This window comes from Anopheles funestus, chromosome 2RL (genome assembly GCF_943734845.2).
Source record: "Anopheles funestus chromosome 2RL, idAnoFuneDA-416_04, whole genome shotgun sequence".
In the NCBI taxonomy this organism is placed as follows: Eukaryota; Metazoa; Arthropoda; class Insecta; order Diptera; family Culicidae; genus Anopheles; species Anopheles funestus.
Genome location: NC_064598.1, coordinates 64,046,144 through 64,148,876, shown reverse-complemented (window position 1 = coordinate 64,148,876; position 102,733 = coordinate 64,046,144). Strand labels below are relative to the sequence as shown.

The 102,733-nt window shown below is 42.2% G+C and overlaps 14 protein-coding genes across 26 annotated transcripts; 6 read left to right on the top strand and 8 right to left on the bottom strand.

Annotated features, from left to right (window-relative positions):
* Window positions 1-30,176: 30,176 nt before the first annotated feature.
* LOC125764834 (diphosphoinositol polyphosphate phosphohydrolase 1) lies at window positions 30,177-35,509 on the top strand. 2 transcript variants are annotated; one of them, XM_049429451.1, is made up of 4 exons: window positions 30,177-30,868; window positions 32,815-32,985; window positions 33,077-33,232; window positions 33,745-35,509. In XM_049429451.1, exons 1-4 carry the CDS (start codon window positions 30,857-30,859, stop codon window positions 34,168-34,170), a joined length of 765 nt encoding a protein of 254 aa, XP_049285408.1. In that variant the 5' UTR covers window positions 30,177-30,856; the 3' UTR covers window positions 34,171-35,509. The 2 variants fall into 2 exon arrangements, with proteins under 2 accessions (XP_049285408.1, XP_049285409.1); XM_049429452.1 differs by having other exon boundaries at window positions 30,177-31,231.
* A 1,199-nt stretch (window positions 35,510-36,708) lies between these two features.
* Window positions 36,709-38,603, top strand: LOC125764832 (E3 ubiquitin-protein ligase rnf146). 2 transcript variants are annotated; one of them, XM_049429449.1, is made up of 3 exons: window positions 36,709-37,013; window positions 37,083-37,174; window positions 37,248-38,603. In XM_049429449.1, the coding sequence occupies exons 1-3, from the start codon at window positions 36,911-36,913 to the stop codon at window positions 38,043-38,045; spliced, it is 993 nt and encodes a 330-aa protein (XP_049285406.1). In that variant the 5' UTR covers window positions 36,709-36,910; the 3' UTR covers window positions 38,046-38,603. The 2 variants fall into 2 exon arrangements, with proteins under 2 accessions (XP_049285406.1, XP_049285405.1); XM_049429448.1 differs by having other exon boundaries at window positions 36,710-37,013; window positions 37,080-37,174.
* On the bottom strand, window positions 38,364-40,627 carry LOC125764833 (tRNA pseudouridine synthase-like 1). 2 transcript variants are annotated; one of them, XM_049429450.1, is made up of 5 exons: window positions 40,480-40,627; window positions 40,280-40,408; window positions 39,835-40,146; window positions 39,483-39,738; window positions 38,364-39,352 (listed from the first exon to the last, which is right to left on the bottom strand). In XM_049429450.1, the coding sequence occupies exons 1-5, from the start codon at window positions 40,524-40,526 to the stop codon at window positions 39,116-39,118; spliced, it is 981 nt and encodes a 326-aa protein (XP_049285407.1). In that variant the 5' UTR covers window positions 40,527-40,627; the 3' UTR covers window positions 38,364-39,115. The 2 variants fall into 2 exon arrangements, 1 of the variants encoding a protein (XP_049285407.1); XR_007418491.1 differs by lacking the exons at window positions 39,483-39,738; window positions 39,835-40,146; window positions 40,480-40,627 and having other exon boundaries at window positions 39,237-39,352; window positions 40,280-40,472.
* Window positions 39,922-43,389, top strand: LOC125764836 (PHD finger-like domain-containing protein 5A). The gene is made up of 4 exons (XM_049429454.1): window positions 39,922-39,944; window positions 42,763-42,877; window positions 42,953-43,143; window positions 43,214-43,389. The coding sequence occupies exons 2-4, from the start codon at window positions 42,826-42,828 to the stop codon at window positions 43,298-43,300; spliced, it is 330 nt and encodes a 109-aa protein (XP_049285411.1). The 5' UTR covers window positions 39,922-39,944; window positions 42,763-42,825; the 3' UTR covers window positions 43,301-43,389.
* Window positions 40,897-42,534, bottom strand: LOC125764831 (tRNA (adenine(58)-N(1))-methyltransferase non-catalytic subunit TRM6). 2 transcript variants are annotated; one of them, XM_049429446.1, is made up of 2 exons: window positions 42,418-42,534; window positions 40,897-42,360 (listed from the first exon to the last, which is right to left on the bottom strand). In XM_049429446.1, the coding sequence occupies exon 2, from the start codon at window positions 42,320-42,322 to the stop codon at window positions 41,006-41,008; it is 1,317 nt and encodes a 438-aa protein (XP_049285403.1). In that variant the 5' UTR covers window positions 42,323-42,360; window positions 42,418-42,534; the 3' UTR covers window positions 40,897-41,005. The 2 variants fall into 2 exon arrangements, with proteins under 2 accessions (XP_049285403.1, XP_049285402.1); XM_049429445.1 differs by having other exon boundaries at window positions 40,898-42,343; window positions 42,418-42,531.
* Window positions 43,390-43,506: 117 nt separating the features above from the next.
* On the top strand, window positions 43,507-44,522 carry LOC125764835 (uncharacterized). Its single transcript, XM_049429453.1, has 4 exons — window positions 43,507-43,766; window positions 43,841-43,905; window positions 43,965-44,187; window positions 44,265-44,522. Exons 1-4 carry the CDS (start codon window positions 43,704-43,706, stop codon window positions 44,430-44,432), a joined length of 519 nt encoding a protein of 172 aa, XP_049285410.1. The 5' UTR covers window positions 43,507-43,703; the 3' UTR covers window positions 44,433-44,522.
* Window positions 44,459-47,345, bottom strand: LOC125764830 (leukotriene A-4 hydrolase). 4 transcript variants are annotated; one of them, XM_049429443.1, is made up of 8 exons: window positions 47,177-47,345; window positions 46,860-46,949; window positions 46,617-46,732; window positions 46,205-46,531; window positions 45,987-46,138; window positions 45,509-45,914; window positions 45,102-45,433; window positions 44,459-45,018 (listed from the first exon to the last, which is right to left on the bottom strand). In XM_049429443.1, exons 2-8 carry the CDS (start codon window positions 46,900-46,902, stop codon window positions 44,544-44,546), a joined length of 1,851 nt encoding a protein of 616 aa, XP_049285400.1. In that variant the 5' UTR covers window positions 46,903-46,949; window positions 47,177-47,345; the 3' UTR covers window positions 44,459-44,543. The 4 variants fall into 4 exon arrangements, with proteins under 4 accessions (XP_049285400.1, XP_049285399.1, XP_049285401.1 ...); XM_049429442.1 differs by lacking the exon at window positions 47,177-47,345 and adding an exon at window positions 47,132-47,162; XM_049429444.1 differs by lacking the exon at window positions 47,177-47,345 and adding an exon at window positions 47,019-47,113.
* A 1,395-nt stretch (window positions 47,346-48,740) lies between these two features.
* LOC125763839 (39S ribosomal protein L13, mitochondrial) lies at window positions 48,741-49,770 on the top strand. The gene is made up of 4 exons (XM_049427408.1): window positions 48,741-48,910; window positions 49,021-49,144; window positions 49,225-49,379; window positions 49,445-49,770. The coding sequence occupies exons 1-4, from the start codon at window positions 48,887-48,889 to the stop codon at window positions 49,676-49,678; spliced, it is 537 nt and encodes a 178-aa protein (XP_049283365.1). The 5' UTR covers window positions 48,741-48,886; the 3' UTR covers window positions 49,679-49,770.
* Window positions 49,758-50,717, bottom strand: LOC125763840 (selenoprotein H-like). The gene is made up of 2 exons (XM_049427409.1): window positions 50,405-50,717; window positions 49,758-50,339 (listed from the first exon to the last, which is right to left on the bottom strand). Exons 1-2 carry the CDS (start codon window positions 50,447-50,449, stop codon window positions 49,977-49,979), a joined length of 408 nt encoding a protein of 135 aa, XP_049283366.1. The 5' UTR covers window positions 50,450-50,717; the 3' UTR covers window positions 49,758-49,976.
* Window positions 50,718-50,876: 159 nt separating this feature from the next.
* Window positions 50,877-52,943, bottom strand: LOC125763838 (uncharacterized). Its single transcript, XM_049427406.1, has 3 exons — window positions 52,422-52,943; window positions 51,402-51,562; window positions 50,877-51,314 (listed from the first exon to the last, which is right to left on the bottom strand). The coding sequence occupies exons 1-3, from the start codon at window positions 52,934-52,936 to the stop codon at window positions 51,265-51,267; spliced, it is 726 nt and encodes a 241-aa protein (XP_049283363.1). The 5' UTR covers window positions 52,937-52,943; the 3' UTR covers window positions 50,877-51,264.
* Window positions 52,944-52,971: 28 nt separating this feature from the next.
* LOC125763834 (X-ray repair cross-complementing protein 5-like) lies at window positions 52,972-58,600 on the bottom strand. Of its 6 annotated transcripts, XR_007418409.1 has the most exons (7): window positions 58,188-58,600; window positions 57,938-58,054; window positions 56,755-57,877; window positions 55,748-56,676; window positions 54,571-54,645; window positions 54,301-54,500; window positions 52,972-53,101 (listed from the first exon to the last, which is right to left on the bottom strand). XR_007418409.1 is itself a non-coding variant. In XM_049427403.1 (5 exons), exons 1-4 carry the CDS (start codon window positions 58,203-58,205, stop codon window positions 55,748-55,750), a joined length of 2,187 nt encoding a protein of 728 aa, XP_049283360.1. In that variant the 5' UTR covers window positions 58,206-58,600; the 3' UTR covers window positions 54,535-54,645. The 6 variants fall into 6 exon arrangements, 3 of the variants coding, with proteins under 3 accessions (XP_049283360.1, XP_049283359.1, XP_049283358.1); XR_007418408.1 differs by lacking the exon at window positions 54,571-54,645; XR_007418407.1 differs by lacking the exons at window positions 52,972-53,101; window positions 54,301-54,500 and having other exon boundaries at window positions 54,535-54,645; window positions 54,715-56,676.
* Window positions 58,601-62,141: 3,541 nt separating this feature from the next.
* LOC125763836 (actin-binding protein IPP) lies at window positions 62,142-65,184 on the top strand. The gene is made up of 4 exons (XM_049427404.1): window positions 62,142-63,072; window positions 63,163-64,135; window positions 64,202-64,262; window positions 64,336-65,184. Exons 1-4 carry the CDS (start codon window positions 62,647-62,649, stop codon window positions 64,724-64,726), a joined length of 1,851 nt encoding a protein of 616 aa, XP_049283361.1. The 5' UTR covers window positions 62,142-62,646; the 3' UTR covers window positions 64,727-65,184.
* A 100-nt stretch (window positions 65,185-65,284) lies between these two features.
* LOC125763837 (nuclear distribution protein nudE homolog) lies at window positions 65,285-69,221 on the bottom strand. The gene is made up of 2 exons (XM_049427405.1): window positions 68,270-69,221; window positions 65,285-68,201 (listed from the first exon to the last, which is right to left on the bottom strand). The coding sequence occupies exons 1-2, from the start codon at window positions 68,582-68,584 to the stop codon at window positions 66,978-66,980; spliced, it is 1,539 nt and encodes a 512-aa protein (XP_049283362.1). The 5' UTR covers window positions 68,585-69,221; the 3' UTR covers window positions 65,285-66,977.
* Window positions 69,222-70,433: 1,212 nt separating this feature from the next.
* Window positions 70,434-102,413, bottom strand: LOC125763833 (uncharacterized). Its single transcript, XM_049427399.1, has 6 exons — window positions 100,596-102,413; window positions 78,031-78,972; window positions 77,811-77,947; window positions 74,000-77,729; window positions 73,657-73,919; window positions 70,434-73,548 (listed from the first exon to the last, which is right to left on the bottom strand). Exons 2-6 carry the CDS (start codon window positions 78,970-78,972, stop codon window positions 73,359-73,361), a joined length of 5,262 nt encoding a protein of 1,753 aa, XP_049283356.1. The 5' UTR covers window positions 100,596-102,413; the 3' UTR covers window positions 70,434-73,358.
* Between the last annotated feature and the right edge of the window lie 320 nt (window positions 102,414-102,733).

The window sequence follows — 102,733 nt, the reverse complement described above, 5'->3', positions numbered from 1 at the left end:
TATAACTAATTCTTTCTATTTCAACTATCATTGAAATTATTTGTCACACTTTAATGTAAACAGAAATAGACTACGATTATGAGCATTCTTTCTTGTAGATCATCACTCATCTCATTAACTTTTTGGATCCTTAAAAAGAATAAAAAACAAAAATAGATAAATGAAAAGTGCTGAAACTTCCTCCAGAACCACAGCCAAGGCTTATCTTAGTTACATTTGTTCACCAAACTGAACAACACGCCATCACCTACATTCGACCGATATAAGGCGTGAGAAGAAGGTGCCTCCAACGACAAGACATTTTGCCCGAACCTGACGGGATTTGTTACGCTTTTACACCACCCCACTGAATTCAGCGACGTCGCACAGTCTCGTGTTGACGATCGTTCTGGAACTGCGGCATGTTTGCTTCAACTAAACCAAAAACGCTACAAGAAAAACCTCACATACAAAAAGCCACAACTTACCAAACTGTTACCATTTGCTAAGGACACCCCACCCGAAAGACACGGTAGGTTAAAAACGAGCCCTCTAGCCCTACGGCAGAAGCAAAAAAGAAAAACAAAAGTTTCATCGCCCATTGGCGGTGCACTTGTGTTCATCGGGTGCATTTATAATATTATTCATGTGCATGTCGGGTATAAAATATTACCATTCACACTCGCGGGTTCAGCTTTTGCGCACCGAAACCGTCCACCGTTGTGGTTGCAGGGAGTCAGAGCTCCTACCCAAAAGCAAGGTGCCGTCGACATCGATCCGATGAGATATCTGCCTACCCGGCTGGCCACAGTCTGAAGTTCACTGAATGTTTCATGCACTTTTAGTATAATCGCCTTTCAGAAAAGCACCGACCGTCTCAACAATGAAGCAGTGCACGGGAGTTTCATTTTTTTTTGTCGCTGTTCCTCAACTGCACCAGTCGGCAGATGAAAACGAAGAAGCGATTTGGGATGCAATGTTGCAAATTGAGTGCTTATTAACGTAAAATATGCCTTCGTTATGAGTGTCGTTATTCATGCAAATTGTGGTCCATTTCATTTTCATTTTCGACTAAGCCTGGCTTCCTGGGGAGCTTCTGCAACAAATGAAGTGTGGTACGATTAAAGTTGTTAATTATTTTTATCAAAAACTATTTATTGACCCTTCGGTGCTCCATCACCGATAAATCGACCTACTCTAAGCAAAGGAATTTTTTACCTATCTTTGGAATTGCCAAAGTTTACCACCTGTATGCACACATAATTGACACATCATGTAGTCACATTACAAATTCTATATTATTTCAACACAAACCACTTCCACTGCATGCACCTAGAAATATCTCAGCTAATTTGTACACCGACGAACGTTCACGACCGCAACTAGGTACGATGTACTCCACCGACCAACCAACCAATCTTCATACGATTTGCGATAAATAGGCAGATAGTGTCAAACACCCCCTTCTTAAACGCCCCCGAAAACTTCACGACATTCAACGCTGCGTTCCACCTTCCCCCTAAGGCCAAGTTCAACGAGACTTCTCAACTTCGTGGCAATACTTCGCACAGAAAAACGTGACAACTGTGACTCCAGCTAAAACGGGAAAGGGGAAGAATGGTGCCAGCAAAGGGAGCCAGGATCTCAACCATAACACAACAGGCCACCCCTGGAAATGGGGTGGCATATGGGCCGTAAGCCACGACCGCAAGGTAGACAGGCTGGCAGGTACAATCAGTGCCAACAACTTCACTACATCGCATCATCGGTAGTGAATTGTTGTGAAGGTGTGTACAAATTTCTAACTCCCGTTAAACCCTCCCGCGTTCGTTTGGTGAACGCGGGATTGGATACGACCAACAACATCAAACGGGCATGGCAGTGTCACAGTCTGCACCGGCTAAATCTTTACGGCAATCGTCGTCGAGTCGTGCCATTCGCTGCCAGGTACATCAGGTATTCGGTAAGTGAAACAACGGACCGTCTTCAACGTGCATACCGAAGGAATAAAGCATCCTCTCCCATCCCAGCCATGTCTTTTGCAGCCTTACACGGTATGGAAACGCAACGAGACGGAACCTTCCGAAACTCGTGCCAAAGATGCATTCGCTATCAAACGATACTTCAAGTGGAAGCTCACACTGCCCTGATCCAAGCAAACATAGGCATTTGTGAGCAACGCCAACTAAGCGTACTTCACATAACTGCTATCGTGATTTTAAAGAAGAAAAGAGGATGGAATAGGGAGAGGTTCAGGGCTGGTAAACGACGATCAACAGGGTTTCTACACAAATCACTACCACCCAATGCCGCCCACCCTTTCAGGGAAGACTTCGCAACAGGTTTCACTTCGATAAGCACCATCAAAGCTTCTAATGCTTCCAAAGCACCCGGATGGAAAACGAGGATATAGACGAGCTTTTCGTACGTATCCTTCTGTCGTTTTGTGCTGAGTGTGCAAAACTACACTTCTAATGGACGTCATAAGCACAACCATTGGTTATGCTCGATTGCGCGAAGAAAATCGTATTAAAATTGATTTATTAGCTTCTGCTGCATGGTGAAAGAGGAAAAGTGAAACTGTATTCTCTTGCATCCGAGCGGTTTCAACTGTTCAATTCTGAAGGGACTATGCTGAAGGTTCTTACAAATTAACAAACTAGGAATTTTATATAGAAGTTTAACAAAACAAGTACAATCAATTTTGAGCACAATTAATTGTGAATTAATTTGTTTTCATATTTTATGATAAAATTGGAACTGTTTCAACTGATCTGGTGCTCGTAGGCACGTGTATTGAAAGCTTTTTTCAACTTCAGCTTTCTCATGCTCCATTACCCTAAACAACAACCACCCGTTGCAAATGCTTTTGTAAAAAGATTTTCCGATTATATATCGGTAACATTTCACTCTCGACTCCATACCCTCCACCTTCATCCCGTAACGTACCCGTCCCGAAGAGAATCCGTTTTCCCGAAACGATCGTCTCCGTTCGACACGCGCTCCTGCGCTTCTGAACAAAACGCGTCTTCGCTAAGGTTGCTGAGGGTGTTACCGTGGACAGGAAAAAAGGCTGCGACCGCGAGATTTATCGGCGTGGAATTCTTGATAGGTGTAGTAAATTACCCGCGAACAAGCAACACCGACAGTGGCCGGTGCGAAGTGAACTGCACCCGAACCGCACGTTTGCAAGATTGCGCACAGAAAAGTGAATTTTATAGCACCGAAACAGGTGTCCTAGTCTACAGGTACGTGTGGGAGAAGAGAGTAAAACGGTACGATCGTAGTCAAGATTTTCGTTCACACATCGTCGGTTCCTTCCTAGCGGGATGGGGAAATGTAAGTGGCGATGTCGACTACTACCACCATCGGGGTGAAGAAAGTGGCCAAAGAATCGAAGGCTTTGCCCGTTATGGTTGGCGCAAAAATAGCTATGGATGTCCAGTTGAGGTTCGTTTTGCGTATTCAAATGATGAAGGGATAGGTTCTGGTACGTTGTTCAACAACTTTTATTGCCTTCGATCAACACGTGGTAGGTGAATAACTTTACCTATGAAGGCGACCGCACTAGGATGGTAGATAATTCATTCTTTATTGGCACTAGCTGTTGTGGAGCTTATTGCCAAGACGCTGGAATTTACAGATTCAGGTTAATACGTTAATTCACCTCTCTGTATATGTAATACACCGTGTGTTTGTATAAAGTTATTAAAAAAATTTTTTATTACATTCAATTCTTTTAAAAGTATGGAAATTCCTCCAAAAGATAACAGAAATATAATCAACAGTCGATAGCCTATCACCTTGTGAAATTATTAAAATAGAACCAAGATAGAAAATTGTTTTATAGCAATTAACAGAGATCATATCGATCTCATGACATTCAGGAATAACGGAATTCTCGTAAACCAACAAATAAAAAAATAAATGTAAATAAATGGAATAAAATTGAAGATTCTCCTTATGATGATTGTACAATCGTTTTTTGTCGATCTCATCTGCTGAACATTGAATTGGTGATCTTTACTCAATTTTTATGATGATTCATTCCACTCTAAATTGCATACCAAAAGAAGATGCTCCACTTCAAGTGTTATTTCTTGAATACTTCATCTCCATAGCTCCAATTTCCGCCAGTCCCAACGGAAAGATTTCGCTGATCATCAAACGTAGAAGAAGCTTTTTCGGCGACATTGTGTGGGAGTTATCCAAGATGATATAAATGGTTCAACGCCTAAACAAATATGTCACCACTGCCACCGGCCTCTACTCTACGCTGGGTAGCAGATGATTGGATGCAAACGGCCTTTGCTAACACTTTCACATATCAATGTCCAGTTTATAGAGGTATTCCTTCCTCGATTGCCACCGATTGGTTAGACGCAGTGCCACCAGCTTTTATAATGTTAAGGATCTTATATTTCTTTTTTCATGAGTAGCTGATAACATTATCATATTTTGTTTATTATCACTAGATAGTGGGGAAATGTCGAGGGAATCTGTTTTTTTTCGACACACACTACAATCTTCTTTGCTCTTGATCTGAAGTGCCTTATTTTACGGCACAAATATTCATTGAAGAATAGTCAGAAATACGTATACATGGGTAGAGATTATTAGTTATTAGAGATTAGTAGAGATCTAGTAGAGATTATTTGCAACAATTTGTTGCACTATAACAACATCTCGTTTGTAGTAATCGAACAAATACGACAAGGATATGTTGTCCCAATGCATTTTCATTTCTTTTCCTTTCCGATCTGATGGGATACTATGAGCTGGAGTATATAAGATTCTTCTTCTTGGCTTTAACGACCTTACAGGTCACGCCGGCCATTTCTGACTTACTAGACTTATTTTTTACCACATAGCCGGATAGTCAGCCCTTGCTACGGGGGGACGGTCCGGATGGGATTTGAACCCGGTCCGGCCGTGTAGACTGGCGCCGTTTATCACATGCACCACCGGGCCGCCCCCATAAGATTAAATAATAAATAAATTAATAAGATTAAATCATTTAAAAATGTGATTGACACCAAAGAAGGATAAACTTACTTGTCTAAGATGTCTTTATAGTACACTTTCATATTTCAACATAATAACCATAATTTACCTCTACCAACAGTCCATGATAAAGGTGCCAAAATATCAATAAGAAAAGTGTTATGCCATAATTTACCTTCTCGCAATCATTTCCCGTGCTCCCTTTACTCACCCGGTTCTGCTTTGGGGACCGGTGTAAAGTACTGTTGGAAACTGAACTAAAATTCTTAAGCTCTGACCGGTACCGCTAGAGTAGAAGTACTTGTGCCCTCCATCAGCACCCGTACAATGTTTGCTGCCTGTCTGAAAAATCACTCACGCCGGAGAAATGTCGGTACTTTCCGGACAGAAAATAGCCCCCCAAGTGGCTTAAACTTTGAAGGGTACGTACGTACGGTTTCCCACCATCCCGGCAACATGGAACGTTCAGGCGTTGAGTCACAAGTGCGTGCACAGGTTGCCAAACTCGCCCAACTCCAACACGATTCAGGAGAGGCACAAAACCGGAGGTTAAAAAATAATAAACCATAACCACCATATCGCCCAACACTCTGCCGGATGGTCGCGCATTTTATGGTTACGCGCCACACTGCACTGTGCTCGGAAACAGGTTCACAGGGAATGATTTTTTTTGTTTCTATCTTCCTCTCTTTTCGGTTCAGTTGGTGTGTTTTGACATTGCATAACACTTGGCATAATTTCTGCACCAGCAGGAACTGGTATGTGTGAGTATGCTGTTCGCTTTGTTTTGTGTCCACTCCACATCGGCGGCGACCAGGTTTGGTGGTCTTTAACTTCGCGCATCCTCTCGAACGTCCTCTTACCGAGGCGTTTCTCTTGTCCCAGGGGGTTCAAGCACCGTTTTGCCAATCCCGTACGGTTTAGCCTCGTAACCTATGCCAACCGGACAGCATCTGAAAGCAGGTTCAATGGACAAAAACCCAACAAAAAAAAAAACAACCCAACAACATTACTATGCTCTTCTCAGCGCTCCATTCGGAACAGCTCATTCGCATCCGAGTGCTGCTTAACTGAACGAGCTTTTAATTGTTTGTGTAAAATAAGTTCTTTAGCGCGAATTATCCTCCTCGCCAGCCCTGGTACTTGGGCGCAGGCAACATTTCAAACGAGCGTCTAGACGTTAGACCCTTCGCTTTGCAAAACAGGCAGCATACACCTTTTGCCACATTTCACCCTCTTGCATACGCCCGCTTCATCGAGGGCGTAACTCATTATGTGTGGTGGAGCAGCAAAAAACCTAAACTCACCTACCTAAAAAAAAAGGACAAGTATCGCAACATGACCCACGAACGCAAGCCTGGGAAGCAAACCAGGCCGACGGCATGACTGCTTGATGTTGCAATAAATCAAAAAGCCAAATTAATGCAAGTGAAATTATATACGCCATCGGTCGCTGTCTTGCCCTTCCACTGCTCCTAACGCAACCAATACTGAGAGAGAGAAAGAGACGAATCTTCGTCGTCGTCGTCGTCGCCGTCGTTGTCAGCGTCACTATGGACGGTACTACTCATCGTCCTTGTTGCCTTGTTTTACTCAGACCTTTTCTTCCTTGCACACAGCGAACAACGACAATCGGCAAAACCGTCCCTGCATGCTGACGATACGTCCCAAAAGGCGAGATTGCGGGTGGTCAGGTGTCCAATAACGAGTGTGTACGAGAAATTCAAACTCTGGGGTTTCGTTGTCACGAACCCTTTGCCCCATCCACCGACTCACTTCGGGTTTCGCGACTTCAAGCAACAACCTCACAAACAACCTAAAAAACCAAACCAGTATTATGCGCTACAATGCTAAGTTTGCTTACGGTTTCAGACGCTTTTCTTATTATTCATCGTATCCAAATTTTGGGACTTTTTGACTCTCCACCATCTCCACCCTCGTTCGCTATCTCGGCAGGTGGTCCACATGTGTCATGCGGGGTTCATAAAAAGTCATCCCGTACCGTACACACGGGACAGGTATTATCCATCCCTACAATCTGGGTTCTTTCCCTCTGGCTATAACCATCCCGCATCCGGAACACTTAAAACGCTTATCTAAAAACTATCTGCATGTGGGTACACTGTCCATCGAAATCTCTAACCAAAAACCGAGCTTCTGTGAAACAGTGACATCCAACATCTTCAAATAATTGTCCTCGTCGGAGATATTCGCGAAAAATAATCGGTGATGGAAAATCTCCTTCACTCATCATATACATCTAACCACCTCCACCATCTCCACCATTGAGTCTGGTCGATCTACTCCGACTACTCCAACTGGGGCCGGAGTCGTCTTCGCTCACGTTGTCCGCAATCTAGTCGTCATTAATCCTAATCCGAATGCGTAATAAATCTAATTTTGCATGCAACATTAACTGCGACACGGTGTCAGGCAACGGGACGATCGTCTCATGGTTAAGGGAAGGAAGATCGAAGTTGGGATCATTTACGGTTGGAGGTGTCGTCGCGATTTTCCCGACGAGACATTCTCCGCCTTGTCTGGAAAGCCGTTCTTCATCTGACTTGCGTCCCTGCGTTTGCTCTTACAGCTCCCAGCAGAAACATATACAGTCTGCATAACTCATGTCAAGTTCCTGCAAGTGCGATCAAGATTTCACACGATCGTACGCCCAAAACTCTGTCTGTTCTCTGCTCTAATTTTGCTCTGCATTAAGCATTGAATGTATCGACCACTCTGTTAATTTTGATCCTAACGAAGAGGTAAAAGTGCATGAATGTCTTATCGGTCCTATACTTATTAAGATTTGTTAATAGAACACATTTATTCTCCTATTATCGTAAAAAAATATTAAAAAATTAAAAATTATTTGTCTAACCAAAGTTTATTTTCCTCTCAATCCATACTAAATTTCCATTTTCCACTCTCTTTGTCATCAATACCAAATCCGTAAAATAAAATTTCCTCACGAAGTCATATAAACCCTTGAAGTCTACCATTAAAGGCTGACCAAATTTGCATAAGTACCCTAGTCTACCGGATGTACTAACGTGCTAAGTGTGTGCGTCTGCAATTATTTCACTACCTCCTTTTGTTCGTGTCCTGCACCCACTAATATCTAATTTTCGCACCCTACAGCAACGAGCATCGATGTCTGCAATGCAAAGGGATGAAAGGGAAGAAATCACAAAACCGAGTTGAAACAGCTTGGGGAGTTTGCTCTGTGAATGAAAAAAAAAATATAATAAAAAAACGTAGACACACCCGGTACGTAATATCTGTCGTCTGGGCACTCGGTTGCGATCGTAAAAGTTCCATACAAGTCTGGTGTGTGTCGCACTTTTCCGGCAAACTATATGCCGGAAGCGCAACGGGAAGGGATCGAGGCGATCATATGCATTTATGCGGGAAATGTTTGGGGAGAGAGGTTGAAAGCAGTGGGAAGGAATGGTAGTAAAGAGATAAAACTCTCTCTCGATATAAAATCGTCATCCACCAGACACAGGGACGCGTCCTAGCCAAACGAGAAACGAAGCATTGGAAAGCGGAAGGTAGGTGGTAGTTCCACACCCCCATTTCAGCACTGCATCTGCTCAGTCGCACTGCACCGGCCGTCGTCTGCAAATGCAATGTGCAGTGCGGCGACACACTGCCTACAATCGGTGCGGGACGCACGCCCTCTACCAGTCACCGACGCGTTGCCACTCTCAGCTTTCAGCTGCTCGCCGGTTTTATGATCTATTCGCATACTATTTTTTACAGCTTATTATAAACCCCTTGGTGGGCTGCGAAAGGTTGAGCGCAGAGCGCCGAAGAAGGGATAACCGGCTTAATAGCCGCGGTATTTGTGGCGGGCAAAACAAAGTGCAATCACCGACCGATCATCGTCTAATTACCGCACTCTACGCGTCACTTCACGTACTGTGCGATGGGGCGGTCAAAGCACCACACGCCAACACCCGGCCCTAACACTCCAGCCAGATCCTTGCGGGACGCACATTGAGAAAAGTGCATCGTCGCACAAGATGCACCGGTAGCGGATCGCTGCCGACCGTTTGCAGTTGCGCTTGTCAAACAAACTCTCACAACGCATGCAGTCGGGCATACGAAACTGGCCACCACAGTTCGGTCGCGGTGATGAAGGCGGTGGTCTGCATTGTACGAGACGTATCCATCGTCTGGCAACCATTCCGATCTAAAATCTCGTGCTCGTCCGACCGCGCGCACACACACACAGTTAGCGGGGCTTTTCCTACGAATTTGTTTTGTCGACAAACTTCGGGCCATAAAACATATTTTCCCATACGTATAAATATAACACAGCCAAAGGAGCAGACCCACCAACAACAAATCCAAAAAAACCACCTCCACCGTCCACCATGTGGAATGTGAGAGGATCGTGGAGTGGAAGATGGCGAAAACAACATCAGCGACAACCACGACCACGCACGATGGTGGAAACATAGAGCCAAAAAGTCGCACAATCATACAGAAAATGTTCATGTGCCTCGCATGTCACTCACGAAACAAGCGAAACACTTTTTGACCGCAGAAGCCCACAGAAACAACCTGTACCGAGGCGTGTGAAATCCTTAAGGCAACACCGGTTCACATTCTACACTGCATGGTGCTCCACCCGCAACCAGCTTGCGACGGTCGCGAACAATTACAGCAATGTACTGTATGTTTCAAATGTCACAGGTCAACAAGTACTGCTGATACTTCCAAAAGCTGACACAAGCAAAAGGGAAGCAAACGGAAAAGGGTGAACTTTAAATCCATCCCGAGAAGAGCAGAACCGAATCATGTATGAGATGGTTTCTTAAGTACCACGCTGTGGCGGAGAAATTTTACTTTTTATGACCCATTACGCAAATGAGGGCATCGGCGCATAAATCGTCACAGCGTATTGTGTTGGCGAATAAGAGAGGGATTAGCCATCAACCGGCATGCACTGCCAGTTTCATGTGTTTTGCTGCATTACCATTAAGAATGGGCGCAAATAAACCGCGCGTCAATTGAGGTGATGATGACATTTTATTCCGATTTAAATCTTTTCCCTCGAGCTACTTTACTTTCGCTTCAGCTTAGCATTTTACGACTTCGTGGGCTATTTGGAACTGGTGTAATGTGTAATTATTGCAATTGCAATGTCACTGGTAAGCGAAGTGAATTGATACGACGCGTGCTTTGTTAATTCCTGTTTGGAACTTCCGTGAAACATTATACTTGAGACACAAAAGAAAAGAAATACGATAGAAATAACTCACAAAAAACAATAAAATAAATTAAAAAATAGTTACTACATCAGTTTTGAATCATTTGTTGAAAGTTAACAGTAAGAAAATAAATTATCTTCTCCACCTCACCATACATTACACAAAAATGTACACAGAACGCCGTGCTGCACTTATGTTGGCAGTGGCAATGCATTTTCTAAACACCAACGTCGCAACATCTTCCCACGACGTCGCAACTTTGTTGCTAAACATTGTCTACTAATTAACCGACGATTTAAAACTGTCTCACTGATAATCCAACCTAAGGCAGAACCAACGGCAGACAATGGTGTGCGTCTTCAACGTCCAACAGTGCGTCGGAGAATTTCGAACTTTAATTAAGATTCACGCGCCACACTTCTAGATGGCGTTCCACCGTAATCTGAATGACGGGACGATCTATGTTTGGTAAGATGATCAACCCTGTTTGTGTCTACTTTCTCCCATCCCTCGTACTTTCTTTCACAATTATTCGTAACGAATTGTTTAACTTTTCACTGTTCCGTTAAAAAGACTCTACTTAAATGAGAAAACACATCCTGCGATGAGTATCGTGAGGAATTGACAAAATGACTACAAAATGATTTTGTCAAGAGAAATTTGGTGTTCTTCCTTCTTTTTCAAACTTGTTAATTAGAATAAAAATTAACAGTACAAGTGTTCAATCCTCAACTTCAATCGCAACTCTTGAGGTTGAATAATTTAAGCCAGAATTTTAACTTATCGTTTAGAAATGTGGCAAACCGAGATCGGCAGAAGGTTTGATTAGAGCAGAGCGCCACAGTTAACAACAAATAGAATTACGTTTTTTGGAAATGGGTATAATCTACTAAAACATGCATTTCCTTCCAAACCCAACACGAAACGGTAATGGCAATAATTCATCGCTAAAATTCTAACCCGATAATATGACGGCAGCAAAAATTAGTCTCATTAAATGCCAAACGAGACGACCTATCCGAGTCTTTCTACAGAGAAACGAGAAAGGCAAAGGACACAAAACAAAGATATCTGAACACGAGTGAAGGAAAAAATTGCCCTCCAGAAAAAAAGCCACCGAAGCCCCACCGAAGCCATCAAGAAAGGAGCGAAAACGTCTCAAAGAAAAAAAACCGACGTCTTTGGTGATAAAAATTATGGAAAAGTCATTGTCCTTCTCAAATGCACTGGTCTTTTTTTGTGTGAGTACACGATCGTGTGCATATTTTTTGTGCTTTACATTCTCCACTCATCCGTTTCTTGGCCGTTTCCCAACACTACAAACGTGTGTGTGTGTGTCTCTTCGATGGGGTTTTCCACACGCACATCTATTGGTGAACTGTCCTTACTGCTAATAATTTTTTTCTTCTGTTTTTCGTTTCTTCGTTTGTGTCTGTCCGCGTCCGTCACACCCGCACTGTTCATGTTGCAGTTATTCAACCCGCCCAACCCATTTCCTTCTTACTATATCGTTTGTACATAACGTACCAAAGCCACATGCAACACTCCCTCCTATAGCTCCTTTACCTTTCCCTCTGGTTGCACTTGCCACTTTTGCGAAACAGGTTCTATGCGGCACTGCTTCTGGTGCACTTCGTCCCCAAAAGCCGGCTGCCGGCAGTGGCCATGTCACGAACGCTGCAACAACAGCAGCCACGCTTGATGGGATGTTGATGCGTTTCTGCTCCTCTCTGCCCTCCACGCTCCAAGTGGCTCCAAGATGATTGGTCCAGCCGGTGGTGCATAGGATGTGGTGTGGTTGTGCAGTGGCACAACTACAGCCACCACCGACGCCAGATCGGATGTGGCACATTCGTCATTTTTTATCGCCATCAGATAGGAGGTATGTTAAAAAATTTTAATAATTATTCTATTTGTTTTGTGGGCTGCTAGTTTTCATTCCATCGCAATCGTTCATTCCGAAAGCAGTTTTAGCCCTATCCCTCTGTCTGTTGCCGTGGTCTTTGCGATTTACTATTTGCAGCAATATTTCTTTTTTCGTAGCTGTTCCAACCACGAAGGTTGCAACGATCGGCTGAACAGATTGCAACGATGCAGACAGGCGAAGCAACAGCAGCAGCAGCAACAGCATCATCCCACCCTGTCAATAATCACCACCCTCATAGACCGACGCGGTGAAGTGGGAATAGCCGAAAGGGAAGAACTACTGCTACAAATATCAACAGCAGCCGATGGTGGACCCCGGCTGCCCTTAAGTGTTTAAAGATCCATCTAATAACGTAATTGCATCTTCCTGTCGCCTTTGGCAAAGGCGAACTGCAGCACGTCTGGTAGCCCGATCGTGCCCACAGATGCAACGCGGAATCTTGAATGAACCGGAGCAACCGCGTGCCACGGATCGGGTGCAAGTGGAAAACCGGCCACCAGCCGTTCGCTACTTGAACCGGCTTCCAGTGCCGATAGCGTGGAAAATATATCTCGCGACGACGACCTGCGTGAGTAGGATTCCGCTCGTTCGCAACGGAAGTTGGACATTTCCTTCTCCTTCCTCTTGCTGCGATGTCGTTCGTGTTACAGTCGATGTGAGATTCCCACCATGATCATCATCATCATCATCATCATCGACATTACTGCCAGGGTTAGGAGTGTTGTGGATGAAACCAAAAAAAAACAACAACTTCACATACTCGTAATCCTTCGCTTTCGTGTTAGCATTTTCTCTTGTTTTACTTTTTTGTCAGTGTCCTCCACTTCACCATCATGGTCACCGCACTTTCGAACATTGAACAGGTTACCACCGCTCAACGAGGGCGTTCGGGTGTTTCCGCAACATAGCGACACAACATTAGTCGACCGGTGTATATCAGCCTGTAGCCTGTGCGGAGGAGAGTACACCGCACTGCACTGCACAGCTGAATGTCCGGCAGAATCGTAGTACAGACAACCGTAAAAAAATCCGATCGATTAATAACCATTTGACAGTTATAAATTTTATCATTTTATTATTATTTTACAACCTGATAACAAAACTGCTGAAGTGCATGTTGCATTCTATGGGTGATTGAAAATTTTTCTCAATTATTTTTTACGCTTTTACCCACCACCAATGTACTACGAGGAAATTCGTTAGCATATATCTTATTTTTCTTCAGTTCTTTTCTTCAAGTACAATGAACAATCTCCAACTGGATGCTGTTTTACATTTCCTTACATTATCTATTATACTTGCCACAAACGGTTACGAACAGAAACATAAATCATTACCTATTCCCGTATCGTATGATTAATGAATTCCCCAACAAAACTAAAATATTATCAATATTTTATTTTTATAATTCATACAATCATTTGACCTTTTAACTTTCTAAAACAATATTTTTTTAAACAAGTCATCCATCATTTTATTTTATTTTATTCTTATATTTTCATGTTATTAATAAAACTCTGATGATTTTATTAACATCTTGAAAACGAAACATAATTTCTTCTTCTTCTTGCATTAACAAGCTCTAAGGTCATCCATTTCTGTCTTACTGGACTTGTTTATATCACGAAACTACGATAGTAATTACATGCTACGAAGGGTCGGTCCAGATAGGATTTGATATCCGGTCCTGTCTTGTGGAACCGGCGTTGTTTATCACATACATCACCGGGCAGACCCAAAATTATCAACAAACTACTAACAAAATAATTTTTTTTTGTTTCTTCATTACCTTATCAGCTTCATTGTTTCCAACATACGATTGGTAAAATGGCTCAAATAAAGCATTAAACTTGAATTAAGTTATATTTTCTCTAACAACTCAAACGTGTATTGGATAAAAAGATAAACATACAAAACTCCTTCCAGCATGCGAAGGTAATTTTGTCTCCCAAACAGCGCATCCATACTGAAGGGCAGGTGATATGCAAATTTGTGTACATTTCCAACTGTCACCCGATCGACCCACCTTCGTCCGTGTATTTACTTGTTCGCCTTCATTTTACAGGCATCTGTCGCCAGGTTGAATAAGCGGCTAGTGTTTGGGGAAAAGTAATCATCACTCCACTCCAGAAGGGCACCAGGGTTCCTACCATGCCCATGCATTCCAGTCGCCAAACCCATCACCAAACACGAGGGCTTTCGGTGACTTTGTTCGGTGGCTGAGCGACGAACCGTCGCACTCCGCAGGCTAATGCATGACACACGATCCAACGAAAAAAAAAGGATACACGGCACCGGGCTGGAAACGGATGGCGATTTTGTGTCTCCTGCGTTTCCTTCCAGCACCGCCCAAAACGAATGCATCTGCCTCCATCTGCCGACCGTCCACGGTGCTTCGGCAGCCTGACACGACTGATTAAACTTTGCCGGACGTGCTTGAGGACCCGCGCGCCTACAACCGCACAACCAACTGCAATTTGTACCGCAAAGTTCACCCGATACGGGTCCGGTATGCACCTGAACCTGAAATCGAACAACCTGCGATGCTGCGTGGATCGTGCCGGTTTCGCAACAGACACACTTATCTGCGTCCTCCCGCATCCACCGTGACGGGGAAACACGGGAGACGTGAGACAGTTGGATGGATAAAGTATTTCCAACTGTACGAGCGGAAGCCGGTCTGGAAGCGCAGCACACGCATCCATATCGCTGTCGCTGGCAGGCGTTTGCGGGGGTAATTATTTTCCAATGGCACATTAACGTTCGCAACCACCTTGAGCCTTTCGTGGCTGCGGTCTCGATTGTGGCATCCGTCCGCACAGGGACGTTCTTGCCACGTTCACGGTTCGACAGCACAGCTCTCGAGGACATCCGATTCGGTGGATGGGGTGATGGGGAAGCGGGCGGAACCGCTAGCCCATCCGGCGAAAGACGTGATGGATCGTCCTCCGGGTGCATCGTACAACCCGAAGCGGATTAATTGAGGGCCTTGCGAATGCGTTATACGGTCGATGTTTGTTCTACGCTGTGGTTCAACTGGACCATTTGCATACGAACCATAAATCGGAAAATCGACGATGTATGTATGTCCAGGGAGGCCAGCACCCCATCTGCACGTCACCGAACTGCGGCTGCGATTGAGCACCGGGTGGTCCTTGTAAAATATTACACAAAATTATACACATTTTTCCATATTTCATCTGTTGTACATTGAGTTTCATTCATTTTTTTGTATACATTATCTCCATTCTACTTATAATCAAAACTGTTTGTAAAATTCTGGATGGTGAAGCTTCATTGCTTTGCCATTTATTTCTGACGCTATATTTATACCGAGAACTGGGTCATTTTGACGTATTACAATACTTTTCAATAATACAGCCATACGATATGGCTGTTATATTTTATTTTACCTATTAACGTGAAGAATAGAAAAAGAGTTTAATTAAAATGATGTTTATTATTTATTATGATGTATTTCTTTTTAATATTACTGCTTTTTATAAGGGATATCCACTGCGCTTTCTATCAATTTGAAAAAAAGTTGCTCTTGTAGCAATTAGTCATAATGTTTGTAAATTCTTTCTTAAGTTTATTCGACTTCTTCTTTCGTGGCCCTTTTAACAAAGTGTATGTTAAAAAGAATGTTTTCAGTTTTTTTTTCAATATCTGTTGTTCTGTGTGCTTTAATTTTATCTTAATTACTTTTTAAAACGCATATTGCATACAAAAGTCTAAATATTTGGAAACATCTAAGAAAATGTCTCATTACGAGGCAAGCAACCATAACTGATTAAAAAAATGTTAATGACCTTTTAATTCTCGCCTCAAAACTAGAAATCACAGAATAAAATAACATGTTTATGAAAATGTACTTTTCATCAATTACTAATCGAAACCATTGCTTCTCGACCTAAAGGCTAAGATCAAAGTGCAACCATCAAGCATCAAGCAAAGTATGCAAATGTATTTACTTATTCGGCTGCAAATGAGTTGTAAAGTAAACAATACCATTCCTTACTGCCTTTTTCATCGCACTTAAATGTCCGTACATTGCAAGAAGGCAATAACTCCTCGCACCTACCCTATCATCAACCAGCTCGCAATGGCACTTTAGTGTCCGCTCGTTTAGTTTATGCGTACCAGTATCTCCTAATGTCTCTCTTTACGCCAGCACTAATAAACTCATCCACGCAAAGAAGCCCACGACCCAGACCGGACAGGGTCTGTAATTTTGATTCGGTCACAAAACGGGCCACCTGTTGGCTCATCCGGTTTATGACCATATCAAACCGATCCGATTTCTTCCCCAACTGCACAGAGCCACCCGTTTTAATGCAGCGTGCACCACTACTGGCCACACTGCCACCGTCGGCTCGCACCGTACAGAAGTCGACGGCGGAAAATTATACATTTATTTCATTTTCAATCGTCCGTCAAATTTTCCCTCCCAAGCGTTTATCCCATGCTTACCATTTTGTTGCAGCAGTAGTGGTATCGTCGTTCGAGTAAATTAATGCCACCGTCGACTGGTGGTGCATCTAGGCATTGCAGCGAACTGCACCGGGAATGATTATTCGCGCCTGGTTCTCTCTTGGCGCCTGGGCATGAGCGGACTTTGCCGTCGCGTTGGTTGAGCCGGTTGTTAAATAAAAATGACGATCCCACGAAACAAACCGGACCGGCCGGTGTGGCTGAAGGAGGCGTTAATCTGCATAATCATAAGGGACTGCTATGGATGGACAAGGAGCGTAGAGAGATAACATAATTTAGATCGGATTTTCAGACCCAGACTTTGGACGGTTCTTGGGTCTTGTTTGTTTGAGGGCGGTCACGCTAGATGCTTAAAGATTTTGTTGATTGTTAATCGTTATCTCCTGTGTATGTTTTTAACGTTGCAAAAAATGATCATTCTTTTACTATAGTTTTGTACCGTTCTATGCTATTGTTACAATTTATTTCCACTATAAGTACAAGATTAGTGATCTTGGGGATCCCAAAGTATTGTACAACGTTTAATTTAAAAAGGTTTAAATTATAAAAGGTGTTTTAAAAAGTGTTAATAGGTATTACAATAAATTACTAATTTCGTACTTAGTATAATAACCCGAAAAATATTAGATATCAATCCATATCATGTCAAAAACTGGTGTCATTATTCATACATCACCGAACAGGACCGTACAAAATAAGATCCAAAAGCCATGATATGACAAGCATGACGAAGTAGACCGTTAAGTCAAAAAGTAAGACAAAATTACTAAACTACATGTACTACTACAAAACTACTAACATACGAACATGTTTATTTTCAAAGTATAGTTATCTAAATTTAAACGCATGTTTAGTAGCCAATTTTTCAAACTTCTGGCAAACAGAATAACCAGATAGCCTTAGTAGTTGAGACGACATAATTTTCGATCAATCAGGATCAGTACCAATTCTCATTTAGATCGTTCTTCCGTAACGTATACTCACTACCCCGCTACTCGTAAACAAAGTCAAGAAAGTTCCGAACTGGTAGTCCAAGATTTCTTACATTAAAATAAGGAGGGCCAAAATTAGCTAAAGTTCTGTCATTTAAACTTCAAACATCCACCCACTAAGTTCCTCGGTTGTTAGTTAAACTGCAGACAGATCTATATAATTCATGATCATCCAGCGATCATACACGCTTTCACACCATGCTGGGTGAAAGAGACATTTTACAACCAGTGTCATAAACGGAGCACAATATACAATTTCACCGTCTCTAATATGTATCACTGTGCCCGATATTTAAATTGTTCCAGCGTGCCAAACCTATCCGGGATGCGATTCGATTGGAATCGAACTCAACCGGTGCTGGATTTATGAACGTGCCTCAATGCAAAGGCAGTGCAAAAGCGGAAATTATGGTGCCATGGCGAATGACTCTATCCCTCGACCGAGAGATTGTCTTCCAGTCACTGACCATGCGCAAAGCTAGAGCGAATGACTGCCGCATCTACCAGCAATCCTGGGTGAGCTCGCACTTTATTGTCCATAATGCAGGGTTTCGGTTTATCGACATGACAGTCAAGAGCGTGCGCGGGAATCTTTGCGAACCTCCCAGCTTCGCGCGGTTGAAGCGGTCTGATGTATTTTTTCTGTTGTTATTTTTTGTTTTTTTTTTTTTGTGTTTTGTTTCACTTTATTTCGCCCGCTTTTTTGCGTGGACAAGTGTGTCGTCAGAGTCACAGTCACCGTTGTTCGTGGAAAGGGCAGGTGGGCAGGTCGCTTGCCCATGTATCCAAGGTTCTTCCACCTGCTCTTAAGACGTTTTGCGAAACGCACCAACCCTGGTAGACGCAACATCGAGCCTCGTGGGAGAATCGTCGTACCTTTAGAAGGCCCATACTGCGTGTCCGTGGGATCGCACGTCAACTCCAAAGGGAACGAGCAGCCAGGGCGCGACAAACGCGACATAAGACGAACAAGTAAAATTGCACGTCCCCGGGGACGCGCGTCCGCACCAACAGCAAACCGAGAAATGTGCGACACATGCGCTTACAATAACACCGCACAACCGATTGCGTGGCGTCCAGTATGTCGCCACGAGACGAAAGTACAACGACTCGTCGCACTGTGCAATTGCAATTGCATCGCGAACTTGCGACACTTGCACCGGCCCCGAAACACGGCCGACGCTAACTTCCGCTGGGAACCTCGCAGCTTTCTTCGCGCGCTTATCAAGTTGTAAGTGCTGCGTGCATTGATGTGGACATGCTACATGTTCCGCATCGTGTCGTTTTTCACATCGCCACACCTCGTACCTCGTTTCCCTGATCCTCCGCCAGACGATCGATTCGCCATCGATCTGTACTTCCTGCGACCGCAAAACATACGCCCCAACATGCACGACCTTATCATCATGCTCAACTTACTAGTTTGCAGCTGGTTGTAACCGAGCATCAACACACCCTTTTTGCTTCAACATCGGCAAACGACGCATTCCACAAAGCCCACCGGGTACCCATCGCTGCACATGCCGGGTTGTGTGAAGCAGGACGACGCAGGAACGGGTAATCAAAATAATTATTAATCAACTTCTTTTTTTCACGGAATTAATTTATTATTATATATTGACATCCTCCCGTCTCGGGTTATCGGTTCGTATGCACTTGCACATGCATCACGAGTTGCATTGGCGTACGCATGAAAACACGCGATCGCTTACACCCCGATCGCCGCGACATTGATGCAGTTTGGCACCTTGCTAAGGGCATACAAAGGGTGTTTCTGTTGCCTGTGCAGGATGTGCTCTATTGCTACGACACAGCTGCCTTTAATCCTTTTACATTCATTGCATGGTTTTACTACCAAATGCAATTAAATCATTCGTTGATTAAAGTTGTGCGTTTTAATAAAGGAAAGTGAAAACGTAAAATAAATGTTGATAAGTACAAACAAATTATGATTAATATTTTCAAAACATTTTTCAGTTTTTGCTTTAAAATTGATTTTTTGTTAATATTTTGCTTTTTAAATGCATTTTTTCAAAAGGTCAAATGTAATACCAGCTTCAATATTTTATTACCTTTCCGTTTTTGTTAATATTAACTTGAAACATATAATAAACTACACAAATTCGATACAAAACCAAGACAACTAATTCACCTTGAATTGGCAGCGAGGGTGCACTCCACAAGGTGTGCATTTATTGAACTCTCCATTTACCCCGATTGCGGGCCGTTGGCACAAGATGTCAGCGACATTTCACGATATCCGCAACCATTCCGCCCCTCCCCCCACTTTCCCAACCAAGGCAGCAGCATCCTTGCGCGTTTTTAGCTCCACAAGTTCATCCGAAACGCTTATCTGAATGGACGTACGACAGCAACAGTGTGTACCGGTGCATCCGGCAATTGCTTGAGGACGAAACGCTGGAAATTGAGTTCGATCACGTACGCTTACAACAGTTTCAGAAGGTTTTCTGTTGGCTCTTGTTTTTTTTGTTGATGTGCTGCGATTCGTGCCCACCATCCCGTTTTACATTGGACGTGATGCTGCTCGAAATGTGCAAATACACCGTTCTTTGATGAAACGCGCGTTCTTAAGTTTTCAGAATGAATCCCAACGGCACCGGCACGACAGGTTTGTGTTCCATTTCCTGTGCGTCTTACTTCATGGTTCTGCCAATGCTGCAACCTTCCCTTGCCCTCCCCCCTCTCTCCTTCTTCAAGCTGATCGCTAGCGCCAGTTGGAAAGGATGGCAAGTGGCTGCTCCGTTTCCACAATCATTAAACAACATTGATTGCAAATTTATTTATATGTAATTCAAACATCATGTTCATCGTCTCCGGTCGTCGTTCGTTCGTCGCATAAAATAAGCAGCATAAAAACTGAAAACACACATACACAGACGCATCCTCGCAACAACTCCCGCCAACGCCATCGAAGGAGTAGTGCAGACATCGGCAAGGCGAATCGAGACGGCTGCTGGTGCCACTTGTGGCTTGTCTCCAGATGTCGGACGTGTGCTACATCGACAGCATCAATGCTCGGACGGCGACCGACGGCACCCGCGACTCGCTTGCTGGTGTCGTTCCCAAACCTCTCCAACAGCCGGCATTGCGTATAAATGGCGCGACACCGGCAACCGGCGTACACTGTTGCCCCACTGCTGCTCCACTCCATATGAGGCTGAAGGTATCGATACATGGAATGTGTGCAAAGGAAAATGGAAAAAGTCGATTAATACGCTCAATGTGTCATACTTTGATATTGAGCTACCAATAAAACGCGTACCCAGCTTTGGGGAAACGCTTACCCACCAATATATCAGGTGCTAGAAAATTATGATACGAGGCATATCCACACTGTGCAAATTGGCTTCCGTTCCGTAATTGTATACAAACAGGAACAAATATTGATTTGTTCTAATATGAGAAAGATATGTAAGCCATCGAACACTTTGTAGTGCAGTTTCCCTAAAACCGACGACTTCATATCTGGTGAAAATTTCAAATTAATATAACTACATATACATATAACGAAGTTACAGCATAGAGAGTAAACTCATCACCACGCAACTATAAAATATCACTATGAAATAAATTCCTAAGCCTTGGGTTAACAAGTTTCTAGATGATTAAAGTTTTTAGGCAGTCTGTAACATAATTCACCAAGTTCTTTGAAAAAGTTGAAGAAATAGATAGAAGTGATGTTTTACAAAGTTGAAGAGAATAAAAAAAAATTCAGTAAATACGATAGGTAGGTACGATAGGTAAATACGAAGAGGTAGTGTGCGCAGCAGCCACGGCTATGGGAAAAATCTGAAAAAATACTTTTAGTATTGTGTAAGATTCTTTATTTGTTTTTATTTTGTCAGATTTTTCCTTCAATTTTTATCTTTACTTTTTGATGATCATTCCGCACCTAAAGCGATGTACATTCCAAATATACCTTCTTTTTATTTCGTTATGTTTTTTTTTACATGTTGTGGGTTTTCCTCACAAATAAAACAATATAACAAAATATGCATCAGCCATGTAAATGCATATTTTGAAAGGTTATTTTTTCAGCATTTTAGAAAAAATACGGAGCCTACAAATTAAAAAATATTTATTTTAGCGGGTCTGCGAAGCTCTCAAAAACCCGCGTGTCTCGAATTTCCGCGTATGTCGAGTCCCGGTACAATTTCGTTTTAAATTGAGGATTATAGTATCTACTTCCTTTTCTCAAACGAAAATTATTTTAAATAATTATTTGGTTGAATTAGAAGACACACTGACAAATTGTAGTCTATTTGCTTAAATTTTGAGCTAAAAAATAGTTAGGTGTCAAATTATTAAAATTTATATTTCTGCGAATCCTCATATAAGTGGTATCATGTATCTCGGGGACTATCTGTACACGAAATATCATATTAGGATCCATATAAATAATAATACAAATAATATTTTTACGCGATTTACGATGCGTCGAAATTAGTTGTGATTTTTAAAGAATATAATAATGATAAAACGTATTGAAAATAAATATTTTTCGTAGGGTTTTTTACAGTTATGTTACATGGAGCTCCCCACACCCCCTTTTCATCAACCAGCTTAAACCAGCCATCAGGATATTGGCTTAATATTGTTTATTTTGATTTTTATGAATCTGCTTTTCATACTTGTATCTTAAAAAAACGAAAGATTTATGTATAGGTACAAATAAGATGCAAACTGTTTTAAATTATTTATTAATTGATTTGTGCTGTGGGAGGAAATATTCTGATCGTAGACTTCATTTTGGGCCTAGCGTGAAAATATGGTGTCTTTGTCTTGTAGTAGCAATGAAACATCAGAAGGTTAATGACCGGCCAATTTTTACCTGTTGTTACTTTATTAGCCCGTTTGCTAGATAGAGTCCTGCATGCGGTGCATTACTGCCCATAAGGAATGTCCTTTTGGTCTTGTCGGCGAAAACTGTCGCCACCAGACAGTGCAGCATTAAATATATTATACAATTTGCAAAAAATATCCACAGTTCAAGAAAATAGTTTTTTATTCAATATTATTTAATACTACAATATTTTAAACAATCTCAAGAACAGGCATTCTTATAACATATCATCCACCGCAACAGACTTTTTATATGTTCAAAAGACTAAAGCTTATGAGACGATATCAATTTCGAACAACTTGCTTTGAATCATTAAACAATCCTTCAATCTTTTTCTAAACGAACAACTTAACACGAGCAGATCCGTATTGATGTGTAATTATGGTCGACCAACCATAACAACCTTTACAAGGGAGAAAAAAAATATCACTAGCTCGCAATTTTCTTCTGATCCATCCATTGCAATTTCAAAGCCATCCGTTGCATCCCTTAACACTAGCGGCATACATTCAAAGCCTGTCACGGCTTAGCTCTCAGTCACAGCGCAGCGAAATGTGCCTCGGAATTATGTGTCTTTTTGTGTCGTATGCAATTTTTTAATTTACTCCTGCAAAAAGCACCAGAAATGTTTCAGCTTCTACACCACTCAGACACAGTCTGGCAGAAAGTTTCCGCGCATTGCACGGGTAAGGGGACGGTTAAGCGGGTGACAGCTGGAAGTAAAAAAACTGGAGTTCAACGAAACCGAATCTAAGAGACCCACACTAAATCCCACCGGAATCGAGACCGACGCAACGGTGTGGCGTACATTCGTTTCGCGCTCCCACACTCTTATCAACGGCACGAAAAATGCACATAAATAATGTATCGCCTGCGCCGGCGGGACGTCACTCGGTGCATGTATGTGTGTGTGTGTATGTGTGAGTCGAGCAAATGCGTTTTTCATCCCGGTATGACGACAGTTGGGGGTCTCCGTAGCCCTCGCGGAGGTTTATTACTTCGTTTATCCCGATGCATTTTTTTCATCCCTACCGATGCACTTTCCGATGCACTGTTTAACCTCGAAAGTGCGTTCCATTTGTTCGATTTCTCATTGCTCAATGTACCATGGCAGTAGAAACGTTCTTGGATGATTTTTGTGTTTTTTTATATTCAGACTTATGAAATTGTCTTTGTGGACATCAACTCTCTTACGCCAAATTGAGGAGGTGTTGAAAGTACTCAATACAAAGACGTGATACTTAACCCACGTTCCGTGCCTCTTGTGGGGCGTATTTTGAAGATATTTAGAGTGAAAACATCAACCGTAGCCGGAATTCGCTAGGGCGTCTCATTTCATCCAAAAGTCGTAGGGTGGATGACAAATGCACAAATGAACGTTGGCAAACATACCGAAAAAAGCCCAAGTGGCTTTCTTATCCTCTAGCTCTCTTGTTGGCATTGGTTACGTTGCTTTCTTCTTCCTGCAGAGCCGGTGACTAATCGTTAAGAATCGTAGGAGTCTCCTTGGAATCGTCCGGTGCATATTGCGTGGCCGATCGTATGATCGTTTACCTTTTACGGTCAGTCGCGATGGAGGCGTCTGGCTTTTTTAAGTGCATAAAGGGATAACTATTTGACTGAGAGAAAGAGAACGAGAGAGAGAGAGAGAGAGAGAGAGAGAAAGAGAGAGAGATATTCCGCTGAATTTGTTCAATAACAATATTTTTACATTTTTGCTTCATAAAAAATAAAAATATTAGTGAAACCTATGTAAACATTAATGTACTTTCGAATTTAGCAATGTTTAATGCCAACCTATCGCGTAATTCAAATTCACTAATTTGGTTTACAAATGGTGTTATTATAATTAAACCTGTGCATCTGATAAAGAAAACTTCAGTAAATTATAACGAATGCTGTCAAACTTCATCAAACATTGCTTGTGGAACACGATGGACAGAGAACTAAAAGCCACTCTAGGCACAGTATCAGCACAGTTTATGCGACATCACGATGTCATCAGCCAATAAAATTCATCTGACAACATCCAATAATGGTGACAAATGCATCATTCTCGCCCCCACATGCGCGTAAGACAAAAAGGATATCTTTCCATGCTGAACAAAACTCAAAAGGAAGAATAAAACAAGACCGTTGAACCTATCGCTCCACTCAGTGGAGCAAACCGACCGTGATCCTCAAAAACGATCGCTTTGCCCGTGGTCGCGCTGATGTTTTGGAGTTTTGTTTTTGTCTCCGTTTCTTTCTTCGCTGACTAGCATCGTAACAAAAATAAGCACTTAAAATGCCATAAACATAAATCAACCCGCCACTAACAGGTGCAGCAACCCGGCAACCAGAAGGGGCAGTTGGGGCCGACAGCGGGGGGCGGTGAGAATGCATATGCAGGTGCCAATCGTAAGCCGGTAAGCATAGCGTCCACGGCCATGCTTTATGAAACCGCCTGCACACGAGCCCGATCTGTCGCGGCTCGATCGTCTGGCAGTGAATATGGAAGAAGCGACAGAGAATAGGAAAAAGGCACAAGGCAGCGATAGCAAAACGACCATCAACGCTAGTGCAACAATACTCAACCCGCGAGGTAAAAACCACCCAAAAGAAGGGTGGCGAATGCCAACTGATGGTGACGAATTGCGCTACACGCAAACCGGACCATACACCAGCACTGGCACTGAGATGCACACGAACGCGTGTGCAACGCGCTAGGGTGCGCAGGGCAAGCGGCTGGCGACTGGCTCGATGGCAAACAAACGGACACATTGCACATCATCCATTAATAGCATCGACACGATTTATTCGCGCCATTCTTTGCTCCATGCATCCTTCAGTCACTTCAAACGGCGCGGGCTGACTCTTGCACCCACGATGGCGAATGCAGTCGGTGACGGTCCGCTCGATCCCTTCGGCACGACGCGATTGCTATCGCGGTTTGTCACCGATCGTTTTCGTGGGAATGGAGCACATACATACATACGTACATATCACCAATAGAATGAAGAAGCTGAGCGTTGAAGTTACGTTCCACCGTAAATAAAAGGCTTCGAGCATTTGGAACAAACGGGTTTTTTGTCCCATTAACAGCATGAAACATATTTTATTAAATTCGGTAAAGAGCAATTTAAGAATAAGAGATTAGTAATGTTTTTATTTTTTTTTAATTCGATCTCCTATTTAATTTATTTAATCTGGCTGAAGAAAGCTGCTGAACAAATTTATGAAATACTTCTTTTGGCAAATTTTTGCTTTCCTAAATAAACAAGATGAGGTTTTATTAAATTTGTTTATGCCTTTTATATGTTCTTTGCCTTGAACATGACAATTCTAACTTTAAACATGGCAGGAATCAACAAAATAGTCGGTACAATAACTAACGCTAATGACGCATGATGAAGTCCTAAATTTTATGCAGCGAATTAAACTCACCGAGAATGACACCGGACGACCTAAATCGACCTTTTGGACTGGAACGAAGAAATGGGAAGTATATATCTCTGGAATAATGGATTAACAGACGACAACGCTCGACCATGAACTATTTAAAGCATTTCTGTAGTAGGGCAAAAATTCAATTGAATCGCTTGAGAGATACATCAGAAAGTAAGTTTAAGATTAAAAATGATACCTATCACTTAAGGATACTGTAATAAATCACAGGAATAGGATCAAACTAACCAGAAACTTTAGCACATCAAATACAAGTAAATACAAATAAATAAATGCCAGAAAATTTTCTATTCGACTCAAACATGGAGAGTAAAAAAATATAACGAAACGAATTTTTTTCTCAAAAAGATAAACGACTTTACAATTTTACAAATACATCCATACATACTACACCAATTTATATAATCGGATTTTGTTTTTCAATAAATGCGATAGAGAAATTTTTTCTCGTCATAAATTAAAACACAAATCGATCCATTCCTCGTTTTCCCACACGCTATAACACATTAAAACATTTTATGCTACACCAATTACGGTTTGGCACCAATGACACCCTCAATTTTTGGGTCACACGTTGCATCTGTAGCGTTGGTGTGACAAATAGTGATGGAAATGATTTTTTTAAGCAACGATCTCCTCATACCTTGGCGTCAAACAGTCGTGTGCGGTATAGTGGCAAAATTTGACATTTAATGAGTTTGGAAGGTAATTAACGTAGATCATCGACGATGAAAACCGTTAGCAAACACGAATTTGCCCATGGTCGTACGACTGTCATAGTCTCCAACTGGCCCTAACGGGTAGTCGTTACCGATTTGATAGGTGCACTTGTAAACATATTTTCAATGCAATTAAACCACCCGCCGGTAGATCGTTTGCCAGCACCCACGATACAAGATGAATCAGCCACCAAATGCATCATCAACGGTTGCGAGGGAGCTGTCCAGAAAGGACAGCATGTGATGCATTTCTCTAAGAGCAACATGTATCTTTACACACCTTCAACCATACGAAAACCAACGGTCGATGGATCTACCGGTGATAAACCTATAATTAACACTCCACACACTCCCAAAAAACGTACCCATAAAACCACCGAACCCAGCCCTGTGTGAGGACCGGTCTGTGTGCTCGCTTTACATGCCCGTAATTATGTAAACATGCGTGAAGTCGCGGCATGAAGTCTTAATGCTGGCGTTCGGTTTGCATGCGGCACTCGATCGGGCAGCTGGAGATCACGTACATCCGAGACCGGTAGATAGATCGAATGCAAGAAGCTCGATCTGGGAGCACTACGTACCTGTCACGCTTAATAATGCCGGTTTCGGTAGGTGGGAGGATGATTCCTGGCCATCCAGTTTCAGTGTACCGTCTCGGGGACGAGAAGGTGTTTGATTTAATTAGTAAATAAATAAGCTAACCTCATGAGTTTATAATGTCACTTAATTATATGCGAACGAAATCGTACATAATTCATGTTAAATTGCTGATTTTAAATGTCTCATTTAAGACAAAATGCGCATCTAGATGCCGGTAATGTGGCGTGCACTGACTGGCCCAGAAGGTGTGCTTACCGTTCAGCCGTCAAGCACCGTTACCATTTGGGGCCATTTTCACAGGCACCACGATGGCAATGACCGTGGCATGTAGTAGTGTTTGCATGGTTAGACGAGGATTTATGAAATGCAAAATCCTAGAAACGTGGTTCCAAATGCAAACTCGATGGAGGCGCATGGTAGGTATTACGTTTGTAAGTAATTTTCTTTATTCGTACAACGAAATGCTACGTAAAGGCGGGGTCATATGAAATGCTATGATATGGGGTGGACCGGTGGTATATGTGATAAACGGCGCCGGTTCCACACGACAGAACGGGGTATCAAATCTCATCCGCAACGTCACCCCATAACACGGACTGACTATCCGGCTACGTAGTAAAAATAAGCCTTGGAAAGACCTGGCTATTTTTAAGAATCAAACAAAATAAAGGCGGATTTTATTTTAGTGTTGTGTTTCTTTGGAAAACAACTAACGTGCCACCATTCCTTTTGGCTATAATATTTCAAATTTTTATCATAACTTAAAACTTTTACTAAAAAAAATTATCATTTGGATCTTTATATCCAATTAAGAGTCAAACGAATGGTTATCTAAAAGCTAAAAGGCTAAAAGATAAATAGCTCTTCATGTTATAGTTCCAAATAAAATAGAGTATTGATTTGATCGATCAACGATCTTCAAATCGCGCGTCATCAAATCCGTGCTTATTCTATCCTCTTCTGATGATAACATCGCTTTATAAAGCTCTCGCGTTGGATTAACGATAGTGCAAGATTTGTTCCTTTTATTACAATGATTACAGCAAAACATGATATTAGGTAGCTGATTTTTTTTTTAGAAAAAAACCGATCTAAACAACACAGCAGCACCTTTTTTGCCACATTGTACAGTTTTTTAACTGTTCTAACATCAAATCATAAACCGCATTATCCTATTGAAATAGTACTTTTAATCTAAAGCATATAAATCGCATACAACCGGCAGATTCTACGACAAGTACACAAACAAATGTGGCGCGAATAAATTTTCATATTTGCGTGTCCATTTTGAGCACGATCGATCGTATCGAGGTGAGATTATTATTTCAAGGTCTATACGGAATGCTGTGACAACAATGTTTTGTAGCATAATTTGAACGTTATTTTAATTTAATTTTTAATTTTTTCTCAAAACACATTTCTCGAAAAAGGTAATGCAAACAAGAAAATAAATATTTAGTGTTAATTTTATCATAATTTATCATAATCTTTAATCGCAAATTGTGTATATAATTTGAATTGAAATTGCACGCCCTGAACCACTTTGCAGAACTCAACCCCAGCTGTCATAAACACCATCCGCGATACGGCCCAACCGACAAAAAACGCTTAAAACGCTTAGCATCCGACGTCGAAACGACGTCGTTTCGACGTCGAAGGGAAGTACTTTTTCGACGAATATTGTACGTTTATAGTGTCGAGTTCAAAACTTTATGAAATGAGAAAAAAAAATTACTCATCCCCACCCCACACCCCCTTATGCTCACTCTCACGCACCTCACTCTGCTTCCTCATTCTCCTTCACCTACGCCTGTTATGTTATTTTTAACTCTAACTAAAACTTTTTCTATATACTCCTATCTTGTGTTTCATATTGGATTTGATCAAGAGCTCCACATATCGGTTCTAATGCATTTATTGATTTGAATACGCTGCTTCATAGAGAGGGGTGATGAAAATGAGCAGTTTGTATATTCCAAAGCAAGAGCACCGCACAACACAAGAAGAAGCACGCCTGCTGCAACATTATTTCAAAAGATGAATGAACGTTGAATTCAATGCAGGAATTTGAAACTAATTTCGGGTTCGATGAATATAACCGAACCTGAATCTCGAAATGGCAAACATTGTGTAACGATTGTGTTTTTAGTTGCGAATGTTAGATATGTATTAAATAATGAATAATTGTATACACTTTTGTTACACGGTAAACAATGTAAAAATAAATTTATTTTTCCTTCCACTTTCTTTTCAATACAACCGTATCTCTTGAACCAATAGAAAAAAACAAATACTGTTTCGTGTCATACTGACGGTGTGTTGTAGTTCTTTGAACTGTGAACGCACACACCACCGTTTCTGATACGCAAGCACTTTCTACCATCGTTGATGAAAGTTATCCGTGACTTGTTTCGGGTTTGCGAATATATTTCGGAAAGGTACCCATTTTCGTCCACCGCATTGGTCATTCCTGGATGAATTCGTTTTTGATCCTGAAGAATATTTCATCTTTTGAATGCAGTGCATCTCACTTTTGCCGATGCCAACGCATCGGAATGATTTTTGCACACTTTTGGCTATTTAGCACTTATTTTCTCCATTATCTGGATCGCTACTATGTCAGGAATTGTTGATAAAACGCAGCTACTACACAAATCATTTGAAAAAAACTAAATAAATGTAATAATTTCTGTACCATTTCTGTGGGTACCTAACAAACGAACGTATTCTACCATCAAAACTATAGTTGCGTTAGCGCACCAAACAGCCTACATAGATTAAACGCTTGAAATGTTCATGTGTGTGTGAGCCGTAGAGCAAATGACATTTCAACTCGTCGTATATCGCTTGCTCTGTCGCTTGGGGGTTCTTCCGCGCAATCCGAACTACCGGGGTTTGTCACTTTTCACACCCGGATAATCGAAGTTTCATTGCGCTTTTTGTTTCCTTGTGTCTTTGCGGACCGGCTGTGCTGAAATTTCCGCTACAGAATTGCAATATCTAATCCGCAAAGCGTTTGTTCGTTAAAACTGGTACACCGTCTCTTCACCGCTGTGGTAAGCCGCAACTCCACAACTGTACGAAACGAGCTAGCTGTCTGGTGAAGCCATCGTTAATCAGCGTACAGCGCAAGTAGGCTGGTGCGGTGTCTGGGCAATGAAGAGGTGCGGTCGATTCGCGTAGAACAAAACATCCGGAAGTGCTACGATACTGCTTGCCAGCAGTCAGCTCAATCGACTGCTGTGCTTTTCACGCCTTCTCCCGGATGTGCACTACCACAGAGGGCCAAGATGGGCGCGTTGGATACTGTGCACAATCGTAGCGTTCATGCTTTCATCTGCGACCTAAGCTAGTTCACCTTTGCTCGGCTCCTGCTACCGCCTGAGTATTCGAAAGGTGAACCGGGATAGTCGAGTGAGTTATAGTTGGTGCTTGCGACGCGTACAAGAAGACGAAGACGACGACGACGACGACTTTTGGGTACGCACGCGAAAAGAATCTGCAACCCAAAAAACGAAGACGAAAACGTCAACGAGAAACACCGACAAAATACCGGACAGGACGAATCGAAGGCAAACAGTGCGATCGGTGTACATGTATGTGCGGTCCGTATGTGCGAAACAGTAAGTACGCGGGTGTGTACGTGTGTGTGTGTGTGTGTGCGTGTGAAGGTGATGTAAAAAGCTGTTCGTCGTTTGCAATCGTCGTGTGCCTCTAGTGATTTTTCTGGCGTTCCATTGTGGCTGTGTTTTGGCTGCTGTGTATATACATCTATATGTATGAGTGCGTGTGCGTGCGTATGTAGGTGTGGATTGTGTGCGAATAGTAGGTGCAACTGTATGTATGTGCAGTGGAGTGTAAAGTAAGAAACCGAAAGATCACCGCTCTGAGCAGGCAACGAACAACCCCGTTGTGGCGCAGCGGTAAAATCACAAAAACGAGCGAGAAAACATCGTCCTGACCATCTGACATCATCACGCAGATTGGTATGTTTACTGCATATCCACCCCCACATTTGCAAAACCGAGCCAAACCGCAGCCAAGGGAAGGGATGGTTGCCCTTTTACCCCACAGCATTGAATAAAAAAAGTGAACCACGTACAACTAAATCACTACCCCGAATAAAAAAAACCCTATTTCAAGATAAGATTTAACAACACAAACATTGCGTCCGTTTGAGACACGAACGTTGCTTTAGCTGATAAATGCAGCTGTGAATGTTGGATGCGCGGTGACCACTACAAGAGAGATGAGGTACTTTGATGTGTGGATTTCAATTACGCCACATGTCAAACGCAATGTCTGCCGACCGACTGTTACCTTATGCCAATCATCATATGTTTTTTTTAGTAACGCGATACACCACACCATTCCATTGGAGGTTTTAAGTCCGCACGCGTGGAAGCACCGGCAGATAATTATGCCCACTTGTATGGTTCTTCATTTTCTCCACTGCGCGTACTCCGACACAAACAATGTCGCTTTCAACAATATACCGATGTCTCACTCAATACGGCCGTTTTGTGTGTGTGTGTTTTTTTTTCTACAAAAAACAACCAATTCGCGAACAGACGGATGCGCGACGCACGACCCCGCGACCTCATGCTCTTTCTCACGGGGCGACGGTATCAAGCACACCCGGACACCTGTTACGCTTGCAACGGAGCCGAGAAAGACCTCCTTCACTTTGACGGGTTTGATTTTTGGTTCGATTATTATCATTCCCACACTAGAAACCACACGACGTTGCTACCAGCTGCTGCCGGCTGATGAACCTAACCAACCGAAAAGAAGGAGTAAAACCCTCGGTTTCGAGTATGGGGCAAATGGACACAGTTTGGCGTTAACGGACGTGTGCTGCCCACATGCTATACACGCTTAATTTGGTGCTAGGAAGGACCATGTACACAGTGATGTGTGACCCGGTGAAATACACGACACGGAAAGCCGGGTTCATCTTGACGGGAGACTTCTTTTTTTGCGCTTGGCAAAAGGAAGCTATATTTAGGACGGAGCGTAAGGAAGAACCTCTTCACACCCCGTCTGGTACTACCGTGAGGGGGGAAACTACCGTCCACTAAATGAAGCATAAATTAAATTTTATGTTGACTCCGTTGGCGCTTTTTTCGCCTACTTGATAAATCCACTTGTTTATGGTTGCATTTTTGTTTCTATTTCCTCCACTCCGCCTGATCGGTGCGAGCTTTAACTGCATGATGCTGTGCAGCATCAGCAGCAGCGGAAAAGACCTTGATGTTATTCGCTATACACTGTTTATATGACGTTTTTGATGATGGGTAATCTAAACGAGTGCCGCATGAGAACTTGCGCTTATCAGCGAGACGAATTCCTCGCACATAAACGCGATCGTCGCCATGGCAAGTTGAATGCCAATCTTGTGCACAATACTGTGAGTGTTATGTGTTGCCATTGGCTGTATGTCTCTTTGTGTTTGGCGACTGGTAAACATTGCGTATCATTAATGAAAGAAATGAACTGTGCGAATCCGATGAATCAGCTCGTTAATTCGTTGCGTTTTTTTTCCTTCCCTGTTTTTGCTTCTTTGCAGGAATATCAACTATCATATCCCGGAAACGTATTTGACTATTTGGTTTTACTCGTATCTCCCATACAAGACAAGATGGTGAAGGAAAAACCAAACTCAATACGAATCTACGACAAGGACGGATATCGTCGCCGCGCGGCATGCATCTGCGTACGATCGGAGGCAGAAGCCGAAGTAAGATAAATGGATCCGCTTTATTAATGAGCAATGCAAAAATTTAACAACGTGTAAAAACTGTTTCATCCAAACTGCAATTATACCACAGGTGTTGTTGGTCACGTCATCAAGAAGACCGGAATTGTGGATCGTTCCAGGTGGAGGCGTCGAACCGGAAGAGGAAGCTTCATTAACCGCAACAAGGGAGGTTCTCGAAGAGGCAGGAGTAATGGGTCAACTTGGTCGCTGCCTTGGCGTGTTTGAGGTAACAAAATAGACATAGAAAATGTGTTCATTTTACAGTCACCATCTTAAGTCACCACGATCGGTCATTTGTGAATAAGTAGTGAGTTAAGGAAAAAATAGCGAGATTTTGCTAGCTGCGTCGGTTATATATTACAATTTTATGGTCGAAAAATTATAGAAGACAACTTCTTCTTGGTCATGGCTTAACGATCTCTAAGGCCACGCTTACCATTTCTGGCTTACTAGACTTGTTTTTATCACGTACCCGGTTAGTCAGTCCTTGCTACGGGGGACGGTCCGGATGGGATTTGATATACGGTCCTGTCATGTGGAACCAGCGCCATTTATGACATAAACCACCGGGCAGCCCACTTTTTTTAGAAGAAAGCTGTATTATATCTAATTAGACAATAGAATTTTGAGCTATATACTATAAAGACAATTTTCGAAATTTTCGTATATCAGTTACGGTGTATCTCGAGGGTAACCGTATGCGTATAAAACTGCTATTTTTGCTTTATTTTCCTACAGAATAGCGAACACATGCACCGCACCGAAGTTTTCGTAATGGTCGTTACCCAAGAGCTGGACGAATGGGAAGATTCGAAAACGATCGGTCGAAAGCGACAGTGGTTCTCCATCGAGGAGGCCCTCTCGCAGCTAGCGCTGCACAAACCGACTCAGCGCCATTACCTACAGCAGTTGCGCCACTCGAAGCACCGGACATATTCTTCGTCCGATCCACCGCCAATTATATCCGAACATGATAACGATGATTTTACGATCGAACCCGAAACGAACAATTGCACGGCGTCGGAGGATATCGCCGATGACAAGGATACGACCGAATCGACACCTACGACGCCTCCCGCCTGCAACACAATGACAGACGAAGACGGTGAACCTGGGCAGGCTGCGAATGAACCGGTCTCACCGCCACCGACCCCAACCACTTAAATCTCTCCATCAAATTACTACGTTTATCGATAATCTAGTACGCTACCGGAAGAGGAGGATCTTCATCAAACCACAGGACTATGTATAGTTTTTGGATTTGTTTTCTTTTCTTTTCGTTTATGTTAATGTCAACAGATTTATGACACTTTTCGCGTATTTGCATCTTACAACTCGAATACTTTCGGACACATGTTCAGGAAGACGTTAATGGAAAATTGGAAGATGTTTTGCTAATTCGTTATGTGCTTACAATGAACGACTGCATAACAGACTAAACGAAATAGGAATAACATTTGCGGAAAGAGCCCATCTAGCTAAGCCCCTGAATCTAGTGTTCATCGCTTAGCGCAGGGGTCTCTAAACTATGGACCGCGGGCCGCTCGAGAGAGATCCCGAGATTGGCCCTCAGCTGTGGCTATTCCACTCAAACCGGCCCACCATCTAAAATGTTTGGAGACCCCTGGCTTAGCGCAATAGGATTGAACTAACATCGGTAATTGCGCAAACCCTGACAAACAAAGCCATTGGGAACTTTATAAAAAAAATCATACCAAATTTTACAGCTGTGCATTGTTGCTTCGCCTTAAGATTTTGGACACCACCGTTTCGAAGAAGAAAGTGTAACCGATAAGAATAAGTGCAGTAGTAGCGTACGGCTATTAGCCACGTAGTTGGGAGGATAGAAGAAGAAAACGAGATTATTTAGGGGGAAACGTGAAGGAGCCACCAGTAGTAGTGGGTTTATCGTTTTGCTTACCTTTATTTTTCAAGAACGCGATTCATGCCAATCATACCATACCCGATACTAATTGTAGTGAAGAAAATGTAGTTCAAGCGTTATACTATCGTTGAAGGAATACGGCGCGCGAAAAAAAACCTCCCCGAGAACATATTTGCTATTGTAACCGGAAAAGAATGTTTATTTTTAATGCTGAGGTCGTCAACTTTTGCTAACAATCTAGCTCTTTTGGTTCGTTCAATAGTTCTGTGCTCAGCACATGATCAGCAAGCAAACGCTTAATGTGGCGCATAGATGATGGAAACAATCGAAACCAATTATTGCGTCTTTAGCATTCGCTCCGGACGAACAGGACCCAAGCTCGTACAGTACAACGCGCAATCCCATGCATGAAAATGTAGAAACAAAAGCTAGCATGTCCGATACATTGAAGAAGAATCTAACAAGAAAAAAGAGACACAGACAAACTAAAACAAAAATGCAACAAACAAACAGTTAAACTAATATGAACTAATGTAGCACGTGTCACACAGCAACTCCCGGGTGAGAAACCATGTTTAAGTTTAAAAATGCTAAATGAAGGTCATGTTACTAAAACGCAATGTATCGTTCAGCGGAGAACAGGATAAGATAAAACAAACAAACTTATCATACTCGTGCGCATCTGGAAACATTTTTTTAATTAAAATTATCAATCGCGTAACGCGAATATGTTTCGCATGGTGATGAGAGGAAATAATTACAAAAGCACAGCTATCACAGAGAAACAAGCTGATGTGAAGCAAAAATTAAATATAAATCTATATACAAATACTCTGGTGCACTGTGCACGTGAGAGTGTGCTTCATTAATAACGTGTTGGAAATGTGTGATTGTTGGTAGGGATTTCTAAGACCACACGGCTTATATTACAGAGTGAGAATGTGAAAAGGATGAACATTTAGGGAAAATGAAAGTAAAACTTTTACTGTACCAGTGGCAAGTATTTGGCAAGGTGTGTGTCGTTTAGGGAAAGAAGAAAGTAAAAATTTAAAAGAACCAAACATTTGCTACTACTACCACTACTACTACTAACGACGACAAAGAGACAGAACACAATACGGCAAAGCGAAGCAGCCGGAATATGTAGCTCATGGGCTAGTAATGGTTGCGTTAAGATTTGCTAAATTATACCTTTAACTACTTATACTAATGATACTTTATTGTAATTTAACGATATAGACACAGTCCAACAGCTGTCCGAAAATGCAAGAAAATAGAATCCATCAAATTCAGCACGTGGAACATGTATGCGCTAAAAAAACACATAAAATGCGCTAAACGATGAAGCTGAAACTTTGTTAAAGGTTTTTTTTTGTGGGAAAAAGGGGAAAAAAGTTACGCCGGGTTGCGGTTTTAAGCAGGGAAGGAAAGCGCTAGATACTAAACCTTAAGAATTCAAAGTAATTAACACCTACTCCAGTACTGCAAATGCTGCAAAACTCATCACGACAGGTTGCACACGATTGTTGTGGAACAGTATAACTTCTATAAAAAAAAACTACGTTTCAAAAGTAAAATGCGTTACAAATGAAGTGCAGTGAAGGGAAGTAAGAGAAAACACGTAAGAATACATCAAATGTATTTGACTTTATTATAAAAGAAAAACAAACAGAGAAAAAAACCAAACGTTGACGAACAACGAAACGGAAGCTTGTTTTTATTTGTCTATTGCATGTGAACGTAATAATAGTATCCGCCGTAAACGACTCATTTGAATGTCGACATTTTCCGACAAAGTCGATCAGTAATCAACTCGAATCGAGTACCTTCCCAAACGTCAAATCCATCTGTTCTTTGTTTTGCTTTCCTTATTATTGATACAGCTACATTGTGTACGTCGTTGCTTCCGTACAGAAGCAAAATAATTGTTTACAAAATTCTCAGCGTGTCCTACCCACGGCACACGATTTGATCGTGTGTAATATATTGGAAACGAACAATATAAAATAGGACTCGGAGATGGCCGAATCGACCGAGTCCAACAATTCCACTCCTACGAGTGCCCGATCGGAAGATGGTGACAGAGAAGAGATACCGAAGAAACCGGAAGCATCATCATCAAGTAAGCAGCGGCAAAATTTTACCTTGTTGATATATTGACGGATTGTATACATCTAACTCTATGCAGCAGATTCCAAACTCGAGTGCCCCGTGTGCCTGCAGACGTGTGTCCATCCCGTCCGGTTGCCGTGTGGTCATATTTTTTGCTTCCTATGCGTGAAGGTTAATCAAACATCGAAAGCTAGTGTATTAAACTTTATTTTAACAATCGTCTTCTCTCTGCAATCATGTTTAGGGTGTTGCATTCAAAAATTTACGCTGCGCTATGTGCCGTTGTGATATTCCACTCACCTATCTAGATCACCCGCAGCTAGTGAACGGTGTCGAGGAGATAGTGCGCGCAGCTACCGCCACTGTTTCCGATGGCAATGAGTACCGCTGGTACTACGAGGGTGGTCATGGTTGGTGGCAGTACGACGAACGCACCAGTCAAGAACTGGAGGAAGCCTACCTACGAGGCGACAAAAGCTGCAAAATATTGGTAGCCGGATTTGTGTATATTGTCTCGTTCGAGCACAAGTGTCAGATACGCCAGAATGATTATTCACGCATTCGTCGCATTAAACGGGATTTAGTAAGCATACCGAAGAAGGGCGTTGCCGGGTTACGGCTTGAATCGAGCGACAGCAACCCATCATCGACCACCACCAACGATATGAACGAACTGTCTTCCGCTATGGGCGAAATGAATCTCAATGAAGGTGCTTCCACTTCTGCATCCACATCTGTCGCTGGGACGGTAAATGTGTCCGCAATAGGTGATCCGATCCGTACTAATGAACCGGAACCCGGTGATGATAATGATGGTGCTGAGAGTGAAAGATTCACCGGTCCTGGTAACGAGGCAGACGATGTGCCCTGCATTTCTACGACTTCTCCAACCAGTGGAAGTACTACTGCAAGGAGCAGTGTAAATGAACATACAAGTAACCGAATGCAGGAGCTGATCGATCTCAACCATCAGGAATACTCTGCTACCGACAGCGATGATGAGGGAAGTGATGATGCTGATGATAATTTACTTGTACTATAATTTAGTTTTTATTACTCGGTGTTTTTCTTCCCATCGTTCGCTGCTGGAGCAAAGCAAGTTCCTCATGCAGTGTTGCTCAATGCAATTTATCGCGCGTAAAGGAAGATCGTTGCCGCAAGGCTCCACTTACGCCCTAAGGCATTCTAAAGTGATATAAAAGTATATGCATAGTTCTATTTACTCTTTACTACAACATTAGATCATTCGCAAACAAATAATGGTCTGCGCGCAAACTACTACTAAAAAAAAGCTGAAAAAACACGGACGAAACCGTGGAATTGATTTGTTTTAAACATGGTAGTTCTCATGAAAGCGAAGTGTTTTTGTGCATAACTTCTATATTTTAAATTCTATGATTTGTGTGAATTTGTCCGTTTTCGTCCCATCGCGGGAAAGATTAGCTTAAGTTGAATAATCAACGACAGTTCTTTTCCTACGAAATAACACTCATTATTATATTTTAAAAAATATAGATGGGATAACTACTGGTTGAAACGATTACACCATTTTACGATTGCAATTGCTTCAGTTGTTTAATAAAACCAGCATTCGGTTGTACGCAGGGTCTCTTACTTTTGATTGTCCCGAATGCCTGCATGAAAGATTGATCACACCGCTGCATGAGATAACCTGCCACAACCGACGTCGATCTAGACACTCCGGCGTTGCAGTGTACCAGAACACGCCCACCTCGTGCCTGACATTCGTCAATGTAGGCGTTTGTTTTTGCTAGCACCTCCGATAGGTTTGTCTCTGGAAGATCTAAACATTCAACAAACTTTGTCTCTATCGTACGTTGGCCATCGTGTGAGTACTCCACAATTGGTGGCGTTTCGATGCCAACGCTGAGCACATGTGTGATACCGTACTTTTCCAGTACTTCCTGCCGTACGCAGTCCTGAGAACCAAGGTAGAGAAATTGTGGCACAATGCAGGCCGGCACCTGATCGGGGCTGGTATCCACTATGAAGCCTAGTCGTGGTGGTGCATCCATTTCGAGATTATTGCGGAAAATTTTCCGACTACCGTCCATGTACGTAACGGTTGTTTCAGTACGCTGCAGCTCCGTTTTACGATTGCGCAATTGTTCTAGAAAGCTGGTCATGGTCACTTTCGGGAATTATACTCGGGAAGGCTAAATCGATCGGATCGTACTCTACGTGACAAAGGTACAAGGCGTAAGCGGGTGCTACGAATACGTTGCTGCACCAGGAATTCTGAGACGGTACGGTAAGCATACGATAGATGTCGCGTTCACTAATGCGTCCTTCAGCTGCAGCCACCCAAGCACCTACCATGCGCCGCACCTAGAAAAGAAAACAGAAGTTCTAGATATTGGAAAACAGTTTGCCAAAAGACATTGTGGTCCGTTCTAACATTCTTGCCCAAAGAACTTAATTATGATGCAATTTGTGCAATCTGTGTTTTTTTCCTCACCTGACGGTATAGAAAGGATCGTCCCTGTATCCGTACGTCCCAAAAGTCGTAAAAATGGTCAGTCTTTTGCCTATTAAATGCCACCGTCATGCATTGTCCTCGTTCAACCGTAATCTGATCAATGCGTCTTAGCGAATGCATGGCCTCCTGCTGCCGTGGATTACCCTTAGCAACGGCCATAAAGGTTCGAAAATCATGCACTCCTTCGAACATCCTAGCAACCGTAGCGAATGTATCGATATCAAACCGTGGGTGTCTATTCGGTGTATAGAAACGAAGTTCAAAGAAAACATTAGCAGCAAGCTGTACCAAGCACATCAACTCCACAGAGCAAAGGCTCCGGTAATATTACCCTAGAAAGTAACACCGATCGTGTTCCTCTATCGGAATGAACCGCACGTGTGGCTGCTGGCGGGTGGAGTCACAGGCATACTCCCTTTTCAACACCGCCAACCGGTAAAGGTAAGTGCGCGATTTGGCGCACAATCGTGCATGAAAGGTGAGCGGAACGTGCACGGTGCTAAGAATGCGCAACGATTGGCCATCTTTTTCGAATGCACGGTTAAGCGTTTTAGTGATACGATCCGTGTTGTATGGTGCTCCATTCGGGCGCTGCAAATCTACATGGACGGTATTGTGCAGCGCATGCACACCAGTGTCAGTGCTGTACGGTGTGGGAAGTTGAGTGATTAAAAGTGTTGCAGAACATTCATCCCTCGCAGTTTGTATGAGCATTATACACAGCAGCAGCACTTGCATGGTTCCTTAATACCATACTCAAAGCTTACCCTACTTACCGACTTGATAGTTTCAACAAGGGTTCATTAACAGGCCTTAGTTTCAACAAAGCTTCCTCGATGACTCCTTGCACGGTATATGGATCCTTAAACTGGCCGACGGTTTTGTCGATTTTGCGCTGAATGCCACTGTGAGTAAAACGCAAGATTAACGATTAACGTTGTGCCGCATGTGTACTACAGCGATGATGGTTACGTACCGAAACCGGGTACCGATGTAGGATAGGTTGATTAAGTAACGATTCATCGAATACCAATTGAACTTGCCAAGGCATGAATTACGATAGCGGAAATGTGAATAGTACTACCGACATCAAATGCTGGTCGTTTCGTTTGTTGTTTACGTTTATTACGAAATGGTAAACAAAAAATCGTTGAACACAGGGTGAGGATCGCGACCAATCAAATGACATTTGAAAAAAATAATGTGTTCCCTTGCGAGGAGTCCTATTTTTAGTTGTTGAGAATTCTAAATCCTTCCTTTAGTTTTGATTTCGATTTTTAAACTTTTATAAAAAAGAAGTCAATTGAACTGCAAACATACATTTATGCTATTAATGAAATTAATTCATTCTCCGAAAGTTACTTTTGTAAACCCGTTTTACAATCATTTACACCAGAAGCAGTTAAAGTTGTAATTACAAATGGATTGTTTATTCATAAAATATAATTGCCTGAACAAAAATTCCTCAATTTTAATTGTCATTAAACCGCATCGCCTTGTGGTTAATTTCCTATAGTGTACCCAGTAAGCAGATATCCACTGCTCCCGGACATGGTCACATCCGGATGGGTACGGTTCGGGAGTATTTGATACTGCCGCATCCAATTGGAAGTTACGCGTAGATACGTTACGGATGCTTCCGTCTTCATGTCCACGTAGCATTCGGTGAGAATTTCTCTCGATGTGCTAAAGATTACGACCGGTCGGCTAGATTTGACGAATGGCAGCAATGCTTTCAGAATACTGTACGGATGTTCTTTCGCCACGATAACGAGCGAATCAAACTTTTCCTCCATAATGCTAGCGGCAGCCTCATTCTCAAGTTCCCACGGTTGCTTTTGCTTGTCTAATTTCACCTGCTTTGCTTCGGTGGCATCTGATGTTTCATCTGTTTCTTCGAGTTTACGCTTGTTATTTCCATTTATTCCTTCTTGCTGTTCGGCGACAATAACGGGCTCCTCTGTAACACTGGCCGTCTCTTCAACATCTTTTCCCCCGTTGCCTGCTTCCTTGTCTTGGTAGAAATGTCGAAGCACAGAGTAGATGTTAACCGATACGCATCGTGCTTGTTGTTCGGCTGGGTAATCCATTGCCAACAGGGCTTGCTTTTGTGCCACGTTACCGGGATGCATATGTACCAGTTTCGCACCGGTTTCTGCTCCTATTGAGTTTAAGATCGCTGCCGGCAAAAGTCCATTTGTGCCGGATTCATACAATAGGAAGTTACCAACACTGCACACACCACTGTAAGAAATTATTTGCGACAGTGTGTCGAAACGAACGCCGAGCACCTTTTCCGGATCCAAACGCCAATATATATCGGCCAATAGTCGCACAGACGGACGCCGAATCGTGATGTACTCGAAGTACTTTTTCTCCTTTCGCTTGAGATACTTTTCCTGTGAGTATTCCGTTTTTGTCGCAAAGCTTTTTGAGTTTTCGACCAGCTTGCCGATTACCTCCGAGGAAGAATCACATTCCTCGCGCAGTTTCAGAATTTCCTCTGTCGAAAGTGCCTGCGATTGTCGATCATCAATGATGTTGCGATTATCGTTTCCGCTCTCTTTAATCAACAGTTCTTTCAAGTTCCTTATTTCGGAAGGCGTCGACAGAGCATCAAGCGTGTATACCCGTTTACCACGTTCCTGTTTCGGCACCAAATGAAACGTCGTGAGATAAGGATGGTTTTCCGCTAGACGTAGTTCTACTTGATCTTTTCCCAGATTCACAACCGTCTTAAGATTAGTAAACTTCTGCAGCTTCGTGTACTTCTGGCGCTGCACGATCAGGTAATCGCCCACCTTGATCTTGGCGGTCATTTTAGGAAGAAGTAATAAGAGCTGGAAGAATGAACAGGCTTAAGATGATATGATTTTTGCTTAACTGACTAGATGTTATTTAAATTTACGTTTACCTCTCGCAAGTAATTTAGATATCCAATTAGTAGACTTGTTTCGCGTTTTTACCGATGCACATTTGAGACCGCATGTAATTTTTGTAAACACCGGTCCGTTTTCTCCTTGTCACAACACTGTTTGACAGTTCCCGAAGAGAACAGAACGCGGATGCTTGACCCAAGTACCGACACAAATCAATATGCCTTCTCGCTTTGACACGTTACATTGTCGGCTGAGCAGAGTGAGAAAGCATGTTGATTTGACTACTTGAGAAGTGTTTATCTCGATAAATTGTGTAATATCTCGCTGTAAGCACCTTGTCAACGTCAAACGCGTCAACCGAACAACACTTTTGTTTACAGCCGGCAAACATAAATCTACAACGCTTTTCAACAACAATTCCCCGATAAAAATCACCACTAACGATGGCTAAACATCACCCAGATTTAATTTTCTGCCGTAAACAACCAGGTGTGGGTAAGTGCGATTACTTGGAGAAAATTCTAGCCCTACCACAGCTGCTAACAAATGTCCTTTACTAATCTCTTCAAGCTATCGGACGCCTGTGCGAAAAGTGTGATGGAAAGTGCGTGATTTGCGATTCGTACGTACGACCTTGTACGTTGGTTCGAATTTGTGACGAATGTAACTACGGTTCCTATCAGGGGCGATGCGTTATATGCGGAGGGCCGGGTGTGTCGGATGCATACTACTGCAAGGAATGTACGATTCAGGAAAAGGATGTAAGTTACTATCGTAGCGTAGCGGTGTATTTCGTTCAAATTCATGATAGGTTTGTTTCCCTTTCCCCAGCGGGATGGTTGTCCTAAAATCGTTAATCTCGGCAGCTCAAAAACAGATCTTTTCTACGAGCGGAAAAAGTACGGCTTCAAAAGATAAACGTAGCGTAACCGTGTTTAGATTCTTACTGCATAAACCTCTCCGGGCTTAGTTAAGATACAAATAAACAACATATACTACTATAACAATCGTTCTGTACGTTGCTTTCGTACCAAATACCGAGCAAATTTTCCTATTGTCTGCCTAAGCAATAGCTTCTTATCATTGCCACTTGTTTTGATAGCCATCGCGTTTGAGTGCTTTTACTATCTATGAAGTTGTTCCTTCTTATCGAACGTAGATGATCTACAATGCAATTACTTTCCGTTTAATGTGGTCGCAGTCTCACACCAGTCACTGTGGAATACCGACGAAGTGTACACCAGTTGTGTGCACGAGCATGTAACGTAAAGTAACGTTCTGTTGGAACTACACATGAAAAACAAATTCCTGACGTGCCACAATGTTGCAGACTGGTGCCGAATTTGTGCTCTCGCCAGTTGGCGTTACAAAAATACTGTCACTAGTAAGCATACATTTAAATGAAAATAATATTCCAGTCCTTGCTACATAGCGAATAAACAATTCGATACTCCACAGCTGTGCATGATCGTTGGAGGGATGATTTTCATCACTGCCGGTGACTGTGTGGAGTCCAGAGTTTGGTGTGTTGTATATGTGCTTGTGGTCTATAGTCACATGTTGACCATTCCTTTTATTTCAGGAATGTAACATATATCACTATTACTACGGCCAGTGCGCTGCTAACGATGGTTTCGTATTCGAGTTTCGCCCTTAACTTGGTACGCACGGATCGTGGTCTCAAGACGCAACATATTTCTGTGCTCGCCGTTTCATATGTCGTATTCTTTTTCCTACTGATCGTATCGATCATCACAATGACACAGTGTACCCGTTCAGTGCAGGTGGTTCAAAAAATCCCAGAAGTAAGTAATTCTAATTGATTTTTGCTTCTAATTCAATGTTTTGTAACAACGAAACTTTCGTACCATTCCTTCGGAAGCCTCTGACTATGGTAGCAGCCGTGTTATTAGCTGTTAGCGGTACTGTTTTGTTCCTTCGATGGAGAGCAACTGTGCAAACAGAAGAACTGCAGTTACATTCGCATGACCGAACGGTCTCCGATGTGCGTACCAATCCGAGAGAAGCACGAAAATCCGTTATGGTTTAAAGCGACTCCACCATAACGATAATCAATCTCATTTGCTGATTGTAGCTTTATTTTAACAAAAAAGAAATTGTACATTTCTCAAAAATCGTACAGCTAAAAATGCACCTTTCCTTAGACCGATGCATCCGAAATGCCCAAATCTTTCGCCACCGTGTACGCGCAGACAGTCATCATCTGATCCTTTACGCGATTGTAGTTCTCGATGGCAATCGGTCGGCCTTGTGGCCAAGCACCCAACTCCTTATAAACCGGACGCACAAACTTCATCCGGAAATTGCTGTTTGCAAAGGCAAGAATTTCGTCCATTTTGTCAATCAACCGAGCGCGAATGTACAGCCGCACAAAGCGGAATCGTAGTTCGGCGTTCTTTGTGGTGCTGAATCCGTACGTTTCTCCAAGCAGCGCTATTTTCTCGCCCGTCAAATCAACGATCTTCTTCTTTTCCAGCAATTGGGCAAGAAACTCGATTAACTGCACGCTGACCAGGCGTTGCTTTAGCAACGGTGAGTTTCTTATCGTGTCCAAATCGTTTTCCGCCCACAGGGCAGCATGTGCCAGACATGCCTCCAGCATCGATCGATCATAACTGAGGAAACGTGATCATAGTTAATTAGTTTACAGTCGGATCCCTAATGGTAGTGTGTAATCAATTGATTCGCTACAACGTACCTTGGTATGACCGGTGGCATACCCTCGCCGAACAACCATAAATCCCAATCGATGCGCTCGAGTAGCGCTTCATTCTTGGCATCCTCGCGGAACCACTCATACAGCATCTGCTTGAAGTCGTTCGTAAGCACCGACTGATACTTGAAGCGGTTCAAGTAAGCGCGGAAGAATGGTTCAAACTTGGACGGCCCTCCCAGCAGATCTTCCAGGTAGCGCAAGAACGTCGAACCTTTAATATACGGAACGGTAGAAAACGCATCGTCCGGTGCGCACTCGGACAGATCGACGACCAGTTTCGTTAGTTCGGGCGTATCGGCTAATTGGGTTTTTATCTATTAGCAAAGGGTGAGCAAAAATAGGCTTCTTAGCAAACATTCTTTTAATGATACGGTACCTTAATCACTTACACAATCCGACAGTTCACTCAAACCGTGCAGGGCATGGAAATCACGCGACGCATTGCCGGCCAATCGTCCAACGATCTTTCCCTCGACAAACACCGTAAACCCTTCGTTCAGCCAGAAATGCTCGAAGTTTCGATTTGTCACCAAATTCCCGGTCCAGCTATGCGCAATCTCGTGCGCCACTACCGTCGCCAGGGATTTATCACCCGCCAGCAGTGTCGGCGTTACGAAGGTTAGGCACGGATTCTCCATACCACCGAACGGGAAGCTCGGTGGCATTACCAGCAAATCGTAACGCTCCCAAACGTACGGTCCACAAATTTCTTCCGCCTTTGCAATAAAATCAGCCGTTTGGGAAAACTCTTCCGCTGCCTCGTCAATCTGCTCCTGTTCCGCCCATACGCTCGAGCTGGAAGAATAGGAAGAATTGAATAGTATGTTAACGTTTCCACGTGCGCTTCAAACGAATCCGTTTACTTACATGGGACCAATTGGTTTGGAAACAAGTGCTCCCACTACGATGGCAAGCAGATAGCTCGGAATGGGTGTTTTCTGCTGAAACTTCGATACTCCCGGTTCGGAATCGACCTTAATCGCGCTCATTAGCCCCGTAACTTCTTCAGGGTGATGAAGCTAATAATTGAAACAAGTTGCAAATCAGTAAAGCCAATCCAGTGTGAATAAATTTGTCAATCTTACCGTTGCGTTATAGGTAAACTTTACGGCCGGTGTATCCTGACAGGGTAATATCGATCGGGCATGAATCGCCTGACATTGGCTGAACAGATACGGATGCTTTTTGCCGAACGTTTGCTCGGGCGTAAGCCATTGCAGGGCGCTTGCCTTCGGTGAAGTTTCGTACGTGATCACCAATGTTAAATCACCGTTCGTTTTCGTCGGCAAGTAGATAGTAAGCTTCGAACCAACGTTCTCTACCGTGCCTCCGATGTCCCAGTCCAACGGGATCTCACCGGCGGAAGACTTTGTCACGACAGATGATACACTAATGTCGCTTACATCCAGAAACTGTGGGCGATCACAAAACGTGGGTAATCAATAAAACAATCCAGCCTCTCACATTCTTTAAGTGTCGACCATTGGTAGTACGCACAATTTCCTCCAGGTCCTGCTTGGTTAGCTTGAAGTGAAGAGTAGCCGTTCCGGAGATAGTGCTCTTATCGAAGTTAACCGTCCAATCCAGATCCACATGACGAATGATAAGCTCATCTGTTAGCATCGATGATGGATAATGGGGGAACGGGGACAGAAATATGTTAAGTGCCAGATAAGGCGAAACAATCGAAACAATTTCGATGGCATTTCACTGCTCCTTCTTGTGTCGGGCGATACTTACGAGCATTGGAATAGGAGCTTGGATCTAGCGGGCTCAAACGCATCGTGATAATAGGCCGGTACAAGGCTAGCAGCGACACTAAGATGTAAACTGAGAACAACATAGAGAGGATACGCTTTACAAAATTGTACATGATTACAAATAATGGTCACTGATTACTATCGACCGGGTTTAAATGCCACTCAGTGATGCATCATAACCCACGCAGATGAGATCACGAATATGGTGGCACGTATTCAGTATCCAACCTCCACTGACAGCCCACGACTTACTTCTTCTTTGTAGCATGTTTATAGACAAACGCAACCCAAACTTACCACCGAATAATTTTCGCTTGCTGTGGTTTGTTGCACCGACCCGCACGAAAACCAACTGTTGAGTGAGAATTATCAGCGCTAGTTGTAAACTGCAAAATCCCAAGTGGCTTATTCCCACGATTTCATATCGACCTCTCGCTTTTTCATCATTGCCTGTCGCTGTTTTTGATTTTTGGTATTCGTGCCCTGCGGTGAATGATTTTATCAATGTGTTGGTGTTGATTCCCACAAGACAGAATTCGCACGCATCGAAGTTAACTAAAGGCTATCTATCGGCTTTCTTACAACTATTTAAACAGTTTCGTTCGTGGGTCGACCGTGGGGAAGGGGTTTCAATCCGACATACCCGGAATTGTTTTGGTTTGAGTTAAACCCGTTTCTCCAAAGCTTTGGACTAGTGTTTGATTCATATCCCGGTGTGCAGAGAGCGAGACGAACGGACCATTTTGGTCCGTTGACGTGTAGTTTCGGTAAAAGTTTAGGAAAAAGTTGATCGCTACGGGTTTTCTCTCCGAAACTTGACTATTTTGAGAGCGGATCCGTGTTAAAAGAAGGGTTTATTGATTGTAGGTGTAAGCCGAGAGAGTTTGTTCAATGTAGAATTATTTGCATCTCGTCCTGAACTGTTCATCCTTCCACCTTCCTCTAGCGTTAAACCCACATTGTGAAGGGCTCAGTTTGCTGTGCGCTAAGTCCAGGGCGGACGTGTTGTGGGATTTAGAAAATTTTAAATCTGTTTGTGCGTGTATGATGCGCGGAGGATTGCAAATGTGCGCATTTGCGCAGTGCAATATTCAAACAAGTGTTGTGATTTAATTAGAATTGATATGCCTGTTCAAGCCATTAACGTGTGTTGTTAGTTTTTTCCCTTCACTCCGTGCTTGCTTCGGCAAGCGCATTGAATTGAAGTGAGGAAAAAAACTTTCGGTACATGTTGTGGAAACTTCTTCGCTTTTTTACACGCCGATGAATACAGTTGGTGTTGTGTTTTGTGTGTAAAATAGTGATTATTGTTCTGTTGGTTTTTGTATTTGTTTTACTGAAAAATGATGTCAAATATCCTGTACGCGCAGGCACTGCGATTCTATGCAGTACATGCTCGTGTTTTTGTCTTCCTTTTGTGCTTCTTGCTGGCGTCCTTCGCCGTTCGCTCACCCCATTCGTACATGCAGTGAAGGATTGTGTCTTCTTCTTCTTGTGGGTTTTGCCCGCATTGTATGCGCTGTATTCCTATGTGCAGCGAAGGATCGTGTATTCGTCATCCTCTTCGGCATCATTAGTACGTGGAACCATAGATCGCTGCTTGAACCTACACGCACACAACGACAGAAATACGGAGAGCGCGCTCTGCAATGGAATGCTAGGAATGGTCAGTTTCTCTTTTTTGCCCTATGCTAGCACCTAGGAAATGGTCCGAAGATGTCTTCCTTCGGACCATTTTTTAGATGGCTCTTCGGACCATTTCCCCCTTCATTTTTTGGCCCGTTTCTCACGCTCTCTGCACACCGGGCGATGTCGAGTTCGAAATGTTCGAAAACAATTTCGAAATGCCTTCTACCGATAAACGTCAAACAAAAGTGTCAAGTTTGTTGTGATTTTGCTACCCATGCTGAAGAACCCAGAATTGTTCACTAAAAATTCTACAGTTCTTCTGCATTAATCGGATTTTAGCGATTTGTTTCAAGATAAAGTTTGCTTGCAGTGCTTGCAATGTCAGTTACCCAACGCGTACAGGTAAAACCATACCAAGTTTTGTACAAAATGTGCAATTCCACGCTCGGTGCCGGCGTGTTATGAAATCAACATACTGCTGTTGATCATTTTTCATCGTTCTTTTTTTCTAGCAATGGGCTACATTCGCCAGAACATGGCACATATTCGATTGCACATGGCAAAACCCATTTGAAGCGGCATCTTTGATAAGAAAACACTTGATGGGTTTGCATAAACCAATTTACCACCCTATGAGTGAGTGTTACTAATGGATTAGAAACAACACACGGTGGTTTCGATTGTTAACTCTAAAATGCTACTTCCCTACTTTTTAGATGATTGTGGAGACCACGTAGTGGTAATCAACACGGCCGAAATCGCACTTCCTGGTGATGAGTGGAAAAAACGCGCCTACTTCCACCATACAGGGTATGCGGGCGGAGCAAGCTGGACACTGGCATGGCAACTGCACGACAAAGATCCAACCATGGTAATGATAACGAATTACGCTTGCTCTGACATAAAAAAATGAACACAGTTTTTTCCACATTAAAGATTATGAAGAAAGCAGTCTACCGTGCCATGAAAGGAAATCTACAGCGCCGACACACGATGCAAAGGCTTCATCTGTTTAAGGGTGATGAAGTGCCGAAGGAGATGCTTGACAATGTAACCAACCAAATACGCCAACCGCGGCGTGTTCCAGAACGTTTGGATCACATCGACCCGGACATGGTTCGTAATTTCCCCAAAATTATGGACTACCCCAAGGATTACATTCTGCGATAAGTGGCGCATTTGCTAGTTTAGTCCAGTTGCTTGCATTAGTTTTCCCCACGTGGTTAGCAATAAATTAAAAACGTCCGTATGTATAATAGTGATCCTGAGTTTTTATTTGTACTTTCAATTTGATAGTCCGACTCAGTAAGACGTCAGCTATCGCATCATTCTTCTAAAAAATGCTAGCAAAGCTTCAGATGCACGAGTCCCGGGAAGGGTTTGCTCTTGCTTCGTCATGTGGCGTAGCATTTCGTAGAATTTTAGATGCGCCCACTGCCGCATTCCCAAGCGACCATTCTTTGTGGCATTACTTCAACGCCTTGAGAACGTCATCTAGGATGCTCTTTACTTCCGGGAATTTTTCTTTCCTCGGTGGTCCCTTAGACACTCCCGACCAAACAAGCGTTTTCTCATCATCCATCGACTTGGCGACAGAAACCTCGAAAGCACCTCGGCGCGGTTTACCATTCTCGTTCAACACCAGCTGAAAGCTGTGGTCCGGCGCAAGCTCGCATAGTTCCGAGTGGACCTCGGCTGCCTTGCGCTTGAACACGGATCATGATTTGCAGTGTTCTATAAACACGTAAGCTCCTGCATCCTTGGAACCTTCTTGTGCTTCGTTCGAGTTTTTAGAAGCCTTCTCTTCTGGCTTCGACTTTTTAGCCGCAGTCTGAAAATTCCGATGAGATTAAACAGGTTTAATTTCAATATAAAACGAATCATTGTCGCACTTACCTCGTTGGACTTCGCTGCAGCAGCACGTTTACGCCGCGGAGCCATCGTTTCAGCGTCCTCGTATGTTCAGGAACAGCAGATCCTTTCTACGCAGTATTCCGTGGTTGCTGCGTGCTTGTTGCTCACTCAAGGCTATACGCACATATGTAAATAGCAGCCTGCTTTGCTTCTTTGGCGCGAACGAGCATAAATCAAGTGATATGTTTGACAGATGGCTGGCAGCACTGTTTGATGCAGAAAATAAATGGCGCGCAAACAATAACGGCGGAATAACAACTCTGCCTGCAATACGAAACGCTTAATTACAATTAAAATTGCAAAGAGTTAAAACAAATCCATTTAACCATGCAGTCGTTGTAAATTGCATAAGCAAAACTAGTTTTTAATTCAAACTGTATTCGCTAATGTTTCAACTTGTTATGTCAGCAAATCCTTTTTTACGCAATAAAGCATGCTTTTTTTTGCACTGATTCGCTTGTATCAAGCAGATTATACAGATTTATTAACAGATGAAACGCTTCTCCTAACGTACTGTGTTTCGGCTTACAAAAATAATGTAAATGGCGTAAAATATACATAGATCAGGGAACAATTACAATTACTAGTAACTAAACGTGTACTTGATTGATACCATGCGTTGTTCTTGGATTTCCTTAACGTCATGGGATAGAAACAGGTGTGATATGCAGTCTTCAGGTAGAGTTGGGTCTGTAGTTTGAGGAGTCTCTCGATGGGGTGTTTCGTTTTTTGTTTACATATATGACCGCTGTTGACTATCGTTTGTTTACAAGAGATGCAATCGCAATACAATCTGCGCCCATAGGATCGTGCTGTGATCGAAACTATCATCTTCCTTCTCTTTATTGTTCGCTGGCCATTGGTTGCAGCACACTTCTCGTTAGAATGCCACCTGAAACAACGCAACAAAAAATCATCAATTAGTCATGCGAAAGTCAAATTGGTTAGGGGAATCTAATTGACCAAAAGATTACAGTACCTGTAATTCCATCATCGCTATCTACCACAATGCCAAGGTACGTTGCGAGCCCTCCAATGACCAGCACCAGAATGAAAATCACAATAAGTAGAGCCTTCTCGCGGGAGGTGAGTTCTCGACGGCATCGACACGACCACGTCCAGTACTGTTCCCGTATAACGCTGCAATCAAAAGGGATAGCATTTTAGGATCAATTATCACGCACAAACAAAGCAGGTGACTCATCAATGCTGTTACGGACAGCTTGGAACATATCTAGACATACAACAACGGATGTCGTGACGGAAAAAAGAAGCTATAAATGAGACTATTAACTAGAGTCCCACCTGCAGGAGGAAATTGATAAGAAGGTGATAGCACACTGTTGGCGAAAAATTGAATTGATAGCTACAGATTTTGTTCGAACAAATGATTGATGTATGCGGTATGATTCATCAAACCAAGTATAGAAAGAGATCGCAAAAATAGCAGTATCTCAGATTAATCCTCTCACCAGTAGTAATCCGTCGATTGGTAATCGAAATCCGATTGGTTGTTGTTAACGATACAACAATTGGCATCCGTTTCTATGTTCTGTTTTTAAAGACAACGCATGAACAAATTTCAATCAACGAAACGTGTTAAATCGTTATTCATCTCAACGGAGAATACACTTTTCAAGACCATCGCAAACGCTCTTCAACTTTTCACGTAATATCCAAAGTTTCGCATGTTCCGCATCGATGACATTCACTTTATCCTCTTATCGGACCCGTTATGTTATCACCATTGCTCTAGCGCTATTTTACACATGTACCTATCCTGCACACCACATATCCGATTAGGCGTGGAAGGAATTCCACCACACAAAAACACAAAGCACATTCCCCTGTGATCAACAGTACAAGTAGTCCGCTTTGTACGCAGTTAAAATGCGTGTACCACTTTACCTTTACCATGGATTGCTTAGATCTTGCACTTACACCATCCGTTTAAGAAATTCGATATGACACACACCCTTCCCTCGATCGTGCCACTCACCTGGGTTGTGTGCTGGACATGTTTATCACAGTGGCTCCGGAATCGTTGGTGAAGGCAGGATTGACCACGCCATCACTGGCACCGGTACCGCGCATTGATCGTCCCGGTCGCTCTGGTAGCTCGTAATCTGTCTGCAGCTGGCCCTGCTCAATAAAGTACACCTTACTGCTGCGTTCCGGCTTAATGGTCCCGTTGCCTGAATCATCCCGGCTATCGTTTCCGTTCAGTGTTGCGGCTGCGCTGGCCAACGTTGGGTAGGTGCGGTTAGCGATGATCGGACTCTGGAACGGTGTGCTGTAAGCCGACGGAGGACTGCCCAAATTCAGCGGCAACTTTGATCGAACCGTCGCATACTGCGACTGTTCGCTAAGGTTCGATTCCGAGCGTGACGGTGCACCCTTACGCCGATCGGGTGTTTCATCCGTTTCGTTCGATGCACCATTTTCCGGCGATTGTTCGTTATTTCCCTGATTGCTGATGAATGAAAACGAGAGGCTGTTGCGAATAAATTGCATCACCCCCAATGACTTTTGGGGATAGTGATCCCTAGTGTTTTCCTCCGATGTGTGTATTTGTATACTTTTCTATCGCCAAACCTTCATGAACACTGTGTGATGCTGATCGCAATATTTTTTGTTGCAATGTTCCTCGGCCTCGCGTTTCAACTTCCGACAACTGACCTGAAGAACGACAGAAACGTTACAACACTGAACATGTGAATCGAAACGTGCGTATTGTGATGGTCGGAGTCAGTTTATGGTTGTTACAAAAACGCGCGTACTACAATATCGCTGCGGCAGTGGCTTCCCGATAACGACGATTTCCTTATTCGGGTTTCACGGCAGGGTGCATGATAAGATACAGATAATCAACACCCGATTGTCACCCGGAACCCGGCGGCGCACGCCGACAGGGAGACGGAATGATTGAGGGGAAAAATGACAGTACGTTTTATATTTTAATACCTTCCACCGTACACCGGCTACAAATCGCTTAGCCTTCACGCGATGCGTGTTATTAAAAAAAGGCTCGAATCATCTAGCCTCAAACACCTCAGGCCTCAAACGCATCGCGATTAACAAAACGAAATGTGGAGCAAGTTCTTTGCTGCATGGAGCAAACAGTCAACACACCAAACAACAATGGTTACGCACACTAAAGAGGGCGCAAGACGAAACAAATCTTATCACAGGCGACATCCACCTCCCATCCAGGCTGGTCCTATGGATGAGTGTGAGTACAATCCACATTTGCACAAACTGCAATAGGCGAAATTCTGTTTCACATTTAACACCACCAACGATTAAGCGTAATCCATCGTTCACTTCCGCTAGGCGGATTAGCGCCGGTGAAACAGTGCACAATATGTTGGGCAAGAGCGAATGGTTCATGCGCACTAACTCACGACCACGTACTTAAGCCTATCATTACACGAGCAGTCCGATCGTGGAGCTTGAGCGGTGATTGACCATAACACCGCGTGTAGCAGCGCCACCGAGCAACAGAGATAATCGATCCGAAAGCAACTCCGCGCACTGCAGCAATAAGCTACATCCCGAACAGACACCATGCTCCTGCACAAGGGATGTGCATATACACTGGAAAAAAAATATTGCTCTTATCGCAGGTCGGTGGTCTTTTAACATTTACAACGACGACGATGCCGCGACAATCCTCCGAGTGTGTGTTTTAGCTACCAGTTCAAGCTGGTAGGCCAGTTCGCTGCTAAATGAAGCACCTCTGGGTGGTAGTTTATGGCTAAAATAACTCGCTTTGCCGCTTTAGCAAATGTTTGTTCAGTCGTAATGCAGCCGTTACATACCATCACACCCCCTACTATCTTCCAGAAGGTCGAGGACGAAATCATAAGAACACTTACAACAAGCTGTCTAGTGGAGTCCGACTGCCAGACAGCTAGGTGTGCTCTCCATTCGGTTTGCGGTACAATTCGCCGGTCGTATAAATGGTATGACTTCCGTCCTTTCGATGTTCAAACTGGTCAACTGACGAACATCAGGAGGTATCTTTCTGTTCTCTGTACTGCCTCGTTACGCTGTCACAGTAACACTAGACGAATTACTGCGGGATATACAAGCAAACGGAAAGAATTGGGTACTGGATGTAGGCTCCTTATCGCAAGGCGTCATACGTTTATTTATTTCTACCCTCTGTTCAGTTTTTGGCACAGACGTTTATCCGCTGATTATTACGTATTTGGTCAAAACTGGAAAATACATAAAATCCTTATTCATCGTGAATGGCAAAAAAATTAGAGTGGGGAGTGTAGTTTTACCAATTTGTATTTCGATTGCATGGTGTTATCAGCAAGCAATTCGAGCTGATTTTATAGTATCAATTCGGTACATTATCGGATTGGGATTTTTTGGGATTGCTGCATGTAATGTTATGCTACTAAATCGGTCAGTTTATCAAAAATTGTTAGCAATTGTAACATTCAAAAAGGAACTTATCCTAACATATCGTTCTAAGCTTATTACTTAACACTACCTTATCATCTTTGCGTTGCGTGTTTATGTGAGATAAACAAAAGAAATGATGTGCTTTTGCAGGTTTTTCACACCGGCATTTTGCATCGCTTATGGACCCTACATTAACACCGAATCAATGAATCTAATCCACCCTGCCCTGCGCTAATTGCACTAACTATCATCCTTGTTCACATTAGCCAATAATTGTTTGTGGCTTTTCTCACCCCGGGGTTTCCGTTATCTTTACTGCAGGACGAGGGTAAATTACATGTGACACGATGTCGTGTACATCACGCTGTTGAACCGATAGATACGCGAATGTCCCGGGCGCATCGCGTAGATAATGTTTATTGTGTGTGTGTGACGAGTGGATGTGGGGTATTTAATGGGAGTTGTTTGATAAGTTGAAAAAATGCATTTACGCGCTCTTCAAAATTCCGACCGTGTACTTGAGATGCGTATGAAGGTATCTGTAAGTGCAAATAGCACAGCGACACACCGGTACCTCAAAACCATGTGATGGAAGAACTATTCATCTACAAGAGATATCACATGTTAAAAGCTATGATTGTACATATAATTTAACATAAGTTAAGCAACAAAATACACTAAACTCGAACTAGACCTGTTTTAAAATAGAATGAATTGTAAGAAAAACTCTATTTAAATGTATCATTTATTATAATACTGGATACTTGTATAGACGGTCATAATTTTATCTCATTATCTTCAGTGGTAAGGAAACACGCACTCCAAGATAGAAAGGAAAAAAAATACCTTATCTAAAAATGGTAAAATACCATCCCATGTTAAAAAGAAATCAAGAATTAACATTACCTAGAACGATCCATTTAGTTCATCGAACAAGCTATCCAACTCTATGTTATCTCCGCTGAAACTTTCAACGGTAGACTTATTTTCGGACGGTGTCTCGTAGAAGTTTGCTGCCTGTTCCACACTTATCGTGCTCATCTCACTTTCCTGCGAATCGATCAGACCCAACCGCTTACCAACGATAACTGTCTTCCAGAACTCTTCCTTGCGGCGAGTTAGAAGCATTTTCTTAAACTCAGCCATCCACTCATTGTACCGATATGGGCCAAGGTGTTGCGCTTCGCTACGGTACACAATCAGCGCTGTAACTACTTTATCATCTGGTGCTCGCATCGATGTAAACAACAATTCGAATAGTACGTTCTGTAGTTGGGTAGCTACGGTGGCAAATCTTTCTCCCCTGCGCAGTAGAAGAACGAAATCTTCCGCAGGTGTGACGGTACCCACGGAAACAACCATTCTACGCTCGGCATCATCATCGTCCATGAGAACGCCGCTGTCTATGGTTGAGATGCTGGAAGTAGCATCATCTGCCAGTTTTATCTTTGCCATTCGTTGAAGCCATTCGGTGCGGGTGTTTTGTGTGATTTCTTTCAATTCAAACTGTCTCTTTACTTCGTCAAGGGCTGGTTTTGCACGATTTGCCACCTTCTTCGGCACTTCGATTAATTCCTGTAATGTGCTGTCCATAACCGCTGGCAGGGGTTTTTTGGGATGGAGTGCACGATGAGCTACCGCTCGATAAACGTTCTGAAGCGATGGGTTGAACGTGTTATGCATGGCAAACGCTTCACGAGACTCCCCGTTAGAATCCTCGATCGCATCCATTAAATTCATACTTTCGATTAACTTCTCGACCGCATCATACTGTTCGTCTGTTGGCATTGGTTTAGATTTCAGCAGTGGAGGAAACTTCAAACAGCACATCTCATCTGAAAACATACAAAGATACACCATTTAGAAATCACAACAATTAGCAGCAAGGTGTTGTATAGGTAGGATGATCTTACCCTTAAATATAAGTTCCATCATTATGAGACACGGAATTTCGTTTCTATACGTTGGTACTAAGGCATTCAGCCTTGGCCTGTTGTCTTTGCGATACACCTTGGTGGCGATCATGATAACTTTCAGTTCATACATTGCTTTAACCAATGCGGACAGCTTGTGGTTCGAGGCGGTACAACCTTTTTTTGCCACAACAACAAGCGATCCCTTGGCGCTCAAATGTTCCTCGAGTATATTGCTGGAAGCGGTAAACCCTAAACAGGCTAGTCGCGAATCACCCGACCTGTACTCAATGTCGATCGTATTGTCGTATGGCACTGCCGTCGAACCGTACATATATCCCATAATGATGTCTTGCATAGAAATTTCGATTGGTTTATCGTTCAACAAGTATTGTGTTTTCATTTCCACTTTCGAGCTGCCACTGCTGGTGGGATCGCTGACGCTATCCACTTTGAACGATCCCAATCCTTTCTGTTGAACGATCATAACATACGCCGAAATGGACAATTTTACTTTCGTGCCGATGCTCAGTAAAGAGTTCCACGGTGTAGGCCGTACCACTTTTGGGTCAAAGAAAGTTAACATTCGTTCTGCCCAGTTTATATTCGACACGGTTCCGTTTGTATCATCTAATACTTTCTTTAGCGTTCGCTCGTTTAGCGATCGTGCATCGGATTTACTTGCATTCTCATCGAAAGTACCAGACGTGGTGAAGATCGATGCGATAAATGCTGCCGGATGTAGTACATAATTGGTAATGACATGCAGTACACATTCCATGCTACGAAAACCATCCATCACGCTCTCTAGCTGATCCTGCGTGACATGAGAGCTTGTAAAAAAGGGAGAAATTAAAATGATACTATACTCGGTGCACTTTTTGCCCTGTGCACCGTTTCGCAGAAAGTTTAACGCTACTATCAACGCGTCAAACCAGCATGCTTCCACATCCGTTTGTGCTACTTGATCCAGCAGTATTCTTAATGTTGGCCAATTTGCTTGTTTCAATTCAAAAGCTTCAGTAATGTGTTCGTATCTGCCTAGTTCGACATTGAGTTGATTGTTGGTTTCAGTTGTTCCTAGTAGCACGATACCGACATGGTCGTTTGGAGCGCTGAAAATCTATTATAGTTTTCGGTAGACATTAGTGTCCTACTTTAACATTGATCAATTGATGCTTACCAATCGCTGTATGATAAGGGATGCACAAGCTTTTGACTTTTGAAAGAAGGATTGCTTATCGATCCCGGTAGCCATCGCCGTGGTGAGACCTACGTCTAGAACAATCATATGCGCTTTCTGAAATGTAAAACGTAACACAACACATGATCATCTTCAAACGTTTATTCATAACCTGGTCGCTGTATACTATTATATTTTTTATTATCACTTAATTAATGTAATTTCTTTTATAAAATACTATTTTACCTACCCCAGTTGCGCGAGCCATCGTGTTAATGCTGAATTGCACTCTTCTTGATTCAACGTTGCGTTCTACCGTTCGACGCAAATTCACAATGGGATATCGTGCACGTTTGAAATGTCGCGGTTACTTCCTAAAAATGAATCAACTAGTGAAACCGTTTGTTCTTTACAGAGGTGTTGATCCGGTTGAACTTGTACTTCGCCTGGAATACACTTGAATGTACGGCTTGATCCGGTATTTACAACTTCGTACATGAATTCACATGTATCCTGTGGTTTGTGTACACAAACAGCTGTTCGTTATTTGACATTTAAAAATACATGCTCCAGGTTTATATATAGTGTAGTTCAGAAATCGAACAATCGAACAGTTCGTTTTCTCGACACATTATAACCCGTTATTGTATTGTTGGCATGTAAGCTAAGGCAGCGCGCTGTCACTTCTCGAACAAGACAAACCAGACAAAACCACAAGAACAAATCCAAGCAATCATATGGAGGTGCTCTGTCAACCTGTATAGAACAAACCAGACAAACACGACGTAGAACAAAACACTTTGATTTTGTCTTGCATGTCTGTGTCACACCTTGAAACTCTCTATACCTTGTCAAATTTTACCGAAGCGGCTTGTGTGCTGGATTGCTTTGTTAATAGTTATTGTTGAACAGGGAATTTCAGATATTTAGCATACATAAACTCACCGAAATTGGAATAAAACGAGGTAAGATTGCTTAGCAACAGTACTAGGCATTGAAATTGTTGATGGAGTGACAGTTCTGCGCGACAATTGGCAGAGCACCTTTCGAACAGTGTCGTGTTTGTCTGGTTTGTTTGGCTGTTCACAGCGCGCTGCCTAAGTAGAATACTTAATGTATTATGAAGCATTTAAGTATTTTTTATGTTTCATGGTTAACTGCAGTCAGCTATCGACTCATTGTTTTAAATAGCATTATTAAGTTTCAACTCGTCAAGGTTTGAAGCTAGCTTTGATTTTACATTTGTTGTTTGTTGTCAATTTCGTTTGGCGCCAAAACGCCGGCTGGAATGCCGAAGCAATCCTGAACGCCTCGAAATATCAAATCAAGTATCGTTTGCCAAGTTTGAAACATGTCGTTAAAGTGTTTACCTCGTTGGAAGTTACCGAATGGTAATTTTTATCCAATTGCAATGGCCTGTGTAGCGAATGAAGACCAACAAACTACAACGGTGTTGGTAGCGAGCGCAGAACTAGTGGTGTCTCTGCCCGTGAACAATATTAATCGTACATTCTATGAGGACCTTTTATTCACACGATATGAGCTCGAATTGAACGAACCGATACGTGCATTAAAAGCTACTGATACCAATGTGTTCCTAGTTTTGCTCAATGGTCAATTGATGGTAAACGATTTAGTGGACAACAAGTTTATTAACATCGCCGCATACAATCGCATACTGCACGTTGAATGGAGTCGTCAAACAAGTCAACTGTTCCTAATAAGACAAATGGAAACTGGCCAAATAAAGCTGGAAATTGTGGACAGTTCTGCAGGATTTTTGCCTCATATTACCATCACCAAACGTTATGACCTCGTGATGGAAGGTATCGATAGCAGCACCCGATTTAGCATCAAAAGCATAGTTGCAAATGAAGTAAATGAACGATTTTTGAGCGATTTTCTGGGCTTTACAAAACTTTCCATCGGAGACTCCATCTTGCTCATAGCTTTTAATAATAGTCTCTACTGGTTGGTGGAACAAGATACTGGTGAAAGTGATTTGATAGCAGTGCGTTGTTTTGCATCGTATGTAATCGATTTTGAATTTACTGAAAGCTGCCCATGTCTAGCCGTTTTTCTTCAATCAGGAGTTCTGGTTGTGTTCAACCGATCATCATCTCCGGAAGCTCTTACAGTTGCTAGCTCTTCGATATTTCTAACGGTCCCCATCGATGCATATGCTTTCGAAAAAGAAAATAGTGCATTTCTATACTCTAACGGTGTCAGTACGCATCGTGTGCATTTCTATTACTCGGAAGAAACGAAACAAATCGTGACAGAAATGAAAGAAATTCCTGTTCGTGGGGTGATCGCAATTACGTTGCTGCAAAGCAAATCGATGGCGCTGCTGTTGACTGACAACAATCAATTCTATTCCATCGATTGCGGTGGTAGAAAGCCGACGTGTATAGCTGACATCCCAAAGATGTTTGTGCTTGGAGCGGATAAACGAATGGTTTCGAAACGCATGACGAAAAGGATCACGGAAGAGGTGTACTATGACAAACGCCTAGACGATGCAATGCAAATTGAACAAGCGAAATTCGACGTACTAGCTTTACACAAAAATCAAACAGTGTTCGAGAGGCTGTCTCATGTGAATATCACTTTCAGTCGCGAAATGCCATCAAGAAAAGGACAGATTTTCTGTATGGGAAATCAAAACGTGAACGAAAGTGTATGTCTTTTTGCTAGCATGAGCATACAAATCAATCAAGGATTCTTCACCCTTCTTGCGAACCAGAAGAAATGGAGCATCTACATTGAGTGTAACGAAAGCTTTGCCACCTACCTCGTACACAAAACATTCAATTCCGACGGTGTGCTCAATGGAATGTTTTTCCTAAACAAACGCGAATTGGCCAATGGTTTACCAACGTTCCGCTCCAAGCTTGTAACGACGATAAAGCATGGGAATGAAAATCTTTTGCTTTCGGTTCCAATGCCGGTTTCAGTACAATCAACCGACGAGTGTGCAGTCTATTTGGTGCAAAATGCACCATCATCAAAAGTCTCATCTCAACCATGTGTGAAACTAGCAGCAAGTAGTATTATAGCACAAAACAATCCTCAGCCAGTTCGATCACAAAAAGAAGAGCGCCCCATCACGTACTGCATTCGGAATGAAGAATCGAAAACGAAGGCTATCAGTTTTTCCACCATGCTGGAAAATAATAGCTACGATGTGTGGTCCACTTTGGATGCATCGGTCACTGTTAGTTGGCATGGTGCTAGGTCAGCTGTGTGCCTTACAACAATCTGCCCGGTAGCGATGGATGTGGTGAAACGTTTTTTGCTGGATAATGAAGAATATGATGCTGAAATCAATCAAAGGAGAGATAAATTAAAAGTAAACTATATTCTATTGGAAATTAACATTACACACCAAGGCAGGCAAAATATTTTACTTACCTTTCCTTATTCGTATTGTCCTTGCAGGGTCTGTTTCTCGAGCTGCAGGCTGTCGCAGATGACGATTTAATAATCAAGCTCTACAGGAAAGTGCGAAACAATGATATCATTGATGATGATCTGCTACAGGCTCCTCGTTAGTTTGACGTTGTCTTACCAATCCCGTAGCGGTTGCGGAACACAACAAGCTGTCCTGGTAGCCTACTCTAGACAACATATTCTTCAATCCGCTGTGTTCGTTTTCCCGTTGTCCAGCAGATGACAGCTGATGTGAGAATGTTGGTTACAGAACGCATAATGCGATGGGCAAAACAAAAACAAATCACACACACCACCACACAGATGTCGTCGTGCGGGCGGAATTGTTTGCGTACGTATACGTTTACTGCGTACTGCTACTGCGTATTGTGCGAGAGGTTGATGTTGGAGAAATTTTGTACGATTTGCCAACAGAGAGTAACTACAGCAGGTCCGTCTGGTGGTGTTGCCGCAGCAGAGAGTTTTGCGAAAGTTGGACTCTTTGGTTAAATTTTCACCAGGCGAAAAAAAAAAATCTTATTCCCGAACCACCACCGGATGAGGAAAGCAAATTTGTGGTCGAAAGACGAATCGTGCGGACTTTGCTGTGTGCGCTTCATGAATTGCAGTAATTGTTTAACCCGTGTGCGCTGTTTTCTTTTCCCCATCGGTGCAGTGGGCAGATGGAAGAGTAGCGACAGAGACTGTTAACTAGTGAATAAAAATTTCGAGTGAAGTGAAGGGTCGTGGCCAGCGAGCCATTGCCGACACGACGGAAGATGGTTTATTAAATGATGGATTCTTTGATTAGTCTCTCGAGTGTGTGAGGCGTACTACGGGCGTAGGAACCGAACAACAGCGAAACCGCACACCCACAGCTCCGGTGGAACCATGTACGCGTTAATTAAGGCACGTATCGCAAAGACCATGGAATAACGAAATTGTGTGACAGATGCTACTAGTGCTACTACTCTGGTACTGTGTCCGCTTGGATGGACACTGCATTCAGTGAAGCATAGTGCGTAAAGCTAAACCTTTTTTTTGTTCCAAATTAGAAGTGAGGAAAGAATTTGCGACTTTTTTTCATAAAGAAAAAAAACATCAATTAAAAGGGTGAGGTGTGAATCTGTCAGTGCAACTTTATGATGCTGTAATACTAACACCGTCACACGTAGCCAGAACGAGAGATTAGGATAAAAAAGTGTACAGACTACTTAGATAAAAAAGCATTACAAACCTGCAGAAAGTGATACGAACACGTAATATTGGAATCAACCATGCCTCCGCTGAATAACTGCAATGGCAATAATTGCGGGGATATTATTTGCTCCCTTTCGACGCAATCACCACTTTCACCGACGGATCTGTCCCAAGCAGTTGGGGCTGTGGCTGGCACTGCAGGTGGCAATGGTAAACCACGGTTCAGCTGTCCACATTACGCGCAGAAGATGCTGCTTAATCTGAACGCCCTTCGGCTTGATTCACGGTTCTGTGATGTTGAGATCAAAGTTGGCGATGCTACGTCCGTCCACGCCCATCGGGCCGTACTGAGCGCAAGTTCCGCGTACTTTGAAGCCATGTTTCGGCCAGAGCTGGGACTGAGCGAGGGCAAACAGAAGACCGTCACATTGCACTCGATACGAGCCGACATTTTAGAGCTACTGGTCGAGTTCATTTACACTGGACAAATCGAAATCGAGCAGGTTAGTTGGGACGTTCCAGTGGGCAGATAGTTCGCCCTTTAACTAATTACTTCCTTTTGCTTAATCCTCCACATTTCGCTCTTGATTCAGAGCAACGTACAGGAACTGCTGGCTGCAGCCGACATGTTGCAGGTGCCGGAGGTAGTTGACGGATGTTGCGAATACCTTTGCCGGGAACTACATTCATCGAACGCCCTTGGTATACTGCGGTTCGCTGAGGCACACAATTGCCGTCAACTTGCTGAAGTGGCAGCCAACTTCGTACACAGCAACTTCCCGAAGGTGGCCCTCGAGGACGAACTGCTTGACATTCCGCACACGCTGCTTGTGAAAGTGATTGCATCCGAGGCCCTGCGCGTCGATAGCGAGTATCAGGTGTTCAATGCCGCCCTGCGCTGGATACGACACGATGTGGTACTACGGCGCCAGTACGTGTTTGAGATCCTGTCGCACGTACGCATCGCACTGGTACCGGTCGGGTTGATCGATCAAGCCATTTCCGAGTGTCGTGATGTGTCGCTTAAAATTGCATTACGTTCGGTGCGCAAAGATTTAACTTCCCGGCGAGGTCAGCTGGTACCGTTGCGCGTATGTCCACGAGTTTGTGCGAAGAAAAGCATTTACGTAATTGGTGGCTCACGGCGCGAACAATCGGCTGGCTGGACACCAACGGATTGGATCTTCGAGTCCGTTATCAAATATGACATCTTTAGGCGCGAATGGATAGAGTCGGCTCCGATGGAAATTGGACGCATTCTGCCCGGGGTGGCAGCACTAGGCGGAAAGATTTATGTAATTGGAGGTGAACGCGGCAGCCAGATACTGGCAAATGGGGAGGTGTACGATACACAGAACAACAATTGGGAACCGATGGCACCAATGAATGTACCACGGTGCGAGTTCGGCCTGTGTACACTCGGTGGCACGCTGTATGCAATGGGTGGTTGGATCGGAGAAGATATTGGCGGTTCGATTGAATGTTACGATCCTATGAAAAACGCATGGCGTATGGTAGGCGATCTTCCGGAACCGAAGTTTAGTATGGGTGTCGTAAGCTTTGAAGGTAGGTGTCTATGCTAATGGATTAGGAAGAAAGATTCATACTAAAAACATTGTCCGACTTACACAGGATTAATATACATTGTCGGTGGCTGTAATACTCATTCGCGGTATCTAACCGATTTGATAAGGTAAGTTTAATGCGGCGACGTCGCAGTAAATTGAATATCAAATCTGTTTTTTTTTATCATCCCTCTTGTGTAGCTACAATCCCGTCACGAACGAATGGACAAAGCTTGCGCGCATGCAAACGGCTCGCTGCCAGATGGGGGTGGCCATCTTGGATCGGCATCTGTACGTGGTCGGTGGTAACAGCAGCCAGCAGGAAGTGTTACGCACTGTCGAACGCTACAGTTTCGATGAGGACAAGTGGTCCATGGTATCACCGATGACGGTAAGGCGCTCGAGCCCAGCCGTGGCTGCTGCAGACGGATTACTGTACGTAGCCGGTGGCGATCAACCTTGCGAAATCAACTTCTACCGGGCGCAGATTACTATTGCATCGTTCGAGTGCTACGATCCCATTACTGACCAGTGGAAGGTTTGCCCCGATTTACCAACCAGTCGTTCCGAGGCGGGTGCAGTTGTTGTCTAAAAGAATGCATTATAGAGCTGTGGTTTTTTTTATTTCCGTCTGCGCTAATGCCATCGCTAACCAAAGACGCGCTTATAAAGCGCCGTGAATCAATAGCAATTCGTCTATCAAAAACCGGCGATCCTCCCGTAACTACCAAATACATATATTTCCTGTTCCGCTTATGCTTTTCTTTCCGGTGGTAGTTATTAAAGTAATCGACATTCTAAAAGAATTGCAAACAGTTCCCTATTAATGAAGGAACGTTTTAAACATATGTATAAGTGTGCATACCCGTTTAACTACACGAAAGGTAGACAAAAAAGTATAATATTCTTCATTTCAGTACGTTCCCAGCATCATCTACAGAATGCCAACAAACGAATTGTAATACAATGTGACGGCGTCTGTTTCAATTCTCATTTGTCAATTTTTAATGTTTCTTAATAAAGTGTTTTGATAAACGATTGGTAATGATAGTAATGTGCTTCGGTTGAAAGACATAATTTAATAGAAAGAAATCTTCGCTGCTAATGAACTTAAAACCATTATTTTTCTACTATTGTTATTCATGTACCATTTGAATAAATATAGCCTTTATTATGCGTTAGTCTTGATCACTGATCACTTGCTATGGTTGGTTTTGCTATGCTCTGTTCCTATTATCATTGTTTCACTTTTTGTTTGTTTTACATGGATACCTTTTTTGTTAGCTTTCTTTGCTGCCTAACGTCAATTACACAAGCTCTAACCCAATTTGTACGGTTACGATGCATAAACGTTATTTTTACGCATACTAACAAGTAGTCATCCCAGCCCTGTTTCTTTCACCAATGTGTTACACCTTTATCGTTGCTCTGAGCACATAATGGTGCAATATTTGTCCATTGTATTGCAGAATGTGTAGTACATATTTATAACATTGCCAAACACATTAGGAGTAGAGGGTAGTATCGCCGTCATGATTCAAACTTTTCCTGTTCTTTTTTTTCTCCAGTCTTCTATTCTTCAGGTGGAGCTTTTTTTTGCTCATTTCACCCCTACTAATAGCAGACATAATTTGATCTATATATATAGCGTAAAGTTCTGTACCTTTTGTCCTTGTAGTTCTGTGGTTAATATTCCAATCTACTTACAAATTCACGGTATACCGACCAGGGATTTAACCGTACTCTGGAAAAGAGCATATTTCGCAAATGAGACGCTTATTTCATTAAGAACTAACTTGTTGGGCGATCAGTACGTTTTAGTGGTAGAAAGCTTCCAATTCGATTGATTTTCGAGAATCTAGCTTAAAGTAAGTTTCTCCCGTTTTTCAATGTGCAAGACAAGGCTGTTTGCAAGCGTTAACTGAAAGAATATTATTTCTATCACTGTTGCGCCACTTTAAGCAGTGCAATTGAGTGTCATAATCAATGCTGCTTGGTTAAGCGCTGTTTGTTCACTTTTTTCTGCAAAACAAATATAGTGGTCCGTCCGAGCTTGGATATACCAAATCATTAGCTATTTCCTCTAACTAGTGTAATTCGATTAACGAGAGGTCTAGCAGGGATGCAATATTTTGAAAACGATCAACGATTCCAAAATTAATCTAATCGTTTGAAAAATAGTTTATCTGTTATACATTCTTAATGCACGACAATGGGGGAGGAATCTCATCCAAAATCTTTCTAATTGAATGAAAAAAAAATACAGAAAGCTACACACATAAGCATAATCACATACAGATGGTACTGCTAGGTAAATATCATAAATAGATAATTCTAATGAAAATAGAAAAAATACAAATCATTACATTACGCAAATCTTACCACCAGAAGGCTGGTGGTCATCTACACCTGTTTTTTTTTTTTCTCTTGCACACCGGCTTTTTATCTTCATCACATGTTATGGTTTATATGTACAACCGATGAAGGGGATACTATTAAAAACGGAACGGGATTAATTACGTTTAAAACCAACTTACATACAGCAGACTGACTTGTATAAACGAAATTACACCATCCCACGAATGGACGGTGTAACGTAAAAACCTGGTAAGTTTAAATTAAATCACTTTGTCACCAGTGGCGCTATCGTATTCTTCGGATCCTTTGCAGAATTGTCGTTAATTTATACACCTTTTGCTAAAGAGAATGTTTGAATTGGCAAAACAAAACGTTCCTCGATTTCTTATAAACATTTACCGTCATTTTGTGTGCAAACACAATCTCCGTCCGGCGGTATTGTGCACGGTGGTTAAGCGGGTTCAAACAGCAATTCCACCGTACCATTACTTATTCGTACGCAACAGCTCCGTTTTTGCAGAAAGCGTTGATGCGGGCAGATGTTGAGACGTCTGCGTGCCGATCGTGATGGTGCTGGGTTGGTAGGAGTGTAGTTGCACGTTACCGCCCGTGGTGCTACTGCTACCGGTACCGCAACAGTTGACGGGTGAAGTTAGCAACAGCGCACCATCTGCTGAACCAAGCGAATTGAGCGAGAGATTGCTGTCTGTGTGGTGATGTTGCTGCAACTGGCTTTGGTAATGATGGTTACTATGGTGATGATGCTGGTGGTTTTGTTGATTACTGCTCATCAGTCCTCCCGTTCCACTGCTGTGGTGCAGATTTGAGATGGTATGACTGGTGTGTAATGATGTGCGATTGCTAGCCATCGTGCCGGCACTGCCAGGTCCTGTTCGGGACGAGGGTTTACGAATTTTCCATGCCTTTAGTTTAGCCTCCATGTTGTCTAGCCTTCGCAAAAGATCGGCAACAATATTGAGCGTGGATACACGATCGCTTGGAGCCATTGGAGCATTAATTCCGCCAAGGCCACCAGGAACAAGTGCCGTGGATGACGCATTGTTTCCATTTCGTTCAATTATCAGCTGACTACTGGGCGATAGGAGTGCCGCCTTTACACCGTCCCCTACGATCCCGTCCAATGTTTTTGCAGAATCCGGTTCCATGGTCGTTTCGCGCCCAAAGTCATTCAATTTATTCGCCGATAGTTTCACCATAGGTGAGGCGAATGAACTGCGCTGCTTACTGGTGTTAAGATTGTTATTAAGCGTCTCCAACTTAGAACCAGCCAATGCCGTCTCTGTCGGATCTGTTCCACCGTCAAGACAAACATTGTTCATTTGTTGCGCATCGATCCCAGACGTTACGGCTGTAGCGATGGTTGTTGTTGATGTGCTGTCGTTCGATGGATCTAGCTGCTTGTTTCTGTCATCTCTGCTTTCGCTCACCTCACCTTCTTCCAGCTTTTCACCGTGCTCATCCGGTTTCAGGGTGCGTACTTTCAACTCCTGCTTCAAATCGCGTGCCTCGTCCATTAATCGCTGTAGTTTAATTTGCATGCGTTCTTTCTCATCCACTTCCAGTTCAAGCAGTGCATTTTTTTCGTATGCTTGGTTTAACATTGATTCGAATTCTGCTACACTTTCACTGGCCACCCGGTTTGCCCGTTCGAGATCGTCATTTTTCTGCTCAAGCTCCCGGATATACACCTAAAATATGAGGTGCATGAGTATCTTCGTAGCATATAACCCTGGTTACTAGTGAACCGCCTACTTACCTTTAGCTTTTCATTCTCTTTCGCCAATTGTCGATAGTCCGCATCGATTTTGTTTGTTTCATTTTCCGTGTATTGCATCTTCCTCTTGTAGGATTCGTTCTCGCCGTGCAGCTGATTTACCAGCTGGTTCAGATCGCGAATCTTCTTTTCCTGCTGCTCGACCGTCATTTCTAGCTCGGCTTCCAGCTGCCGTGACTCGGTGGTGAAGTCATCGAACTCCCGTTGCGCATCGTCCCGTTCCTGCGACACCTTCAGGCATCGCTCCTTCCAGTACATGCACTCCTCCTCAACGCTTGTAAACAGTTTATCCTCCATTATGCTTTTACTAGCCTGCACGACACGATTTTTGCACTACTTGATGTTTTTATTTTATTTTACAGAATGTACGATTACGAAAACTTTCTTCACCAATTGCAATTTGTCACCTATGTCTTTAATGTTTGTTTTCAAGCTTCACACCCAGGCGTGTGGGTGACAGCCCTTCGCGATTCGTGGTTAGGAAAAATCAATTGTGCAATTCTTCCCATCCGTTTGCCTCACATGCAGCAGTGATGTCGACTCAAGGCAAACAAACGACACTAACAGCCAATCGAAGCACAACGCACAATTCTACTGAGTTTCAACGGTAATGGTGCCGCTCAGTCCTGGGAGGAGGTCCTGTGCGTTTCGTTTCCTTTCCTGTTTTCTACACCTGACGCACGGACGAAGTGATCCGAGAACCACCCGAGGAAATGCCACCTCGCACGCGATGCAAGTTCGCCTGCGTGCCCTTGCGTGGGATTGCACAAATGCACCACGGATATTGCACCTCGTACTGCCAATTAACGATCCGTACTTCATACACCAACAACAACAAACTATCGCAAATGTTCTTCTGCGCTAGGCCAAGTGCGTTTTCATTTTTCGACACTATTTATTTCTGTTCTGTTTCTTTCTTCTCGTTTTTTTTTCTTGCAAACACACAAAATGAAAACTTTTCTGACTGACAGCGTCAGCTTGTTACAAGGTGATTACATGCAGGCTATGCCCAAACAAACGAGGTGTCTAGAGAGCACAGAATGTTTTTGAAAATCTCAATGTCGGTTGGCAAAACCACAAATATTCAAGAATAATATCAACACTCGTGTTTCAATATCGAAACTTCGGTCAGATAACTTTTGAAAAGACGTATTTCTGTTTTTTCTACAATCATGGCTTATCTGTTGTCCCTGGTAACTCGTTGGAATCTTTTTAACATTTTTCTACATAGGTTTGCCAACCCTGTATTACATCAAATGCAAAAACAGTCATTTATTTGTGATTTAAATCATTAGGATCCCATTTATGCATAGCAAACAATTTTAGCGTTTCACCTATCTGCAGATTATGCACCATTTCAGTATAGGTATTGCTTTCTATTCATTTAATACCCTTCTGTGTTCCCGTTGCAAGAGCATCAAATTACGATACACTTTGCGGGGCATGATCTAATACGACCATCTACATCTAAAGATGAAATTGATTAACTTCTTCTTTTGTGGCACTACAACAGCAAGTGGTCTTGGCATGGCATTACTGGGTTTCCTTGACTTTATTTACCCGTAGCAATATAGTCTGTCCTGCGTACGCGGGTTTGGAGGATGAGATCCCCGGTCCTGCCGTGTACATACCGGTGCGCCGCTACCATCTGCGCCACCATGTCGCTCCCAACACATGGTCAACTCCTAAAAATTTCTAAAATTATGCATCAACTGATACTCAGTTCTTACGTTAGTGAAGCACATTTTATAAAAAAAGGTTATTGTTTAATACAAGAAATTAACGTTTAACGTACAATTATGCCAATTACTGGTTAGTTCTAGATGCAGATATGCGGGGAAAGCATATTATTAATATTTTAATATATGCCCCGTGACCAACAAGCGTCATTACATTTAAAACCAGTGTTTGGATCAATTTATTTTTTCTTCAACAGAATTTTGTCTGGGGCCCAGAACAGCAGATGCACCACCGGGCCATCTGATAAACGGCGGCGGTCCACACGGCAGGACGTGGTATAATAAGTCTTGATACGGCATTGGCCGTTCTTAAGAAGTAAAAAAAATGAATTTTGTATGTTTGATTATGAATCATAATTTCACTCTTTCGAATGTAATTGAATGAATTATTCACTCAACACAACAGATTTATAATTTTCATGTTTAACTGAACATCTAGTGAATTATTTTTCAATTTTTCTTTATTACTTTATTAAATATTTTTCATTACTTTTCTGAAAAAATGTATATATATAAATATATAGTAAATGTATATTGTTATTCTGTTTTTTTCGTCATTTCTTGCATTCCACTCGCATATATGTGTGTGTTTGTGTGGGTGTGTTTGCTTTTTCTAGTATTATTTTCTTTTCCCTTTTCGATTGCCTATCGTATCTTCAACGCACATGTCCCTTTCAATGTTGTTAATATGTAATGCTACAATGTCTTCGACTCTGGTTCGATTTTTTTTTTCGTCTATTTTTCTACTGTTTCATTTACCTTGTATAATGTTTGCTTAATTTTTGGTTTAACTTTCACTCTGATCCAGCAGTTGAATTCGTGTGTTATCCATTCTATTTCTACGATATTTGTACGCGTTAGCGCGTCTACCAGCTTGAAAAACGTAAACTATACAACGAGTAAGGGAGATGCTACATAAAATAGATCCACACTTCTTAATGGCGGAGCCGTACCATTGAATCGTATTTTGCCCGATGCTGAGAGCACACGTTCTTGTTGCTTAAGGTTTAGGAGCATATCAAATTAAATTCTCCATTACAGTTGCTATACTTCTTGTTTCGAACGGGAAATCTATTTGGATGGTAATTGAAACGTGTGGACGTTTTTTTTTATTCCGGTGGTTAAAAGTAAAGAATTGGCTCACACATATGTACGCTCTTTCACAGTGAATAAAATGGTTCGATCCTATGTTCGGTGACTAGTTTACTTGTGTTTGTTTTTATGTGCTCCTTATGTTTCCATACTGGTCCTGCGGCGTTTCATGTATCTAGCTGTGTGCTGTACCATGTATATGTATGCGTGTATCATTCAAGTTTGAATCGCAAACTTATCGGTGGCGGTTATCAATGTTTTCATCCTAGCAATTCATCATTTTCATCTTCTGCCGACAACACGCTGTGCATGAAGCATGGGAACACAATTTGAATTGGCTAATCCATGCTTCACGCGTGATACCAATGCTCGATCGTTTAATGAATGTATTACACGATCAACATCCATACAGGCTTTAACATACATTTCAAATTGTTCGCTTCCAATGACAAAATTATATTTGTTTTGTTATTTTTTTGTCCAAAAAGAACAATAACAAAAGAATCTATTAATTCGCCTTTTGTTTATCTAGGAGAAAAAGCACCATTATTACATACAAATAGAGCCCCGTGGTATTGGTTGCATCGCCATTCGATGCCGCTCTAGACATTTTATAACATTAGGCTCTATAAGATCGAGTTTTAGCTACGTTATTAAAGTACAACTTGTAACGCATGAATCGATTAGCTGATTGTGTGAATTGTTAACGCCACTCTAGTGCGCATTTTTATGCTGTATTTTCGTGTTTCTCCCATTCTGCTAATATGGCAGTGTGTTCAATCTAATATGTATGCATGTCGCTCATTACCCATTCGATAACATTTCTTTTACTAACCATCGATAGGATATCGTTATTATCGCAAGCATTTCACTAACATGGAGAGAAGAAAGGAAATCGCATTCGCAAAGGTTGAACTCTCTGGTCTAGAGAAACTGAATCGGTTATCGCTCAAAAGGAATACGAATCGGATTAACTGGATGAACAACACACAACATCACAGTATTGCTCTTGTTCTACACTTATCCATCTACACTCGTTTAACAAACATTAGCGATACAGGGATGAAGATAACGTATTGTCCAAACAAATACATTAACTGAATCAATACAACTATAACACGGTGTAGCAGCTCGGAAATAATTGTTAAGCATCATCAAAGTGAACATGCATGACAAACAAAAAGGAAACGTATGATCGATTTAATTTTCGATCTCTTCTTGGCATCACATTAAAGAACGTCCTATTTACAACAATTGTTTTATCGTTTGTTCATCTCCTGTCCCTAAATCAGGAGTTTGAAACGCTCTCCTAACAAAACACTTTTTTCTTTTCATCGATTTTAGATGTCACTTTTTTATGTGTTCTTTTCATTTGCAGAATGTGTTGCAAGTATTTTCATTTGTTCCGGAATGATCATAATTTTTATCATAACTTTTCGATTTTGTTATCTTTTTTTCGGTTTGATTGCTTACACACCATTTGCATATACACACATGTTTGCGTTTGTTTCTAATATATCGTTTACGCTTTTTTATCAATCACAGCATAAATCTAAACCGATCTATTAATCACAATTGCTTGTATCTTTCAGATGGTTTTAACGACTTCTCGAGATTTGCCAAACGGATTTTTCATTTCGAATCGACTCTTCAATATTCGTATTTTAAAGTTTTTGCTCATCACAATGACTCGTGACACGTTAAATTTCTCTCTATTGCGAAAGTACCCCTTCTTTTTTGTAGGGAAACAAAACTTTGATTCAATTTAAAAAATTTACAAGCCCACATAATGCTGTTAATGGGTTAATGAAGTGGAGAAAAAAAACGCTCATTTTAGGTGACGAGATTTGCACATTTTTTAGTCCGTAAGCTAATCGAGCACGAGATCACACTCTGTTCAATGATAAATTAAATAACACAAATACGAGTATGACATACACAGAAACCTTTTGGAAAATTGTAATTCATATTGCTAAAATAAAATTGCATAAACATGTAAAACTGCCTAATGGATAAAGTTTTGCACGAATAATACCAAACGACCAGTACGAGGAAAGATTAATAAAATAAAAGAAAAGGAAAACGAAAAATAAATCTCCTTTAACTGTTTTGTTGCAGGAGAAGATATGCCTGTGGCCTTCCCCAAAAACGTTAGATAGAGACGGCCTAACAAATACGGTCGGGAACTCCTTTTCTCGAGAGCGCCACTCTTTCTTGTGTGATAATTTTGCGAAGAAACGTTACTGCTGCTTATCGATACGTAAACTAAATTTGGGACTATCCGGTATAATGGTAACCACTTTCAGTTCGTTCGGGGACTCGAGCAAATTTTTCGCATGGGCAGCGGCCGTATCACAGTCCGTGCGGCGGGATATCAGCAACCGGATGTCGGTATGAAGCGACAATTTTCCAGATCGCGATGTTTGAAACCTGTTGGCAATGGGATTATCAATTATTGTTTCATTTATTGTTAAAAGAAATGTTTTGCGATTTTCTTTTTCGGGTATGGTCCTCATATACAAAAGAAATAGTTCTTACCGCAAATGGATCGCATAACGAAGCAGTTTCATTTGTTCGGCATTGCTAAGTTGCTCGATGTTTTTGCCGAGCAGTTTAAGGCTGCTGTCGTCGCAAGCGAGTATGCGCTGCCGTATGAAGGTAGTGGACATTGCTGGCATATCTCGAAAATCGTACGGAACGACAAACATCCGCACCACCGTTCCCAGCGGGTTGAGCAACGTTGCTTGGACGGTGCCAGTGCGCGGTATTGAATATCCCTTTCTTGGAAGACGTAATTCACACTGAAAAAAGAACATACACCATGGATTAAAGTATAGACTCTAGGGGGATATTATAATCAAGTCACGTTTTTGACACTTACCACATACGGTGTGGTTAAATGTTGCCCAGGGAGCTCGTAGAAATAGGATGCAGCCGGTATGGTAAGCTGCGTCGGACAGAAGCTACCAGAAGCGCCAAGCAGCACCTTAAAATCAGCGACCTGGAATTTTGGTGCGAGACGACGCTGCAGTAATGACTCTTCTAACGTTCCCAGCATTGGTGCACGGCCAAACTTGAACAAATTTCTGTTCAACACCTTACTCAACATCTGCGCCGTTGGTAGAAGACATGCGGGGGAACGTGCCGTATAACGACCCGTCTTCAATGCCGACCCAACGGTACCATCCTCAATCGGCAGTTGGTGTCCCGATAGCGGACTACAATAACTACCACCGTTCGATGAATCCAATAGATACGATGACAGATCGTCATCCGACAGTTGCTCATCCGATCCGATCGATGATCTCTCTGAGAAGGAAGATCGCTCGGAAGGATAACGTGTACGATGTTGAAACTGACGTTGCGCGTTTCGTAAAAAGCGTGGCGAAAGAGCACCACCACCAGATGGCGGCGAGAACGGAAATGCCGGAGCTGATTTAGATTTAATCGTGCCCGTAACGGGACTGACAGGAATTTCCTCGAAATCATAACGAAATAATCCGGTACTGAACGCTCCATTCACACTACGCGCACTTTTCGTGCCATGACCAAACGTTCCACCTCCATCGATCGCTATTGGAGATGTTGCAGGGAAGGAGGTCGATGTAGCCGGACTGCTTCCACTTGTAAAACCGGAATCATCGCGTGCCAAAGGAGATAAACAAAACACGTAATTGAGATTGATTTTCGAGGATGGTTTTTGCTGTATAAGCTGCTGCTTTATGCTACTGCAACATTCCTCTTTCCTATTGACCGCGTTAGCTTCCGATGATAATCTGGTAGCGGCAAATGAGCTATTTCCAATTGCAGTACAGCTTAGAATTTGTTTTTTATGCGGTGAAACGCTGCTCGCCGTGCTTACGGAACAGTCCGTCTCAGAACAGCTGATGTAGAGTGGTTCCTTACAATCTTTATCATTCGCTGCTGCTGGTGTCGACGTGTGTGGTCGATGACAACGTGGAATTTGATGTATACATTTTCCTATTGTTCCCAACACATGTGAGTGTTCATCATTGGTCAAACGATGATCAGCAGCATAACCACATGCCTTGCGTGAAGTGCGCTCTTTCGAGAATACATGATCGTTCTCATTATCACCGCCGTTGCTGCCATCCTCCTCAGTGCTGTCCTCTTCGGTAGCTTGATTACGATCATTGATAGCGTACGACCTGGTCCCTAGTGTTGTTATCGTGTCAATCACATCTTCGGAGAACGCACGTCTGTAAGATTTCATCTGCTCGAAGGTAAAAACACCATTTCCAACTGTGCCCGTTGAGCTGCTCAGCATTGGACTATCACTCGGGCTAAGATCTTCACCGTTGGGATAGAGCATACCATGGTCCTCGTTCAGCCCATGTATAGAATGAACATCACCATCACTACCTTCACACCTAGCTGCGCTATGCCCATTTATCGCAGACGCCGTGCTAGAGGAGCCCGGAATGGTGAGATGTCCTACTAGACTCTCCGACAGCGTTCTTCGACAACCGGGCGGGGTGGATCCACAATCCAACACGGTGTTGGTAGTGATCATATTTTTCTTCACCGACTCCTTCTTCGAGGAGAACGAAACGGCTGGTGGCCCTGTAGGAGGGGCTAACGACGTGGATAACAGGGTGGTAAGGTTTAGTTTAAAATTATGCTTCGTTTTTTGTCGCTTGCACAGTCGACAGTCACCTAAATCTAGCTTCTTTTCCTTGCTGAAGGTATCACATTCGCTTGATTCACATTTTGCTGCCAATTTCATACTGTCCCTGTCGTCCTTCTCCTTATGCTTTGCTTCTATCTGCTGATCATGCTGCATGCTGTTGGCAACTTGTACTCCACCACTACCACCGTTCACTGTTTCACACTCAACGATGTTATTGTTTGCAGTGGTGTAATTGTTGTTATTTAAAGCCGTATGTCCATGCCCGTTTTTAGCAATGTCTTGCTGCTCGTTATGTTGCTCTCCGGACCCGTTTAGCATGGCAGTTCTTTGAATGGCTTGAAGGAGCAGTTCTCCCTGTTGAAGGATGGGAGAATCATTTGCAATTGCACGATTCCTTTTCTGTGTATTGCTGTCATCATCCTCATCGCCGTCATATCCATCCCCACCGACAATGAAACATGGTCGACGAACAGTGGTATTCGGCATATCAAAACTGCTCATCCCGGCACAATCTGCTCCTGGTTTTTGAACGCTGGAGGAGTTACCTTCATCCATCGGTACATCATTTCGTGCCTGTTTAACATATGTCTCAGGCGCTGCTGGACCTTTATCACAGTTTTCATTGATAATATTGTAAGTCCTATAGTAATCGTTAAAATATTGCATATATCTATCACGGTTTGTGCTGCTAATGCTGCTACTAGCGTGGTTGATGTTTTGGCTAACTTCCGTACCCTGCCGTACCGGGTTATCTACCATCGTAGAGGATTCAGATGCAGTTCCATTTTTTTCCCGTGCACGATTATTGCAATCATTACAAACCGGTGCCTCCAAAACAGTGGGATCGGTTTGTGTGGCCACGGACACGACCGGCGGTAACATATCGACCGACAATCCCGATGTTACAGTTTGGGTAGATTTTGAGTTGGTAGCGACTGGATGAAAACGGTCATCACATATCAACATTGCCTGTTGATGATCGTTCGAAGAGTAAAGCGGTGGCTGAATCGAATTGATCGAGGATGTTAATGCATTGCGACAGGTTCCGTTACTGCATCCATCATTTGCGTTCACGCTAACCACATTGTTGAATGCTACAGACCCTGCGACGGTGGACGAGTTTCTAGATCCTACGTTGAGACCAATGGTTCCAGCCTGGCCACTGACGTAACTCTTCGCTGATAAATATGACGAACCATCTGTTGATGAACCATTTCGATCGCTGACACTTCCACCTACGCTGCTACTAGTATTGCTACTAGTGGCGCTTCCATTACTGTTTCCTTCTCCGGCACCGCCTGATTTCTTTTTCTTTTCACGCTTCAACATTCTCTTGCGGTACTTCAGCAGCTGTTTCTCGCGGTGGCTAATAGCGGCCGATGTTAGCAGCAAACTATCTTCGGTACCGTCACCATCAGCTAAATCGCCATCAGCCACTCCTTCCACCATTGATGGATCGTACTCATCTTCCTCTTCCTCCAGCTCCACACGGAAAGCACAACGATGTTTACCTTTCTCGTGGCATGGCAAAGGTATGCGATCGACTTGCTGTTGCTTCTGCAAACATGCAATCATTTTCGCTGCATCCAACGCGGCATTGATACCCGGTATGCGATCCAGTCGTGGCAAGCTTTTCAGACAGACTTGAATTACGAAATTTTCCGCCACACTCGCATCAGGGAAGTTGTGCACATTCGGTTTCTCGTTAAAACACGCCGTATTGTCGTATGTTCGAATGCGGAACAGGATGTCGAGCTTTGCCTGTGGCAATGAAAACGAAGATCCACCACCAGCTTTACAAACTGCCGCAGGGATTATTTTTTTAATGCGTGGATGTGAGAAAATGTCCGGTTCTAGTGATTTTTTTATCAGATCGGTCCAGGCGGAAATTTGCGAAAAGTATAGTTGACTACGTATGGCCGCGCACAGCGATTGAATGGTCATGGTTGCAGGAGATTTTCTGTATATTTACCAAAGAAAACATAATTTCTATAAAATAAGGCAAACATAATTCTGCTTAAAAATGATCGGTTTTACTTACGTCATTACCAACTTCAGAATCCATTGCTCCAAAAGGATGGTATGGTTTTCTGGACCTAGATAAACCTCGATGCAAACTGCTTCACCGTTAGTCAGGATAGACGAAAGCTGCTTGAAATAAACTTGCCAACGAAGGCACTGAAACAGAGCAGAAACGGAAATGTTTAATGCAATGCGTACAAATGAAATACATTTCAGTCCTGCTACTTCGGACAACTTACATATTTGTTACGATAGCTGCAGTGATGCTCCGGTCCATCAGCAGTTTCCGGTTTAGTGAGTCCGATTTTCTTCAGAAACTGTTCACAGTGTGGTCCTTCGCGTGGACTCGACGGCGTTTGCTGCTTCGAGGCGGCATACCCTAACGCTGGCTTGCGGGGCTGAGCAGAGCTGACCGACGACGATGGTACGGCAGAAACCGATGAGGAGGAGGAAAAGTTTATGAAGCTGTTGCCGATCGGATGATTCTTGATCGGTGACACGGTACCAAGGACGTTCATTTTCTCGAATCCACTGTAGATGACGACACCAGCGGTAGCAGTAGAGATAGGAAGCTCGTTCGAATACCAGGATGTAGCCGATGACGATGACGACGAGGACCCTCTGGCGACTGGATCGTGCTGTGACACCACTTTAGGGAATGATTCATACATTTCCCTTTCATGGCTCCGACCACTTGACAGACGGTTCGGTTCGCCTGACACCGTCACCAGCTGCTGCACCTCGTTCTTGCTCGTGCTCGGGCAGGAGGAACGGATTTGCTGTAGCTTCAGATTAATTCGTTGCGTTTCGTTGGGTGTGTGACAGCAGGTCATCGCTAACGATTTCTGTGATTCATTGATGGCCATTAGACTGCACTGTTGAAGCGACGACGCTCCCCCAGTGCTCTCACTCGTACGCCTCTGCCTACAAAACCCACCATCCTCCTCATCGTCGCCACCTGCCGCCCCGGAAGAACCTGTTGAAGCTCCACCGCCTGCTCCTCCACCACTGCCAGTTCCATGGCCGCCTACAGTCAGGTTCGAGGTGGTACAAACTGTAGCCGAAGCATTGATCGAACTGTCATCGAGTGCGGATGATCTTCCTTCCAGCACAAGAGATGCAATTCCGATTGAAACTGGAATGGCAGGATGTTTAGGAGATATGGAGCTACCGCTGTGCATCTGTAATGGAAATTTTAATAATTTTACGTTAGTAAAATTTTGCTACACTGAACTAATAGAAGCTGAATTTATACCAAAAAGTTAATAGATATTGCTTTTGCTATTAAATTCCATTGGTGCCAAGCTGCATTTCGTCAAAGCACCAACAATCAATCGAAAGAGTAATTGTTGTCTAACGAGTTTCAAGTGGCCTTCGCCGACGTACAACACGCAAGAGACGACGAAACTTTAATCTGCATGGAACAACATAGCCCATAAAACATAAGCTTCCCCCCTACCCTGATCGAGACCGACCGAAGTAATAGCGAACACACCCACCAACCTTCACGAAGTGTAAATGCGAGTGACTGGACCTCAGTGTGCTGCTGCAGGTGATGTGGCATGGGTACACAAATTATGCAACCAAATACAGGCACCCCGAACCCCGAAACGCCAAACGTGGCCCATGTATGGTTCCTTCACAAAACTCCATCTCCGTCAACCGGGAGACGATTTCTGGTCGCTAGGTTTTTAGGTCGATTTCATTTCAATAGGACTTGGAGTGCAATGGTGACTACTTGCCATACCACGTGCCCGACGGGGGATGGTTAGTGTTACCCTGCGGTTTACAGAGCCAATGGAAAGCTCAGCACCTGGTCCGGCGATGTTGGTGGACAGTCGCAACATTCGAAATGACCGTGAATTGATGAAGACACACGGGGCATGTTTCTGTGCCAAGTACGCCAACCAGCAAAACGACGACGACTGTGGCAATTGGCAACATTCCACTCACCAGTGTTTAAAATACGAAAGTGAAAAAAACAAGACATGGTTAAATGTCACACGTTCTTCTATTTGGCGTTTTCGGTACGTAGCATTAATAGATATCAGCTGAGAGACAGAGGAAACAAATATTTAACAAAACATGGACATGGGTTTCGCTTCTTAATTGAAGAATTGCTTCTTTTTCAAGATATTTCATTCCCCTTTCACTGAGAGCACTATAGTTGTGCTATTATCGAAAAATAAACACATTAGTAAAATAAAAGTTAAAGTATGTAATAATCGGGCGATTATCAAATTCTAATAAACAAGCAATACAAAATAACTCTAAACTCTACATTGAGAGTGAAAGGGAATCGAAACTCGAAAGTCAAAAAGAAAAACGAAAGAAGAAAACATTCCGCTACACGAACCGTTGGGGCACTCTCGTTGAAATTCTCCGTTTCGCTGGACGGAAAACGTCTTCATAGTGTTAGGGAAATGCGAGTTCCACCAACTGTGCTGCTTGTTCCACTTACTCTGCGAGACACGTCCCTCCCATTCAAACTCCCACCTCTCGCGATTATGTTAAAAGCTGCTACAAGATGAAGCGCAACCATACGAGGGGGAAGGAAAAAATGAGGAAAGAAGAAGGAAGTATTGTTGCTTCGGGTGGCCCCATTTGGTGCGTGTTTTCTTATGTACATCACACATCAATGCTGTACTAATAGGGATTCTAAAGGGAGCGCGCGTGTGTTAACGTTCTAGGGGTCTTAGTAGGTAGATACCCCACTGTGGAAGTTGATGCTGAAGACACGAGCAGGCGGACACACAAAACGGGCAGTGAAAACTAGGTCACGAAGCGTGCCACCTTCTATTCTCAAAGAATCTATTTTACACACAAAAATAGTTGCTGGATATACAAAAATTCTAAAAGCAAGATAGAATAAATTTATTTTCTTTACGGATCTTCTATTGATACTATTTACCTGTTAATAGAGTTTTCAGCTATTAAAACAAGGTTACACAATATTGTTAGATATAATACATTCAGTACATTTTGGAGCATGTGTGAATTGAAACTAATTCAGTGCGTTTGGTTAGATTTGATTTTGTTAATCATCTTTAATCTAATTAACCATAATTGGAACATGATTGACCTCACAGAACAATGTATGCACATGTACACATAGACACGTGTGTTTTTGCTTTGTAGTATTAAGTACTATTAATCACAAAGCTAGTGAAATATAAAGAAGCATGATAAAATTATACCAAATATGCACATATTTAGCGCTAGCACAGCATTGGGTCGGAAATAAAAATGATCCACTCCAATAACCATGAAATCCAACGCTGGCTCGTAGTCAAACTCAATGTTTCCTCTCTTTTTTTTTTTGATCTCCCTCTGCACCGTAAGCAGTCAATTTTCTCAACTGTCCGAACTGGGGGTTTGGCGAGTGCTTGAGAAATCATATGTTTTTCTACGCCTGTATTTGTGGCCATGTGCCCACAAGCTATGTGAATAAGCACGACCATGCGCCCTCCTCCATACTCCACATCCTCACCCCCGTTATGTATTATCGCTTACGGGTTTGAAACATATCGAGCTGCTAGTAGGAAGTATGTTTGCAGGCGAATCACGAGAGAAGAGAATCGTCTGACTTATGAAATCATGCCGAAACTAGTGAGAGAGAGAGACCAGCAAGAGAAGCGAACACAATGTTGTGCGTCACACGGCCAGGGAAAATTGAAACAACCCCAATATCATCTTCATTCCGCATCCATCGGTGAGGTCATTTTAGTGGAGAAGGCCAGTGGAAAACGGTACACAACCGTAGAACCATATGTAAGGGTGCGAATCGCTAGTTCGTCCCCTCTTCTGCTGGATAACAGTTGATTTCCTATGTACAACACGCGATTTGTTTCTGTTCTTTGTTTGTGTCACGGACGGGATTGCCTTCAGGTGGGGTAACAACACGTGATTTTGTTGGAAGTTAAATTGTCATCGTCAGCTTTAGCACCATCACCATCGTCATCATCGCCGATCGAATTGGAGAAGGAGTAGTCTCAACGTTCGGTGGAAGCTACACTATTTAATCTAACGCAAATGTCATCCAGTAAATCATTCGTTTACATGATGACGGTAGCGGGTACAGACAATAAAGGTGGAACTAACGATACTGGGATTGCGGCAATGTCTTCAACTAAATCGACCGTCGATTGCAATGTAGCGATGAGTTTAGAAGGTGCTTTAAACAGTTTAGTTCCATCTGGTTCATCACTCTCACTAAAGATTATGTGACTGTGCCCGTTTTTTTTTGTTCCAATTCAACCTCAAATCATCAGAAACAATAATAAAATGAAATGGTCATCTAACGTTACCAACTATGATAAAATTATATCGGCAAACATTAGCGAACGCTAAGGTTTTACTAGGAACGTGTTTTACTGCTTTATCTTTTGCATATTAATGAACTAAAAATATATTAGTAACGTCTTCTTCTATCTGCGAGACACTTCGGTAGTATGGCATGGGAAACTAGCTTCCTGGGCTTTTCCTAACTAATTCACTGATTTGAGCTTACGCTCCAAGACCTCAAAGTTTTTGAGAACGACAACTTAGGTCATATGTCCCGTTGGTGACGTCAGTAGAATCAAAAGTTACATCACATTTACTTATCGTGATTAATCTAAAAATAAACAGCAGCGGTGTTTTGTTATACAAAATTTTTGAAATTTCCGAAAATTAGTGGAATAATCATTCCCAAATTCATGAAACTTTTAGGGAAATCAAAACAAAGTTATAAAAGATGAAGAAATGTGTTTCTTTATTATACTTTTTTTCTTCTATTTTTGTCTCTTCCTTTCATGACAAGATGTTGATATAAATAAAGAAAATAGATCGACCCACGCAAAGATCTGCAGAGGAAACCCCTTCGAGAGCCTGTGACGCAGATGGCACTCTTCTGGTACCGGTTGTATTCACACATTTCATTCTTTCCTTCGGTGATTTTCATCCCTTCCAAGACTCATAACACTAAGAAGCACCAGTAATTCACAGTTCATTTAACTCATATCAGCTGTCAACGACATTCGCTTGAAGGCCTCTGACAGTTTGGATTTTTTTATGTAAGAGGATCAATACAACTCCTTTAGCACTTTCACGTTTCGTGTACATCATAGCATGAAACAACAACGGAAAAGCCAATGAATTGCGCCGACCCATAATTGAACTCCCCAAGGAGATGATCCAGACAGGCTGAGTAAATGTTAACCGACCGTCCTTCGGAAGGTGATACTACACACCCTTTGATTAAATACATATCGAAGTCTGCGTACTATTTACGTACGTTACCCGGATTCTTTGGAAAAAGCCTTGTTGCTACCGGAAGAATCAGAAGTTCACCAAGCTACAATCAATACGGACAACACTAGCATTGTTTTACGTTATTTTTTCTTCTTCCTCGAAAGTTTTACTTATTTTGCTAGCCACAAAACCAACACGCACAAGGGCAGTGAAGATCTTGTGTGCCCTCTTGCTTGCATTGCCTTATCGTGTGCTTGCGGTTATAATGCGATAACCTTTTCGGTGGTTGTCCCTCGGTCCAAAAACCGAACCCCTGTGAAGAAAGACACCATAGTACGGTGCATTTCACTCTACCTAGAATGTGTTGGAAGATTCCTTGCAAATATTTTCAGCCTCGAATAATCCTCGTAAATGAACATAAACTTTAAGAAAAAACGGAAAAATATGCTCACCATACTGGTAAGAACTGGTTTGCGATCCCATAAAAAGAATGAAGTTATCAATACGTTTTAATCACTTCGACATAGGAGGGCAAAGGTAAAACTGTGAGTACGTCCAACGACGGCGAAGTGCGATTGCGCGAGATCGCCGTTTGTATTATGTTAGCTTGTGTGTATATAAATAACGTCTAGGTTTGATTCAACAACTGCAAACTCCGTGTTCGACTTGACTTGAGCTGGCATGTGAAGTGTAAAGTCAGACGAATGGTGCTTTTCTCGGCTCACGAACGCTCATCCAGACGTAGTCGATTGATAATGTAGTAAGAGATGGAAACCGTAGAGTAAGCGATCAGGCGTTGGGAGCGTGTTCGATACTGCGACACAATTAGGTGAACGTCGAACCTGCTAATGTGCATCCATCTCTCTATTTGTCCTTTTGAAGACCTTAGGCCGACTTGATGCATGGATCTTCCTCATGTTTCTTCAACAATATGTATGCATGTTAACGTTGTGATCTGAGCAGATCAAATAACCAACGAAATTGTAATCTTCACAATATTTGCTAAATGGTCAACTACATATATGTTCCAGCGTTTTAAATACATCCTTCAAATACTGAACGCAATAGGGCACTCTGAAAAATCTGAACACGCCTGACAGAATGTGGTACTATTTTTAATGGCACGTGCTGCTATCTAGCGCAACCATTGCCAGTGAACATTATACTAGTTCAAAAATACACATATAAATGAAGCCAACAACAAGTACACCTAAACCTACGATTCTGCGTTCGAACCGAAATGCGTGGTGGTAGCGTTACACCGCAAGGAAGGAAGGCAACGGAGAGAGAGAGAGAGAGATTTTCCCTCGGACCGGTTTTGTTACCACCTCATGCATACCACCCTATCGGTAGGTTTAAACAGAGAAAACAGCTCTACCTGCACAGCTAGAAATACGCAACAAGTTAAGGTAACACGTTTCGTAAAGTCAAGCCCCTTATTCCTTGGCCCGTAGGACGGACAGAAAGATTCCAGTGAAAGTTAATTATGCGAAGACGCTGGTGACGATGATAATCAATTGAGCTAATTGATGTTGATTGTGAAAGGGATGTGTATACCTCTGGCATACAGATTACAAAAAAAAACACCTGAAAAACGGCATGACGGATTATATTCAGTCGAGATGCAAAAGATGAATACTAAATAAGGGATCATTCGTGACGGATTTTTCTTCCTTGTATGAAACAAGTAGGTATATTAAAAAATGGTTCCCTAACACATGTTGAACACGTAGTGCAATTACATAAACCGAAACTTAAAAGATTACAAATTTAATATCTTTTTTTCATTATATTTCTATCACTTTCGTTGCTTATACCGTCCATCCGTAGATATACAGCCTTGAATTTTAATTGACCTAACCTTCTTGACGGATAACTCTGTGATATAGTGGCATCGGTCGTAATACGCCAGATCTGGTACTAAATCTCATTCGAGCCGTACTCCCGTATGTCAGACAGCTATTAAGGTACGGATAAAGCCAAGAAAAATCAGAAAACTCACTTCCAGAACTTTGTAGTTGTATAGCACAACTAAGAAGAAAAGAATACATAAAATGTACTATACTTGCTGCTTGAAGGCAGTGATTTACACCTTTTTATGTCGTTTTACCATAAAACAGTGATCGCGTCCAACAGCTACAAGCAGCATAGCGAAAGGTACCTTTCGCTGATCGATAATCATTTGCACAGTCAGTATGGGTCAGCGTATGGGTCGCTTGTGTGAGACGGTGTAGAAACATACTACTGGCGTAAAAGGGTGCCACGGCGCACACATTTAAGTACGTTTCTCTGTTACATATACACACAACTCAAGCATACACATAAACAGCCATCTATGTGCGAACATTCGCATTAATCGTTGGTGCGTTGATGATGATCGCGATCGGTTGCGGCCATCGCAAAAGGTTGCTTTGAACGGATGAACTAAATTAGAAACCATCGACCGTCGAAGACGGTTCACGATACATGACACAGTTCTATTTTTGAGTAACAGCGAGAAAGAATGTTCTGCTTCTAGACGATGATGTTATTTATTTTGATCATAATTTTTCTTTTAAGGGATTTGAACCAACCAAACAAATTCAAGAGTTTTTGTTCTAGTGTGTTTATAACAACCACCGTATATCTACTACATAAAACATTATGTTGTTGTATACTAGCTATGGAAACGTGAACGTTCATTAGCGTGCATTTCATAAGTTCAACACACAACCAAAAAAGGCAAAACCAAGGATCGGTTATAGATATGACTATTCCGTCAAGAATAACACGTCAAAGACGAAATATCTCATACTACACCACAAAATTATCAACAGCACAACCATTCAACCGCAAGGTCAACAATTTATGTTCTGCCGTTATCGGTTCAAAATTTGGTCGAGTTGTAATCTTTTTTTCTCTGAAGAATTGCGGCCTGCGATCCGATAGAGTTTGTGAACAGCAGAAAGCACATGGAATTACTAAGACTAGAAAATATAACGAAAGATATTTCTCATTATGAGCTTCCAACCTCAAATTATCACAGCCAAATTATCAGAGCCACAGCAATCATTCAATCATTTTAAGGCCACCATGACACGATAAATTAATTATTCGAGTTGAATTTTTCTCGATTAAGGCATGTGGTTTGTGTACATCTTAGTTTGGCAACTCTTCAAACTCCCATAGATGGTAATGTTGCAATTTCATCTCTTTCATTTCAAACGAAAACTGGAAGCATTCAATGTTGTCTTTGTTATAAACTCTAAAAGTAGGGAAACTTGTGTAGAGTACAGTCTTGAAACGATTTGATTTCCAATAGTGCCATCTGTATGCATATTCTCAATAGCCCAAGACCAATAATCTTCAACATAATCAAATAACTTGTATATCTTATATCTACAACTTCCATAACATTCAATAAAATTGAATTAAAATTCAGTTTAAATATGTTGAGTTAATCAACGTTTCAATTTTGTATTAATATATAAATACGTAGAACCATGGTCGGCATTATATCTGCAGATGCTAAATACGAAATATTATTTTGATGCAAAAAAACATTCTTATTACTTTTTCTTTATTAATTTCAAGTATGTTTCAACCACAGACAGCATAAATTAAATGTTATGCTGGTAGATTAAAATTTCAATGCTTTACAAAAAATATTCACCACTGGCGTATCATTTAACCTCCCTTCGTAGACCTTGAAGGAGAATCCCCTTCCCCAAACCGCATACACACACGGATAACCGGTAATGGTGGTAGGGTTTCATTGACATAACACCCCCCTTCGAGGGTCTCGAGTTTTGATGATGCTAGATGCAACACACCAAAAAAAACCTTTAACGATCTATACACGGATAGATGAATGTTCGCTGATTTCGAGTACCGAACGCAACCTCCAATGTGTTATCTCATGCAGTACACGCAACCGTACAACTTTGCACTGTTGATTTTCTTTTACACTAACCAACCAGCTGTCGGACGCAATCAGCTGTTTCACAATCTATGTATGTGCCCCAGTGTGTGCGCGGTTTTTAGTGAAGGGATGTGGGGCGAAGGATGTCGATACGATCGTGATCGCGTCAAGTTGGGGTCCTTGAAATGTTCGTACCAAAAACCAGAGCGAATGTATCACTGCTAAGCAAGATAAAGGTGGGGGATCGCTTATATTATGGTGCTGTAGGTCCGCTTCACTCTCACACTGCTGCCGTTCATTAGACGCTCCCTTTGTTGGTTGGTATTGTTGCAGCTGATTGATATAGTGTTTCAGGTGGTTCGCAATTGGCCAAAAGCCGTTCTGCCCACCACACAACACGTGTCGATTTTCTCGCACTAAAAACCTCTCTAGCTTTCCGCCCTTGAGTTTTGCGTCAGCCATTTGACGTCGTACCTGACACATTGGCAGTACGAAGAAAAAAAAAGAAAGTGAAGTCTAACGGTGCACTGGTTGCTTCCCTTAAAGCCTTTCGTTTGCCCACTAGAGGTGAACGGAGCCGGGTTCCATCTTTGGGTGGGGTGAGATTGGACCGCGTAACAGAAACCTCAATCAGACGACAGCCGCATGTGTGGTGAACAGTACGGAAATAGTTACACTTCCATCGCTTAAACTCTTCTCCAGCCACGAGCACCGCCGCAATTGACGTGGGTATTTTCCAATGCGCCTGGCCATTCTCAAAAACCAGGGAGGAATGGCGCACGCTTTGCTACAGTTTGCTTCCAACTCAATGGTTTTATAAGATAGCTTCTCTGCCGCTGAATCGAACGACAGTCGACCCCTACAAATCTCCGTAACATCTCTAGACAAAGCGGCAACTAGACGGGAAGCAGTTGAACGTGCAAAATGTATACTCGTGTCACGTTACCTGCATGGCTCACGTTGGTATTAGTAAAGACCTTTGCATTTGATCAGATGTTACGTTTCAACTTCCCCTTCACTCTTGCACCTCCATTGCACCTCGCCGCAGTTCCTCGGTTTTTCTCAATCATCCCAAGCGAAGGCAAATTAAATTCTAATGAAATCCATACGTTCCACGTGCCTCAACACAGTTCGTGATGGGCGACTACGGTTAACGCACACTTGCAGTACTCCAGTAAACACAAAGAAACCTTGATTGGAAAACAAAGTGTGTAGCGCTGTTAGTAGCGCTTCCAATGTGTTTAGTCAAACTTTGCTTAAGTACATTGTGGTCCATTCGGTTCTTAGTTAATTTAGTTAATAGTCAGAGTTATGATTTGAGAATTCCATGAGCAAGGCGTTTAACTAATATCGTGATTCTATCAAACTACTCGAGACATCAGAACTTCAAACATCTGTTTGCCTTTGCTTAATATAACTTCAGAACATCCTCGAACTCGTACTTACATAAGGAATAAATACATACGTTACATACATACACACGAATAAATCATACCAATCGAAGGTTAATTGTGAACAAAATGAATCGAATAAACTAAACACTGGTTATATATTACCGGAACCGGAAGGTTAAAGGTACGCACAACAAACTAGAACGGAAGCAATCGTAATACGAGCGGATGTTCTGAACGAACTTTGTAGTTAGATATAACGTTAAAGCTAGTAGTAGAAGTATTGCACAAAGCTTGATTAACGTGAATTAAACTAATCGAATCCACGCACACATCAAAGCAATACTAAGAGGCAAGTTCAAGTGAATTGAATTATCAATCGGCACGGTGTTTAGTTGGTTAAGTGATAAAGTTTTATACTGGACCTAGGACCATATTTGTTCCCTTATAGCGGCATGTAATTAGATGTATTTACCTTACAATCTTTTTCTAGTAAATTTTCTAAAACTTTGTACAGATACAAGTATTTCTCTTCAAATGAGTCAAATTGTTATTATTTCGTGTTAAGGAAATATTACGATAACTACGTTAGCTTCATTGAATAGCTTCAGCGGTTCAGTACTTCAGACAACATCATCTGCCAACTAGAACTACCCAAATAATTCGTAACTCTACTGATGAGGGCAGATCATTTTGAAAGATGTGAAATAACCACAAATGGGTTTCTGCGTTGCCCATTTTTGAGTTTAGATAGTTACATAGTTAAATGATTGAAAACGTAGCGTTCGAACTAACTTCCATCAACCATTTGACAGTGTCCAATACCGAAAAAGATGCCTTCGTTTTATAGCTTTATAGCTGGTTTAATTCAGGCAGACCAAAAATCATTCATATTACCCTTCCATTCTTTCAGATCTCCAAGTCTGTGCATGATCGTCTCCATTTTGCAGCACGTGGAAACGAATGCTTCGGAAACTAACCGAGTAACCCATAATAGGTGATTGTGGTAGACACGTCGCCATTTGCACTCCTCTGTTGATTGTACTCGAGAAGTGACACCAAAGGACAAATAAACATTACTCAAGGACAGAATAAAAATGTAACGAAAAAAGAAGAATTATGATTTAAACGAAACGAACAAAACAAAACAAAGACTTTATGTACAAAATAATATTCGTTGCTCTGAAATAATCTTGTCAACTATAACATCAAATAAACTAGTCAAATTAGCTGTTTTATCAATAATAAAAACAGTGCATTACAGAACAACATTTAAAGGTTAAAGTGTCTGAAATAATAAAAAATGCTGCGTGGAACTGATCTTTATGATAATTGGAACATACCATTGTGATTCCAATAAAGTCCAACAATACAGCAACCAGTTTATACGTGCGATCGCACCCAGTGGTACATTCGATTATATAAACTTACCTCCCGAACACTACGAGACGGGTTTATTGTGGATAGTATTTTATGTATCATATGCTTTATCCATGAAATCTACCATAACATCTCCAATGGGACAGTATAACATACCTGTGAAGAGAATGAAAAAGAATAAAATATGAAATATATTATTACTATTAATATTCAATTAACGAGTTGTTGTTTCCTAGATTTTTTGCATTTATTTTACATATTAATTATAAAATTCAGTATTCACATAGTTCCACAATTTTTTCTCTAAAATGCTAAAAAATAAAATTCTATTTCGTTCAAATTTGATTTCATGTTACTTCCTTTTTCGTTTCTGCACGATCACCTACTTCATCACGAGATAAAACGTCATCGGTTAGAAGACAACGAACAAAAACTCCTGTCGGACGAACCGGCCAACAATAGACAGGTTTTTTTTGTAGTTTGGTTAGGCTTAACGCATCGATTGCTCGCTCGATCATCGGCAAATACAGATGAAAGAACTAACTAAAGCAAAGCAAAACAAAAACAAGAAAACTTCATCCAATATTCATAAGACTTCCTCCTTCTGTGTGAAGCTGTTTCGCTTTGATTCGTAACAGCAGAATGGCAAAGACTTAAAAAAGGAAACCACAAACCTTGCCTAGCGGTCTTTCAGCTTCACACACAAGCTGAAAGCTACCCGCCCGCCGCAATAGTCGTCAGCGTCATGATCATCTGCATGCGCTACACGATCTGCTCGTTCACCTCTAAAAATATAAACACTCGGTGTTGTGTTTGACTAAGGTATGACATAGCCGCCCTTATTCTACATCCCAGAGGACACAACAACACTCCACCAACGTGTAGACCTGGATACCTCTCTTTGCTTCATTCTCTTGATTCGCGTTCGTTTTTGTGCTTGGTAAATAAACGGTTAAAAGCAATGACGTCTGACCATCAGGTTCTAACAGACCCAGTACTGTCGACTACATTTGGGCAACAAGGTAACGAACAATGGCACAGATTTATATGCCCACCCCGATCAACACAACGAATTGACTGCTATACAACAGTTCACGTTTGCTGTTCTACATTTGCTATAGCTGATCTACATTGCGTTGAAAAATGAGAATTGGCTATAAAATGATATTAGGAATTTTAACATTAAATTTGTACAATCTGTGGAAACAATATGTTCACTAAAAAACATATTCCATACATTTTGTAAACTTCTATTTTGATACGTCATAATATCAACATTTCTTAATTCGACTCAACTTATGAATCATATTTCTCGTGCATAATTCCAACACGTGTTTTTAACTAATCAATATTTTCAACAACAATATTAATTGGCTGATACTTCTAAAGTACAGAAGAATTCCTTACTTCAAAGAAAGTATTTTTTATTGATTGTCAACCAATACTGGCTATCTACCAAGCTGTACAAAACATGTATAGGACGCTTGACAAACATATGAAAATTGTATTTCCTTGTTTATTCTGGTTCTTTCATTCCATTCGAATATTCCCAGTGAAAGAACTTTAAGCAGCACATCAAAAGCAAACGGAAGTGGCTTTAAGTCCCCAAAACCAAAAAAACAAAAACAAAAATCAAGTTGATGCTCGAAATGGCTATGTTATGTTCAGTTGTTTATACCCCCAAAAATCTGGTTCCCCTCTTCCACAATTTGTTCGTACCGTTTTTGTTTCAGGATGGGATCATTTGCACATTCGCGCATGTGCCTATTATTTTTTTTCTGTTTACATTCGAGCATTTCGCTCGGAAACACATCAGAGCGCACGAGCTGTTCCGACAACGATGTTTAGACATCGCGAGACTCCCGGATCGCACAATCGATCGTGGGTGTTGAGGGGGGTCATAAAGGGTGGACTAGGATGTACATATAGGAGATAATGCTAAAGGCATGACGCAGGGTGTGCGTATATGAGTATAGGGTATGAATTGAATGTAGCATCCATTAGTGATAGACGCGATTTGAAGAAGTATCCGCTAGTATATTATCTTCCACGAGGCGAACAAAGGTGACGAACAAAAATATAACATTCACCATGGACAAGGTAAGGGAATGCGAAAAAGAACTGATCAAATTACATATCTGGATTTTCTTATTCTACTTCTGATTGTTCGACTCACTCACTGACTACTTTGATGGAATCAAACTTAACTACTTTATATGTTTTTTTTTCGTCTTTGAACACATGTGTTTTCAATACCCCTTCTTCATTCCTCGTCAATTCTACCCCTTCCATTTTGCCTACACCCTTGAAATAATCAACATCGCACTCTCACGCACACAACGCACCATTGCGTTAGCACGGCTGTTGGGACTTGTATCCAGCAGGTGGCGAAGAGCGGCGTGTGTACATACACGCGACACAACCGAACGAACGAAAGGGGGTGTGTGCCCTGCAAGAAGGGATGGTGAGCGTGTGCTATTGCGTTTGAAAACGGAAAACTACATTGGTGTTGAATGTTGCGCATGCCATGGTCACCGTGGATATATATCAAGCTCTCGCTCGCGAGAGAGCGAAAGAAAGAGAAACGATTTCATCGTGCAATGGCGATATGACACTTCGCGCTTCTATATACAAAAATCAGCTGGTCGATTTTGTGCCGGTGTGTGTGTAACATCGAGAGTCGTTTTCCTTTACTGCCTACTGCGTCCAAAACACACTACACGAGCAGTTGGTCTTTTCCATCTTGTTCGTTGTTTTCTTCCAAACATAAACCGATATATTTTGTGTTCAATTCGGAATGGGCATGTATTTTTTTTTGTTCTACCCTTAATGCTATTAGCATTGTTTAGAACATTTCAACGCATATTCTGAATAGCTTTTTTCGCACTCGCCATGCTACTCTGTCTCTTTCTCTTTTGTATATGCTTTCTCTCTGATTCCTTCAAGCAACAGTGCTCTTTTGGAATCCTTCCATAAGCGATAAAGTGTTGGTATTTGTGTATACAAATTGAACCATGATCTACCTTTTCCATTTTCATTTTACAGTCAATAAATGTGAATGAGGACGCGAATGGGAATCAATAAGGATATTACAATCCGTATAGAGGTATCACAGAACATCGTTCTCTTTTGTGAAACAACTTTTTCAACACACGAAGGATGGGCATATGCAAAACATTGATATCACAAATACAAGCCGAAATGTCAAAGTTTAATTAAAAACCCTCATTTATGGTAACTATTCGATTAATACTATGGTTTCGAATACAAACAAATGAACTTAAAATGTAATCTTCAGTTTCACACAGTTAGCAACATAATAGGTATGTCACCTTTTCGTTTCGTGCCATATACCTACAATAGGTAGGTTCACATCGTCTCAAGGTTTCCAGAGAAACATAGAAAAGTGTTTTTGGACAATATTAGCTCGTTTCTCTCCAAAACGTAAATAAAACCGTCATCAGCATCGTCATCCATATGAATAAATTATAGTGTGTTAATGTTGTGTGACGTCGAAATTCACTACCAAAGCGTCGTGTTGCCGTTTTCCAAAATTCACTAGCTCTATCTCCCCATGTCATAGATAACTGATGTTTGTTAAAATTGCGATGTTTAGTTAAAAGAAACACACTTTTCATTCTTCCTTCGCGACTAAATTTGCGTTAATACGCAATTTCATTTATCCTCACAGATTCCCTCAAAGCGTATTGTTTCCTTCGTCTTCTTTGTCCCCTTTGACCAGGCTCGCCGATCTCATTTTCTTTCTCTCTTCTGCTTATATACTGCGTCGTGCATGGATGGGTCGCGAGAAGAGCAGCAAGCTGCGAGAGGATGATGCGATATGAGATTCGACGACGAAAACGCACACACGCACCCAAAACATACGCAATCGCTTGAGTGACGACTGATTTCAGCGTGTTTCACGCAAACAAACACAGTTGCAAAACCTCGCGATCGCAAAGGTGGTGGAGCTCTACACATAACAACATACCGACGACTACTGTGTTCCTGTTTTATCTACGCAATTGTGGACGAACCTACGCACCTGAAACTTGCCGTTGCACGTTTGAACAGATGAGTGTGGCGTTGTGTGAATTAATGTAAGGTTCGTTTCGCACACAATGATAAAGGAAATCGGGCCCAACCTGTCCACCGTCTGCTGCCCACATCAATCAAGCACCACACACAACAACGGTTGTCTTTCAACTTTTTTTTGTGGATCTGACCGAAACCAAACCACCACACAACATGGCCAGAGAATGTTGTTCTTTGCGGACGCTCTTTACATTTGCTTTCGGATCTGCGGTGAAAGGTTCTTCTGACGTCCGTTTTGCGACGTAAAAATTCGAAGGAAAAAACCCTGGCCTTTGCTAAGATGAAATTGAGTACGGAAGGATACGCGTCCTAAAACGGTGTGCAAAACAACAAACGATGGGTCGATCAACCCATCCGCTTTCCAAAGGCCAATGACCAATTTTTCGATCAATGTATGCATACGTACACGCATACAGATTAACACGAGAAAGGAACTATTTCTTAGCTAAAATTGGCAAAAAGACACGTTAGATAACATGATGAGTCGATGCGTCAAAGAAACCTAACCTTAGAGTTGATGCGTAAAAGAATGCTCCTCAACAAAGTACTTAAATGCGATGTTAATAACCTGGACACAACCAACCAAATATCGCGTACCCAACCATTATCCTACAATATTTGGCAAGGCAAGGCTGAATGTTCTTTTGTTCCAATGATTATGTATTCAATATGACAAGTAGTACATGTCTGGAAATATCGCTCACGATACGAGCAATTGCCTATCGTTTTCTCCTATATCAAACCTTATCTTATCAATCGACTTACAAGTACGTGTGGTAGAGCGCATATCTAGTCACGCAAAACCAAACATTTGCGACATTCGCAACATATTCTGAGCATACGTAGACTGATAATTGTACACAACAATACCGACCATCACACGCCAGCGTACTGTCGATAAATGAGGAAGACTGCTACACAGATTGCGATGCGCTTGTACTTTGAACATTTGTGCATGTCTGAATGTCTGAATAATATACAAGGAAGCTACCATAGTACGAGTAGACTGCCATGCAGTATAAGCCATTAACTGATAACAACGATCAGTTTCAATGGTTGGAAGGGAGCGCACACACTAACGAGGATCACTTCAAAGTCCTCTCTGAACCACAGATTACGAATTGCGTCTCCAACTTGTCTGTCAGCTGTCTAAAGACAAGAATGAGCACGTTTTCTTACCTCACCGATATCTGATGAAAACTGTCGTGACCTAATTCATCTTTTAGCCAGTGTTTAATCATGTAAAACGATTAGAGGTTTGAAGTTCTATCACTTTTGCTAATGAAGTAGGTTTTTTAAGCCTCACAAAGCTTCAGCTGAAAATTAATTTAGTTCGCAATTTGACGAGCGTCGAAACCATCGTCAAGTGACCTCAAATTTCAGTTTATTTCTGCTTCGCGAACCACCTTGCCACGGTCATTGATAATGATGTGAAATCGCAAGTTTCACTCAACGACTAAGGGAACCACGTTCACATTCATTATTTCCCTAACCCCAACAAAGTCTCTTGTAGGTTTCCGACGCGATAAAGTGTTGGTCGCGATGTGGGCTACACGTTAAATAATAATTAAGCTGTGGGGTAATATAAACCACCGACGGCCACGTCTCGCCGGATTAAAATGGGGGCATTTATTTGCTATCAGTAATAGGTGTAGCAAAAAATTAAAACGATTTCATTTAGTACCACAACCTGTCTGCTTGTGGAAGACTATGTCCACTTTTTGATAATGGTTTCACTTGCCATTTACTCATGCGACACATTCCCATGGCAGACAAATTAACAATATCATCGAGCATGATTTGTTTTCAACGTTGACAAATGTCGTTTGTAATTACCCGGTCCCATCAGACAGGCACATCATCAGTCCGGTAGACAACAACACAACAAAGGAAAGACCTGGATGCTAATGACAGAGATCCTTAAGATAAGGCACCTTTGCAAATGATGCGTGAGGACCTCATACTACCTTAGAATAGCAATTACAAAATAAGATACCAAAACACACCAAGAGATTTACGAGACTTTAAACTGACCAAATTGATTTTCAATATTTTCTTTAATTCGTGCTGCCAAAATTACTAAAATTAAGATCAGTACATTTGTCTTCCAGGAAAAAGTCGTAATACCCTAATTGCCAAAAAAAAGCATAGACCAACGAATGTGAATCAGTGATGGACAGGGAACTCTGGTTGCTTTCAAGCATATAATTTCTTCTAGCAACTCGCAAGGAAGTGTAGTGAACGGGTTTGTGAAATGAATCTTCTCAATCATCTACACACCTTCCGCCTTAAGCCGAGAGAAGCTTAGCTCTTTTGCCCAAAATCATTGGCCCACGGACAGCAAAAGCCCGAAGTTTGCCCGGGTAGTTGAACATTGGCAAAGGTTCATTACATTTTTATTTTTTCCTGAAACCACACCGACCGACCAGCAGCAGGCACGAGATATTGCATAAGTGGCCAATCGGATTTCTCTTTTCCATTACATTTATAAGTGCGAGCCCATGAGGCCAATATTTTTTCCCATTTCTTGCGCGTACGAACACCAAGCGCTAGTGTGTTTATTGCACTGCTTCTAACCCTTCCGCATCTTGGATTGTTGGGCATGTTTGAACAATTGTTTCATTATGATGGAAATATGGTTAAACGCACATTCCGTATACGATACAATATAACAAATGTATACTTCCTTCACTTTACCGTGCGAGACAGCATGTAACATAACTATCAAACGTGGCACAACGGCATTCGATTTACAGATGATGGAATCTGCTGTTTGATGGACTGAATAAGTGATTAAAGGTAAGTAGTACCAGTGTTCTTTGGGTCGCACTATACGAGCTTATCGTTACTGCGCGATAGTGCACACCGACGTTATTTACCCGTTTTATACGCTTCACAAACCACCTGCACATTCTGCCCGTCCCCGCCGTTGAGTCAGCGAAATGTGATGTGAATTGTGCTCATTTTAATGTAACATACGCAAGCACGCGAAGCAGGAAAAGACTTTATCCAACCGGACAAAGAAATTCCGACATTAGCAACAGTCTACCACCGCTGGTGGCAGTAAATGCTGTGCTGTCTGCGTCCCATCCAAACGGGGGAATTCAATATTTTGCGCATGTCCTCCCGTCACGGCTCCTCCTTTTTTCGACCTGGTTTTCGGTGCGATCGTCTAGCAAACACGGATACAGCTGAAAATTCTCGCTTTTATTCCATACTCGGGAATCCTTTTACAGGAACAAAGAAAGTTCTATCATGATTCCCTGTAACAGGTAGGGTATCCTTTTCCACTATGAAGGAATTTATATTACCTAGTTGATGCACTAAAATTGCAAATGAATAAAATTAAACGATACAACTAAGTTAGTAATGTAAGTAAGTAAGTTAGGAATAATTTTTAGATTAAAAAATTCTAAAAATACAAGTAAAAAAGTAGCGAATATAAGTACACTGCAAGTGCAACAAGAAATGAATTGAAGCTCGATTTGAAAAAAAAAGTTAGCTTGCATTGAAAATGAGAATAGTTTTATTGTTTTTTTTTTCATTCTTTTGATGGTAAAATTTACAATAAAATAAAAGACAACGATAGAAATACGGCCTGGCCGTTCTTCGTGAATAAAAAATAAAAGACAAAGAACTTAAGCAAATATTTAAAAAATATTTTTCACACAAATGTTATTCTAATTTTAACAAACGAACAAACAGTAACAAGTTTATTCCAAATAAAAAACAAATCTATAAAAATTATAACTTATGTTTCAATGTTGAAAATTTAAAACATAAAAAAATACTTCAGATCAAGTCTTTTACAATCAACCAATAAAAAGTTATTTTATTTGTAAAGAAGAAAACACACTTCAATGCCTTTGTTGTCTGCATTGCTGATGGAAAGCAAATAGGGACACATTTCCTCTGTCTGAACCAAGTCGGAATAACCTACTCGTTGGACGGTGCTAGGCGACAACAAAGAAGCTACAAACTTTCCCAATTCAATTTTGTGCAGATAGATGCACCACAACCCTCTTCTTTTCTCACACGAGAGCGCAATTCGCATTATCCTTGGCCTCAATTCTTCTTTTTTCTTGCGGTGACTTTCAGGTGGTTAGGAACGAAAAACAAGAATTATGAACTGCTTCCGTCTGGTGGTCGGAAAAATCGGATGCACTCCAAACTTCAGCAAAGAAGGTATCCGTATGTGTGGACGTTGTTAAAAAAAAAAGAAGAAGCTCCCTCTATGCATTTAAAGCAAAAATTGGTGACGAGAGAGAACATGCAGCAGTGTGTTGTGTACTTTAAATAATACAAAATAATATAATGTGCCATGTTAATAAAACAATTCTGTACTGCTTGCTATATATTTTTTAATATTATCCTCGCATCATTTCAAAGCTAAAATGAACAACAAGTCAGGAAAATAAATTCTTTTTTCACTTCGAATATAACAAAGTAATGTTGGGGATAAGCCTTACAGTATTCAGACAGCTATCATTCTCACTTAAAATGCCCTTTCGAAACGTGTTCTCGAAGCCGACCCGAAAGCAGACGTAAAAGGAGATCTTGAAAGCAAAAAAAAAAATGGAACCAGAAAAATCGAGGAACGAAAAAAGTGGAAACAAACAAAATCAAACACATCCCCTGTACGCAGGATACTGACAGAGTTAGTTTGGTAAGATAAAGAGGAACCGTGCATCGAACGAAAACACCAAACCCCTTTTGCTCTTCCAGCTCATGCACGACAATCCACCCGGAGACCTGGAACCGGAGGCCAGCAAACAAAGATAACAGACAGAAAAAGCACTGCTAGTCTTGCACCGTGGCTGAAGAGTTTCAAATGTAGTCTCCCCATTTTGTCATCTCTTCTGGTCCATCGTTGCCCCGTTGCCCCGTGCACAGTTGCATTGGAGCTGTTCCGCAGTTGCTTTATTTGTTTCATTGTATTTTTTCGCCTCTCATGTCTGGTTTCTTGCATTTGTGCACACAGAGACGGATGATGTGATTTGCCAGATAGGTAAGGATCAATGGCTAAAGAGTGGTTAACACCACCCGTCCTAAGTCCCGGAGTAACTGCGAAGTCAAAATGTGATTAAAAAAGAAAACGAAACATCTGTTTCCGTCAAAATGGCCAACGTAATCCACGGAAGGGCACCTATATGAAAGTGTAATATTCATTTAGTTTTATTTGCTATGCTACACAATTAGTGTAGCTCCTTCCCGTTGCAGCACAGACGCTAAACGTATTAAGTTACTGTTTTCCACACATGTACCAGCACACTATATTGACCTAACCGACAACGAAACAGGTAACTAGAATACTGAATGTTCTTTTTAGGTTAACTAAGCATTCCCAACCGTGGAAATAATAGTTACCAACAACAGCATTAAAAGGTGCGGCTGCTCTTTGTTGTCTGTGGAAATTGGTCTGTACCGGGAGCTGACGGTCGTTGTTTGTCGCCATCATTATCGCCCATCGACCACCATTCGCTTAATATTCAACATTACAGGATCATCCCATTACGTTATGGTTTTGTTGTAGTTTTTTTTAAACCTTCTTATACGATATCGGTGCCGACAATACTTCGCTTATAGTGAAAACTAGTTAGTTACAATATTTGTAACACAATATGCTGAATTTGTGCAGCATTTCGATTGATATAAATTGGGTATAGAACGTACACACTTACACTAGCAGTTCGTTGAACCCCAGTCATGTTCGGCTTTTCGTCGTCCATTCGTCAAATGCTCTACACGCAGCAAGTCATTCAAGCGTCAAAATCAATGAAAGGATGAGTGCGAATGCTGCACACCAAGCAAATTGGGGTCGTAAATGGGGGAAATAACTTACAGAACGGAACAGACCAAGCTCGAATCCAGATCCACGCTCGAAAAATTCAATACAATCACATTGCCTTTGCTGACAGAAATTACAACAAACTTATCAGTGTACAAAATTGTTCCAAAGTGTTTTTATTTTCGTAAACTTTTAAATAACCTTTCCACAGAATATGAAAACGATTGCTATGGAAATAAATGTTAACATCTTTACACATTATACGCCTTATTGTTCCGACTCGACTTTCTAAAAGTGCCCTTCATCATGACGCAATAATGCTTTGCAAAATCTCCCCAAGTGCGTCATCCACTCCATTTTGTGTTCGTTCCGCTCCATGATGGTAATTGCGGAAGGGCCAAGCTGGCTGGCTAATATCATACAGTACAAATATGGCATTTGCAATCAGCTCCCAACCATTTTGAAATTTTCTTTTGCATTTAAATCTATATATTCGCAAATTTTTTAACGAAAAATAAAATTTTTATTCACTGTTTTGCTTCTGCGCTGCCAAACGAAGAGAGCCAAATAGCTCCCGAGCACCAATTTGACAGTACTGTTTTTTTGTTCTCCCGACGGCTGACAGCTGATTTTGTTGACAGTCCGCTTTTCATTGCGTTCGTACCTCCACCTCCCTTTGCATCACATTTGCTCTATCCTCTATGCATGGCTGCTACATACAGAACGCAAACATATCACCAACACACACGTAACGCTTTCAATTATACTGGCATTGTGTGCGTTCAATCCACACGAAACCTATCGTGGTGTGCATGATATTTTTAATTGATCATACCAAAGTTCATAAATAAAGGAAAGAAGGGTTATATTTTAATTAGATTCTCTACGAAAAGTGTGCAAGAAAAGAGATTACTCTAATAAATTGCCAGTTTAAAACACCAACTGCACGCATTTAACGCAACAAAACGAGCCTATACTAACTATTTTTTTTTCTTCGGTATTCCCTGATCCCCTTACCTTGTTGAAGTAGATTCGAAGAAACTCGATAGCACGAAGATAATGTTATATAAACCCGTTTTTCAGACACGGAAAGTCTTCCTTCACCAGTTTAATCAGCATATTGTCTCACGTTGGGTGTTTTTTCCCTATCGCAACCACTTCGTGTGTGACGGTGAAAAAATTTCCACACTTTCGTCCGATAGCAACACGACAGACGGTCCTCCTTCTTTTAGTCCGTAGTACGATTTTCCTTTGCATGCACTGGCACGACACGGTTAAAACAAAATTTGCGCACTGCCACTGGTGTACGTATTTGCTTGCAGCAACGCTGGCGGATTGTTTTATTTTAACTTTCACGATAAAAAAAAGTTTCTCGAAAAACAATAAAACGTCTCACAAACTTGACGAGATTGCACTTAGGATTTCAGTAACCACGAACGAAACGGTTAGCATAAAATTACACACGGCTCTGTGGTAATTCACTGCACAAACACAATACCACAGCTATCGTACGTACGAACTACAGAAATCGAATTTCCTCACAAATAATCACTTGCGGACCCCACGGACAGAGGCAGCCTTGAGAACGTGTACAGAGAGCACCCTTTCCGATGGTGGCCAGCAATGAAATAACGACGACGAAACAAGAAAACCACGCACTACTTGGATTCGATGGAAAACTTTTATTTGCTTGCGTTTCGACAGTCCCTCCTCTCTCTCTCCTGCTTTATCCGATAACGTTGCGTTAGTGTCCTAGCTCTTGTTGGTAGGTATGAATTTCCTTCACTCACTTTTCCAATCACCAGTCTCACGCACACTACTGCACAATCTCGATATTCGTCGTGCTGTGCTCTTCAGTTTGCCTTCTCATTCACTCTGCTGCCACACTTACAGCTCCCCTTTTGATCGTCTTTCTCACTCGCTCTAGAGCGTTGCTTTTGTTTCTGTATTTTCGCTCTTTATCTAACTGACGTTCACCTAGCTTCGTAGCCTTTCTTTCTCTCGACGTCCCGTTGCCACTGATGTGCAGTATCAGGGTCAGTGAAAGAAAAATCAGACTTCACTTTTTGTCTTTTGGGGCGATTTTGCCACGGATTTTTGCAAGTTAGGACACGAATTTTAACTACAGAAAATTGCTTTGACCACGTCCAATAATGTCAGCCAAATGTTATACGCACGCTGTTCACGCTAGGTTCCACCTCATTTGCATCACCGTTTGCATTAATTTAGCTTCACAAAAACTTTTGCCATTTGCATCACTGCTGACTAAGGCCAAAGTCGTTTTTAATCCGAATGTTGGAGTTCAAAAGATGCCAATTGATAGCCCTTGTCGAAACGTCGATTTGCACACAGATGAAATCTTACTGTCACTATCGTGCGCTGGACACACTGAAATGTTCTCAACTGCACTGAAAACTGTATGTACTTTGCCTGAACGCTACGGCCCGTATGCGAACGGGACTAATTTACCGAAGAATCTGGGGAGCCCCTTAACACATACACGCACACATACATATACACACACTGCTGGGAGTTAACAGTAATGCAGGCGACGTGTTGGTAGGTATCCTTTTTCACTAGTCCAAAGATTCGAAACGAAACGAAAGAAAACTGGTCTGGATACGTTCCACTTCACTCTTCCATACACTGCACGACGTTTGGACAATCCGAATGAAAATCTTTCAAACACAGACTATTCTTTACCAAACCAGAAAACAGTGGCCGAGAGTGGAGGAAGAAACAATGGTTCCCTTCGGTGCAAATAGTCTCGATCGAAAAGCTCGAACGTCCAAGCGCAGCATCCACAGTGAACAACGAAAACTGAATGGCTGAAAGTACATACGTTCCCGTGCTCCGAAATCGTTTTTCCTACCATTCGTGTGAAGACGAATGTGTCAATCCCATCTATCTGGTTAGTTAAAAAGAAATAGCATGTCTACCCTGATGCTATGTACGCTTCACTCTTACACAATCGAAACCTAGGACTTGATGCGTTCACAGCACTTACGATGTGCAAACCCCTAGCGCTTCCAAGTTTTCAGAAATAACATGTTTATTAAAAAAAATCGATTTCAAAATTTATAGTTTAAATCATAGCGAAAATAGTTGCGCTATCTGAACCTGTTCTGATGTAAACAATTAATATATTGAATAAT

Coding starts and splice junctions, on each gene's coding strand:
- LOC125763834 (XM_049427401.1), bottom strand. Junction 57,878..57,937: donor CCCTTATCATACAGCGATTG/GTAAGCATCAAT, acceptor AAACTATAATAG/ATTTTCAGCGCTCCAAACGA. Junction 56,677..56,754: donor GATGGAACTTATATTTAAGG/GTAAGATCATCC, acceptor GTATGTTTTCAG/ATGAGATGTGCTGTTTGAAG.
- LOC125763836 (XM_049427404.1), top strand. CDS start 62,647: ATGCCTCCGCTGAATAACTGCAATGGCAATAATTGCGGGGATATTATT. Junction 64,136..64,201: donor GGGTGTCGTAAGCTTTGAAG/GTAGGTGTCTAT, acceptor CGACTTACACAG/GATTAATATACATTGTCGGT. Junction 64,263..64,335: donor TATCTAACCGATTTGATAAG/GTAAGTTTAATG, acceptor CCTCTTGTGTAG/CTACAATCCCGTCACGAACG.
- LOC125764833 (XM_049429450.1), bottom strand. CDS start 40,526: ATGAATCGTTACTTAATCAACCTATCCTACATCGGTACCCGGTTTCG. Junction 40,147..40,279: donor TTGTTGAAACTATCAAGTCG/GTAAGTAGGGTA, acceptor CACACCGTACAG/CACTGACACTGGTGTGCATG. Junction 39,739..39,834: donor GATCGGTGTTACTTTCTAGG/GTAATATTACCG, acceptor TACACCGAATAG/ACACCCACGGTTTGATATCG.
- LOC125764835 (XM_049429453.1), top strand. CDS start 43,704: ATGTTGCAGACTGGTGCCGAATTTGTGCTCTCGCCAGTTGGCGTTACA. Junction 43,767..43,840: donor TTACAAAAATACTGTCACTA/GTAAGCATACAT, acceptor GATACTCCACAG/CTGTGCATGATCGTTGGAGG. Junction 44,188..44,264: donor TGGTTCAAAAAATCCCAGAA/GTAAGTAATTCT, acceptor TTCCTTCGGAAG/CCTCTGACTATGGTAGCAGC.
- LOC125763837 (XM_049427405.1), bottom strand. CDS start 68,584: ATGGAGGATAAACTGTTTACAAGCGTTGAGGAGGAGTGCATGTACTGG. Junction 68,202..68,269: donor AAGAGAATGAAAAGCTAAAG/GTAAGTAGGCGG, acceptor CTCATATTTTAG/GTGTATATCCGGGAGCTTGA.
- LOC125763839 (XM_049427408.1), top strand. CDS start 48,887: ATGTCAGTTACCCAACGCGTACAG. Junction 48,911..49,020: donor CAGTTACCCAACGCGTACAG/GTAAAACCATAC, acceptor CTTTTTTTCTAG/CAATGGGCTACATTCGCCAG. Junction 49,380..49,444: donor ACGACAAAGATCCAACCATG/GTAATGATAACG, acceptor TCCACATTAAAG/ATTATGAAGAAAGCAGTCTA.
- LOC125763833 (XM_049427399.1), bottom strand. CDS start 78,972: ATGCACAGCGGTAGCTCCATATCTCCTAAACATCCTGCCATTCCAGTT. Junction 77,730..77,810: donor ATTCTGAAGTTGGTAATGAC/GTAAGTAAAACC, acceptor GTAAATATACAG/AAAATCTCCTGCAACCATGA. Junction 73,549..73,656: donor CGTTATGCGATCCATTTGCG/GTAAGAACTATT, acceptor CATTGCCAACAG/GTTTCAAACATCGCGATCTG.
- LOC125763838 (XM_049427406.1), bottom strand. CDS start 52,936: ATGCAATTTATTCGCAACAGCCTCTCGTTTTCATTCATCAGCAATCAG. Junction 51,563..52,421: donor ATGTCCAGCACACAACCCAG/GTGAGTGGCACG, acceptor TTTTGATTGCAG/CGTTATACGGGAACAGTACT. Junction 51,315..51,401: donor TAGCGATGATGGAATTACAG/GTACTGTAATCT, acceptor GCGTTGTTTCAG/GTGGCATTCTAACGAGAAGT.
- LOC125764830 (XM_049429441.1), bottom strand. CDS start 46,992: ATGTACAATTTTGTAAAGCGTATCCTCTCTATGTTGTTCTCAGTTTAC. Junction 46,139..46,204: donor AGTTTACCTATAACGCAACG/GTAAGATTGACA, acceptor TTCAATTATTAG/CTTCATCACCCTGAAGAAGT. Junction 45,434..45,508: donor TGAGTGAACTGTCGGATTGT/GTAAGTGATTAA, acceptor CTTTGCTAATAG/ATAAAAACCCAATTAGCCGA.
- LOC125764836 (XM_049429454.1), top strand. CDS start 42,826: ATGGCTAAACATCACCCAGATTTAATTTTCTGCCGTAAACAACCAGGT. Junction 42,878..42,952: donor CCGTAAACAACCAGGTGTGG/GTAAGTGCGATT, acceptor AATCTCTTCAAG/CTATCGGACGCCTGTGCGAA. Junction 43,144..43,213: donor GTACGATTCAGGAAAAGGAT/GTAAGTTACTAT, acceptor CCCTTTCCCCAG/CGGGATGGTTGTCCTAAAAT.
- LOC125764831 (XM_049429446.1), bottom strand. CDS start 42,322: ATGACCGCCAAGATCAAGGTGGGCGATTACCTGATCGTGCAGCGCCAG.
- LOC125764834 (XM_049429451.1), top strand. Junction 32,986..33,076: donor GATCGGAGGCAGAAGCCGAA/GTAAGATAAATG, acceptor ATTATACCACAG/GTGTTGTTGGTCACGTCATC. Junction 33,233..33,744: donor GCTGCCTTGGCGTGTTTGAG/GTAACAAAATAG, acceptor ATTTTCCTACAG/AATAGCGAACACATGCACCG.
- LOC125764832 (XM_049429448.1), top strand. CDS start 36,911: ATGGCCGAATCGACCGAGTCCAACAATTCCACTCCTACGAGTGCCCGA. Junction 37,014..37,079: donor ACCGGAAGCATCATCATCAA/GTAAGCAGCGGC, acceptor AACTCTATGCAG/CAGATTCCAAACTCGAGTGC. Junction 37,175..37,247: donor TTTGCTTCCTATGCGTGAAG/GTTAATCAAACA, acceptor AATCATGTTTAG/GGTGTTGCATTCAAAAATTT.